We start from the raw sequence: 119,384 nt of genomic DNA on the forward strand, positions 1-119,384 counted from the left end.
AACATCCATTTCAGTCTTTTCTTTCTTTCCTGTCTTTTTAATGGCCTCTTGCTTTCTTCATGGATGATGCCCTCAATGTCATTCCACAACTTGTCTGGCCTTCGGTCATCAGAGTTCAACACGTCAAATCTATTCTTGAGATGGCCTCTAAATTCAGGTGGGATACACTCAAGGTCGTACTTTGGTTCTCGTGGGCTTGTTCTAATTTTCTTCAGTTTCAACTTGAACTTGCATATGAACAATTGATGGTCTGTTCCAAAGTAGCCCCTGGCCTTGTTCTGACTGATTATATTGAGCTTTTCCATCATCTCTTTCCACAGATGTACTTGATTCGATTCCTATGTATTCCATCTGGTGAGGTTCATGTATATACTTGCTGTTTATGCTGGTGAAAAAAGGTATTTGCAATGAAGAAGTCCTTGGTCTTGCAAAATTCTATCTTGGAATCTCCAGCATCATTTCCATCACCAAGGCCATATTTTCCAACTACCGATCCTTCTTCGTTTCCAACGTTCACGTTCCAATCACCAGTAATTATAAATGCATCCTGGTTGCATGTTCAATTTCAGAATGCAGAAGGTGGTAAAAATCTTCAAATTTCTTCATCTGTGTCCTTAGGGGTTGGTGCGTAAATTTGAATAATATTCATGTTAACTGGTCTTCCTTGTAGGCGTATGGATATTATCCTATCACTGACAGCGCTGTATTTCAGGATAGAGCTTGAAATGTTCTTTTTGTTGACGAATGCAACACCATTCCTCTTCAAGTTGTCATTCCTGGCAGAGTAGACCATATGATTGTCCAATTCGAAATGGCTAATACCAGTCCATTTCCACTCAGTAATACCTAGGATATTGATGTTTATGGATTTCATTTCATTTTCGACGATTTCCAATTTTCCTAGATTCATACTTCGTACATTCCAGCTTCTAATTATTAATGGATGTTTGCAGCTGTTTCTTCCCATTTTTAGTCATGCCCCATCAGAAAATGAAGGTCCTGAAAACTTGACTCCATCCACGTCATTAAAGTCGACTCTACTTTGAGCCGGCAGCTCTTCCCCAGTTGTCTTTTGGTGCCTTCCAACGTGGGGGGCTCATCTTCCGGCAATATATCAAACAGTGTTTCACTGCTATTCATAAGGTTTTCACTGGCTAATTCTTTTCTGTGGACTGTTAGGTCCTTCTTCCTAGTCTGGAAGGCTCAGCTGAAACCTGTCTGCCATGGGTTACCCTGTTGGTATCTGGATACCAGCAGCATAGCTTCCAGCATCACAGCAACACGCAAGCCCCCACGGTAAGACAAACTGACAGACACGTTGGGGAAGCTTCATTTGTTTCACAGTATAAATCCATCTCTGGGTTCGATGTAAGATTATGACAATTTTTTTAATACAGGTAAATAGCCAGATGTCTCAGCATCATTTATTGAGTAGTGTGTTCTTACTTCATCGAATTGAAATGTCACTGTTATCTTACACTAAATTCCCATATATGAGTCTCTTTCTGGCCTCTCTAATTTTGCATTAGCCTATTCGTCTCTGCCTATGTCATTATCACACTGTTTTATTTACCATGGCTTTATAATACATTTTGACATCTGGTAGAACAAAACCTCCCTCTACATGATTTCATATGAATTTTTAAAATTAGCTTATCAAGGTCTGTGAAAATTCCACCTGAGACTTTGACTGGAATTCTATTTAATTTAATCAAATCATCACTTAGATTTTCTGTAACAATTTATAGTCTTAAGTACATAGTTCTTGTGCATTTCTTCCTTCTTGAATACTTTTTTGAAAACATGTTTTTACTATTTTGAGTGAAATATATTTTTCTATGTTCAAATTTGTAAATATAAATTGCATATAATGTCCTCTTTATCATTTTAAAATTACTGATGGAAATATTTTACACTTGTTCCTAATGTCCTTTATTCATATTTCTCTCCTTTTCCTTTATCATACTTGTATTGTAAATGATCCATTTATTTTATTGTTTATTCTAGGGACCAGTTTTTTATGTTCAATTCTATCAGATATTTATCTTTTATTCAATGAATATCTCCTTTTACCTAAATTCTTTTTTATTTGGGTTACATTTATTTTCTTTTTAAACCTTAATTTATTAAATTGAAAACTTGGTTTACTTTCATTTTTCTCATTTTATATAAATTATTTATAAATTAGACACATCCTACAGATTTTGATAAGGAATTTTAGTGGCACAAAGATTAAGTGCTGGGCTATAACTAAAAGGTTGGTGGCTCACCCCTTCCCTCCCTGCTGCCCCCAGTGACTCCTCAGGGTAAAGACCTGGCAATCTGCTCCGGTAGGGATTGCATCGTAGAAAACCCTATTGGGCAGCTCTACTCTGTCACATGGGGTCGCTATGAGTTGAAATCGACTTGAGGGTACCTAACGGCAACCACACAGGTTTTGGTAGTGAACTTGTCATTCCATTTCACATAGCTTATAACTATTATTTTGATTTCCACTTTAACCCCCAAATTACTTGTATTTTTAAATATCTTTGTATTTAAGAAGACCCAAAAAACAACCCAGTGCCGTTGGGGCTAATTTTTATTAATTTCAAATAAAATTGCATTGTGAAAAAAATTGCATTGTTGTCTGTGAACATATACTGGATTTTTATTTCCTTTGTAGACTATTATTTGATCAATTTGTGTAAATGCTCTACACGTGTTTCAAAGAGGGAATGTGAAATTTCTATAATTTAGGTATAAATGTTTCTCTATATGTATTTGATCACACATGCTGTTTAATATTGTATTGCCTTATTTTTTGCCTACTTGAGCTCAGTTTTTCAGAAAGATACATTAATTTACTGACTCCTTACTATGATTGTGGAAACCTGGTGGCATAGTGGTTAAGTGCTGCGGCTGCTAACCAAGAGGTCGGCAGTTCGAATCCGCCAGGCGCTCCTTGGAAACTCTGTGGGGCAGTTCTACTCCGTCCTATAGGGTCGCTATGAGTTGGAATCGACTCGACGGCGCTGGGTTTGGTTTTTCGGTTTTTTAAAAATTATGATTGTGGAGCCCTGTTGCCGCAGTGATTAAGAGCTGTGGCTGCTAACCAAAAAAAGGTGGGCAGTTTGAATCCACCAGCCACTCCATGGAAACCCTTTGGGGCATTTCTACTCTGTCCTATTGGGTCACTATGCATCAGAATCTACTCGACAGGAACGGAATTTTGGTTTTTACGATTGTAGATTACATTGTCTCCTTGTGGTTATATCAGTTTTTGCTTTATGTATTTTGAATTTATAGTATAAAGAACACATATCTTTTTGCATCAGTTTATTTTTTACTTATCTGATCATGTTTTTTTAGACACAATTTTGAAACATAGCTATCAAGTTTGTTCTTAACAGATATGAGTTTCTGGTTTTTTTTCAAATTGGTATATTTAGTCCATTTAATTTTGTTGCAATTACTGAAATATTTGGATTATTCTTGCCATCTTATTTTGTCATTTCTTCTTCACATGCTATTTCAGTTAATTTATCACTTTTCTGCCTTTCAGTAGTAGGAGCTTTTCTTTATTTTTTCATTTAATGGTTTGAACATTATGTGTTATATTTCTATTCTAAGAGTAACTTCCCTTAAATTTTTAAGAACTTAATCAAACCTAGATTTTTCTTCAAATAGCTAAAATTAGAAAGTGCCTAGTCTTTCCTCTCAAAAGAAACTTAGAAAGCTTTTAATTTTCTCTATTCCTTCCCTTCATTCAACACTACCTTCCAAGTCAATATTTTCTGGAATTTTATTTCTGGATTGTCGTTCAATATTCCACTCTTATTTCAACACTTGACACTCATTCTAACCCAAGAATAAATTTTAGATTTTTTTCTAAATTTTATTTATTTTGTTGTTGTTGAAAATATACACTAATTCAACAGTTTCTACATGTACAATTTAGTACCATTGATTACCTTCTCTGAGTTGTGCAACCACTCTCACCCTCCTTTTCTGAGTCATTCTTCATTCATTGACATAAACTCACTGCCCCCCCCAAGGTTCCTATCTAATATTTCGCATTGCTGTTGTCAAGTTGATCCCACATAAAAAAAAATTTTTTTTCCACATAGACAGGTCTTAAAAGAGCACAATGCTCAAAGCAGACATTCTCTACTAGTTGAGTTCAATTATTGTTAGGTTTTAAGATGACTTCAGGGCATATTTTTGTTTTACAGTTCAAAGATTATCTCAGGGCAATAGTTTCAGGGGTTCATCCACCCTCCATGACTCCAGAAAGACTAGAGTCCCTGAGAATTTGAAATTCTGTTCTACATTTTCCTCCTTTTGATCAGGATTCTTCTATGGAATCTATGATCAAAATGTTCAGTAATGGTAGCCGGGCACCATCCAGTTCTTCTGGTCTCATGGCAAAGGAGGCAGTTGTTCATGGAGGCAATTAGCCGCACACTCCACACACTCCTATTCCTGACTCTCCTTCTTCTGTTGCTCCAGGTGCATAGAGATTAATTGTCGTGACTTGGGTGTCTGCTTGCAAGCTTTTAAGACTCTAGGCATTATGTGAGAACAGAAGCACTGAACACATTATTAGGCCGATTAACTGGGATGGTCCCATGAAACCATGACCCTAAACCTCCAAACCAAGAAACCAAATTCCCTGAGGTGTTTGGTTGTATGCAAGCAGCCCCAGCAGCTACTCTTTTTTTTTTTGTCATTGTTGTAAATGTATCTATCACACAATTTTGCCAATTCAAATTTTTACAGGTGTACAGCTTATTGACGGCAATTACAATAATCGTCTGTGCAACTCTATCCTTAATTATCTTTGTGCTGATCCTTATAAAAGAAATTATTTGCTTATTTGGTGTTTGAATGATGGGTTTCACTGTAACAGCCCAGACTCGCTGGAATATATGGTTTTGAAAAATAAGGCTATGTGTTTAGGATTATGCATTTATCTGAATGTGCTATGGATATTGAATGCTTCTCCTACCTAATTGTAAAAAAAAAAATTTATTTTTTCTACAATGTTGTACAGCAGACTAAAATGTATGCTAGAAATGAATATTGGGTATTATAGGTTACAGAGAGCTTGTAACTCTGCCTTCAGCCAATATTTAATTAGATATGCTAAAGGGGGACAAGGATTTGCCTGAGAGAAACAGGCTGTTTGAATGTAGTTGCCCTCTCTATTGGTGGGGGCCTTAGGTCTAAAACCCAAGCCCCACCCATATATGCATTTGAAAAGATATGCAGAATCACCCAGAACTGCTGGGAGAATGAAATATTTGCATTTGAAGGAAGAACTTACAGGAAAAAAATGGCCGTTTCACTTTTTGAATTTTGAACAAGTGGTGTGCATCAAGGCAGAAGGTCAGTGCCAACTGGAAGGAACCCCCTTCCAGGACTGGAAGTTAAAGGGAGCCAGAAAGTACATAGCTTGGTCTGCTCGCTTGTGGCGGCCACCTGGGTCCACTCAATGAGTGGAAGTGAGGAAAGTGAAGCAATAGACAGGCTGTGTTTGAACATGTTGCATTGGCACTCATTGACCTAGCCCACAGGGGCTAGAGATGAGAGAGTGAGAGGAAGGGCTGGCTGGTCAGAAATAAACGGAGTTGTATGTGGACTAAGTTTATGGGTGGAACCCATTGACATAGCTCAAGGGGTCTAGGGATGGAAGTGTGAAGGTACTATCTGAACTGTGTGTGAACTCTTGAGCCTGAGGCTACTACCCACTGTGACCTAGGGATGGCTAGGGATGAGCTGACCAGATCTGACCAAATGAAGAAAAAGATGTTTGACACTGGGAGCTGGTGTAGATTGCTACAATTTGGTGGCTTGCTCTGGGCTGGACTTTGCTTGTGGGTGCAGATACTCAAAGTTCCAGCTAGAACTGAAGATACTTTAAGACCAAAGGACATGGTTGTCTCCTCAGAGTACTGGTTTGAATTTTTTTTTTATTATAGGGATGGACAATTTAAACATTAGCTATCTAAAACGAGGGAGATAAAGGCATGAAGTGGCTGGCTTACACACTTTCATGAATGTGTTTACATCAAATGAGGGGGACCAGGGAGGATCCCCACTGACTAGATGTCTCTTCTCCTAATGGGTCTGGGGAAGAGAGGGTAGGGAAAGACACTGATAGGATTATATGATTCAGCTGTGAATGTTGATTGTCAACAGGGTTGTGATTGTAAAAACTGTAATTGTAGAAGCTGTGAGTGTGAAAAAGTGGACTAAGGGGGAGGCACTGCTGGACTGGAGTACAGTGGCTGAACCTAAAGTCCCTTAAAGGTTTTGCTTAAGCTAATACCTCGTGAGGCTCAGAGCAAGGGAATAATCTTCTCTCAGTTAAATTTTATCAGAGGCCAGGAAAGGTGAAGATGAGACAAACTGTTGGAGAGCCTGACCAAATCAGATGGCTACCTGCAGCAAACCCGAATGGCTAGTACTTGAGTGACCTCACCCTGAGGACTGCCCTACTGACAGACTGATTGTTAATGACTGTTCTGGACTGGTAAAATGGTTGAGAGGGGGAAGTTATCCTCTGAATATGAAAGAGCCATGGCTAGAAAAGCCAAAGGGTGGCCTGTTGTGCAATTAATTACTTTTGTGTGTGGTCTTTCTAGCCATGGGCTTGTAATTCCCACCCCTGTGATTGTTATAGGGTAATTATGGCTACCAAGGGGATTGGTCAGTTTTGCCTTAAAAGAGAGCCAATTCCAGAGCAGAGAGGAGACAGCTGAGTGCCTTTGGGCAGAGACTGAGGGCCAGGGAGAGGCGTGCCTGCGAGGCTATGCTGATGGAGGAACTGTATCCTGATTGTTCCTGAGCCTGAATTGTAATCTGTTACTTCCTAATAAACCCCATAATTATCAGTATGGTCTGTGAGTTCTGTGTGGCCACTGCAATGAATTATCAAACCCAGTAGAGAGTGCTGTAGTAGGGACAGTTGGTGTCAGAACTGGTAGACATGGTAGAGGTAGGAGGTATATCTGACCTCCACCTTGTAGAAATCAGCCTTGGGCTGTTTATCGTGGTTCTCTTCCCCGTTGTGGGTTTGGAGGAAGTCAGACATCTTCCCCATGCCATTTTTACAGCAAATCTCTTTTGGAATCTCTGCTTTCAAATCCTTTGGGTATATACCTAGGAGTAGAATTGCTGGTTGTATGGTAGTTATAGTTCTAGTTTTTTGAGGAACCACCACACTGTTTTTTACAATGGCTGTACAATTTTGCATTCCCACCAGCAATGAATAAGAGTTTCAATTTCTCTGCATCCTCACCAACGTTTGTTATTTTCTGTTTTTTTCTTTATCTTAGCCATCCTAGTGAGAGTGAAATGGTATTTCATTGTGATTTTGATTTGCATCTTTTTTGACTCACTTTTCACGGATATGTTTTTCTCCTTGAGTAAATATACCAGGTGATATTTTATAGAGGGTCTCTAATGGTTGAGTGTTTTGAATCATTGTCTGTCTGAGATTATCTTTGCCTCATATTTGAAACAAAGCTGAGCAGGGTACTGAAATCTGAGTGCAGAGTTATTTTCCTTCAGTACTTCCACTAAACCCACTGCCGTCGAGTCGATTCCGACTCATAGCGACCCTATAGGACACAGTAGAACTGCCCCGTAAAGCTTCCATGGAGCACCTGGCGGATTCGAACTACCGATCTCTAGGTTAGCAGCTGTAGCACTTAACCACTACGCCACCAGGGTTTCCCCTTCAGTACTTAGAAGACACTATTCCACTACCCCCTTTACCTAAGGATGCTGATGACAATTCTGATGGCGGTCACGTTGTCAATCATTTGTAGGTATTTTTTCTCTCAGAATGTTTTCCGGTAAAAAGAAAAATGCCCGGTAATCTGAAATATGAATTACACTCTGTCTAGGTATGAAATCACTTTTCAAAAATTTATCCTGATCAGTACTTAGCATATGTTTTTAGTATATGGTCTGCACTGGACAGTGGATGCCTTTGTGGATTCCTTGACACCTCTTTCTTTCTGCCTGGTGAAGCAGTGACTGTTGAGTATGTATTACAGGAAGATTTTGTCATTGGCTCCTGGGGTTCCACCCAGAAAAGCCTCACTCCACGTCTCTGCACTGGTGCTTCTTCTCACCCCTCCACTTCATGACTCAAGGTGAAATTGTCATACCACTGGGTGTAGGATCTGGTTTCCTGAGGCAGTGGTGAGGGCCTGAATAATGCATTTCTAAAGTGTGGGAGAAGCTCCCATGGGGTAAACCTTGGCTAATGAAAAATTGGAAGCAGGAGGGAGTCTAGTAGATATGTCTCCCCCACCACTACCTTCTTCCCCACTGTGAACTGTCCTGAGGTGTAGTTTTGCCTTCCAGGTGTCTGGAGAAGTCGTTTGCGCCTGCTCAGTAGGGATCTGCTGAGTCTTTGTGGTTCATTGCAAAGAAGTGGCCAGCAAAATAACACATAACATCGCATTTCTTCACATCTTCTTTGCTTCATGTTCCTTTTTTCTCACCCTCGTTGCTTTGGGTTTACACCTTCTAACTAACCCTCAGGTTCTGTTTTCTATGGAACCAGGCTAAGACAAAAATGTATATTTTGGTCAGTTCTAGAAATTTTCTCATGTATTATATACTTCATTATATATTATTTCTATTTCCTCATATATTTTCTACATGTTCCTCTTTCTTTTCTATTTAGAACACATATTAGCAAGTGACAAGTTTTGGCCTTATTATGTTATATTGGAGGAGACTTCCTTTGTTTCAATTTTCCAGCTTAGTAATTTGCTACTCAGCAGTGCTCATTGTTATTCAGTTCATTTATTGAATTTTTATTTCAACAATCAACATTTTCATTTCCATTATCTCTAGATGACTATTTTTGTACCCTGAGGATATTAAATATACTTACTGTAAAGTTCTTTTCTGCTTTTCTACTAATGTTCTGTCTTTGGGTCTAAGTAGATTTTTTGAATCTGTTTTGTTTTGAAACAATCACAAACTCAGAAAAGTTGCAACTATAGTACAAATAACTTTTATTTCCTGAACCATTTGTGGATAAATTGCCAATGTGATCTCCTGCCCTTTACTATATATTTTCTACAAACTAAGACATTATATTTTCTACAAACTAAGACATATTTTATACAAACTAAGACATTATTCTAATAACCACAACACAACTATCAAAAATTGGGGAATAAACATATATTTTCATCTAATACTCAGACCCCATTCAAGTTTTACCAATTGTTCCAATATTGTCCAGTTGAGCAAAAGGATCCAGTCCAGAATTTCACCTTAATAATTATTTGTCGTGATTTCATTGTGAACCTTCCTAGCCTCCTCAAGTACTCAGCACTGTTATGGAGAAAATGCTCTCTTTTCCCATCAAATATTGCTTTTAATAAAGAAACTTATCCATCTAAGATGAACAAGTACTTTACCTTCTATGCCAAATAAGGTATTTTTATTTTCTGTGAGTTTATTGTATGATTCTTTGAATTGTGAGGTAGGGATGGGGCAAGGAACCTTCCCAAATCCTACAAAATCATACCACATAATTAAGCTGTATACTACCCGCTTCCAAGACCATTCTGTTCAGATAAATGGCCAAACCTCAAGAAGCTAGAGGTCATCCTTTTCTTTCACTCTTTTTCTTCTTCCCTAGGAATGCTATGAGTTGGAATTGACTTGAGGGCAATGGGTTTTTTTTTTTTTTTTTTAGGTTTAGGAATGTCTAGCACATCATGTTGCAGAAAGATAGTTAACCTTGGCTTCTACTGAACTTTATTAAACACTAATCGCTGGTACCCACACTGGAAACGTGGGCTGCTGTCTTCAAGATTACCGTTGTGCTGGGGAGAGCAGTGGGGCAAGGGTAACTTAAAATAATACAAGACTTGTTTCGGGGGACAGCCCCAGCAAGGAAAGACTTTCACTGTGTGTCCTGGCAGATAGTCTGAAGAACTGACACGTAGCCCTTTCCAGGTTCATGAGTTTATTCAGGGAAACTTACTGACACGGCCAAGCAGCTGCTCCCCAGTGGCGGCTGGCTGGAGTATTTTCCACAACCACCTAACAAGGGACCCAAGCTTATATACCATTTCAGTTGGGACCAAGGCTCATTGTTTTCTACCACATCCTTGGGCAGTCAGTGTTCCCAGGGACTTCACGTTCAGGCCCAGATATTTTCCTTCCTGTTGCTAAGGCATTCCTCGGCCTTGGCCGCTGGCCCAGTCATACCACTCCCGGCCTTGTACCTTAGCCCGAGTCCATCCCGAATTCATCCCCAGCATGCTTCGGGGAAGAGCAAAGCTGATTCCATTAGGGAGGGGATGCATATAGATGAATAGCATTACCCTACAACTTGCCTACCATGTTTCAGTGGCCTTTGTCCTGGTTAAGCATCCACTTGGTTGCTGTAAACCTTTGACTATCTTCTAGAGTTCTGATGAGCTTTATTCTGTTTTTGCCAGTGTGTGTGTGTGTGTATATGTGTGTGTGTCTGTGTCTCTGTGTCTCTGTGTGTGTCTGTGTCTCTGTGTGTGTGTCTCTCTCTTTCTCTGTGTGTGTGTGTGATTTTGAGGAGGATGGGCCTCTGGAGTTCTCAACTCTGGCATTTTTGCTGACATCACTGTCTTTATTTTTTTAATATAAATGTTTTAATAAAATAAAATATTTCCCCAGAATGATTTACCTCCCCTTGGAAAATTGTTAGAATAGTTGTAAAAAAGATTGGGAGAGAAAGTTTTTTTTTCCATGATTTGTATTGAGATATAGGAGAGGAAAGAATTGAGAAAATATTTGGGAGAGTCAAAAACAATGTCTGCCACATTGGTATTTAACAGAATAAACAATTCTGGGAAAACGTGGAGTGGCTATAGCTGGAGAATACCTCAGTTTGACTGTGGGCTTTCATTGCTCATGGTGCCTTTTTTATTTCAGCTGTTTCATTAATGATGGCAAATTTTGTATAGAATCACCTGAGAACCAAGCATTGATCATCACTGGGCCATATTACCAGATGTTTTATGGAAGTTCTGAGTGCACCATAATTCCATGGATCCTTTGCCTTTTTTATGGGCATATTTAATTTTTAAGCCCAATCAGTACTTTTAAAACTAAATTGCACTGACGGGGCTGATAGGTATACAAATGTATAGATTTAAAAAAAAAAATTGCCGTTGAGTTAGATTCCAACTCATGGTGACAGAGTAGTTACAGAGTAGTACTGTTTCATAGGGTTTTCTTGGTTATAATCTTTACAGAAGCAGTTCGCTAGGCCTGTCTTCTGTGGTGCTGCTGTGGGTAGGTTCAAACCTCCAACCTTTAGGTTAGTAGCCAATCACAAACCACTTGTGCCACCCAGGCTTCTCTATACAGGTATTTAAAGGTTAAAGGCAACTTCAGAAATTTAAAATGTCATTCATAATCATCAAATCTTTTTTTTTTTTCAGTTGTGGCTTCATATCCACCAAAAGGTTTGCCTTTGTTAAAAATTGTTAATCCATTGAGCTCGGGGAGCTTAGCAGGGGAAATGAGTGCAGTCCCTGAATTATCTACATGTTCGTTTTGAGACTGAATATCTTCACTTCCTTAAGCCATCAGCAGTATTCACACTTCACACCTATAATTTCCAGTTCGGTGGTGCAGCTGCCTTTTCATATTAGTGAGAAAGTAAAACCTTCATGATTCATTTGAATTTTACTGGTTGAGTTTCTTCGAGTGTTTAATTACTAAGATCTCAGTCTTAGAGAGCAATTCAGTACATCTCACAAAAGTCTACAGATGAATAATATCACTGCATTAAAATAAAATAAATATTCATTCTCTGCTTTGTTGTTGTTTTCCCCCTAAATAGTCCATAAATTAGCAAAATCTGAAGGTACAGACATGGGATAACCCTTAATCTTGATCTTCCTCATCTGCGATGAATGACTTTGCCATGCTAAATGGCTATTCTTCTGATGACTATTGCAGTAAAAGGTGGCTGCCACCCTGTCCTTTGGACTTGAATAAACTATTGAAATATATTTGTTTGCCTTTTATTGCATGTGGCCCATACGTGGCAAAAGAACTTTGCTTTCCTGTGTAAAATCATGTTCCCCAGGTACATTTAGTCTCCCTTATTACAATTCGAGGGAACAGCTGGAAGTCTAGTGTCCTTTCCCAAGTATTTCCAGGAATTCCCAGACTGTTGACATCCTCATGGTTGTCTCTGGCTCTTCCTCCGGATCACTTCCTGCCATGTCATCATTTCTTCTCCCTGCTGGCTCAGCCCTCTCTGGTCTCCTTCACCCAATGGAAAGCTTCTGCCTTATCTCCCCAGATGACCAATAATTCAAGACCGATTCTGTATTATGCTTGTTAATCAGCTTTACTGAAGACATACAGACAATAAAAAGAAATTACAATACAGGAAAGGAAAAACCAGCAATCATTATTGTGTATCCTTTTTCTCTAAGTTCCTCCTCTCTTGGGCCAGACATTCTGTCCTACTCTGGGGCCTATTCTTCATCTCTGTAAGAACCACTTCTGTCCACCACAACAATGTCTTCCACAATTTCCAGCACAAGCTTCAAATCAAATAACACTGTTTCTCCACCCAAGGACGTCATCCTTTCATTTTACTGTGCTGAGCAGCTTAGACCTTCTCTGACTATCTCTAACCCCTGGACCAGGCAGTGCCCTTGCATTACCAAAAAGCTCATCAAAGTGTGTTCTCTTGCAAAAGAGCAGCTTCCCCTCAAGACTGATTCTGCCCCCCAACTCCCAGAGTGAACCATACATACTCCAGAAAGCTTGTGATATGCCAGATTAAAAAAAAAAAAAACTTATTGAAAAATTCAAACATACAGAAGAATTGCAAAGATAGTACAAAAAACTTCAGCATACCTTGACACAGGTTTACTATTTACATTTTGTCATACTCACAGAAGGTTGGCAATTGGAACCCACCCAGTGGCTCCACAGGAGAAAGACCTGGTGATCTGCTCCCATAAAAAATTACAGGAAAACCCTATGAGGCAAATCTACTCTGTCACATGGGGTCGCTATGAGTAGAAAATCAACTCGATGGCACCCAACGACAACAAAAAGACTTAAATTACCATTTCCTCTCTCTCCTTATTATTTGTTTCTGAATTATTTGAGAATAAGTCACCTACATCATGACCCTTTATTCTTAAACACTTCAGTGTGTATTTCCTAAGCACAAGTCCATCACCAACAATGTGAAAAACCAGTGTCACGTGCCTCCTGATAATGATGCACTGAGAAAGACCCAGGTAACTTCTGTGATATTCCTGCTGAAGATGTATAACCTGAATCTAGTCATGAAGAAACATCAGGCACACTTCAAATGAGGGACAGCCTACAAAATAGTCTGTATTCTTCAAAAATATCAATGTAGTGGAATAAAAAAAAAAAGGCTGAAGAACTGGTCCAGATTAAAGGAGACCAAAGAGATTTGATAACTGAATTGGTTATTGAACCAAAACAATCGGAAAAAAAGGACATTGGGACAATTGGCAAAATCTGAATATGGACTTTAGATTAGATAATAATGCTCTATCAACGTTTGTTACAGGGGCCCTGGTGGCACAGTGATTAAGCGTTTGGCTGCTAACCAAAAGGTTGGCAGTTCGAATCTACCAGCCAGCCACTCCTTGGAAACCCTGCAGGGCAGTTCTACTCTGTCCTATAGGGTCACTATGAAGTCGGAATTGACTCGACGGCAACAGGTGTGGTTTATCAATGTTACATGCCCTAATTTTGATAATTATACTGTGGTTATGGATTGAATTGTGCCCCCCCCCAAAAAATATGTTGGAAGTCCTAACCTCCACACCAGTGAACGTGGCCTTGTTTGGGGAAATAGGGTTTTTCTTTCTGATGTTATCAGTTAAGTTAATGAAATCATATCAGAGTAAGGTGGGTTCTAACTCTAATCTTTTCTGAATCCTGTCTGATAGAAGAGGGCAGACTCAGAAACAGAGTCACACGCAGAGGAAGAAGCCAGGCAAAGTCACATGCAGCAAAGGAACACCAAGGGGTGCCGTCAGAAACCAGAAGCTAGGAAGAGTTCCTCTCTAGAAGGAATTGACATAGCCAATACCCCGATTTAGACTTCTAGCTTCTAGAACTGTAATACAATAAAGTTCTGTTCTTTAAAGCTACCCATCTTGTGGGTACCCATTTTGTTATGGCAGTCTTAGGAAACCAAAGCATGTGGTTACGTATATCAAGTTTTTGCCTGAGACTACACGTGTTTATATAAAACATCTACACTTTCTCACTAGCAGATAGTCAGGCCAAACAATATTGGCTGAAAGAATCAAGGAAGGTGGACCCAGGGTCAAGTGAAATGCATAAGCCTTTTCTCTCACTTAAGTTACCTGTTAACATATTCACAGGGGTGATTCTTTGCTAACTGCCCAGAGTGGGACTAAGGGAGCTCAGGTATATCCTGGCATAAGGCAAAGTGATGCAGGAGACTCAGAGACAGAGCTCTCCTCTTTCAGATCCAGCTGAAATATGCACAAACTGGTTGTAGGGACCTAACGCCTGTTGCTCAACAAAAACTTCTTCAGGCTTCTCAGGCTGAGCTGGTTCTTCACATGTGTGTCTACTACAGGAACCTGTCAGCAACATTTGGGATGTCAGAAGGGCTTTTATGACCATCCCTGTGGGGAAGAGTTACTTTATATGTTGCAAACTGAGAACAACATAGCAAATTCAAGCCAGGGGCCTTGAGACAGCAGCTGGTGCTCATGACACAATTTTACTGTTTACAGTGAAGGTCTACCTTTACAAAATGTTTCTGGTGGCTCGGATAAGCAACAATATACAACAGACTGCCCAGATTCAAACCCCGGCTCTGGACTCAAGTAGCCTTTGGACTCTAGGCAAGTTACTTTATCTCCCTAGAGCTTGCATCTTTCATCTCTAAAATAGTGTATTAGTTTCCAATGGCTGCTATAACAAATTGCCACAAACTCAGTGGCTTAAAACAACACAAATTTATTTTCTCATAGTTCTGCAGGTTGGAAGTCTGACACAGGTTTCACTAAGCTAAAATCAAGGTGTCAGCAGACTTGAACTTCTCCTGGAGGCTCTAGGGAAAATCTACTTCTTTTCCTTCTCCAGCTTCTAGAGGCCACCTACACCCCTTAGCTTGTGGCCCCTTCCTCTATCTTTGAAGCCGGCAGCACAGCATCTTTCTACCTCTCTGACCTCCGTTTCCATCCTTTTATCTTCTTTCTGTGACTCTGATTTTACTGCTTCCTCTCATAAAGATCCTTGTGATTACACTGGACCCTCCTGGATATTTCAGGATAATCTCCCCACCTCAAGAGCCTTAACTTAATCACATCTGCAAAGTCCCTTTTACCATATGAGATAATAGCATATTCACAGGTTCTGGGGATTAGAACGTGTACATCTGGGGAGGGGGGTTATTCAGGCTACCACAAATGGATACAATAATTTTACATACCTAATGATTGTGAAAAATAAATGAAACAAAACACATAAGCCACGTGGCATGCATAAAACCCAAAAACTTATTGCCATCCAGTCAGTTCCTACTCGTAGCAACCCTATAGGACAGAGAAGAACTGCCCTGTAGGGTTTCCAAGGCTGTAATCTTTACAGAAGCAGACTCCCACATCTTTCTTCCCTGGAGCAGCTAGTGAGCTTAAATTGCCGACCTTTCAGTTGGCAGCCAGCAATTAACCGCTGAGCCATCAGGGCTCCTTGGCATGCTTTATAAATATCAGCTGTTGTTAATTAGATTTAAGTCTGTAAAAGTAAATTAAAAACATTTTTTTTAATTGTGTTTTAGGTGAAAGTTTACAGCACAAATTATTTTTTAATTCAAAAATTTATACACAAATTGTTTTGTGACATTGGTTGCAACCCCACAATGTGTCAGCACTCTCCCCCTTTCCCTTTCCATCCTGGGTTCTCCGTGCCCATTCATCCAGTTTTCTTTATCCCTTCCTGCCTTCTGGTCTTTCCTTTTGGGCAGGTGTTTCCCATTTAATCTCATATACTTCATTGAACTAGGAAGCACATTCCTCATGTATGTTATTGTTTGTTTTACAGGCCTGTCTAATCTTTGGCTGAAAGGTGGACTTCAGGAGTGGCTTCTGTTCTGAGTTAGCAGGGTGTCTGGGAGCCATAGTCTTGGGGTTTCCTCCAGCCTCTGTCAGACCAGTAAGTCTGGTCTTTGTGTGTGTGTGAATTTAACTTTTGTTCTACATCTTTCTCCTGCTCTCTCCAGGCCCCTCTATTGTGATCTCTGTCAGAGCAGCCAGTGGTGGTAGCTGGGCACCATCTAGTTCTTCTGGGCTCAGGCTGGTGGAGGCTGTGGTTCATGTGGTCCATTAGTCCTTTGGACTAATATTTTCCTTGTGTCTTTGGTTTCCTTCAATCTCCTTTGCTCCAAATGTGATGGGACCAATAGGTGTGTCTTAGATGGCTGCTCATAGCTTTTAAGTCCCCAAACACTACTCACCAAAGTAGGATGTAGAACATTTTCTTTATGAACTATGTTATGCCAATTGACCAAGAAGTCTCTTGAGACCATGGTCCGCAGCCCTCAGCCCCAGTAACTTGGTCTAGCAATGTGTTTGGATGGTCTAGGGAGCTTCTATGACTTTGCCTTGATCAAATTGTGCTGCCTTCCCCCATATCATGTGTTCTTTCACGTCACCAAAGTTAACTTGTCTACTATCTAGTTAGTGGATTTCCCCTCCCCGTTCCTCCCCTTCTTTTTAACCATCAAAGATTGTTTTTTTTCTGTGTGTAAACCATTCCTTGGGTTTTTATAATAGTAATCTCATACAATATTTTTCCTTTTGTGATTGACTTATTCCACTCAGAATAATGTCCTCCAGATTCACCCATGTTATGAGACATTTTGCGGATTCATCATTGTTCTGTATCATTTTATAGTATTCTATTGTGTGTATATGCCATAATTTGTTTATCCATTCATCTGTTGATGGGCATGTTTCCATGTTTTTGCTATTTTGAATAACGCTGCAGTGAACAAGGGGTGCATATGTCTATTCTTGTCATGGCTCTTATTTCTGCAGGATATATTCCTAGGAGTAAAGGTAAACATTTTTAAGACAAAAAAAGAGAAAATAACAAATTTACCACCAGAGGCATACTGGAAAATTTTTAGTTCAAATCAATTATTTGAGAAAATATGTATGCTTTCCTCATTTTCTTCCTTTTGCTAATGAATTAATGTATGAAATCATATTTAACATATATAAGGTTAAAAAATTTAAATCTTTGTCACCAGACATTTTTACTTTCTATTAAATGGAATGTTAGTTAAAACTATGCTGTTAATGCCTTTGATCACTTGGATCAGGAAATTTCCCCCTTTCTCCCTAAATGTCTCTTCTTTTACTTTATTTTCTCTCTCAAACAGGATATAGAATATCTAGATGCTATCCCAGCAGCCTCACCCAACTTTCACTAACCTTTCAGACTGTGGTTATGAAATAAAAGTGGGTTTCTATATACCATGCTTTGGTAAGGACTCTTCTAGGTATATGTGGTAGAAATTCACCACACAAAAAAATTTTTTAAAGCAGGAAGTGGTGATGGTGGGAATTTATGTCATATGTGCCTGTGTTGGCTACTGTGATGTGCCAACCAGATCCACCCCCAGAAATGAAGGATTCACTCTGCTACTTTTGGCAGTCACAGGGATGGTCTCAGTGAAGAAAGATGCCTTGGCCTAGGACATTCAGGACAGATCTCAGTGGTCATCCTGGCTTCAGATCTCCCTACAGAACTGCTGAGGACTTGTTGTGACTGCATCATAGTTCAATTGCAAAAACGTAGATGCACAACAGAGAAAACAGGTGCAGAAATCCATTTCTCACCATCATCAGGAACAAAATTCATTGCAAATCTTGGTGTGGAAACGTACCTCCCTTTCTTCAACAATTTCACACAGCCTTCTTAGAACAAATTAGGAGCCTAATTTTTAATTTGATGGATCAAAAAAGAATTTTACTCAGGGCACAAAGTCAGGAAATAGCCTGGAAATATGAGTCTGCTTCTCTCTTTTCTCTCAGCCAGAGGTGTCTAGGATTTTAAACACAAGCCCGAGGGTGTTAGTCATCACTGCCTACTGGGATGATGAGTATTTCCTTATGTTCACCACAGTCTAGCTTGACACCAACAGCTTAGAAGACAATGGAAGCCAAGGTACATTGGGGGAAAAGAAGCTGTTAGCTAAAAGCACAGAGGCTCAATTTTCCTCACTCTTCATCTCCAATCAATGCCAGTCAACTAACACCTGTTCCTCCATTGTCCATCCTTCTGCCTGTCTCTCCAAGAGTAGTGTGCATTACATTATTTTCTTTAACAATGTTTTCCTCAAAAAAGTTACTTTCCATAAAAGAAAGATTTTACTCTTCATCACAACCAATCTCTTTTTCTCCAGCTGTGAAACTGATTGAGGTTCTTAAGGCTCTCAAGAAATCACTGCTCACAGCTCTGTGATTATTTTTATAAAGGAGAAAAAAGCAATAGGAGGGAATAGTTGATTATGCATGGAAAATATTCCTTTTTTATTCTCAAACAGTGAAGGACGAAAAAGGGAGCCAGAAAATGTTCAAACAAATAGGTTTATGTGCAACAGGGAAGATTATTTCATAGTGTATGAATATTTATAACCCTCTTCCTAGCAGAAGGTAGGTGAAAAATGTGGGATAGACTTGAAGATTTAGTAGGAAAAGGAAAGACGAACCAGTAGGCAGGAGAAGAGAAAAGGGGGGGACAGGTAGAGAGGAGAAAACTTGGCTAGTTTCAAAGAGCTTGATGGAGTAGCAGTCCTCCCTTTGGAGGAGTTTGAGAGGGGAAAAGATGGGGAGAGCAGATTTTTAAAATTTTTTACTCATTAAGCATATATGCCTTCCTTCTTTAATGACTTAAAAATATGAGTACAGGCCTGAATTGCTTTTTGTATTAGTCAAGGTCCAGTAAGGCAAACAGAAACCACCATATTTCAACAGAGGCAATTTCATACCAGTAATTTGTTACATGGGTGATAGAAAAGTAGAGAATTCAAGCAGAGGGTGTCCAGGCAACATAAAGACGAACAACTACAAGAAGCAATTACCCTCCAGCTCTCATGGTTGGAGGGAAACTGGTAGGAGGTAGTGTAACTCAAGCCCAAAAGCCAGGGCCATCTGGTGGGAGCTAGAACTACAGTGGTACTGGCCAGTAGGAGCTGGTGCCACAGAGAGAGGGGATGATTCATGGGAGCTGGGGCATCAGTGGAGATACAGCCATTTCCAAGATGCCACTTGAATCAGAAAGCTAGGGGAAGAACTACTCTGACTTCTTCCCTGCTTCTCACCCTCCAATTTGACTGAACATATTAGAAGCCAGAGGGCCAAGAACCCTGGCAAATATAATTCCTTCTGAATCACAGCAGAGCAAGGAAACGGTGAGGACTGTATCTGGGAGCAGAGGCAAGTGACTAACACGTGTTTTGATTGTGTAATAATCATGTTTTCATTGTCTTTGAACTCATCTCTGTATGGGATGGAGCCAGGAGGCTGACAGCCCTTTATGTGAGTTACACATATTCCAACAGCAATGAATGTCATAGTGCCTTTCCTTAAACATTAAAAAATAAAAACAACATCACTTTGTTAATTGTCATAATTTTGGGGGACTGACTCATGTGCTTCATAGACATCAGCCGGAAGAGTTCACGGCTCTTCTTATCTCCTCTCTTGTTTCCTTCTGCTCCTCCAATTTCTTCTTTCACTTCCCTATTATCTATATCTGCTGTGCAACCACCCTTTTGCAATTATTTGATCAAATAGTGGGGTTACCACCTGGCCTTCTTGTTTCTTTCATGTCCTGAAGACTGAGGAGCACCTAGGAGGAAAAAAAAAAAAGTACTACAGCTGGCTTCTGGCATCTACCACATTTAACATAGACTCTGGAGCAAAACTGTTTGGGTTTCAAGCTTCACTATTTCCTGTGTGACCTTGACCAAGTAACTTAACTGCTCTGGGCCTCAGTTTCCTAATCTGTAAATGTAATCATACTAGTTGAACTACAGGGTCACTATGAATTGCAATCAACTCAACAGCAATGTTTTTTTTATAAGTGTTGAGTTTTAAGGATCAAGTGATTTGATATACAAATATATATGCATATGACATTTATTCATATATATGTCATGTATACACACATATATCTATTATCTGTTGCTTAGAACATTATATGGCACATAGTAAGCATTCTATAAATACCAACCATTACTATTGTCATTACCCTTTTTCAACAAAACTGTAAATACTGCTCCAGCCTGTCAAGAGGTATCACACCTGTTTCATGGGTTTTACCCAGCACCCAGTCATGGCTAGTTAGGTAATTTTTAAAAATTGCTATTGATAACTGATTAGTCTAAACCAGTTATAACTGTAAAATATATCCCACAAATTTCACTGCCATTTGTCCCTCAGTTGTAGAAATTGGTTTCATTTTTCACCCTGCAAGTTGTGATTGGATCATGGCTGACCCTTTTTCTGTAGTTTTTATGGGTTAAATATTTAAATTTGTTATGGAAACAAGTTTCTTGGTTGACCAATGATTAGCTAATTTCTGATAATAGAAAAGGAAACAGATTGCCCGAGGCTGCTGTTTTCATTTCCTCATGAGAAGAAGAAGTTTACAGTGTAGTAGAAAGGCAGACACAACGCTTTGAACCTCTGCCACCATGGGGAACTGGTTTGTGAATGAGGGACTCTCCATTTTTGTCGTTGTAAGTACAAATGGGTGATGAATTATGAATTCTCTGCTGTTTTTAGTTTTTGGGGGAGAGCTAAAGAAGAAGAAAGCTTTGTCTTGTTTATTTGAGAAATCATGTCGAAACTGATTTACTCTGAGAACATATATTTATCTGTAAGCAGACTGAGTCCACTTCCAAATCTCTTAATGGGAAGAATGTACTTAGGTGCCTCATTTCATCTAGCTTATTTCTTGACTTCCTGGGAGTACTAAATTAGCCACCAAATCACAGAGGGAGTAGAAAAATTTCATGTTAATTACTTCTGCTTCTGAGTTGTTTAATTATTAGTGAGAAGAAAATTCTCTACTTCTTATGCATTTACACTGCTTAAAAATGGCCAATCAAAATTTTATACTATTTTCCAAATGAGAAGCACAAGGATAGCTTATTTATGGGAAATTTATAGCCTTTATTTCAGTAATTACATCAAACATAATTTAAGTTCTCAACTTAGTTTTTCAAAAAATCACATTGTTTTCTCTGAGGTCTAAACTTGAATTATTTGTAAGGTTTATAAAAATCCAAGAAAAGGGAATTAAAATAAGCTATCTAAATTATAGATTCATATGATCTATCTTGAGAAACAATTTTTGTAAGAAAAAGATGTAACTGGTTTTCCAATAGACGTTATTTTCTGTGCTTTTTAATATAAAGATACAAACTATTCTCTTAAGATGGTAGTCTCAGCAAAGCAATCATGGGCAAATTGTGGATATACGAATGTGATATCTAAAAAAACCTTTCCAAATAGCCAATGGAAACAAAACAGATCCTTAAAAGAACACTTATAAATTGAACTGTTAAAGAATTTATCATGAAGTATATTAAGTCTTTGAATTTTAGACCTAGAAAGATATAAGTGCACAAATAACATAAAGACAAAAAATATTTTGACATTTAAAAAAATCACATTTTATCTGGACTAAACCAAGAGCAAAGAAGTTTCCTGAATAAACTGAATGCTTCAAAGACCAGCGTAGCAGGGGCAGGGGTCTGGGGACCATGGTTTCAGGAGACATTTAAGTCAATTGGCATAATAAAATCTATTAAGAAAATATTCTGCATCCCACTTTGGAGAGTGGCATTGGGGGTCTTAAATGCTAGCAAGCGGCCATCTAAGATGCATCAATTGGCCTCAACCCACCTGGACCAAAGGAGAATGAAAAACACCAAGGACACAAGGTAATTATGAGCCCAAGAGACAGGAAGGGCCACGTAAACCAGAGACTACATCAGCCTGAATCAGAACTAGATGGTGCCCGGCTACAACCGATGACTGCCCTGACAGGGAACACAACAGAGAACCACTGAGGGAGCAGGAGAGCAGTGGGATGCAGACCCCAAATTCTCGTAAAAAGACCAGACTTAATGGTCTGACAGACTAGAAGGACCCTAATGGTCATGGCTCCCAGGCCTTCTGTTGGCCCAGGACAGGAAGCACTCCCGAAGCCAACTCTTCAGACATGGATTGGACTGGACAATGGGATGGAGAGGGATGCTGGTGAGGAGTGAGCTTCTTGGATCAGGTGGACACTTGAGACTATGCTGGCATCTCCTGTCTGGAGGGGAGATGAGAGGGTAGAGGGGGTTAGAAGCTAGTGGCACGGACATGAAAAGAGAGTGGAGGGAGGGAGTAGGCTGTCTCATTAGGGGGAAAGCAATTGGGAGTATGTAGCAAGGTGTATATAAGTTTTGTGTGAGAGACTGACTTGATTTGTAAACTTTCACTTAAGGCACAATAAAAAGAAAAAAAATTACATTTTATGCCAAGCCAACATACTAATGCAATATAGGTTTCTTCTAAGGACTTAGAACTATAAACCTGATATATTAATCACCATTATAAGAGAAGGTTACTTTTGTAAAAAAACAAGCTCAAATTATAATTTTAGTTCCCACTACAATTTCCCCTGGGAAATGACCTCCTTCTGGACTATACACTCATATACTGGAAATTGAAAACAACTTGGAAAGCAAGAGTAAGAAGAATGACACAGTCAGAAAATGGAGAAGTCACTTCAGTACCTTCTTCTTTGTAAAGAGGGACAGATTTCTGGTCTCAGCATCTATGGGTTTTTAATAGCTTCAATGCACAGTAAGAAATGGAGCTGAGGATAGAGAACTGGGGAGTGTCGCCACTTGACGTAGTCAATGCCTGGAATGAAAAGAGCAATCACTCCCTAGAAGGGTCTCTTTGTTTTTAAATCCCATGCCCCTCTTTTGTATTTTTAAGAGATATCTGCTATTATCTAATATTAAGAAGGAAAGAGGAGAAAGAGAGGAGGGGAGATAGGCTGAAAACAACTTGGCATATTGGTCAAGTAGTAAAACAATCATGGGGGACAAGACAGGGTGGGAAGGTTAATTACAAAGTGTGGTGACACTGTGGCAGGCAAGTGCTGGACCTAAGCTGGTTACACCCAGCTTTGTAACTACCTTGGTCCAAGGCTGAACTTGGAGAAGTTCTGACCTCAGGAGGTCTGACTCCAACCTTGTGTGCAATTTACCTGTTGAAATGTAAAAACTTCACTCAACTATTTCTGTTTATGCAGCTGGTATGGCTGGGGATGAATGTCTTCCTCTTTGTCTGGTACTACCTGGTTTATGATGTTCCAGTTAAGTTTTTTTACACTCGAAAACTTCTTGGGGTAAGTATAAGTTCCATCTCTTGCAATATTGGCTGGCTCACATTTCTTATCTGACATTCTTGTACATACTTCCTCACACTTTAAGTAAACATTCTAATCAATAAATATGCAACACCGTCACCCTTATTTCATCGTACCTGCCTGGGCAAGATTCTCTTAATACCTTCCAGTATAGAGCAAACAAAAGTGGGCAAAGGGTCCCAGTGGCTTCCCTTCTCTCCCAAGAGCCATGGTGCCATTGTTTTGATTAAAGGAGAAATCTAATACTGACCCTGAAATGGAAAGCCAAGTTGTAAAGATAAATCCAGGGTAGCACATGTGGAACAAGTGGGACTTTCCATATTCTCTAAATATCCAATTCCTACCACTATTTTTTCTGTGAAAAGTCCTGCTCCTGGTGACATGTTATGAAATGATTTTCAGAAAATCAGTATCTTCCTACAAATGGAGCCTTTGAGAAACTTTCTGAAAGGCCATATCTGTTGAATTGGCCAACAGAATGGAGGCCCCCTGAGTTTCCTTGCGTACTTAGCATTCTCAGTTTCCTTGAACTGCCAGGCCTCTTCTTCATCACAAATGAAAATAATCACAATTGCTGCCACCCCCAGAGAATATCATTTGTTACATCCTGCTGAGTTAATTAATTGATATTAATTATAATATGCATTATAAATCGTATGTGTAAATAATTATAATATATAGTTGTAGTGCAATATTATAATTGCTGTTAACTTATCCATGTTGATTCTGAGAAGAATGGCTTCTCTTTGTTTCCTCTCTCCAAAATATGGCATTTCAAAGATAATAATTATTCAGGCATTACAAAGATATTATTCAGGCATTACAAGCATAATAACTGTAACGCCAAAGCATTATATAAAACAGTAACCACAGTCTAAGTGCTAAGAAAAACTTTGATAAAATCTTAAAAAGGACCAGTTATAATATTGAGCTCTAGTTAATGATACGAATGTTGAAGTGTTTAGGGGAACATGAACCAGTGTCTGCAACTTGTTTTGAAATGCCTCAAAAAAATAAGATGAGTTGGTCGATGGATAGAGGGATGAATAAATGGACAGATATATGATAAAGGAAGCATAGTGAACAGCTGCTCGGGAAAGATGGTAGTGAAGGGAAACCACCTCCATGGGCAAGTCTTTGCATGGATATTTTTAATTTTCTACATAATATGGAAGGAAAGGTGAGTTGAGATTCAGATATATCCTGATTCATGTCACCAGGATTGGAAAATTGGCGAAGTAAATGTATATGGTGGAATCTGGGAAATGGGAAAACAGGCATTCATTAAAACTCTTACAACTTCTCTGTATTTGAAAATTTTCATAATAAAATATTGGAATTGATGGGAAAGGTCAGTTTCACATCAAAACAAAGACTCCCAGTAGGACCTAAAGGAAAACTCTTGTCCCCGAAGGGCCTTCCTTTAACTTTACAGATAACTTGATGTCTCTAATGTGTGGGCCTCTGATGTGGGAGCCCTGGGGAGGTTAGGGATGTGTTCTGTGCTCACAGGAGTCACCCTGCTACGTATCCTGCTTCTTCCAGTCTGCACTGGCACTTGCCCGGGCCCCTGCAGCCTGCCTGAATTTCAACTGCATGCTGATCCTGCTGCCGGTCTGTCGGAACCTGCTCTCCTTCCTCAGGGGCTCCAGTGCGGTAAGGGAAAACAATGTTCACTGAATTCTTCAAATTTTCAAAGACCATCCAGCTAAATACCTTTTCTTAGGAAAAGCAAACCAACCAACGGTTTTTGAAGCTTTCACTCTGTACAATATTCATGACCCAAGCCGTGTCTGATGTTCTATTTTATTTTTATATTATTTGTGCATAGACTTCCCTGGGACAACCATTTAACCTGGACCAGATGTTTAAAAAAACAACTAACCAAACTATACCTCAAAAATAAACAAAAAAACCCAAACCCCTTGCTGTCGAGTCAATTCTGACTCACTCAGACAGAGTAGAACTGCCCCGTAGGGTTCCCAAAGAAGGGCTGGTGGATTCGAACTGCTGACCTTTTGGTTAGCGGCCTAATCCCTTAACCACTGTGCCACCAGGGCTCCAACAATAGCAGTGAGAAAAAAAATATATATATACATACATACATACAAATGTAGTTCCTGGGTGGCACATTATTTGGCTGCTAACCAAAAGGTTGCAGGTTTGAGTCCACCCAGAGGTGCCTTGGAAGAAAGGCCTGGCCTGATGATCTACTTCCAAAAAATCAGCCATTGGAAACCCTATGGTGCGCAATTCTACTCTGACACATGTGGTGTCACCATGAGTTGACATCGACTCAATGACGACTACAATAAGTATGTATATGTATGCACATATGTATATACATATATGTGTAATATATATATTATACACTCATGCATGCACGCATGTAACAATAATATGCACAATATAATGATTTAATTATATATATATATATATATTATACACTCATGTGCGCAAGCAGACACACGTATGTACCTAAAAGGGAATTTACTTAAGGCTGAAATGTAAGATTTGAGAATTAATTTTGCAGTGTCATTTTTTTTCTAAGTTTTTAAGTCAGAGAAGATGTATTTTGTGAAAACATCCCAAGCAGATGGAAATGATGGATAATTGAGTCACATTATAATGTGACTAAGAAGGTTGCTCCATGAAATTGGGGAGTGCTGAGCTTTGTAAATTGCCAGGGCTTCTTTTGCCCTCACTTCAACAATTTAGTGAGCCCCTAAACATGCTATGCTAAAAGGAAAAAAGATTATGTAGGCAGAGCCTTTGAAACTTATAAAATGGTCTATGCATTTTTTATTGGTATTATTACACAAAGATGAGAATAAACTTATCTACGAGGAGCTTAGAACCTACACAAGTACTCAAAAATGACACGAAGCAAAATATGACAACTCCCACAAGACATTACAAGTAAAGAGCTACTGGGAATCGATGTGGGAGAAATTAACTCAGGTGGGGCAGGCTATAAAGAAAAGTTTCTTAGAGAAAATGGCACCAAAGATGAGCATATAAGGATCAATAAGCCTCTAAGAGGCGTAAATGAGAGAGAAAGGCTTTCGACATAGAGAAAAGGGCATGGGGAAAAGCACAGCGGTGGGAAACTAGACATCAGCTAGTTCGAATTGCTGACCTTTGGATGGCAACTGAGCACTTTAACCATTGCACCATCAAGGCTCCTTTGCCAACTGACAGCCAAACAAAAACAAAAACTAAAAACAGCACTTAATATTAGCAATGACATTGATTACAAGACTCTCCAAATAATCTTCTCAACCGAAGAAAGCACAGTGGTCAAATTCTACTGTACTGAAAGTTTTATTGATGAGCCCACTCTAAAGTACAATATCCTGGATATTGTAGGTGATCGCTGATCATGTGTTGAATGAAACTCATGCACTGTAATTTTTATTTTCATTTTAAGGAGATAGAACTCTTTCCCCTGTTTGAATAATTTCTATTTAGAGGAAGCAAACTCTGAGAAACAGGTAGCATTTTCACCAGGATGACCCGTTAAGAAACCCTTGTTACCCCATAAGCCCAAACTGCACTGCCGTTGAGCTACCAAGTCCCACGAGCAGCACATGTTGTAATGGCAGCTTTTGGACTTCCTGTGGTCCAAGAGGGAAGATCTTCATCAGTGTCTCTAAAGACAGGGATGAAATGAGCTTCGTCTTCATATCACAGAGAAGCTTGACTCTGTAACTAGACAAATCTTTTGTTTTTAAAAAAGAATGTATTTTTTTAAATAAAATTAGCAGCAAGCAACATTCTTTTATATACAAGGTGTGTCTTTCCTTCCCTTATCCCCAACTTGAAATGTGAACTTTGCAAATGAAACAGTTTCCTCTTTGGATTTAGTCGAGTCAGCCTCCTGTCACTAATGTTGGAAATCATAATGTTGTTGTTATTAGTTGCTGCCCAGTCAACTCTGACTCATGGTGACCTTATGTATAATATAATGAAACGTTGCCCAGTCCTGTGCTGTACCGTCTTCATGATCATTGGTACATTTGAATCCATTGGTGCAACCCACAGAGGGGGCTCATCTTCCAGCACTACATAGGGCAATGTTCTGTTGTGATCCATAGAGTTATCATTAGCTCATTTTTGGAAGAAGATCACCAGGCCTTTCTTTCTAGTCTGTCTTAGTCTTAGCCACCATCCATCTGTCAGTTTGTCATACTGTGGTGACTATGTGTTGCTGTGATGCTGGAAGCTATGCCACCAATATTTCAAATACCAGCTGGGTCACCCATTGTGGGTGACCAGACTAAGACAGACTAGGAAATCATAATATTTGCCATTTATGAAGACTTCAAAGACCTCATCTTGTTAAATCTTTGTATCGAGCCAGAGAGGTGGGGACAAAATTACATTGGAGAGCTGGGACTCAAACCCAGGTCATTAGGCCCCCATAGTCCATTCACTTTCCTCTGTGCCTTCTAAACTTCTTGGAACTCTCCTGTTGAGGTATTATGGTCTTCCAAAACCAATCATATGTATGAATGTTTGAGCAAGCCAAATAAACTACGCTAGAAATGACAATGATGTTGTAACTTCAAGAATTAATTAGTAGGACACTATGTGAAAAAAAAACCACATAACTTCTGCTCGGTTTCTAGTGGCCTTAATCCTTTAGACTTTGCTTTGTAAAATCCTTCTGGTTACATGGAGAAAAAAAAGCCCCAGGGTTGGCCCACCTTAGGGAAGGTAGGGGTAAAAATTCTCTACCTGCTTCGTTGAGGGAGATGGCGGATAGGGTGGGGCTCAAGATACAGAGGTCTCTGAAGAAGCCTTAATAACCTCAGCTTGCCATTCCGAAACTAGTTTCTAACTGGATGGATAGAAAGAGGAAGGTGAAGAGATTGAGGCCTTGTCTGTAACCTTATATAGTATGGGAGTCAGAGACCTTCAACATTGGTCTGTCTCTAGCATATAGTCTAAGGCAAGCCTCTTGGACTTTCTGTCTCAAATTTTTTTTAGCCAGAAGTCAGGTAGAATAATGCAAATGTAAGAATGAAAATGATATTTAAAAAGTATATTAATTGATTCAGTCCATCAGTTAGTGAGTTGTCAGTCAATGATTACTTGTTGAGTGCCAGCTATGTGATAAACAATAGGGACATGTGGTGAGTAAAAGAGTAACACATGGGTGGGCCATGGGCTCAGGGACCTTAGAGTCTTATGTGGGAGATAGAGAATAAACAGGTAATTTCTAAATGATAAACAGTGCTATACAATTAGAAGGTGGTGTTCTTCATGTCTGTCACATGTCCTGTCACTAAGTTTGGACGTTACTATCAACTTCTTAGCCTGAGATCTGTAGTTTCAAGGCTGGTTTTTGCAAGTTCTCCTAAATGCACATAAATATCTATCTAATTCAGATTCATTAATGGTGTTTGTGGTGAGACCAGGTATACACAAAATAGAACTTTTAAGTTTCCGTAACATGAAACTCATATCACACCCCATTAAATATGTACTTCTTTTTAGTTCCACTTCTCGTTTTTTTGAAATGATTATTTTTTCTCTCTCTCTAAGAGTTTGAGCAGAGCATAGAAATCTGCTGAGATGACTCAATAGTCTGCCTTGCACTTGAATATCAGGTTACTGAGATTGAGCAAGGGATAGTAACAAAGAAACTTCCCTTTAGAAGTCAATGGCAGAAAGCAAGGAGATAGTTTAGTGAGGAAGCTATGGGGTATGATGGTGGCTTGTGTAATTGGTAGGTGCTGGCAGTAATTTAGAAGTAACTCAAAATCATATAAAAGGGATCTGCATGGTGGGAGGAATAAAAAAGCAGTCACAAGCAACAAAACCTTTCTATCCCACACCACCAGCTGGTTGTCTTGCTCCCTTTTTAGAAAATGGTGAGTGAATCACATTCTTGAAAGCCAAGTATATGAGTGTGTATGACTTGTGGTTTATTTGTTTGTTTTCCATCCCTGATTGTGCTAAAGAGGGTGATTGGGAAAAAATTAAGGATTGGTGCCCTGGTGGCTACTAGCCCTTTAGTGATTAGTGGCCCCTGTTTATTCTTTTAATAAAAGTTGTGTGTTTTATATTAACTTAAAAAAATTACTTATTAAGATAAAACAGTATTATTGAGTGGGCCTTGTATTTCCCAAGCACATCACTTCATCGTTCTGACATTTTGTTTATTTTTCTCTATGGGACTGTTGCTAAAGCTGGTAAGGAAGTTCAATATCTATTGTTTCACATTTTTGATTACCCATGTTGATGATGATGATAAAAATAAGACTGTGGAGACGATGTAGGGACCACAATGAAACCACATTCTTTTTCTTCAGATTCAGCATGTGGAGCCAGTGTGTTTCCCCCCCAAAGTTTCAAAAGGATTTATCAGGAAGTAGAAAAGAAAGCAGTGTGGCAAATATAGATATGGGGGTAAATATATCTCCGTAGGTTTGGCGAGCATGATGTCCTTCTCCAGGAACTGGTCCCTCCTAGTAACATGTCCAAAGTATGTGAGACAAGTCTCTCCATCCTTGCTTCTAAGGAGCATTCTGGCTGTACTTGTTTCAAGACGAATTTGGTCATTCTTCTGGCTGTTCTTGGTATATTCAGTGTTCTTCACCAACACGATAAATACAGGTGCATCAATTCTTCTTTGGTCTTCCTTATTCATTGTCCAGCTTTCACATGCATATGAGGTGATTGAAAATACCATGGCTGGGTCAGGTACAAGACCTTCAATGAGATGGATTGACACAGTGGCTGCAACAATGGACTCAAACATACTAACCATTGTGAGGATAGCATAGGACCAGGCAGTGTTTCATTCTGTCGTACATAGGGTCGCTATGAGTCGGAACCAACACGATGGCACCTAACAAGAACAAGGTTAGCATAATTATCTTGGTTTCTAGGGCAGCGAAAGTGTAATTCATTTATTCAACCAAACAATTATTCAAGGACTTTTAAAAGTACATGACATATTGCTCTGCCTACAGGAAGCTCAAGGAGCCCTTGTAGCACAGTGGTTAAGCACTCAGCTGCTAACCGAAAGGTCGGTGATTTGAACAAGCCACTCAGAGGGAGAAAGATGTGGCAGTCTGCTTCAGTAAAGATTACAGCCTTGGAAACCCTACAGGGCAGTTCTACTCTGTCCTGTAGGGCTGCTATGAGTCTGAATTGACATGAGTCTGAATTGACTTGACAGCAAAGGGTTTTTTTTTTTTTTTGCTTTTATGGGAAGCTTATCCTGTAGCTGGGGAGCCAAGCCATACTAGAAGAAAAGTTATGTAATTATACAAAAGAACATCAAATATTTATTTAACACCTTTCAATTAATCTATGCAATGGACCTATAAGGGAAGAACTATGATTAATATACAGGTGAGGAAATGGGAGACTGAGTAAATTGTTCAGTGTTTCACAGCTAGGTGGTAGGGCTGGTATCTAACACAGGTATATCTGACAGCAAAACTTTCTTCTCTGAAATGTAACCCAGTATGGCTTTCCAACACTACTAATTCCCATTCTCTGATACTTAGGATTCCAATCAAGTATCATCGTTCCTGTAAGAACTGTACTATTTTTCCGTTGCTGTGTTAGAAATTACCACACATTCCATGGATTAAAAAAAAAACACTCTTTTGACGTAATAAGCTCTAAATTCTGTAGATCAGAAGTCCAGCATACCATGGCTGGGTTCTCTCTGTGTAGGGTATCACAAAGCTGAAATCAAGGTGTTGACTGGAACAAGTTTTCATCTGAAAATTATGGGTAAGAATCTGCTTCCAAGCTCATTCCTGTTGGCAGAATTTAGTTTCTTGCAGTTGCAAGACTCAAGTTCCCTGTCTCCTTGCTGGCTGTTACCTGGGGACATTCTCAGCTCCTGGAAACCCTTGCATTCCTTGGCATGTGCCCCCCTTCAAGCCAGCAACAGTGTGTGAATCCTTCTTCTGCTTTGAATCTCTGACCTCCTCCGTCTCTGACTTCTAGACCCAAATTTAAAGGGCTCATTTGATAAGGTCAGGACCACCAAGATAGATAACCTCCCTCTTAAGGTCACCTGATTTGGGACCTTAATTACTTCTGAAATATTCCTTTTTCCATATAAAGTAACAAAATCACATAAATGATACGGCATCATATTCACAGGTTCTGCTCCCACTCAAGGGGAGGAGCTTATACAAGGGTGAGGGTCATAGGGGGTCATCTTAGAATTCCGCCTGCCACAGGACTCTTAGAAACTCTGGAGGAACTGAGAAATTGAAAAAAAAAGATTTCCTTAAAATTGTAAAGACTAGAAAGTAGCAAATGAAATTTCAGCACTTGAAAGCAACACAGAAGATACCCCGAGGCTATATAAGAAAACAATTTTTCACCACCAGACATGTAAAATAAGTGTTTTCAAAAAGGAACTCTTTGTTCTGAGAGTCTGAGTCACTGATCAGCTCCACAGGTGGACACTTAGTTGTAGAGGATACTGTCGTTGCCCCACCCATATCCTCTACAGATTGACAGTTCCAATACATGGGACAGCTTCCTTCTGCAAGCACCAGTGATTCTCCGCCTGAGGATTTTCTTTCAGCCCTTACTTAGGGAAAGCCTGAAATGCCAGAGAGTTGATGCCCCGGGAGTAGCCCTCAGCCCATGATGGATGGGGGTTGGTGAATAAATACCCCAGCTCCCTAACCTTTTAGGTAAAATAACTCTAGGGTGTTTTCTACGCAGTCTTTCAGAGTTCCTTAGTGGAACTGAGCGAACTGATATATGACAGTGATGGCTGGTATGATAATACACCCTTTATTGGTTTCCTTTTTGTTTCTGTCTCACTCCCCACTTCCCTACCCACATTTTCTAGGATCGCCTACCGAATAGAGTACTTACATTTAAATTCTTGTCTCAGGTTTTTTTAGACACTTAGAATAATAGTGACTATATCTTTGCATTTAGTTTGGTGAAAAAGGGCATGAAACTTAAAGACAAATAGACTTAGATCCCAACCACTGTGTAATTTTAACCTTATTTTTTTATCTCTAAAAAGAGGACAATAACATGTACCTCATTGCATTAATGTCTATAAGTAAAATGCCTGGCTCACAGAAAGCACTCAATAAGGCCTAACTCTTTTTTCCTTTTTCTAGAATCCTCAATGTCTTCCTTTCTAGTTTCCTAGGGAAGCCATAACAAATACCACAAAGTGGCTGGGCTTTAAAGAACAGAAATTTATTTTTCTCGCTGTTCTGGAGCCTAGAGGTCCAAATTCAGGACATTAGCAGGGCTAGTCTCTCTGTCTCTGTCTCTCTGTCTCTCTCTCTCTGTCTCTCTCAAGTTGGCTTTAGAGGAAGATCCTTGTCTCTTTCAGCTTCTGTAGCCTTGGTGTTTCTTGGTGCTCCTTGGCTTGTGTTTTTATATGTCTTTTGTGTTTTTTTTTTATAAGACACCACTCAGATGGGTTAAGTTTAGGACTCAACCTGCTCCAGTATGGCCTCATTAACATAGTAAAAGAAAAATATCCTCTTTCCAAACAAGATCACCCTCAAAGGTACAGGGCTTAGAACTTCACCATGTGTTTTGGTGGGACAAAAATCAATCCACGACACTAATTTTTCTACAATTCAAGAGTCTGCTCTCATGTTTCAAGCAGCCTGGCCCCCTTGGGTGTGGTTAGCTGAGAGATAGTGGAGTAAGCACAGTTTTCCAAGTAATTATATTTTTCTATAAAAATCAGGAATTTTTATTAAAATAAGTAAGCCAAATATTAAACACTCATATAAGTAAACACTGTTTTCCATGTAATTATATTTTTCTATAAAATCAGAAATTTTTGTTAAAATAGGTAAACGAAATATTAAATATAGGAGTATTTAATATTTGGCTTACTTATTTTAATAAAAATTAAACACTCCTTTATTTAAATTTGGAGCCCTTGTGGCAAAGTAGTTATGCGTTTGTCTGCTAACCAAAAGGTCAGCAGTTCGAATCTACCAGTCGCTCCTTGGAGACCCTATAGGGCAGTTCTACTCTGTCCTATAGGGTTACCATGAGTCAGAATTGACTTGACGGCAATAGGGTTTTTTGTTTTTGTGTATTTAAATTTAATCGAATGTGATGTTTAAAACAAGGTATTTTAAATACCCAAGAACTTTTTGGCATTTCACTCTCCTCCTCTGAAAGTTCTCTGAATCTCAGTGATAGTGTATTTGAACTCAAAAACAAGGCAGCCAGCAGGAGCCGTTGGGCAGTTTTCAGGAGGGCAAAGCTCTGATTCAACCATCAACCAGGTTTTTGTTTTTTTCTGCTTTGAACATTGGCCTGAATCCAGATTCAAAACCACATTTTCTAACATATGCAGTTAAGACAATTACACTAATTGTGGATCCAAATACTATTTTTACGTCAAGGCAATCACATAAGGTACGAAATAAAAGACTATGATGAAAGCTCTTGTATCAGAGCCTGGGTTTAAAGCCCAGTTTTGCCACTTATTAGCTGTGTGACCTAAGGCAAGTTAAGCTTTCTATGCCTTTGTTTCCTCTTCTATGGTGTATTGATAATAATGGTACCTCACACATAAGACTGATGTAAGAATTAAATGAGTCAATGCATGTGAAACACTTAAAGCAGTTCCTTGCACAAGCTCTTGGTAAATGTTATCTATTACCATTTGGTCAGTTATCTCCCTCGCAATGTCATTTCTGATCTGCATGGGTAGGTGACCCTTGTTTCTTCTCCCATAGTGGGTATGTCCTAAAACCCTGTTGTTCTAGAACGATTCACTTGTTCTAGAACTCTTCACTTGTCTATGCCCTCACTAGACTGTCAGCTGTTTGAAGGGATGCCCGTTCCTTTGTTTATTTCTATATCGCTGTTTATTGGAGAAATTAATCTGAACTAGAAAGTATGTGGTTAGATATATTTTCTATCCAAATTCATATTTTTATAAAATGAAGCAATGAATTCCAGAAGAGAATTTGCATGTCACTGGTATGCGAACAGAACACATACTGCCTAACACTGCTATGCCATTTACTGACTGTTTCACCTTGGATGGATGACTGAATCTCTCTGAGCCTCAGTTTTCCCATCTGTCAAATGGGGATAATGATTGTACTTTGTGGGGTGTTTGTGAGACTTAAATGAGCTGATACATATAAAATGTAGAAAGCTTTCTTGTTAACAATTATTATCCCATTCTTTTCCTCTTAATCTGAAGTGCTGCTCAACAAGAATTCGAAGACAATTGGACAGAAATCTCACCTTTCATAAAATGGTGGCCTGGATGATTGCGCTTCACACTGGTGAGTTTATTAAGGCATTTTAGATTGCAAAGAAAACTTGGAACCAGAGAATTCTCTCTATTTTTAGATACTTTTTGTAGGACGCCAGCCTTTACAGGTAGATTAGGTAGTGGTTGGCTATGTTGCATATTTTGAATGAGTTCGAAAATATTTGCCACACTTTCTGTCATTCCAATATTAGGATTTACTCCTTTAGGTCTTAAAATTTTTTCATCTTCAGAATTTTCCTATGAGAAAAGTCAAGTCTTGTGTCCCCACCTTTTTCCATTGTGAAGATCCTTTTTTAATACCAAAAATGTTTGTAAATTCACATGAGAGCTTTTATTCATTCATTGAACAGAAATGCTTGGTGCATATGTGGAATTGTTGATTTCTTGCAGTAACCTCACAGGGGCCAGAGCCCAAAAATTGAGAATCCCTTAAGATAATCCTTATTAGCTAAACATATTTATTATTAGAATTATTATTCTAATTTAGGGATTGCATAGTTGAAAACTTGAAGTGTAAAGCGATAGAAGAGACTAAAAGTTCAGAAGGAAGGAGAGAGATGTGGTTAGGGATGTGGGAACCCCTGAAAGTCAATGTTGGAGATGTTTGAAACCTTCTACCCACATAGCTTGATTTATGGAGAGTGGGTGTATTCGGGTGAAAGAAGGGGCTATATCCGGGACGCTTATCAAATCTCCACTAATTCACTTAATAAATAATTGAATTGCTAGACATTAGGCATGCACAGTGATAAACAAAACAGACTTTTACTCTGCCCTTAAGGAGTTTGTCCCTAGCTTGAGTAAAATAGGCTTGAATTGCAGGTGTTCAACTGACTTTCTCTTCTTCTACAAATAGAGCATGCAGGCTTTCTGAGCTGTGGTAAATGAAATAATTCAAAAGTGAAATTTTTGATAAAATATTATTAGAAAGCAACATAGTATACTGGTTAAGAATACAGAATTGCATGCCAGACTGCCTGGGTTTGAATCCTAACTGCTACTTCCTAGTTTGATGAACTCAGGCAAGTTTTTAAAGCAACCTATGACTCGATTTCCTCATCTATAAAATGAGGTGATAAATGTTGTTGTTAGGTGCTGTTGAGTTGATTTTGACTCGTAGCAACCCCACGTGAGAGTAGAACTGCCCCATAGGGTTTTCTAGGCTGTAATCTTTATGGGAGCAGATTGCCAGGTCTTTCTCCCATAGAGCTGCTGGGTGGGTTTCAACCTCCAACTTTTTGGTTACCATGTGAGCACTAAACCATCACGCCACCAGGGCTTTCTGAGGTGACAATAATAGTACCTATATATTTTTTTATATCATTAGATTAATGTAAAGATTAATTGGCACCCAGTAAGCCCCTTGGTGGTGCAGTGGTTAAGAACTCAGTTGCTAACCAAAAGATTAGCAGTTCGAATCCACCAGTTGCTCCTTGGAAACCCCATGGGTCCATTCTACTCTGTCCTCCAGGATAGCTATAAGTCAGGATCGACTTGATAGCAGCAAGTTTTTTTGGTTTTAGTAAGCCCTATGTAGGAGTTTCTGGGTGATGTAAATGGTTAAGTGCTTGACTACTAACTGAAAGGTTAGTTTGAACCAACCTAGAGGAATCTTGGAAGAAAATCCTGGTGATCTACTTCCGAAAGATCACAGCCTTGAAAACTGGCATGCAATTCTACTCTGCAACACATGGGGTTATCATGAGTCAGAATCAACTTGATGGCAACTGATTTGGTTTTGGTTTTTAAGCCCTATGTGTTTGTTAAATAAAGGATGAAATTTATTATTTTTTTAAGAGAGCCATATTTATGGCCATTGGTTTGTATCAATTCAATCAAATTTTGTCTCTCTCTGGAGGTAATGTCAGACTCAGGTGATGTTATGGCTGGTGAATGGGCCAGTCATAGGCATACAATACAGGAGAGTCTTCTTGTTTGAGTACAGCTATATCAGGGGGAGAGAGAGAATGAGAGCACATTTAAGCACCCTCGGAGACCAAGGATATTTTGTGGAATCTTAGAACTTGGGTCCTTAGGATCATGCAGTTTAACAAAACTATGCATTTTTTACAAACGAGGAAACCACAACCAGAGAAGTTATGTGATTTGTACATATCACACAGCTAGGAGATCTTCCCACTAGAATTGCCTTGCCTTTCTGGTCCTGGAGACCCAGTTCTTGTTTACAAGCATCCTGGGCTCTGTGTCTCTCTATGACTCATCATAGTGTCAAGAACTGTAGCCAGAAACCTGGCATATAATAAAAGTATATACACCCTTTACCCTTTTTGTTTCTCTTCTCTACCCTCTTTAGCTATTCACACCATTGCACATCTATTTAATGTGGAGTGGTGTGTGAATGCCCGTGTCAACAATTCTGATCCTTATTCAATAGCACTCTCTAACATTGGAGATAAGCCCGGTGAAACTTACCTCAATTTTGCTCGCAAGAGAATCAAGGTAAGCTTCTCATTTCCTGATTCATATGTTCCCTAGGCCATTAAAACTAAAGGCTAGATTCAATGAGTGAAGCACTCTACTTAGAACAATAACAAAATATTGACTAACCTTCAGAGAGACAGGTCTGTAGGTGATAAGGATGTGGGGTGCAGAGCAGATGTCCCTCACATTACTGATCCCGTGTGTGGATGGTCACTACACATTCTCTAGGTTCTTACATTCATCTGTGAGAATGTGTGTACATGGAACCTGGAGTAACTCAGTAATCCTCAACATACTCCAGACGGTGCCCACCAATCAAAGAAGGCCAGGAACACACGTGTAATCAAACAAAACTGGGTTTATCACTTGTTGCAGCAAAAGAGACCTCATGCAGTGAGAAGTCCACATTATCTCAAGAGGGTATTAAGAAGGACTTGTTATAGAATTCAGGCTTGTGTTAGGTGACTTTAGGGTGGGTTTAAGGAAGCAAAGATTTGCTCTGGATCAGATATGGCCAAGGATTGGGGATAGTTCTAGGACTGGGCATATTAATTTTTTTCCTAGGTAGTAGAAGGGATGGAATGGGGTAAGCTATAATAGGTAAAGAAACAGCAGTCACCCATGCTTTTTATCTTAGCTGGGGCAGAGTTGTGGAGTGGTTTTGTTTTTGTCTCACTCCATTACAATCACAATGTGACCTTGTCTGATTTTGGTGTTCTGTGAACTTGTTTATGTTAAATAGGGAACACCCTGCCCTAGGTGTTAGTACCAGGCCAGCCACCAGCTGTCAGCTGTCAAGGATGCTTTTGTTCTTTCATACCTACAACATCTTAGGGGAGGACTGTATCTGCTAATTGTCATTCCTTAAGAAGCATAGTGCAGTTCTCCAGGAGCAGCCATGAGGACATCCAGAGGCAGAGACTTCTCCCCACTTCCTCAAGCAGCCTTTGAAGCTTTCTACACTCAGAGAAAGAAACTCCAAGTCATCGTTATGTGCCTCTTCGCTCAGGAGGGTGGCCAAATCCCATTACTATACACCAACTTCCAAATGTTTTTCCTTGTGCTTAGAAAAGACTACAAGGGGAAACCCTTAATTTTGCACACAAAAAAAAATTACCCTCTGAGTAGTATGAGAAAAGCTTGCCTAGACTACTTGGGGACGGAATTAAACTGAACAGCAAACAAAACAGAAATTTTTTTTCTACAATGTCTTGGATAATTTTTCTCTTATATTTGTTCATTGTTTGTACAATGATATAAAAGGGTGGCAATGTGAACATATTAGGTGAGCAGACACTACTGTGCTCTGCGCAGATCCCCGTGCATCACTTTTACTGTCTGTGCCCCTCCCTTTCTGTGTCCTTTTGCTTTCAATGGTCTGTGCCTGTGTTTCTTCCTCAGAGGACTACCCTGGGGATACCGGATTCCTTTTGCCTACAAGCTCAGAGCCCTGAAAGGGCCTCCTGGATGGTTACTGCTCCCTAGAAAGCCCTTAGCCAGTGACTGATGGGTACAAGCCATGAAAGTCAAGCTCCCTTGCCTGAAGTCAGGACAGACCCTGAGGTGTAACTCACCCTCCAGAGCTTCCCTGCAGGATCAGGCCCAAGCTACCCTCCGTGAGACTTTGCCTGAGATCATGCCTTGCTTGACTTTTTCTTGTCCTGTTCTCTATTTCCATACCAGTTTCTTCTGGAAGCACACCTTTTATAAATCAGTTGTCTATGAATCTACACCTCATGGTCTGCTTCTGGGAAACCCAGCCTAAGCTCTTAGGCATGCCCAGATTACATTTGCAAACTATGCACTGTGGCCATTAATTCCAAATCAAAGGAAGAAAGAGCTTCAGACACTTTTAGGGCATCTTATAGTCAACTGATTTCCTTTGTTACTCCCTTAAAACTGTTTCAGGGTATCAATTCATATTCCCTATGACACCACTACCATGTAAGCCTTTTTGAAAATTTAGAAATATCGATTCCAAGTCTATGTCTCTCTGTGAGGGGATAATTGGGACTACCAAAAGGGGGTATGAAAATGCCTATTTTTCTGTACACTAGATATTTCATAAATACATAGTCATGCATATGACAGCCTATAAATAATGTGTGTGTGTTTGTATTTTGTAGAACCCTGAAGGAGGCCTGTATGTGGCTGTGACTCTCCTGGCAGGCATCACTGGAATTGTCATCACACTGTGCCTCATATTAATTATCACCTCCTCTACCAAAACCATCCGAAGATCTTACTTTGAAGTGTTTTGGTACACACACCATCTCTTTGTGATCTTCTTCATCGGTCTCGCCATTCATGGAGCTCAGTGAGTGTTTAAACTCCAAGGCCAAATGCATTCTGCCCCTTAGTTTCTAGGTATGATGCTGTGTTAGAGGCACAGTGACCTCCTTGCCTGTGTGTGGTGGTCAGCCAGACTGCCAAGGGAATGTGAGGGGACAGTGGAGGTCAGTCAGCTCAGTAGAAACTTCTGAGCAGCACTTCAGTTTCTTGCACCCAGTTAATTGCTCTTCCTAGTCCTGTTACTTATAGCAAGCATGGAAAAATACACCAAAGTCTGAGTATCTTTGCAAATGTATAAAACATGTTGAGAGCACTGGTGGGTTCTAGATGTCTGTGGCAATGTCTCCTGTGGCTTATTCACTACTAACTTAGACAAACTCCTAAACTAGAGGGGTTAATGATTAATCAGTTGAAGGGTTTTACTGTAGTTCGATGAGTTTGATTCAAGCCAACACTCATTTATTGGTTGCCTACTGCGTATGAGGACCAATCTCAGGCACTGTGGGGAACACTAGAAGGAAAAATACATGAGTATTGCCTTCAGCTATCCTACTATAATAAAGGTAGCAGTTAACCTCTGTTGAACACTTGTTCCATGTCAGACTCTGTGCTAAGGGTTTAACATGGAATGTTTCTTTTAACCCTCAAAATGTATAGGTGTTCTTACTATTTCCATTTTACAGACAAGGAAAGTGAGGCTAAAAATGGTAAAATAAGTAGCCTAAGACAACCAGCTGATAAGTGGCATGTTGGGATTGGAGCCCAGATGGTCTAAGACAGGCTGTGATAAATGCTGTAATAAGACACACAGCACCTGGGTGTGTGGGTGGACGAGTTTGCCTTATTAGGAATCCTCTTTAATACCAGGTTTCCTTTTTATAGTGTTTCACATTAGCTGATTCTCCCACCTGCGCACAGAGGCGGGCCTGGGGAGTTTCCTGGTGGGGGCATGGGGCCCCAAGAAGCTAGTGGTGGAGGAAGTAGGTGCTCAAAGCTCAGTGACACTGCTCAGGGCCAAGTCCGCCTAGAGGAGGCCATGACCTGTGTGAAAAGGGTGAGGAAAGGCAGCATTGGGCAAACACGTGTGTACTTTTTTGATCAGCTTGCTGACTCTGACTCCTGATAATACTCTTTCAAAACTTTGGAAAATCAGTGTAGACAAAGAATTTCTTGACTGTCTTAAAGCGATTGAGCATCTCTAAAGGGGATTTAGCCATAATCCCAGCTGTTTCAGAAAATTCTAGAAAAGAGAAAGAATTTCTTCCCCTCTCTAGTTTAGTAATACTATCACTTTAAGCTTATATGGTTTCACAGATATTCATCTCCCTTTGGAGTAGGCAGAAGAGATAGAGTTACCCCGTTCTTCAATTGAGGAGAATCTGATACTTAAACTAGTTAGGTGATTGCTCACAATCTCATGGTTGGGTGAAGTCTGAACTGGGATTAAAAATCTAGGTTTCCTGACTCCTGGTCCTAGCACTGAGAAGTAAAGGAGAAAACCAAAAAAAAATTTTTTTTCTATCATTTATTCTCAATGTGAACTTGGGCATAAAGAATTTTAATAGTTATCATTTATTGCACTCTTTGGCATTTTTTGTATATCATGCCATTTAATTACTAAAGTAAACTTTAATTAGGTACTATTACACTTATTTTATAGCTGATGAATCTGAGGCTCAAGAAAAGGTTAAATACCTTTCCTAAGGCTACCAAACTAGTAAGTGGTGGAACCGGGATTTGAACTCAAGGCTGACTGCCTCTGGTCCAGAATTCTTTCCACCAAATCATTCTATTTCATGTTACCTGGCTTCTCTAAGCTTTGATGTTCCCATATGTAAAATGAAGTTAATAATACTTACCTCTGAGGCTTGTTATGAGGGTTAAAATGAGATAATTAGTGTATAGTGCCTTGCCCTGGCCTGGCAAATAACAGGTGCTCAATTCATGGTAATTCTCCTCCTCAAGACCTCCCCCCACAAAAAATAGAAAATCCACTGAAAACCCACTGCCATTGAGTCAATTCAACTCATAGCAACCCTACAGGACAGAGCAGAGCTGCCCCATGGGGTTTCCAAGGCTGTAATCTTTACAGAAGTAGACTGCCACATCTTTCTTCCACAGAGTGGCTGGTGGGTTCAAACCAGAGACCTTTTGGTTAGCAGCTGAGCAGTTAACCACTACACCACCAGGGCTCCTTCAGGAATAGAATTTTTTTTAAAGGGGTGGTTAATTATCTTGAATTGAAACATTCTCAGAATATACTACCTGACATGATAAATTTCATGTCCCCAAAACAAAATTTACAAAGAGCCATCTGTGTTCCTTTTTATTATATATTCTGAAGGCAGTCGTTTATGTTCCTTGAGGACAAGGAAGAACATGACTTATTTGACTTTGTGTCCCCTCCCCCACCCTCACTAAAAACTCAGCATTAACGTATGTTTTAGTAGTTGTTCAATGAATATTGACTGAATTGAGGCAAATGGGCTCTGCATACTTCAATGGACACACCATCAGTACTAATATCTATGAGAACTTCATATTCCCCCCAAAGTTAAGTCTTCCTAAATCAATTTTGAACTTTTGGTGTAAATTAGACAGTTTTTGAACCAATAGATAAAGTACTTCCACTAAACCTCAGGGCTGCTAAGCCTCATAACATTTCTGCTAAGTTACAGGGCTACTTATATGAGTTGTCCACTGCTCAATGGTGCCTGGCCAGGGGGGCTAAAAATTAGCCCACACTCTTCTGGCCAAGACCTTTGCCTGTAAGACTGTCCTCACAGAGGGGCACTTTTTCTAATTTGCACAAAGGTACAGTATGGGCTATCAGTATCCCCATTAGATTTGTAGTTTTTTTGTGTTTTTCTTTCTCTGTAAATGAAAATGATACTTGAGACAGAAGCACAGATACTCGTTTTAAGAAAACATGTATTTATAATCCCAAACTTATCCTCTATAATATTACACATAATTATTCACTGGGCCACTTTACATGTTGGATTATTATTTCTTTTTTCTATTGGTGACAAATGTATACTTTCTTTCCCTTCCCTTAATCTATTTGGAAGGAGCAGTAGGATATCACCTCTAAGTAAATGTAAAGGACCCACATTACAGTACTTAAAATGTGCCCAGAATCTCCAGAAACAAAGAGCTTAATGTTTTTCTACTAAATGGCCTGGACTTACATTTTCTCCCCCCAGACGAATTGTGCGTGGACAGACTGCACAGAGCTTGGAGAAGCATGACCCATACGTATGTTCTCAAAATATCTCAGACTGGGGAAAAATAAAGGAATGCCCAATTCCAGAATTCTCTGGGAACCCTCCTATGGTACGTATGATTCACTGTTGCTATTACAGTTTTATTACTGACTATAAAAATTGCCTGGCGGGGACATCTGACCTCCTCTAACTTCATAAGGGGGAGAGAGAATTATTATTAACAGTCCAAGGCTGACTCCTGTGAGGCAGAGGTCAGATAGGCCTTCTCTCTCCATCATCTTTACCAGTTATAACACCAACCGTCCCTCCCACTGCACTCTCTACTTCTCTGCTGGGTTTGATAATTCATTGCAATGGCCACACAGAACTCACAGACAATACTCACAATTACTGGGTTTATTAGGGAAGTAAAGGTTTAAAATTCAGATTCAGGAACACTCAGGATAGAGTTCTTCCATCAGGACAGCCTCTTCTCAGTGTGCCTGCATGCATACCTCTCTCTGGCTCCTTGGCCTCTGCATTGCTCTTGCAAGTGTTACAAAGCTCTTTTAACTCTGCCAGTAAGTGCCCAGATGCACCCCACTCTGCCAGGAAGCCTCCTGCTCAAAGGTACTCAGCTTTCTTGTGCCATGGGCCGGGAAGCCCAATGCACCATCTGCTGCCAGTCTCTTGGTTCCTGCCATCTCGCCACCATCTCTCGCTGTCTTCTGTGTTACAGCTCCTCTCTGTTTCCTGGATCTAGGAAATTCTCAGGACAGGGATCCTGGGGCCAAAGGATAAGCTCCACTCCTGGCTTTTTTTTCTTGATGGTGGTGAGATTCTCCCTTCCTGCCTCTGAGATGGCTCACTTTAAGCCTAGTGGGATGACAAAACTGACCAATCCCCTTGTTAGGGTACCATATACCTTATTTGCATCATCCTACCCCAAAAGGGTACCATGTACCTTGTTTACATTATTAGCAAGCTATCTCCCTGGTGGGCCACAAGTACCTCATTTGCATAGTCCCACCCAGTCATTAGTTACAAAGACTATGGCTAAAAAAAAAAAAAAGAAGGGCCATATTAAGTAATTCCCTGCACCTCACTGACAGTCTTCAAACTGTCTAAGAAACTCATCCAAATGTCATAGAGTTGTTCATTACAAATGCCATGGAACTGCCAGGAGATTACAAGTATCTACTTTGCTCTGCTCTACTTATTGACCAGAGTTATTTCTCGAAAAATAAGCTTTGCATTGGTCTATTATCAATGTGGTGATATAAAATGCTGAAAACACAGTGTTTTTAAAAGCCCTATTTGGGTCTATCTCATCTCTTCTCTCCTGAGTGTGAGGGCTATAATAACATTAGTTAACTATTTCCAGAGGAACGCTTTGGCATTCCATTCTAAGCCGAGTTGAATAACTCAGATAATCACTTATAAGGACCTGGGGGCCTCTTCGGATGCCATGAAGTAAGCCTTTTTATACAGCTTTCAGAACTGGGAAGGAAATTGGTGAGGTGGCCCCTAGGGCTGCCATTAAACTTCATCAGGCCTTGTCTATGAGCCATAAAGGAGGCTGGAGAGCCAGGTTCACACCAACACCCATAGCACTGCACAATAAGGTGGGAGGGTGGCAACAGTGACCAAGGGAAAACATGGTGGAACAGTTCTCTTCTTCTGTAGAGCGTTCTGAAGGATTCTACTTTGTGTATGCTCAATGGCTGTGATCCATAGAGTAAGAAATGGGCCCTGTAACCATCATACCTTTTTATCCTGCGTTGGCAGTCAGTACACCTTATTGCTACCCAAACAAAAAACCTAAACCCATTGCTGTCGAGTCGATTTTGACTCATAGCAACACTGTAGGACAGAGTAGAACTGCCCCATAGAGTTTCCAAGGAGCACTGGGTGGATTCGAACTGCTGACCTTTTTGGTTAGCAGCTGTAGCACTTAACCACTATGCCACCAGGGTTTCCTATTGCTACCCATTGCTATATATAAAAAAATAAAGAACCTCTGCATAGTATAACATAAAGGCAAGTTTCCCATTCCATTTTCTCCTTTCTTTTATCCTACTCTCCTAATACAGTACTTGCCTCAGCCAGAGGTGGTGAGGATTAAGTGCAATAGTTGTTGCTGTTGGGTACCATTGAGTCGATTTTCGACTCATAGTGACCCAAGGTGATAGAGCAGAACTGCCCCACAGTGTTTTCTAGGCTGTAATCTTTACTGGAGCAGATTGCCAGGCCTTTTTCCAGTGAAGCCACTGGGCGGGTTCGAATCGCCAACATTTCTATTAGCAGCTTAGTGTTTAACCGTTTGAGCCACCAGAGCTCATTTTGTTCTGCTGTACACAGGGTCGCTATGAGTCAGAACCAGCTTACCTAACAACAACTCCTGGTACAGGAGTATTCTTCCTCTAGATACAGCATGGTGTCTGGTGACTTAAAAGCCTTAAGCAGCCTTGCCCATTAACGAGAGCCATCACACACATCAGTGAACTGCTCTCACTACAGGCAGACATCAATAGAAAGGAAAAAGGGGGAACTGTATTCTCGGTCCTCTAATGGGCTGGGGGAAGCACATTGACTTGATGACAGTTGGAGTCAGAATGGAGCCCTGGTGGTGCAGTGATTAAGAGCTTGGCTGCTAACCAAAAGGTCGGCAGTTCAAATCCACTAGCCATTGATTGGAAACCCAATGGGCAGTTCTACTCTGTCCTGTTATTGTTGTCGTGTGCCGTTCAGTGGATTCCAACTCATAGCAACCCTGTAGCTCAGAGTAGAACTGTAGAGCTCTTAATCACTTTGCCACCAGGGCTCCTACTCTGTCCTATAGGATCGCTATGAGTCACAATCGACTCAATGACAACGCGTTTGGTTTTTGGGTTTTTTATTAGGCAGTGGGTTTAATAGGCATCTGCCTCAAAGGAGCTTCTGGATTTCTGAGAATATTAGAGGCCAAGTCCAAGCAATAGCTCTGTTAAACAAGACCCCATAGTGGCACCCAGGAAACAGATGAATGATAGGAGACTGTTTTAAAAACTTGTCACATGAAAATGAAGGCAAGCAGCATAACTTTCCTGACCTTTGTGGCAAATATTCTTCAACTTTGGGTGGAGATACAGGACATGTATGTGCTCTCAACTTTCTACACTAAATTTCTAGAAAAAAAAGAAAGATCATAGTGAGACTGTAAGAGGCATACCCTGATTTAATCCTCTTTGGGATCCATTCTGGGAAGTCACATTTGTAGGTGGTATTGTCTTCTAAAATTTTTTGTTTCTTCAGGTATTACACTAGGAACTTAACTGGTTGAGTCCCAAAACAAATCTGTTTGCCCTCAATGTTTTTACATAGCCAACAATGCTACAGAGTAATTTCAGTATTTTGAAACACTGTATGTTCTGGCAAAAGTGATCGTTGAGAAATTTGAAAATCTTTCAATTTGTTCCCATTCAGCAAGTGCACTGTATAGCTTCTAGAACTTACCAAGATATTGGAGAGACAGCTAAATTCTTGCACAAAATTTGTAATCTTTCAAGAGGTTAAACTTCTGTCTACGGCCAAGAGAAAGAAATTGCAATGTTGCATTAAAAGCTATGATGTTGCTGAAATGCTATCCTTTAAAGAAATATTCATTCCGAAACCAGCCCTGCTTTGTTGTAGTTTATTGCTACTGCAATTGTGACACTGAGAGGAAATCTCATTCTTGTGGGAAGTTCCTCTTGGGAAAGTTTCATACTGTAGATTTAGTTCCCCAATGTAGCCAAGGAGAATGTTCATTTTCATGGGCTCAAAAATTTATTTTAATTTCAGATATTTCTCATGTGTTCTGTTGTAGAAGAAATTTACTAATCTAGTATGAAATATTTAAATAAACCTACAGAGATTACCTTGATTTTAAAATTTTTGTCCCTATGAATCTTTTCTTTACTAGCTACCACTCCTTACCACACTCTCATTCTCATTTTTGCTCTGATTACAGACTTGGAAATGGATAGTGGGTCCCATGTTCCTGTATCTCTGTGAGAGGTTGGTCCGGTTTTGGCGATCTCAACAGAAGGTGGTCATCACCAAGGTATTGGTTGGTTAAGGAATTACTAGTAGTCAGTATCTAACTATGTCATGGATGAGTCTACCCAAGTGCTCTGTATTATTGATCACAGGTCTCTTGCACCCAGTTTATTTTGATTCAACATACGGAATAAAAGCAGACTGACAGTTTATTTCAATGGACTTAGCTTGAGAGTCAAATGGTTATTTAGTGCCTTTTAACCAGGGAAACTTGAAGTTACCATTTTCTGTTGTAAAATGAAACCAAATGCTTTGTGTGTATGAATGTGTGTGTGTGTGTGTGTGTATGTATGTACAGCAGAGGGGCATAGAGGGATTATATTGTTAGTTAAGAGTAGGGCGGGTAGGCAAAAAGAATGAGTTCAAAAAGATATAAATCAAACATCAAGTTATTCAGATTTACAAAAAATCAGGGCACCAAGGGCAGGACTGATTGTGGTTAAGATTGTTTCCCAGGTCCTCTTTCCTTTACCTCCTTTTCCATGTGTAATATGTAATCATAGACTACCAGACTTGAAGTACCGAAAGTCTCTAGCTCATTATTAACTAAGCTGTACCCAGAACTGGGCCTCCTAATTCCAGTTCTTGGGTGTTTATCTCTCACTCTGCTATGACGCTTCTCATCACAAAATAAATAAATATAAATGGAAACTCCTTGTTATAGCTTCAGGAAACACCAGGAAGGCTATTTTTATCAACTGCAGTTTAATTCAGCTCAACTCAGTTCAAAAAGTATTTACCAAATCCTATTATGGGTTATTTTTATAAAATGCATATTGTAACTTTGTCTCTTGGCATCTATGGAGAGTCACAGTAAAGTTAGTCCAACTGGAATAGGAAGTCTTGAAATATAGGAAACCACAGCAGTTCCCCTTTTATAATATTTATATTTTGTTATAAAAGAAATCCCACAGATCAGCAAAACGTGCTACCACAAAGTTTCCCTTACTAGACTAGACTGAACCAAACAAGTATTTTCCTTAAAACAAGTTTCTAAGATAACTTTGTTTTTCTGGGAAGGAAATACTCATTTTCTGCTCATATAAACAAATCTAAGAAGCAAGGTGTTATCTGAAAGTATGCCAGTGAAAAAGTTGTCCGCTAGTATCTTTTTATTTTGTTAAATCCCATTTGTGCTTGTGGCAGCAAAATCATAATATGGTAATAATTGTTTCTACCACACAAAATTATACCATGGTAAATATAATATTCAACATAATTTTCATAAATTTTGATTTTTTGTTTGTCAAAATGAGGCTTTACAACTGCTTTGTTCAGAGCCAAAGGGAAGTTAGTTACAGCTTTTTCATATCATAGACATTCAAATCATGAGTTCTAGAAATGTTTGGCAATTTTTATTAAAAGTATTCCCCACTCTTTTACAGAACCCTGTCCCCCGCCCCAAGAAAAGCCCAGTAATATCAGTCAGCATTAGGAAGCTGTTATTTTGTTTCTATTTTTTTTCCTTCAATGTTCCTAGATTTGTCTTTAAAAAATATATATATAAAGTTCCTTCTAGGGGTATTAGGAACTATCAGAGAAACAGTATATTATTACTTTCTGTATTGCTGTGAGAGCTCTTTGCTATAACCTATTTTTTAAAATTACATATTCATTTACCAATTGATGGGCTTTTTGGATGTTTTCCATTTTTTACTATCATGAATGAAGCTGTTATGACTATTCATATACAGGGAGAATGAAGATGGCAATGGGTGGGTAGGACCTGGTTTGGTGAGAGATGGATGGTGTACTCCTCAAGTAGGGGGAAATGTAGAACCAAAGCAAGGAATCAAACAGGTTCAAGGTGTGATTCAGGACAAAGATAGACCAGCATGCTTAGGTTTCATTTGGGGGATATTGCTATACAACTAGCCAAGGAGATCGCCTTCTTCTGTCCAGCTGCTAAGACCCTTGGTCATCCCCTAAGGCCTGGGGAGGTAGGAAAGCTGAGCTGGAAATTATCCCTTCTTTCTATTTCTAGCACCTTCCTGACTTCTTAGAGAAGAAAAAAATTACAATAGGCTCATGTCTGAGGTTAGATTCCCAGGAAACAGATTCTGAGACAGAGAACTGAATGAAGACAGTTTATTGGGGCATATTCTCAGGAGATGAGTCTATAGAGGACATCAAAGAAAAGAAAAATAAATAGCAACAAAATAACAGCTTCCTAATGCTGACTGATATTACTGGGCTTTTCTTTGGGGGAGAGGCAGTTAAAGAGTAGGAAATCCTTTTAATAAAAATTGCCAGACATTTCCGGAACTCATGATTGGGAAGAGGGAGATTCTGACCCTCAATGTGGCTGCAACTGCAGCCTTAGCTGATCCTGTGAGGAGTGCTGGAGTTGGGAGGACCCCTCAGGGTTGTTCCAAGTTGAGGAGAAGGGCCAGGGCTTTGTATCCCTGCATCAACCAGCCATTGACCATTGGCTGCAGTGGAGAGCAGTTCCTAGTAAGAACTACATCTGCTGGAGGAACTGCTGTGTTCATCCTGGAAAAGGGATCTGGGTATGGCATCTTAGCTCAGCTTTCTTATCCATATGGACACAGAAGAGGCAAGTATTTGGGAAATGTGTGGTTTCCAGGGACATGTTTTGTTCCATAGGTAGTCACTCACCCTTTCAAAACCATCGAGCTGCAGATGAAGAAGAAGGGATTCAAGATGGAGGTAGGACAATACATTTTTGTCAAGTGCCCTGTGGTGTCCAGGCTGGAGTGGCATCCCTTCACACTGACGTCTGCTCCTGAGGAAGACTTCTTTAGCATCCATATCCGCATTGTTGGGGACTGGACGGAGGGGCTGTTCAAGGCTTGTGGGTGTGATAAGCAGGAGTTTCAAGATGCCTGGAAACTACCTAAGTGAGTATATGAGTTTAGGAAAAACGGTATTACCTAGCTTCTTTCCCTCCATCTATCACTATACTGTCGTCTGAGATTTTAATAAAATACACAGGTTCTAAGAAAAAAGTGTTATTTCTGTGTTCCCCATTCTATGTGTGAGGTGTATTTATGCATATTTTGTAACCGTTATGTGAAATATAAAAATTTTAATCCAATATTAGTAATGAATACTCCTAAATTCCTTTAAGAATGTAGGGGTCAAGGGCAAGATATATTAACTTTTCCTAAGAAACATAATAATATTGTATCTAAGATATTCTTAATCTTAATTGACGTAAGTTCTTTGAGGGTAAGTGCCATATATTATTCCCCTTTACCTCCTACTCTACACATACCTGACATGGTGTCAGCCACTTAGTAGATGCTAAAGAAAAGCTTGTGGAGTCAATCAGTGAATAAACAGATGAAAAATGCTGATGTTAAATTTACAACATATTACAATGTAGGAAATTCTTGCTTCATTGTGCAACGTAAGCAGAAATTTCAAGTGTGAGGTGCCCTGACAGGAGATACAGGTGTGTGTGTGTGTGTGTGTGTGTGTGCGCGTGCACACATGCATGTACGTGAGAAAGAGAAAATACCTGTGCTGAGTTACCAAACGTTCTCAGTTACCTAGAAATTTCTCTTCTTACTACCAACCCCCATGTTCTTACTAAGTTGATTACTTGAAAGCTATTTCATAGAAGACAACACCCTATAGACACATCGTCCCAGTTTGAATTGACATATTTCACGTTCCCCAGAGTGATGATATGTACTCCACTCACTCTGAACAACAAGATATTTCTGTAACTGTCACTTCCTCCATTTTCCTCCAGGATAGCGGTTGATGGGCCTTTTGGCACAGCCAGTGAAGATGTGTTCAGCTATGAGGTGGTGATGTTAGTGGGAGCAGGGATTGGGGTTACGCCCTTCGCATCCATTCTCAAGTCGGTCTGGTACAAATATTGCAATAACGCCACCAATCTGAGGCTCAAAAAGGTAGGTTCCTTAGTGGTTAAGAGCTACAGCTGCTAACCAAAATGTTGGCAGTTTGAATCCATCAGGCACTCCTTGGGAACCCTATGAGGCAGTTCTACTCTATCCTATAGGGTCGCTATGAGTCGGAATTGACTTGATGGCAATGGGTTTCCTTTTATAGAGGGCCTAGAGCAGTCATTTTACTCTGCCAAGTGAGGCCTGAGAGAGCCTTCAGGGTCAAGGCTTGTAGAGGCCCTGGAAAGTGAAGAAAAGTTCTGGGAGGTTCCATAGCATCAGCATACTCCAAAAAGGGCTATTTGACATGTTAAATATACTTCTATATATGCAGGCCTATTTGTGAAAATAAAGTATTTGTATAGCGTTGTTGGACATTTAGAAGAAATAAAGTTGGCAAAGAGACAGTATTCATAATCCCAACCCAATAGTTCTTATTTTTATATATTCTCTTCCAATATTTCCCATGTGTTTACATACTTCTAGAAAACTGTAATTAGTATGTACAATTCCATATCCTGCTTTTTTCCATCTATTATAATAAGCATTTTTCTGTGTCATGACAGGCATCATAATGACAATTTTAATGATTTTATCATTTTCCATTGAGAGGATATAGAATAATTTTTCTATCATTGTATGTCAGATATTGAGATTTATTCAATTTCCAACCCCCTAAAATTCTTTGTGTGGAGGGGGAAGGGGACAGGAGACGTCCTTTCATGAAACTGTTATTTTCTTAGCCTTGGGATAAATTAAATTCCCAGGGAATTTTTTTTGTCACACATAAATTTGGTTTCATTGCCTGATAAAGGACATCTTTAATAAGCCTTGAGTCACTGTAATAACTTTGAAGATAAACTCTGATAGGGATGTTGAGCCTGCCTTGAGTTTTCATTCTCTCCTTTTATCTCTTTTCTATGTGGAGGAGGGGAGGAAAGAGCTATTTTTTTTTCCCTGGGAACTTTGTAGCAGGTGGGGAAGGAGTCCTGTGGCAGCTACTACTAGGTTTCAGTAGGCTTTCTGACAGGAGATTCAAAGAAAGCCAGGCATTCTGGGAGAGCAAGAGCAGACGCAGAGGGAAAGTGGATGGAAACAATGGCATTTTTTTTAAGCTATGTATTTCCAAGTCCAAGCTGTGTATTTACTGTCCTGCCTGTGTGGAGGCCAGTGAAGAGTCATGTGAGCTAGCATCTCTAGACATTCTAGGCAGCAGGAAAAAGTTGTGGGGTAGGAGGGAGGAATCCATATGTCAATGCTGATATATCTATCCAAATACAATCTGCTGTACCTACCTACCTAAAACCAATCTGCTTCATGACCCATCTCTCTTTCAGATCTACTTCTACTGGCTGTGCCGGGACACACATGCCTTTGAGTGGTTTGCAGACCTGCTGCAGCTACTGGAGACTCAGATGCAGGAAAGGGACAACGCTGGCTTCCTCAGCTACAACATCTACCTCACCGGCTGGGATGAATCTCAGGTGAGGACAAGATACCCCATGTCCGCTCCTTCTGGTTGAGCCCAGGGCTTACCGACTTCCCCTTGGTTATTGGTGTGTTTTGTGTACTGTTTTCTTGCCCTCTTCCCCGCAAGGACAGTGGATGGACTTGAGTAATCCAGCACATTCACGCTCACTCAGTACCCTCATATGTTTAGACTGTTGAGATTAGATTCAAAGTTGGTATTTGAACAGATCAAAGCTAAGTAGCATGTTGCTAGTTGCCACGGAATGAATTCCAACTCATCGCAACCCCTTGTGTGCAGAGTAGAACTCTCCATAGGTCGTTCAAGGCTGCGAGCTTTCAGAAGCAGATCACCAGGCCTAGTCTTCTAAGGAACCTCTAAGTGGGTTCCAACTGGCAACCTTTCAGCTAGTAGTCCAGCACATAATCATTTGTGCCACTCAGGGAGTCAGGAATAAAGCCATGACTTTGACCTTATTAGAGCAATGTGCCCACCAGGGGTCTCCAACCAGGTGGCAAGATGAGTTGTAGGAAGGAAATATTAGTTCTCTCTCTCTCTCTCTAAATATCTTATCCTTTAATTTGTACTTTTATGTATCTTTTATAATATACACAATACATTTAATAAACAGTAACTATGTTTTTTTTTGTTTTTTTATGGGTTTAGGTTTGTTTTTGTTACTTACATATATGTGTGCGTGTATATATATATTTATATATATACATATATGAACTGTGCTTTCATAAATGTTTGACGACCACTGCTGTAATAAAAGAAGCCAGTGGTTCTCAAATGGGGGTGATTTTGCTCTTTCAAGGGAACACTTAGCAGAGTCTGAAGACATTTTTGGCTGTCACAACTGGAGAGGGGTTGATACTGGATAGAGGCCAGGGACGCTGCTAACCAAACCCACCCATTGCCATCGAGTCCATTCTGACTCAGCGTAGAACTGCCCCACAGAGTTTCCAAGGAGCAGCTGGTGGATTGGTACAGCCAACCTTTTGGTTAGGAGCCAAGCTCTTAACCACTGTACCACCAGTACTCTGGGATTCTGCTAAACATCCTACAATTCACACAATGGTCTGCCACAACAAAGCATGATCCAGGTCCTAATGTCAAAAGTACCAAGGTTGAGAAATCCAGAAACAAGTTAATAATTCCTAGAGGGCAACAGTATGTAAGTAAGCAACATTAATGACTTGGCCTGGAAGCAGCATAGGCCGTCACCCTGAGGGAGGAGCTAAGACAATCTCTGCCTAATTCCTCCCAGCATCTCAGCTGGCCACACTCAGACCTTGGCTCCTCAACCCTGGGTGAGTGTTCCCTGATTACGGAGAATAACCTTTCTTTTGGTCTTTGACATATTATTTACCCTAGGTTCTCCTAGTCTTAGAATAGTCTTGTAGCAAATGTAGATTCGGGGACATATGACCAAGAGAATTGCTGCACCAGAAAAAAATGTGGTTTCAAGATCCCATTTTTTGCAATTTAAAATCAAAATAAAACCCTTGATAAAAGTGAACCCAGGAAAAAAATTTTCTACATGAATTGCTTTTATAGTTTTGTTATTTTAAAAAAAGCCGGATACATTTTTTAAATGGTAAATTTATTTACACTGAAAAAATCATTATTTTTCTTCACAGAACTAGTTACGTAGGACTGTTAAACCAGAATAGCTAACTTTCTTAACCTCTCCATCCCTATCATCCATCCCCTGCCCAGTGAATTTAGAATCTGATTTAACGTTTAAATAAATTTAATTAACCACTTTTATGAAAAGCACCTGTTGTTTAAACTGCCTTGGAGTGGTAGCAGAAAATCAAAATATAGCTATGTATGTGCACATTCATGCATGCACACACATGTGTCCACACACACACACAAGGAACGGCTTGGTTTGATGTATCATATGTTACCAAAATATGAGCTCATTTTAACCTCTGATTGCTTTAGTTCTTAATGTTTCTCATAAACGATTGAGAGGATATTAGGGTGAGGAGAAAAAGCCAGGTGTAAATCAGAAAGGAAAAACAGAGAATTTAAATCCTGATCACACAGCAACCAGTACCAGTTGCCATCAAGCCAATTCTAATTCATGCAGACCCCATGAGTTGCAGAGTAGAACTGTGCTCCATAGGTTTTCGAGGTCTTTCGGAAGCAGATCACCAGACCTCTTCTTCTAAGCTGCCTCTGGGTGGGTTCTAACCACCAACCTTTCGGTTACTAGTTAAGAGCTTTAAGCATTTGTGCCACCTAGGAACTCGTACTCACACTTCAAAGCTCAACTCAAACGCTGCTTCCCTGGAACTTTCCTGTTTCCTCTCACGCCACCTCCCTCTTTGCTCTCATTGCGGGGTACGTGTGCCTCTTCCATGGCATTCATCACACCCTAATCTAGAGACAGGATTTTTCATGCTTAAACTTCATGGTCTCCCCATCTAGACTGTAAACTGCTTGAGGATGACCCAGTTTGTTCATTTTTTAAAAACAGCTTTGTGGAGATATAATTTGCATACCGTACAATTCACCTATTTATAGTGTACGAGTCAATAGTTTTTAGTATATTCAGAGTCATGCATCCATCACCACAATGTTAGAACATTTTCATCACCCCAAAAAGAATCCCTTTACCCATTAGCAGTCACTCCCCATTTCCCATACCTCCTAGCTTTTGGAAACCACTCGTTTACTTTCTGTCTCTATGAAATGCCTATCCTAGATATTTCATATAAATGGAATCATGTAATGTGTGGTCCTTTGTGACTGGCTTCTTTCACTTAGCAAAATGTTTTCAAGGTTGATCCATGTTGTAGCATGTATCAGTACTTCATCCCTTTTTTATGGCTGAATAATAATCCATTGTATGGAGATACCACATTTTATTTATCCATTTATCAGTTGGTGGGCATTTGGGTTGTTTCTGCCTTTTGGCTATTATAAATAATGCTGCTATGAATATTTTGTTTGAACACCTGTTCTCAACTCTTTTGGGTACATACCTAGGTGTGGAATTGCTGGATCATACACTAACTTTATGTTTAGCCATTTGAAACACTGCCAGGCTGTTTAGTTTGTTCATCTTTGTTTAGTACCTTCCAGCCCTCTATTATGATGCTTTGTCCCTAATTTTTGTTAGAGTGGCTAGTGAGAGCTTGGTTTGTGAGATATATAAATACACCTGTGTGTGTTTTCACAGCATGTCTCATTTTTGTGAATTCATGTCCTCTTGCAGGCCAACCACTTTGCTGTGCACCATGACGAAGAGAAAGATGTGATCACGGGCCTAAAACAAAAGACCTTGTATGGCCGTCCCAACTGGGATAATGAGTTCAAGACAATTGCAAGTCAACACCCAAAGTAAGAGCCCCCCCCGCTCCAACCAGAGTGTTCTTGAGGCTCATGGTCTGCCTAAAGCAGTAACTCCCAAACATGACTAGATTTGTGTATTCTAAAAACTAAAACAACCAGATTTCTAGGTAGCAGTTGAATTTATGCCCAATAGAAGCTTCCAAGTATCTCTGAGTTTAATAAAAAAAAAAAAATTTTTTTTTGACCTAGGGAGTTCTTAAAAACAAAGATTCTCAGGCCCCTGCCCCAGACTTACTGAACTCTGCTCCTCCCAAATATGACAACAATTCAATATAATTCCTATTATTAAGGAAACACTGTCCTTACTTTAAGTTATAGATTTGGGGTCTAAAATAAGTTGACTGAAGTCCCAGGGTCCTTTCTGCTCTCACCAAAGCTTCACTCAGCATGGAATTTTGAGGGTATCCCCATCTTGCTAGAGCACATGATAAACTCAAGAAATCACCATAAATATATCCTTTTAGACCAGCACTTCCTAAGCATTAATGAGCACACAAATCACCTGGGAATCCTGCTAAAACATGGATGCTGATTCTGATGCTCATGGTGCTGGCCTGGAACTACACCCCAAGGGGCAAGACTTTAGACTCTAAAATTTTGAGCGATGAAGCCACACCAAGTCGTTGGCATAAATGGGACACACAAAGCACGTTTGTTACTGATTTCAAGTATTCAGAGAAGTTTTGAGGGCACAGAGCCCTGAAGAGAAGCAGCCCACAGACTCATGAATCCACCATTTTCTCTGTGGTAGAAGTTTCCATAAGCTGTCTTTGGATGTTACAGTCCAGGGCAGTTGACTGCCCTTTGAATCATCCAGCTGCCCCCACAAACATGACTGTGCCACCTTCCCACAGGGTAAATCTGCCATTGGTTGGAGGAACGAAAGAGCAGAAGGGAATCTGCCCTGGGGTCTGCTATCAATAGGAAATTTCCCTGTCTTTTATGTCAGATGTCTACCTTGCTCCAAAGCCTGAAACTATCTTCTTTTTTTCCCCCAAAAGTACAAGAATAGGAGTTTTCCTCTGTGGACCTGAAGCCTTGGCTGAAACTCTCAGTAAACAGAGCATCTCCAACTCCGAGGCTGGCCCTCGGGGAGTGCATTTTATTTTCAACAAGGAAAACTTCTAACTCATCTCTCCCATGAGGAAATAAATGCGGGTTATGCTGCCAAATGCCCAGACAAATAGCGCTAGCTGATAGGCTCCCCCTGCCTTTAAAGAAAGGAGAAAAAGAAATTATAATGTGATTTTTTTTCCTTCAAAGGAATTACAGAGATTGTTTGATAATGACCTACATTTTTATGAGGCTTTATGATTTCCAGATCACTTTTACAAACATTATTTCATTTTTTTTTTCTTCACTGTAATGCCACGAGGAAGGTAGTGTAGGGATTCCTGGACTCATTTTTAGGATAAAGACACGGGGGCTCAAAGTGGCTAAGTAACTAGCCTAAGATTATGAAGCTGAGAGCAGATCTAGGCCACCTAACCCCAGGTTTGGTAGTCTTTCCATGACACTGCCTCAAAATTGATTTGTATACTCTCAAAAGGAAGACACAAACCAGAGAGAAGCTATTCATTTTCCATTTTGTTTTATTTTGTATTATTTTTGTTATAGTCACTGTCATATTGAAGGAAATTTTCCAGATAGTTAGGAGCTACTATATGCCAAGAGTGACTTAACACATAATAAACACAGGATTGACATCTGTGCACACTCCAGTTTACCAGTACAGCAACCTAACTGGGCCAGAGATTCTTCCTGAAAAAAAAGAATATAAGTCTGCACTGAAGTTAAAGTAATCCACAGAATTTACCACGGTGCTTGGCAGGTAGTGGGTACTCAATGAAAGTTTGTTGAATGAATGAATGAAAAACCCATTCAGAAGCACATAATGTCAAGGTAGAATTAATATTAAACTTTAAACAGAATTATCTAAGGAAATAACTATGTTAGATTGGAACCTGATTCTCCTGAGGGTAGATAACAGATGAAAAGTCTTAACCAATTGGATGTTTTGGTAGCTCCCTCACATCCTTGTTTGAAGCACGGGGAAAAGGGGAAAGGAGGCAGAGTATACATCTGATATAACTCAGCTCCTCTAGTCTCGCTCCCTATGCTATAAAGAAGTGCAGGCTGATTTACTGCCTGCAAAGGTCTCTCCAGCCAGCTCTTGTGAATTTGAAATTAAGAATTGTGACAAATATGTATCTGATTTGCTCATCTGTGTTAAATAATGCCCACCTCTTCTCCTTAAAAAAAAAAACAACCCATTGCCATCGAGTCGATTCCGACTCATAGCAACCCTATAGAACAGAGCAGAACTGCCCCATAGAGTTTCCAAGGAGTGCCTGGTGGATCTGAACTGCTGACCCCTGGTTAACAGCCATAGCTCTTAACCACTATGCCACCAGGGTTTCCCCTGCTTAAATACTCACACACAAAATAGATCTTACAATTCTGGCTAAAGGTTTATTGTTGTCATGATCATGGTCATCCTGAAGTTGACATTCTAGAAACTAAAATCTGCAGCTTACTGTGTAGATATTGAATTCACACCTAAAAGAATGTTCTCGATAGCCATGATTTCAAGAAATAGTCTCTAAATCACTGTTAGTGTGGCCAGAAGCAGTTTTTCTTTTCCGTAGAACTGCCCCATTTCTGGGAAGTAGAAGCAGTTTCATTTGCCCCACCCTCTGGGGTCACAGATATTTAAAACTGTTATACTTTGGTAACAAGGAAGACAAAGAAGAGAGCAGTGGAAAGGACAGAAGTCAGAGTTTGAAAGAAAGGAAAGGCAAAAGAGAATAAAAAGAGAAGGAGAAAAAGACAAAAGGGAAAGTTAGGGAAAGGGGGTCTCAGGCTGGTCAGTTTCTACCCCAAATTTTTTAAAACTTTGTATATATTGAAGGTAATTGAAAGATGAATACACATACTCATTTTATTTTGATTACATACGGGATTGAATCATTTAAATTCTATTCACAAATTTTGGTGCTGAGAGGGCATATTCAGTGGATTGGGATGAATTGGTAAGAACTCAGTTCCTTGTGGTACTACCACACCTTTGCGCTCCCAGGATCCCCCTGGGGCACTGAGGGCCTCCTGCTGTGAGAATGTCTCCTCTCCCAAATATCTCAGTAAGGTTTCCACCTAGAGAAACCTAGGTCCGTTCTGATCCCACTGCACCCTAGGTATCAGTTCATTCATTCAACAAATATTTGTTGTACTATTGCTGTGAGTCAGGCTCTGTAATCATAGTTTCAATTCTTTACACCAAAGGGTGAGCAAGAGAGGGAACCTCAATTATGAGGAGGCTCAGAATCTTGGTGCTTTCTAAACTACGTGGCATAAGTACAACCAGCTCCGTTTGTTGTTCTGAAAATGTCTCTCCAGGGTTTTCTACTTTGAGACCAACACAGTTACCAAAGTAGAGATCTGCCCTGTGTTACCCTGGTTGTAAGATGAAAAAATGAGTGTAAAAGTGCTTGTCATTATGAGAACTTCCTTTTTCATTCTCCTCCCCAGCCCCCAGCTGCCAGCCGCCAGCCCAGCTTTTGATTTTAGCATTTAGTTAACAGTCACTGAAAGCTGAAAAAAATTTTTTTTCAGAAGCATTACTTTTAATCTCAAGGCTATGAAGGCTTTTCTTATTTCTCCTGCTTTTGAAATACTGTGATTACGAAATTTGAGTACTTGATTGTTGTGTATGGATAATTGGGGGTGGGTTCCTGGGAAACAATTTGCAGGAAGGACCATTAAAATTGTGTACAACTATTAAAATCAATGAGCCCTCCTTGTGTCTTTTATCAATCTTACTTTAAAGGGTTAACTTAGCTAGCAAAGATGTTCTTTGCCCCAGTGGGGCTGAGATTCTCTGTATTTCTGTATCTAACAGGCCAAACACTGCAGGGTGTATGGATTGTGAAGGGAAAACTGAGTACCAAGTTATATGCTAATATCCTGGGGATCTTCACAGCACTGATATAAGAGAAGGGAAGGTCACTTCACTGTCTTGGACAAAATTTCAAAGGAGAAGATGCCCTAGTATAAGACCATTCCCACTGACCTTTTAGATTCTAATTTTGCAATTAGGTGTCATCAAATAACTTGGTAGCTATGTATATATACATACATACATATTCATCGTTCTGTATTGACCATTGTTCCAAATGAGTCAACCAGTTACAATCCCCACTGTCTAGCAAATGGATAGAGGCAGCATGGTATGTTTCCATGGGAGCCAGCAGGTGTTGTCATTGGGGGGAAAGGACATTACCTAGAATAATAAAAATAGCTGCCATTTAGTAAACACTTCTACTATGCCAAACACCTTACACATACTTCAGCTAATCCCCAAACAACACCCCAAGGTAGCCTTTTTTGGTCCCAATTTTGTTGATAAGAAAATGGAGGTGGCTGAGAAAACCAAAAACCAAACCCAGTGCCGTCTAGTCAATTCCGACTCATGGCGACCCTATAGGACAGAGTAGAACTGCCCCATAGAGTCTCCAAGGAGTGCCTGGCGGATTCGAACTGCTGACCCTTTGGTTAGCAGCCGTAGCATTTAATCACTACGCCACCAAGGTTTCCAGGTGGCTGAGAGAGGATGAATATTCAAATAGGCAAAGGTCCTACAACTAATGGGTGACTAAGTCAACATTAAATCCACATCTTTCTGGTGTCAACACCCATGTTCTGTTTACTGCACTAGCAGATTAGACAAGGTATAAGTAACCAACAATATATTCAAAATTATTGTGCCAAGTAGAGATTATGCATTCCAATAACAGTGATGGTATAAACCTCTGGTTTATGCCATCTAAGTTGCTTGGTATCTTAGTTTAGAAACACTGGTTAACTTGAGTAAAGCTAATTTTTACTTTTAAATTAGGAGAGAATAGGACATATCAAGAAATGGAATTGTTTTTGCTTGAGAAAGGAGGGTCCAGGACTCAATAATATTTCTTACATGTACTTCTTTAGATAAAATATTTCTGGCAGGGAATGGCTAGTTATTGTTCATCATATTTATAAAATTGCTTGAGGAAGAAGCTAAGTGTAAAAGAACAGAATTTCTCAGCTATAAATGTTGTTAGGCAAAAAATAAAATTGCTGACAAAGGCTAGGAAGCCCGACCCCTGGAGTTCTCTAAAATCCATTGCCATCGATTCCATTCCGACTCATAGCAACCGTATAGGACAGAGTAGAACTAACTGCTCCATAGAGTTTCCAAGGAGTGGCTGTTGGAGTTGAACTGCCAACATTTTGGCTAGCTGCCAAATGCTTAACCGCTTCACCACCAGGGCTCCAGAGTTCTCTAAAAGATGGACAAAAATCAACCAGATGACCTGCAATTCTGTTAAGACTATAAAATTTCAGACTATTAAAGGTTAAGACTAGTTCAAAGGTCTTTATTATCCTGCACAGTTGGGGAGGGAGTAAGCCTAAGCAATTGGATGTTCTAGTTAATAATAATTACTGATAATCAATTAGCAATTTTTAAAGAGTTTGGATACTGTAAGGTATACGAAAAAATTAAACCCCAACATACAATGTTTTGTGGATAAAAGGAAATACTAGAAATGTTGTAGTCCCTGGGTGATACAGTTAACACTCGGCTGCTAACCGAAAGACTGGCAGTTTGCGTCCTCCCAGAAGTGCCTTGAAAGAAAGCCCAGATGATCTACTTTTGAAAAATCAGCCACGGAAAATCCTGTAGAGCATAGTTCTACTCTAACACCCATGGGGTCTCCACGAGTCAGAATCAATTCCACAGCAACTGTTCTTTGTTTTGTTTTTTAGGAAGGTTGAACACAAGTAGAGGCTATTATGAGTTCATTTTCTGATTTTACTCTGAGACTAACTACCTGGAGACTGTGCCTGTCTGATTTTCAGAAACAGTCCAAAGTATTAGACTCTGAAACCTCATCCTTCACAGAAAACTGCCCCCAAATAGAGCAAGCCTGATTTTTTAAATAAGTTCAAAAAGTCTTCATAAATCTTAAAATTACATTAGAATATTTAGTAATCACCAAGTTTACCATTATGTTAGATCACTTCATTGCTAAGCAGTGCTTCCTGTTTTCAGTCATGCAATCCCCAATTAAGTAATAATAACCTCCCTAACCCACCCACTCTCATAGGAAAATATAAACATCACTCTTTTGGGTCAGATGAGGGGATTCAGGGCATAAGGAATGAATCATCTTTGTTCTTTTCAAAAGATGCTAGCAAATTTCAGAGATCCTTGTGTTGGTTGATATCATGCTGACTAAAAAATCTCCTAGAATAGATAATGGCCCTGTATTGGCTGAAAACCACCAGGGCACACAGTTGACATGGTAGTTGTTCCATTCGAAGCTGTTGAAGGACAGCAGAACTATCTGATCATCCTGTTTTCCAGTTGGGGGTTCTATATCACCCATGGCTGTAACATCACACTCATACATCTCTGTTATCAACTTCTTACTGTATTCATTACCCAGTGTTTCATTCTGCTGCAGCAAATGTACCTGTGGCTTTACTGAGATCAAAGGCAACAATGCGTTTGACAGTGTTCAGCTCACAAAAGAAAAAAAAAAAGGAGGCTGAAAATCAGCCTTTACGACAGGGCTTCGAACGGATTCAAACAGGTTCAGTCATGGCCTATGAAGCAAAACTGGAACAGACCCAAACGTTTATAATTTGAGTGCTCCGGAAGGCTAACCGGAATGGGAAAAATTACAGCCGACGCCCTGGAATGGGAGACTTGGAAGAGCATAGTGAGCCCTTTCAGGAGCCTGATACATGAGATTGGATTATTGCCAGGACTGTCGAGAGCGAAACACATTCAAAGTGGCACAGTCGGCCGCCATCTTTGAGCGGGGCATTACTGTTCCCGACGTTGCTCAAAATCTGAGGGGCAAGAGATTTGGTTCTACTCAACGCATACTCTGCCCTTTTTTTCTAAGAGGGAGATTAGGTTTCTAGCAGGGCTTCAGCCCATAGTTTTTCTCATTCTGGTTACCCTTCCATAGCACCCAAGTTTTAAAAATTCGGGCCTGTTTCAGTTTCACTTCCTCGGTCACGACTGAACAGGGTGGAACCTGTTTGAAACCCTTCTTTAAAAATATGAGCTTTTGTACTTTTTTTCTTTCTAGAGACTGATCTGCAAACTTTACTTTCTATTTGGTACATGTAAAAACGTATCTTGAGAAATCAGCTTCCTCTTTTAGATATTGTATGTCGCATGGTAAGGAGATGGGAGTAGGAAAAAAAGTGAAACAGATGGTATCAGCATTAACTAGAGGGAAAAAGACAAGATAGAGAATATTGAAATGGATACAGTGATTATTTTCTTTAAAAAGTAAATAATGTTTAAATTGATTTCAAAATGGCCCCATTTTTTTCTACTTCTTTTATCAACATCCTCTGCAATGTGACTTTTCAGCTCCTTCCACCAAGAAGAGGAATTTATTTGCCCACCCCTTGAATCTGGGCTGTTCTTGTGACTTGTCCTGGTCAATATAATGTGGTGGAAATGATATTTGTGTGAATTCCAGAGTCTAGGCCTCAAGAGGCCTGGCATTCTTCTGTTCTCTGTTTTGCTCCTTTGCCTTTTCCCTGAGAGCATGCCCAGGCAAGCCTGCTGAAGGACAAAACATATTCCAGCAGAGCAGGGCTTCACACCAGTTCTTCCCGGTTCAATCATGGGTGAGGAAGCGAAACCCAGAACAGATACAAATTTTTTTAAATTTGGGTGAACGGTAACAGTAACCGGAATGGGAAAAATTACAGGTCAAAGCCCTGCTAGAAACCTAATCTCCTTCTTAGAAAACAAGGGCAGTGTACACGTTGCCTGGCAACCAAATCTCTTGACCAGCACTGGAAACTGGTCAAGAGTGTTGAGCAGCACTGGTCAAGATTTTGAGCAGCACTGGAAACAATGGTGCCCCGCTCAAAGGCAGTGGCAGACTGTGCCACTTTGATTGCGTGTCCCTGTCCTGGCAATAGTCCAGTCTCAGACATTAGGCTTCTGAAAGGGCTCACTATGCCTCTTTTGAGTCTCTCAATTCAGGGCTTCCACCCAGGGCATTCAAATTGTAAAAATTTGAGTCTGTTCTGGTTTCATGTTGTCGGCCATGACTGAACCACTTCGAAGCCCTGGAGCGGCATCAGCCTAGTAGTCGCAACTGAGCCCCCGCTCATATGAGACCCCAGCTAAGATTAGCAAAACTGCTGGCCAAACCACAGCTGACTGCAGATGCATAAGTGAGCCCAGCTGGGCCCTGTTGAGATTAGCAGAACCACTCAGCTAATAGATGCATGAGAAATATTAAATAGTGGTGGTTTTAAGCCATTAAATTCAGGGTAGTTTGTTACACAGAAAAGCTAGTGGTATAGCTGGTATCAAAAATTGGTGAGAGAGATGTAAGTATACAAGATAAGAGTTTAGTCCAGATTATATTCATGCTTACACAGCAGGGCCAGCTCTTCTGGGGATTGCTATAAAGAAAGCATTTGCTTTTCTATGAGAAAAACACTATATCCTCTGAATTGTAATAACTTGTGTAGAGTCATAATTTCTTTGAAAGCCCCTGGGCTCATGAAGTCTAAAGGTATTGCCATCCTAGAAAATATAGGTTATTTATTTTAAACAATTGTACCACAATAGCTGTTATGGATTGAATTGTGTCCCCCAAAAATGTCTATTAACCTGGCTAGGCCATGATTCCCAGTATTGTGTAATTGTCCACCATTTTGTCATCTGATGTGATTTTCCTATGTGTTGTAAATCCTGGTGGGGTAGTCATTAAAGAGTTTGGCTGCTAAACAAAAGGTCGGCAGTTTGAATCCACCAGGTGCTCCTTGGAAACCCTATGGGGGCAGTTCTGCTCTGTCTTATAGGGTTGCTATGAGTTGGAATGGAATGGACTCCACAGCAATGGGTTTGGTTTTTGGTTTGTAAATCCTACCTCTATGGTGTTAATGAGGCTGGATTAGAGGCTGTTATGTTGTTGAGGCAGGACTCAATCCACAAGATTAGGTTGTATCTTGAGTCCATCTCTTGAGATATAAAAAAGAAAAGCTAGCAGAGACAGGGGGACCTCATACTACCAAGAAAGAAGCACTGGGAGCATAGCGTGTCCTTTGGACTCAGGTCCCTGCACTGACAAGCTCCTCCACCAGGGGAAGATTGATAACAAGGACCTTTCCCCAGAACCAGCAGAGGGAAAGCCTTCCCCTGGAGCTGGCACCCTGAATTCAGACTTCTAGCCTCCTAGACTGTGAGAGAATAAATTTTTGCTTGTTAAAGCAATCCACTTGTGGTATTTTTGTTATAGCAGCACTAGATAACTAAAACACTGTTCCATGTAGAAATACCTATCTGGCAATCTCATATCTGAAATAGAAGTAAAAACTGGGGATGAGGGTGGCAGTAAGTATCTGAGCAGCCAGAAAAAAGTAAAATCCAAAAACACTATGTTGATCTATAGCAAAGTCAGTCAGAAATTGAGTCAGAGCTTGTTTATACTTGCCATAGCAAGATTAATGATGTTGGTTTCATACCCATAGTTGATGAGAAATAGCAAATTAAAAGAAGAGAGAAGGGCTGCTAGAGGTAGGCACACACACAAAGAACATATAACAAATAAATATAACAAATAACATTTGAGAACCTAAAGAAAGGGAAAAGAAAGAAACACTACAAGGCAGACTCAAGAACTTAGAAGCATAGCAGTCTGGAGCCACTTAGTGTGAGGGAAATGAGTTATGTACACCTCAACAGAACCTGAGAACATCATTGAACTGCATTTCCCCCATCCATCCATTCATTCATACACACATTTATTCAATAAATACTATGTATACTGAGATTTTTCTCTGGTCAGTGTACTGGCCAGTATCTGAAGGGGTGAAGAATATTAATTAGAGCTCACAATTTGGCACGACACCATGTGCAATGGCATTGGTGTTTTTAACAGTCCGTTTGTGAAATGCTTAAATCATCTGATTGTTGTTGTTGGTTGCGGTTGAGTAGGCTCTGACTCATGGTGACCTTATGTAAAACAGAACAAAACATTGCCTGGTCCAGCGCCATCTTCGTGATTATTGGTATGTTTGAGTCCATTGTTGTGGCTGTTGTGACACTCTATCTCATTAAGGTTTTCCCTCGTTTTCTCTGACCCTCTACTTTTTAGCCAGCCAAATTAGTCATGCAAAATAGTTAACATTTTTTTTTAGTTTATGGAGTAAATCTTCAGTTATCAGGAAAGTGTAACCATTGATAATGACTCATTCAATGACGTTTCCAGATGGCTTAAGGTTTGTATTATTAAAACGTCTCCATTTCCAGTGCAGGAACATCCACATTTCTGGGGGGGAAAGAGACAACTTGTGTAGATTGCACCAAAAGAAGTAAAATATATTGATAAATTGTTTAAAGATAAAAATAAATAACTAGGTTTTTTAAAAAGGGAGGTGGAAAATAAAATTTGCATCATATTTTAGACATTAAAAGAAGAAAAAGAAAGTGTTATCCTTCTGAAATAATACCTTAAAACTTCTGCTAAAATTGAAAAATGCAGAATATACTAATGAGAAAATTTTTACTCACACTCTCTTGATGGTGTTTGAAAAGCCAAATAGTTATTTTCAGAAATTAGGAAGTCTTTATCTGCTGGACAAGAATCTGCTGCAGGTGATGTTGATTGCTTTAGTTGGCAGAGAACCATAAACTCTTCCATAAGTGAAGATTAAGCTAGCTGAAGATATTCAATGCATGTATAACATTTTTTTTGTAACATTTAGAAAATATTAAATAAATAAGAGCCTAAAGAGCCCTGGAGGTGCAGTGGTTATAGAAGCCTACTTAAAAAAAAAAAAAAGGCAGTCATGAAATTCACAAGTCATGTGGAAGAGAGAGATTCAATTACGTAATAAAATTTCAGACACTTCCAGTTCAAGATGGTCAACTGACTCTGAGCAATTTTCCTTCTCTCTCTCCTCCCTTAAAAGATGTTTAAAAAATAATTATGGTTGTCTCAGTTACCTAATACTGCTATAACACAATACCACAAGGGGGTGGTTTTAAGGAACAGAAACTTATTTTCTCACAGTTCTGGAGGCTAAAAGTCCAAATCAGGGTCTTGGCCATGTTTATTATTACTTTGTCAGTAGCCTCGAGGGTTCCTTGGTGTTCCTTGGCTTGTAAACAGTCCTCACATGCCATCCGTCTTCCCCGGTGTGTGTGTCTCTGTGTCTATTCTGGTCCTTCTATAACTCAGAAATGATTAGGTTTAGGATCTACCCTGCATTGGTATGACCTCATTAACATAACAAAAGAAAATCCTAGTTCCAAACAGGATCATATCACAGATACAACGGCCAGAAATTCAACACATATTTTGAGGCGGACACAATTTAATCTATAACAGTGGTATAACCCATGCAAAGAGAATAAAAGAGGACCATCAAGGGATGCGAGATTTCATCAAATACCTGAAAGCTGAATGATTGGGAGAGGAGGGGTGTCTTAGTTACCTAGTGCTGCCTTAACAAAAGAGACTACAAGTGTGTAGCTTTTAATGAACAGAAATTTGTTGTCTCACAGTCTTGGAGGCTAGAAGTCCAAATCGGTGCACTGACTCTAAAGGAGGGTCCTTCCTTGCCAGTAGCCCTGGATGTTCCCTGGAGTTCCTTGGCATTCCTTGGTGTCTGTCTTCCCCCAGTGTGTCTATGTGTCTATTCTGCTTGTATAACTCAGAAATGATTAGATTTAGGACCCACCCTACTCTTGTATGACATCATTAACATAGCAAAAGAACTCCCTATTTCCAAATAGGGTTATATTTACAGGTACCAAACCCATTGCCATGGAGTCAATTCTGACTCATGGCAACACATCTATTATAGAGAAGAACCGTACTCCATAGGGTTTCTTGGCTGTAATCTTTACAGAATCAGATCTTTCTAGGTCTCTAGAAAGCAGGGTCTGAGGCAAGAATTAAAGTGCTGATATTTTTCACAGGAAGTAAAAGCCCAGGGTGGTGAGGGAGAGCAAAAGGGGAAGTTAAGCAATTTCTAAATGCAGAAATTTCAAACAATATCATTAATATCACATGCAAGAAAAATTTTTCTGAAGATCATTCAAAAGCGGCTGCAGCAGTATGTTGATAGTGAACTGCCAGAAATTCAGGTCGATTCAGAAGAGGATGTGGAACCAGGGATATCACTGCTGATGTCAGATGGATCCTGGCTGAAAGCAGAGAATACCAGAAGGATGTTTACCTGTGTTTTATTGACTATACAAAGGCATTCGACTGTGTGGATCATAACAAATTATGGATAACATTGCGAAGAAGGGGAATCCCAGAACACTTAATTGGACTCCTGAGAAACTTGTACACAGATCAAGAGGCAGTTGTTCAGACAGAACAAGGGGATACTGTGTGGTTTAAAGTCAGGAAAGGTGTGCATCAGGGTTGTATCCTTTCACCATACCTATTCAATCTGTATGCTGACCAAATAATCCAAGACACTGGATTACATGAAGAAGAATGGCATCAAGATTAGAGGAAGACTCATTTACAACCTACGTTATGCAGATGACACAACCTTGCTTGCTGAAAGTGAAGAAGACTTAAAGCACTTACTGATGAAGATCAAAGACCACAGCCTTCAGTATGGATTACACCTCAGGATAAAGAAAACAAAAATCCTCACAACTGGACCAATACTCAACATTATGATAAATGCAGAACAGATTGCAATTGTCAAAGATTTCATTTTTCTTGGATCCACAATCAATACCCATGGAAGCAGCAGTCAAGAAATCAAAAGACGCATTGCATTGGGTAAATCTGCAGCAAAGGACCTCTTTAAAGTGTTGAAAACCTAAGATGTCACCTTGAAGACTAAGGAGTGCATAACCCACGCCATGGTATTTTCAATCGCTTCATGTGCATGCAAAAGCTGGACAGTGAATAAGGAAGACCGAAGAAGAATTGACGCCTTTGAATTGTGGTGTTGGTGAAGAATATTGAATATACCATGGACTGCCGAAAGAACGAACAAATCTTCCTTGGAAGAAGTACAACCAGAATGCTCCTTAGAAGCAAGGATGGCCAGATTGCATCTTACCTACTTTGGACATGTTGTCAGAAGAGAATAGTCCCTGGAGACGGACATCATGCTTGATAAAGTACAGGGTCAGCAGAAAAGAGGAAGACCCTCAACGAGATGGATTGACACAGTGGCTGCAAGAATAGGCTCAAGCATAATGATTGTGAGCATGGCTCAGGACCAGGCAGTGTTTCGTTCTGTGGTACATGGGGTTGCTATGAGTCAAAACGAGCTCAACGGCACCTAACAACAGCAAGCAAGGAAAGATGTGAAGCATCACCACACTGGCCACCAATTCACAGTGAACCTAAAGACCCGCACTCAGGTGTTACAGCTCAGTGCATAGGTCTTCTCTGAAGTACTTCAAAAGGAAGTACACCTCTGAGTGGTCCATGGAGGATAGAAAGGAGTGAAAACTTATCTTTCCAATTTCTCTTCTGTTTCCCATTGGTCAAAATTCACTCCATGGCAATATAATTCCCCCACACTTCTGGGTTGCATTGTTAAGCCTCAATGACAGGTCAGAAATTAGACCCATGCTCTGTTGTGTGGCATTTCATCAAAGTCTGGAAGAAGAGGAAAACTCTGCACAGGTGTGACCCTGATCAAAAATGAAAGAAGATGTTGGAGAGAATCTGAGACAAATCACACAGTTTGTGTCTAATAGCCCAGACAAATACTCAGTTGTGAAACAGAATAAAGACACTCTCAGACTTCCATGTTTTCCATTTTCCCTATTTACTGAGATATAACATACATAGACATGTTTAGCTTTAACAGGCACTGTCAAACACTTTCCCAAAGAGGTTGCCCAATTTATACTTCTACTAGCAATATTTTAAAGCTACAGTAATTAAGACAGTATGGTATCAGGGCAAGAATAGAAAAATAGGCAAAAGGAAAAGAAGAGAGTGTCTAAAAACAGACCCACACGTATATGATAACTTGATTTACAACAGATGTACCACTGAAAATTTAGTGGAGAGAAGAGGTAGTCTTTTTGATAAATGGTGCTGGAACTCCATGAGGGCAGATTTTTGTTCATTAATTTTCCCAGAGCCTGGAATAGTGCCTGATACATAATGGACGCTAAGTAAATATTTACTACATGAATTACTGACCTAGCCCTGTGTTGTGTATGGGAAGAGGCTAGGGAATGATATTAGGTGTTGGACTTTGGAAAGAGGAGGCCTGGAAGGGCCACTGAAGAACACAAATGAGGCATAGCTAAGAGATGTCAAATGAAACAGGGGGAATTGAAGTTCTGGTTACTTCTCTGAGAAAGAGGTGATACAAACCAGAAACTACTATTGTTTCTCTTACTTACATTCCAAACCAGTTGCCATCAAGTTTATTCTGACTCACGGTGATCTCATGTATGTCAGAGTAGAACTGCGTTCCACAGGGTTTTCAATGGCTGATTTTTTAGAAGTAGATTGCCAGGCCTGGACTTATACTCAGGGGCCTGGAAAATGTGGGTTCCAATATGATGGTTTTAAAGTTTGCTATATTCTAATTTAAACGTTTTTAACCAAGGGATATACTTTTAGGAAAAATTTGAGATCTATGATTATACATCTTGGGCAGGAGGTTGAACTGAGCAGAAATCCACTGCTTTGGATCTCAGGAAAGCACAAACTTTGAAATTTAAACTGCCGTATCGGCAAAGCACAAACTTTGAAATTTAAACTGCCGTATCGGCAGCCTCCTGGTTACAAAAAGTTCAACTGAAGTACAACACCGTAGTTACAAACCAACCCCCGCAAAGCCTATTATATTAAAAATTCAAGGTACATACAATGGTTCTAATAACAAATAGGAGCTACTTTGCAATGTGCATCAAAACATTATTATAATTGTCAAAGATGTAGTGTATCTCGAAGTGTTTCTTTACTGTTTTTTTTTTCATAGAAAGGTACACTATATATTATATACTAAGACGAACATTTGACTAACTGACGTTAGATACTAACCATAACTAACTGTTCCGATTTATATACAAATTCGACTTATAAAACAGATTTAGAAATGAAATGCGTTTGTAATCCAGGGAGAGCCTGTACACAATCAATAGCATCATTCCGTCCCCTGGTGGCAGCACAGGTAAACTGCAGGGGGAGATAAATCCTTGAAGAAGAGAAAAAAAAATAAGTAAATATCTTTCAAATGCTATACAAACTCTAAGTGTGTGTGCACATGTGTGTTTGTTTGGGATAAAAATATACCAAGGATGTTCTTCCACAGTCCTTGACCATGCTTACTTGTCTGAGCTCAGCATCAATGGGGACCAGTTGAATGGAAAACATTACCCTGACAGCTAGGTTTGGGTGGAAAGGACACCCCCAATTCAGTCCCAGACAACCTCCATTTGCCAAGTGTGTTTGTAGAAAGGATTTCTGTTGTAATTAGGAGGTTGGAATAGGTAACTTCAAAGTTCCTTTCAACTCTAGGATTCTATGACTTTAAGATGAGACTTTCTCACTCAACTCTCTTCTAGTCTGAGTCTGTCTTTATTGTTGATGTTGTGTACTGTTGAGTCAATTCTGACTTATAGCAACCCTATAGAACAGAGTAGAACTTTCCCATAGAGTTTCCTAGGCTATAATATTTATGGAAGCAGATCACTAGGTCTTTTCTTCAGCAGAGCTGCTGGTAGGTTTGAACCATTGACCTATCAGTTAGCATTCAAGTGCTTACCTACTGCAGCACCAGGGCTCCTTCGTCTTTGAGTTTAGGCATCCCTAATTTTTCTGCTTCAGACCTTCACTTGCTTGAGACATCTACATCCTCTAGGATTCTTCACTATGTGCTTCTTATTTCTGTCTAACAACATACTTCTTACTCCTGAGTTTGTGTGACTGGGGACCTTGCCCCTACAATGTATCCTGACTACAGTTGACTCCTTAAGTTAATGGTTCTCTAATTTTAACAGGCACACAAATCGCTAGAGAAGAATGTTAAAAATAGAGAATTCTAGTTCTTCCCCTACTTGCCTTCTGGCTCTGATTCTGCATATCAGTGATGGAGCCTGAGAATTTTCACCTCAGCCAGCACTTCAGATCTTCCCCCTATAGGTGGTCTACAGACTACACTTGGGAAACACTTGCCTAAGTAGTAACATAAGAGAAGAAGGTTCTAAAGTCCCTTATCTGACATTGCCCTGAACATGACTCTTTATCCCTTTGTCTATTTAGTGCTTTGGAATAACAAAAGCAAAAAAAAAAAAAAAAGCCATTGTCATCAAGTCAATTCTGACTCATAGCGACCCTATAGGACAGAGCAGGACTGCCCTATAAGGTTTCCAAGGAGCGACTGGTGGATTCAAACTGCCGACCTTTTGGTTAGCAGCTGTAGCACTTAACCACTACGCCAACAGTGTTAACAACAAAAGCAAAGGGTTAGGAAATTTGCAAATGACATAGGTAGAATTTGGTTGTCTCATAAGATATGTCCTGTATGCTGACTAGGAGAAGAATATGACACAATGCTACATAGCCTTCTTGGCTAAGCTGGTGATCACTCTTGTTCTGTCACTCTGGCTTCGGGACTGTTGCAAGCATTATCCAAAACTCCTGCTTGAACCCTCAAATCTTTCCTGATCTTCACTTCCTGTGAATAAATCAAAACCAAACCTGACTTATGGAGACCTGATGTGTTACAGAGTAGAACTGCTCCATAGACTTTTCTTGGCTGCAATCTTTACAGAAACAGATCTCCAGGCCTTTCTTCCAAGGCACCACTAGGTGGGTTAGAACCACCAACCTTTTGATTAGTAGCCAAGGGCAAACCATTTGAGCCATTCAATGACCTCTTCTGTGCATAACCCCAATTCTGTCTTAGTCACCTAGTGCCGCTATAACAGAAATACCACAAGTGAATGGCTTCAACAAAGAGAAGTTTACTCTCTCACAGTACAGTAGGCCAGAAATCCAAATTCAGGATGCCAGCTCCAGGGGAAGACTCTCTCTCTGCCAGCTCCAGAGGAAGGTTGCTGTCATCAGTCTTGCCCTGGTCCAGGAGCATCTCAGAGCCGGAACCTCGGGTCCAAAGGACTCACTCTGCTTCCGGCACTGCTTTCTTGGTGCTATGAGGTCCCTACTCTCTGCTTGCTTCCCTTTCCTTTTATCTCTTGTGAGATAAAAGGTGGTGCAGGAGACACCACAGGGAAACTCCCTTTACATTGGATCAGGGATGTGACCTTAGTAAGGGTGTTAAAATCCCACCGTAATCCTCTTTAACATAAAATTACAATAATAAAATGGAGGACAACCACACAATACCGGGAATCATGGCCTAACCAAGTTGACACATATTTTTGGGGAACACTATACAATTCATGACACCCACTCTAAACTTTCAACACGATTCTAGACTTCCAACCCCACCTCATCTAAGACTGCTGGGTTCTACCCTGCCCTGTACTTATCCCTTCCAGCCCTTCATACCCCCATCTCCCAGCCTTGGTTTCCAGTTCAATCTGTGACTACTTAAAACTGACTTTGAAACCAGTGTACAAATCACCAGAATCATAGAAGAACCAGGGCCTGAAGCTTCTTTGCTTGGCACCAGTCTTAAGCACTGGATTTTCTATTTGTCTTATTTCTGTAAAGATCTAAAACATATATCATATTTTTACACAAATAACAGGTGCCTTCTACATCTGTTTGCCAACTGTGCCCTCCCCCCATGAGGTATTTTCATAAGGACCACTGTGTCAATTCTTTTTTACATGTTGGTGTAAAAAAATTAGCGTAGCACTTAATGAAAATACCTCGTGGGAGGGAGGGCACGATTGGTAAACAAATGTAGAAGACACCTGTTATTTGTATAAAAATATTGTATTATGAGGAAAAATAGGACCAGAGAAGTTCCTGGACAGATACAAAGGGTTAACTTAGCATCAAGTACGTGTTAGGTGCATAGGCTCTTTGTTTGGAATTTTTTACGTCATAATATTAAAGTTGAAAAAGGCTAAATCGGTCAGTTTCATTTTATAGGTGAATAAAGTAAGACTTAGAAAGGTGAAATGATTATTCCAATACCACAGAGCCAATTAGAAGTAGAGTCAGGTAGAGAACACAAGCCTTCTTACTCCCAGTCAAGTGTTATGGTTGGCAGCAGAGAGACGAAGCTAGTGGCATTGATGAAACTGGTCTCAGTGAACAGCGCTCCTTATAGTTTTAGATACTTCAAAACACCCGATTCAGCTCAACAGAAGAGAAGGCAAACGCTGTGACATCCTTAGTTTTGCTTTCTCCCTGGATCCCCAGACCTACCAGTCATAAGTTCCAGTGGTTCGAATTCCATTATATCTCATACATTTACGCATTTCCTTCACACTGCCACAACAACTGCTGTGGTACAGAGCACTCATCCAGATGAAACACACACACACACACACAATTATATATAATGAGTCAGACAGGTGAGCCAAAAAGAGCAGGCCCCATGTGTATGATTTGTTTTTGTTGAAGGTATGCTGTGAATCACAATGAATTCTATTTTGGAATGAATCTTTTTAAGGGCTGGCACAGGTTTCTTTAGTTAAATATGTATGCATTATATATTTTTATGTGGGAGGGAAGCTTGGCATTTTGAAGATGATAATTGTTACTTTTAAAACAAATCATTATTTTTAAATTACAGAAGACATACACATAATATATCATGATTTCAAAGGTATGCACTGTATAACCCAAAGATTCCACTTCCAAAGTTTTTTAGAGAAAAATTTGACATGGGCATAAGGATGCATATGAAAATATATGCATAGCAGCATTGTTTGTAAGAGTGCGACATTGGAAATTACTTAAATGTCCATCGATAGGAAAATGAATAAACTTTGACCTATCCATACCATAAGATACAATACAGCAGCTAAATTCAACAAGGTGGCTCTGTATATACTGACATGAAAGAAATCTCCAAGGCATATTATTGCATAAAGGAGCAAATTGAAAAATCATATATACTACATACAATTTTTAAAATTATACACACATATATGTATATATGTGCATATATATAAGTGTGAAGAAAAATCCTGGAATTATATACATCAAAATGACAACAGTTACCACCTCTTGGAAGTGGATGGGCAGGTGAAGGACAAAGATGAGACAAGATGAAGGGCAAGGGCCTGTCAGGCTTTTGTTATATTGTAACATTTATATGAAAAATATATTCAAGTATCATGCGATTTAAATTAAATTTTAAAATTAATATATAATACCAAAAACCAAACCAAACCCATTGCCGTGAAGTCAATTCCAACTCATAGCAACCCTATAAGACAGAATAGAATTGCCCCACAGGGTTTCCAAGGAGTGTCTGGTGGATTCGAACTGCTGACTTTTTGGTTAGCGGCCATAGCTCTTAACCACTATGCCACCAAGGTTTAAGTATTTAAAACCATATAACACATAAAGTAACGGGCATGATGCTTTCTCTTTTGGTCTCCATAATTTTTTTATGTCTTCCACTATAGATGAACATTTATTTCCTTCCACTCATTTGTTTGTTTGCTATTACAAGCAATGTTGCAAGGACAATTTTCATATATTTTTATTCACTCATGCTATTATTTCTGTAGTATGTATTTCAAGAACTGTGGTCATTGAGGTGGAGCCAATATGGTGCTATAGACAGAAGCACCAAGCCATCCTTCCAGAGCAAAGACCCAAAAAACTAAGTAAAACAGATACAAACATCAATCCTGCAACCATAAGCATCAAAAGAGATAAAGAATTAAACCAAGCACCAAATGGAATAAGAAACTGACAGAGAACAGAGAGTGAGGAGGGATATGAGGGGGGGTCCCCTATCAGCTAACGCAGAATGGATTCGCCATCTTGGACTCCTGTTGGAGATCAGCAGGGAAGGAGTACAGGGAAGCAGCTCCACAGAGCTCACAGCAGGAGACAGAGCACCCAGTAATCAGAGATACATGCTTTCCCACCCCCCACCCCCTTCCCCCTGCTTGGCCTCCACTGCTTCCCTGTGGGCCGAGTGACTGAGGCCTGGGAGGTGCCAGCTCCATGCCACTTGGATTCGCCCTGCACACACTGGCTGGCTCCTTCAATGCCATTTCGCTGTTGCTTTTTATTGGCTTCTTTTGGTTTCTTCCCTGCCTGTCAGGTCTTCCCCTTCCTTTTTCTTGAACACCTGGCTCTGCGTGCCATCTTTGCTTCTTCTTGGCAGGCTGTAAAGCACTGCTTGGCTAGGGAACTGCTTCTGCGGTCTGCACCACCATGCTGGTGGGATCCCTGGGGACTTTTTCTTGTTTTGTTTGTTTGTTTTCTTTTTCTTTTCACAGCTTGGGAGCCCCTTCTAGCTGCACTGTACTGAACAGCTTGGGTTCCAGTTCCCCAGTCTGCATAGCCATGCCGGTGGGATTGCTGGGGATATTTCCTTTTTTTTTTTCTTTTTTGTCTTTCTTCATTTCTCAGTTTCTCGCCTCTCTCTCTACTTACCCTCTCTTCCTGTCTCCTGAATACCTGGTGCTGTGTGCCATCTCTGCCCCTTCTAGCTAGGCTGTACTACTCACCTTGGGAGCCACGTCCTTGGTCTGCACAGCTGCACTGGTGAAATCCCTTGGGTCTTTTTTTTTTTAATTTTTGTTATTATTTTTTTTTTCTTTTTTCCTTTTTGTCTTTCATCATTTCTCAGTTTCTCGTTTCTCTCTACATTTTTTTTTTTTTGCTGTCTCCTGAATACCTAGTGCTGGGTGTTATCTCTGCCCCTTCTAGTTGGGCTGTACCGCATGGCTTGGGAACCACTTCCCCAGTCACCATGCCACACAGTGGGATTCCTGGAGAGTTTTCTTTCTGTTTTTTCTATTTATTTATTTATTTCTCTTTTTTTCCTTTTTCTCTTCATTTCTCAGTTTCTCATCTCTCTCTACTTACCTTCTTTTCCTGTCTCATAAATACCTGGCACTGTATGCCATCTCTGCCCCTTCTAGCTGGGCTTGGGAGCCACTTTACCAGTCTGTCCAGCCACACCAGTGGGATCCCTGGGGGCTTTTCTTTTTTTTCTTTCATTTATTTATTTTATTCTTTTTTCTATCGTTTTGTTTTTTCTTTATTTCTCAGTTTCTCATCTCTCTCTGCTTTCCTTCTTTCCTTGTCTCCTGAATACCTGGCACTGTGTGCCATCTCCACCCCTTCTAAACGGGCTGTGCCCTGAGGCCTGGGAGCCATTTCCTTGGTTGCCAGTGGGATTCCTGGGGGCATTTCTTTTTTTTTTTAATTTTGATTTATTTTTCTCTTTTTTTTTCCTTTTTGTTCTTCTTCATTTCTCAGTATCTCATCTCTCCACTCCAACTGCAAGCTCTCTCAGCACTCTTTTTGTTTGTGTGTTTGTTTGGCTCCGGTTTCTCTCTCCTCTCTCTTTTCTTTCCCATACCCATCTTAGCTGCACACATCACAACTTCCCCCATCTCCCCTCCCTACCTGCACCATCTGCCGAACATCATGCCCCCAAGCAGCACGGGCACAGCCTACCGGAACCTGCCCTGCACTGACCCCCAGCTTGCCCTGTTGGCCCCAGTATGTGCCACAAACAACCCACCCCAGCCCTCCCATTCAGCTGGACCTGCCCTGCTGCACCATAGCTGAGCAACTGGTCCTGCCCATTGGAGAAGGAGATGAAAAATATCGTGCTCATAGATGAGCAAATAACAGAGAATGCACAGCCCACCTGCTCAGACATAACCAAATAAAACAAAAAGCAGGATGAAACAAACAAATCTACAATCAATAAACAAAGAAAATAACTACTGAATGTCCCGAAGACAGCAGACAATATCAGAACATATTAAAAAAAAAAAAAAGGACAGGATGGTTCCAGTAGGCGTCCAAAATGAAACACCAGATGACTTTCCAGTAAAAGAAAAGCACTAGAATTACCTGATAAGGAATTCAAATCTCTAGTATGCAGAGCTATCCAGACTTGAAACAAAAAGCAGAAAAAAATAGACAAATTCATAGAAAAGGCAGACAAAGTCATGGAAAACACAGACCAAAAAAAATGGAAGAATTCAGGAAAATAAAACAGGAACAAAATGTCGAAATAAATTCACAACTAGAAATCATACAAAAACAACAATTAAAAAATCCAAAAAATAAACAATAAGATTTTAGAAATGGACAGTGTCATAAAAGGTCTGAGGAGCAAGATCAGCGAAAGTGAAGACAAATACTTGGATACAACTTTGAGGAAAAATCAGAAAAAAAGAACAAAGAAAAATAAAGAAGCCCTGAGAATGATGTGGGATGCAATCAAAAGCAAAAATTTGTGAGTGATCGGAGCTCCAGAACAGGGGGAGAAAACGGAAACACAGAGGATCACTGAAGAATTGCTGACAGAAAACTTCCCTAATATCATGAAAGATGAAAAGCTGACCATCCAAGAAGCTCAACAAATCCCACATAGGATAGACCCCAAAAGAAAATCACCAAGGCTTATCATAATCACAGTAGCTAAAATCAAACACAAAGAAAGAATCCACAGAGCAGCTTGAGAAAAATGAAAAGTCACATACAGAGGGGACACAATAAGACTACGCTCTGATTACTTGGCAGAAACCATGCAGGCAAAAAGGCAATGGGATGACATATATAAAACTTTGAAAGAAAAAAAAAATGCCAGGCAAGAATAATATATACTGCAAAATTTTCATTCAAATATGATGGTGAAATGAGGACTTTTCCAGATAAACAGAAATTAAGGGAATATGTAAAAACCAAACCAAACCTACAAAAATTATTAAAGGGAATCTTTCAGTCTGAGAACAAACAACATGAGACCACAGCTTGAATCTAGGACCCAAGATTGTACCAGCCAGATACCCATGTAGGAAATGAACTCTCAAGGACTACCCAAAACCAAAACAATTGCAACAGGGAACCAGAGAGGTTAATCTGTAAATTTCAACAATGTCAGAACAATAAAAGAGGGACTAAATGGTATAGGTGTAGAACTTCCTAATGGAGAGCAAGGCAACGTGATACCAAGTGATAATAGACTGGTTCAAGCCTAGGAAGATAAGGATAAATTTCAAGGTAACCACAAAGAAACTTAACAAACCTACTTAACAAAATAAAGATGAAAAACATAAAGTCTTAGTAAAAACAAAATCTACAAAAACAAAACAAATGAAAACAAATCTACAAACAAAAGTAATCCAGCACAGGAGAGTAAGAGGAACAAAGAAAACATCTGCACCACAAAAAAGCACTACAAAATGGCAGCAATAAACTCACATCTATCAATAATTACACTGAATGTAAATGGTATAAATGTAGCCATAAAGAGACACAGAGTGAGAGAAGGGTTTAAAAAAACAGGATCCATCAATATGCTCTCTACAAGACACACACTTTAGAAACAAAGACATAAATTTATTAAAAATCAAAGGATGGAAAAAATATATCATGCAAACAGCTACCATAAAAGAGCAGGAGCAGTAATACCAAAAAAAAAAAAATACTAATCTCAGATAAAATAGACTTTAAAACAAAATCTTCCATAGAAGACAACAAGGGCACTATATAATGATTAAAGGGACAACCCATCATGAAGACAACAACCACACACACACGTGTGTGAAGACATAACCAAAATAAATATCTATACACCCAATGACATACATAAAATACATAAAACAAACTCCACTGAAAAGAGAAATTGATAGTTCCACAATAATAGTAGGAGACTTCAACACACCACTCTCAGTAAAGGACAGAACATCTAGAGAGAAATTCAACTAAGATACAGAAGAGCTAAAGGCAACAATCAACCAACTTGACCTCGTAGACATATATAGAACTCTCCACACAACAGCTGCAAAGTACACATTCTTTTCCAATGCACATGGAACGTTCTCCAGAATAGACCACATCTTAGGCCACAGAACAACCCTCAACAAATTCCAAAACATTAAGATAGTACAAAGTATCTTCTCTGACTACAACGCCATCAAATAGAAATTAACAACAGGAAGAGCAAGGAAAAAAATCAATTACATGGAAACTGAATAACACCCTGCTTTTTTTTTTTAAAAAAACTACTGTGTAATAGGACAAATCAGAGATGGAAGAAAAAAATTCCTAGACTCAAATGAGAATGAAAACACATCATACCAGAACCTTTGGGACACAGCAAAGGCAGTCCTCAGAGGTCAATTTTTAGCAATACATGCAGACATCAAAAAAGAATAAAGGAACAAAATCAAAATATTAGCTACACAACTTGAACAAATATAAAGAGAATAGCAAAAGAGGCCCATAGCCACCAGGAGAAAGGAAATAATAGTGATCAAAGCAGAAGTAAATGAAATAGAGAATAGAAAAACAATAGAATCAACAGAACCAAAGTTTGGCTCTTTGAAAGGACCAACAAAATTCGACAAACCACTGGCCAAACTGACAAAAGAAAAACAGGAGAGGACACAAATAACCCAAATAAGAAATGAAATGGAGGACATCACAACACACCCAAATGAAATAAAAAGAATCATAACAGAGTATTATGAAAAACTATACTCCAACAAATTTGAAGACCTAGAGGAAATGGGCAAATTTCTGGAAACACGCTATCTACCAAAACTAACACAAAAGGATGTTGAAAATCTGAACAGACCCATAACAAGAGAGGAAATTGAAAAGCTAAAAAAAAAAAAAAAACTCCGAACAAAAAAGCCCTGGCCCAGATGGCTTCACTGGAGAATTCTACTAAACATTCGGAGAAGAGCTTACACCAGTACTACTCAAACTTTCAGAACATAGAAAAGGAAGAGATACTGCTGAATTCATTCTACAAACTCATCATAACCCTGATATCAAAACCAGGCAAAGACACCACAAAAAAATTACAGACCAATATCTCTCATGTATATGGATGCAAAAATTCTCAACAACATTCTAGCCAATAGAATTCACCATCATATCCATAAATAAATAAATAAATAAATAAATAAATAATACACCAAGACCAAGTAAGATTCATACCAGGTATGCAAAGATGGTTCAATATTAGAAAATCAATCAACATAATCCACCACATAAATAAAAGAATCACATAATCATCTCAATCGATGCAGAAATGGCATTTGACAAAGTCCAACACCCATTCCTGATTAAAAAAAAAAAAAAACTCTCAATAAAATAGGTATGGAAGGGAAATGCCTCAGTATAATAAAGGGTATCTATACAAAACCAACAGCCAACATCATTCTTAGTGGAGAGAGGCTGAAAATATCTCCCTTGAGAACAGGAACAAGAAAAGGATGACCTTTATAACCACTCCAATTTAACATTTTGCTGGAAGTCCTAGCTAGAGCAATAAGGCAAGAAACAGAAATAAAGGGCATCCACATTGGTAATGAAGAAATTAAACTGTCCCTGTTGGTGGTTCATATGATACTATACATGGAAAACCCACAAGACTCCACGAGAAAACTACTAGAACTAATAGAAAGATTCAGAAGATTAGCAGGATACAAGATAAACATACAAAAATCACTTGAATTCCCATACACCAATAAAAAGAATGATGAAAAGGAAATCAGGGAAACAATAACATTTATTATATCCCCTAAAACATAAAATACTTAGGAATAAATCGAACCAGGGATGTAAGAGACCTATACAAAGAAAACTACAAAACACTTCAGCAAGAAACCAAAAGAGATCTACATAAATGGAAAAACACACCATGTGCATGGATAGGTAGACTCAACATTGTGAAAATGAGAATTCTATCCTGTCATTGATTGAATTATATCCCCTCAAAAATGTGTGTATCAATTTGGCTGGGTCATGATTCCAGGTATTGTGTGATTTTCCTGTATGTTGTAAATCCTGCCTCTATGATGTTAATGAGGGAGGATGGGTGGCAATTGTGTCAGTGAGGCAGGACTCAATCTACAAGTTTGGATTGTGTCTTGAGGAAATCTCTTGAGATATAAAAGAAAGTGAGCAGAGAGACAGGGGGACCTCATACCACCAAGAAAGGAGCACCAGAAGCAGAGCATGTCCTTTGGACCTTGGGTTCCTGTGCATGAGAAGCTCCTAGTCCAGGGGAAGATTGGTGACAAGGACTCTTCCTCCAGAGCTGATAGAGAAAGCTGTCCCCTCCAGCTGACACCATGAATTTGTATTTGTAACCTACTAGAATGTGAGAGAATAAATTTCTCTTTGTTAAAGCCATCCACTTGTGGTATTTCTGTTATAGCAGCCCTAGATGACCAAGACTTACCCAAAGCAATTTACAAATACAATGCGATCCCGATCCAAATATCGACAACATTTTTTAAAATAATTTTTATTGTGCTTTAACTGAAAGTTTACAAATCAAGTCAGTCTCTCAAACAAAAACTTATATACACATTACTACATACTCCCATTTACTCTCCCCCTAATAAGTCAGCCCGCTTCCTCCTTCCAGTCTCTCCTTTCATGACCATTTTGCCAGTTTCTAACCCCCTGTACCTTCCCATCTCCCCTCCAGACAGGAGATGCCAACATAGTTTCAAGGGTCCACCTGATGCAAGTAGCTCACTCCTCATCAGTATCTTTCTCCAACCCATTGTCCAGTCCAATCCATGTTTGACAAGTTGGCTTCGGGAATGGTTCCTGTCCTGGGCCAACAGAAGGTTTGAGGACCATGGCCACCGGGGTCCTTCTAGTCTCAGTCAGACCATTAAGTCTGGTCTTTTTATGAGAATTTGGGGGTCTGCATTCCACTGTTCTGCTCCCTCAGGGATTCTCTGTTGTGTTCCCTGTCAGGGTAGTCATCAGTTGTGGCCAGGTACCATCTAGTTCTTCTGCTCTCAGGATGATGTAGACTCTAGTTCATGTAGCCCTTTCTGTCTCTTGGGCTCATAAATACCTTGTGAGCTTCCTTCTCCTTTGATCCAGGTGGGTTGAGACTCATTGATGCATCTTAGATGGCCACTTGCTAGCGTTTTAAGACCCCAGATGCCACTCTTCAAAGTGGGATGCAGAATGTTTTCTTAATAGATTTTATTTTGCCAATTGACTTAGATGTCCCCTGAAACCATGGTCCCCAAACCCCTGTCCCTGCTTTGCTGACCTTCGAAGCATTCAGTTTATTCCGGAAACTTCTTTGCTTTCGGTTTAGTCCAATTGTGCTGACCTCCCCTGTATTGAGTGTTGTCCTTCCCTTTCCCTAAAGTAGTTCTTATCTACTATCTAATCAGTAAATAACCCTCTCCCACCCTCCCTCCCTTCCCCCTCTCATAACCACAAAAGAATGTGTTCTTCTCATTTTAAACTATTTCTCAAGATCTTATAATAGTGGTCTTAAACAATATTTGTCCTTTTGCAACTGACTAATTTCACTCAGCATAATGCTTTCCAGGTTCCTCCATGTTATGAAACGTTTCACAGATTCCTCACTGTTCTTTATCGATGTGTAGTATTCCATTGTGTGTATATACCATAATTTATTTATCCATTCATCCGTTGATGGACACCTTGGTTGCTTCCAGCTTTTTGCTATTGTAAACAGTGCTGTAATAAACATGGGAGTGCATATATCTGTTCGTGTAAAGGCTCTTATTTCTCAAGGATATATTCCGAGGAGTAGGATTGCTGGGTCGTATGGTAGTTCTATTTCTAGCTTTTTAAGAAAACGCCAAATTGATTTCCAAAGTGGTTGTACCATTTGACATTCCCACCAGCAGTGTATAAGAGTTCCAAGCTCTCCGCAGCCTCTCCAACATTTATTATTTTGTGTTTTTTGGATTAATGCCAGCCTTGTTGGAGTGAGATGGAATCTCATTGTAGTTTTAATTTGCATTTCTCTAATGGCTAATGATTGGGAGCATTTCCTCATGTATCTGTTAGCCACCTGAATGTCTTCTTTAGTGAAGTGCCTGTTCATATCCTTTGCCCAATTTTTAATTGGGTTGTTTGTCTTTTTGTGGTTGAGTTTTAGCAGAATTACGTAGATTTTAGAGATCAGGCGCTGGTCGGAGATGTCATAGCCGAAAATTTTTTCCCAGTGTGTAGGTGGTCTTTTTACTCTTTTGGTGAAGTCTTTAGATGAGCATAGGTGTTTGATTTTTAGGAGCTCCCAGTTATCTGGTTTCTCTTCATCATTTTTAGTAATGTTTTGTATTCTTTTTATGCCTTGTATTAGCACTCCGAACGTTGTCCCTATTTTTTCTTCCATGATCTTTATCGCTTTAGACTTTATGTTTAGGTCTTTGATCCATTTGGAGTTAGTTTTGTGCATGGAGTGAGGTATGGGTCCTGTTTCATTTTTTTGCAGATGGATATCCAGTTATGCCAGCACCATTTGTTAAAAAGACTATCTTTTTAGCAATTAACTGACACTGGGCCTTTGTCAAATATCAGCTGCTCATATGTGGATGGGTTTATATCTGGGTTCCCAATTCTGTTCCCTTGGTCTATGTGTCTGTTGTTGTGCCAGTACCAGGCTGTTTTGACTACTATGGCTGTATAATATGTTCTAAAATCAGGTAGAGCGAGGCCTCCCACTTTGTTCTTTTTCAGTAATGCTTTACTTATCTGGGGCTTCTTTCCCTTCCATATGAAGTTGGTGATTTGTTTTTCCATCACATTAAAAAATGTCACTGGACAGGGAGCACAACAGAAAACCCCTGAGGGAGCAGGAGATCAGTGGGATGCAGACCCCAAATTCTCATAAAAAGACCATACTTAATGGTCTGACTGAGACTAGAGGAATCCCGGCGGTCATGGTCCCCAACCTTCTGTTGGCACAGGACAGGAACCATTCCCGAAGACAACTCATCAGACATGAAAGGGACTGGACAGTGGGTAGGAGAGAGATGCTGATGAAGAGTGAGCTAATTATATCAGGTGGACACTTGAGACTGTGTTGGCATCTCCTGTCTGGAGGGGGGATGGGAGGATAGAGAGAGTTGGAAGCTGGCAAAATTGTCACGAAAGGAGAGACTGGAAGGGCTGACTCATTAGGGGGAGAGCAAGTGGGAGTACAGAGTAAGGTGTATATAAACTTATATGTGACAGTCTGACTTGATTTGTAAACGTTCACTTGAAGCTCAATAAAAGTTAATAAAAAAATGTCATTGGAATCTGGGTCGGAAGTGCATTGTATATCTAGATGGCTTTTGGTAGAATAGACATTTTTACAATGTTACATCTTCCTATCCATGAGCAAGGTATGTTTTTCCACTTATTTAGGTCCCTTTTAGTTTCTTACAGCAGTACCTTGTAGTTTTCTTTGTATAGGTCTTTTACATCTTTGGTAAGATTTATTCGTAAGTATTTTATCTTCTTAGGGGTTACTGTGAATGGTATTGATTTGGTGATTTCCTCTTCGATGTTCTTTTTGTTGATTAGAGGAATCCAACTGATTTTTGTATGTTTATCTTGTAACCTGAAACTCTGCTGAACTATTAGTTTCAGTAGTTTTCTTGAGGATTCTGTAGGGTTTTTTGTGTATAAGATCATGTCATCTGCAAATAGAGATAATTTTACTTCTTCCTTCCCAATCCGGATGCCCTATATTTCTTTGTCTAGCCTAATTGCTCTGGCTAGGACTTCCAGCACAATCCAACAACATTTTTTAAAGAGACGGAAAAACTAAGCATTAACCTTGTATGGAAAGGGAAGAAGCCCCAGATAAGTAAAGCACTATTGAAGAATAAAGTGGGAGGACTCACACTATCTGACCTCAGAACCTTCTATACAGCTACGGTAGTCAAAATAGCCTGGTACTGGTACAACGACAGATACACTGACCAATGCAACAGAATTGAGAATGCAGATGTAAACCAATCCATCTACAGTCACCTGATCTTCAACAAGGGCTCAACATCCATCACCTGGGGAAAAGACAGTGTTTTTCACAAATGGTGCTGGCAAAACTGGATGTCCATCTGTAAAAAAATGAATCAGCACCCATACCTCACACCATACACAAAAACTAATACAAAAGTGATCAAAGACCTAAATAGAAAGCCAAAAACTATGAAGATCATAGAAGAAAAAATAGGATCAACACTAGAGGCCCTAATTCACAGAATTAACAGGATACAAACTATAACTAACGACACACAAACTCCAGAAGATAAGCTAGATAACTGGGTTCTTCTAAAAATTAAACATTTATGCTCATCAAAAGACTTCACCAAAAGAGTAAAAAGAGAATCTACAGACTGGGGGAAAAAATTGGCTATTACAAATCTGACAACAGTCCAATCTCTAAAATCTGCAGGAAAATCCAACAACTCTACAACAAAAAGACAAACAATCCAATTAAAAAATGGGCAAAGGAAATGACAGACACTTCACCAAAGAAGACATTCAAGCGGCCAGCAGACATATGAGGAAATGCTCATGATCTCTTGCCACTAGAGAAATGCAAATCAAAACCACAGTGAGATACCATCTCACCCCCAGCATTACTGGCAAAAATCAATAAAACAGGAAATAACAAATGTTAAAGAGGCTGCAGGGAGATTGGAACTCTTATGCACTGCTGGTGGGAATGCAAAATGATACAGCCATTTTGGAAAATGATACGGCGCTTCCTTAGAAAGCTAGAAATAGAAATACCATATGATCCAGCAATCCCAGTCTTAGGAATATATCCTAGAGAAATAAGAGCTGTCCCACAAATAGATATATGCATACCCATGTTCATTGCAGCATTGCTCACAATAGCAAAAATATTGAAACAATCTAGATGCCCATCAACAGATGAATGGATAAACAAATTATGGTACATACACACAATGGAGTACTACACAACCATAAAGAGCAATGATGAATCTGCGAAGCATTTCACAACATGGATGAATCCGGAGGGCATCATGCTGAGTGAAATAAGTCAATCAGAAAAGGACAAATATTGTATAAGACCACTATTACAAAAATTCATGAAAAGTTTACACACAAAAAGAAACGATCTTTGACAGTTACGAGGGAAGAGACAGGTGTGGAGGCAAAAACTCTAAATAGCCAATAGATAAGTGGTAACTTTGGTGAAGGTTAAGACAGGACACAATACTGGGGAAGCCAGCACAGCTTGTACAAGACAAGGTCACAGAAGCTCCATAGACATATCCAAACTCCCTGAGGGACCGAATTGCTGGGCTGAAGTCTGTGAGGACCATGGTCTCAGGGAACATCTAGCTCAATTGGCATAACATAGTTTATAAAGAATATGTTCTATATTCTTGTTTGGTGAGTAGAATCTGGGGTCTTAAAAGTCTGTGAGCAGCCACAGACTCTACTGGCCTTGCTCCTTTGGGAGCAAGGGAGAATGAAGAAAACTAAAGATAAAAAGGTAAGATTAGTCCAAAGGACTAATGGACCACAGTTACCACGGCCTCCACCAGACTGAGTCCAGTACAACTAGATGATGCCTGGTTACCAACACTGATTGCTCTGATAGGGATCACAATAGAGGGTCCTGGACAGAGCTGGAGAAAAACGTAGAAAAAATTCCAGCTCACAAAAAAAGACCAGACTTTCCGGCATGACAGAGACTGAAGAAAGCCCGACTATATGGTCCCCAGATACCCTTTCATCTCAGTAATAAAATCATTCCTGAAGTTCACCCTTCAGCCATAGATTCTTCTTCTTCTTCCCCTTGCCGTCGAGTCGATTCTGGCTCATAGCGATCCTATGATGGAGGACAGAGTAGAACTGCCCCACAGAGTTTCCAAGGAGCGCCTGGTGGACTTGAACTGCCAAACTTTTAGTTAGCAGCCATAGCTCTTAATCATTGTGCTACCAGGGTTTCCAGCCAAATATTAGACAGGCCCATAAAACAAAACAAGACTGAAAGGGCATACCAGCCCTGGTCCAAGGACTAGAAGGCAGAAGGGGTCAGGAAAACTGGTAATAGGCTGAGAAGGGAGAGTGTTGACATATCGTGGGTTTGTTAACCAAAGAAAACTGGCTGAAGTCCTGATGACCCCTTGCCTATAATGCTACAGCAGTGCCCAATGAGCCTCCTCTTCCTGATCCAAGCTGTATATCACCACAATAACAGAGTTCCTACAATGCAACTATAATCATGAGTGCCCAAATAATCCCAGATTGTGCCTGTAAAGGCGTTTATCACACTGTGCCTCCATCAGACCTCTTTATGTAAATTGTCTGTCTGTCACCCTTAATAATTAGGTTGTAAAGTCCTCATGGAGCCCTGGTGGTGCAGTGGTTGATAGCTACAGCTGCTAACCAAAAAAATCAACAGTTGGAATCCACCAGCAGCTCCTTTGAAACCTTACGGGGCAGTTCTACTCCATCCTATAGGGTCACTATGAATCGGAATCAACTTGATGGCAATTAATTTGGTTTGTTGTATTTAAAGTCTTCATGAGCAGGAATATATTCATTTTTATTCATTTTTACAAAACCCATACATCCTTGATCACATAAGGCACTAAGTAAACATTTGTTGGAAGAATAGGTATTAATAAAAACAGTGAAGTACAATGGAGAGAGGCTCAGAGGGGCAGCATAGAAGTAAAGTGTAGGAATTATTGGCTTGGCATACATGATGGTTAGTGAATGAAACCACAGGGTTGATTTAGCAGCAAGGCAGGGATACCCTTATGTGGTAGAGAGAGTAGAATGTACTCCCTGTACCAGTTTCATTTCCCAGACTTATTTGCAATTAGGCCAGAGCCAGGTGACTTACTGCTGGCCAGTGGAAGGAATGACAGAAGAGATTTAGGGTACATAAAGCTCTCTGTAGGATCCTCCATTCATTCTCTTGCCCTTCCACAGTAAACTTGGGACTGTTGTTGTTGTTAGGTGTCTTCAAGTCAATTTTTGACTCATAGTGGCCCAATGTGACGGAATAGAACTTCTCCATAGGGTTTTCTAGCCTGTGAACTTTATGGGAGCAGATCACCAGGTCTTTCTCCCGTGGATCTACTCTGTGGGTTTGAACCACCAACCTTTCAGATAGCAGCCAAGTGCTTAACCTTTGTGCTACCAGGGCTCCTTGAACTTAGGAGCATATGTTGAAAATTGAAGCAGTTGGGATCCCTGAATGAACCCCTTGCTGACTGTGTCAGATGTTAATTAGGATCACAGTGATGTAAACAAGCAATAAATTTTATTTCAAAACTTTTAAATAGTTACATTTTTATGGAAAAGTTGCAATTTGAAAAGTGCAAATAATACCCTCATACTTTCTATCTAACATTTTGTCCCATATGCTTTACTATTTGTTCTCGCTCTTGTGTACTTTTCTCTCTCTCCAACTCATGGTGACCCCATGGACAACAGAACAAAATGCTGCCTGGTCCTGTGCCATCTTCATGATCATTAGAATGCTCAAGTTCTTTATTGTGGCCATTGTGTATTTTGAGTGCTTTCCAACTGAGGGGGCTCATCTTCCAGCACTATATTGGACAACATTCTGTTGTGATCCATAAGGTTTTCACTGGCTAATTCACAGAAGTAGGTTTCCAGGCCTTTCTTCCTAGTCTGTCTTAGTCTGGAAGCTCCACTAAAACCTGTGCACCATGAGTGACTGTCTTAGTTATCTAGTGGCACTGTAACAGAAACATTACAAGTAGATGGATGGCTTTAACAAACAGAAGCTTATTCACTCACAGTCTAGGAGGCTAGAAGTCTGAATTCAGGGCACGAGCTCTAGGGGAAGGCTTTCTCTCTCTATTGGCTCTGGGGGAAGATCTTTGTCATCAATCTTCCCCTGGTCTAGGAGTTTCTCATTGCAGGGGCCCTGGGTCCAAAGGATGCACTCCACTCCCGGCTCTTCTTGCTTGGTGGTAATGAGGTCCCTATCTCTCTGCTCCCTTCTCTCTCTTTTTCTCTCTTATAAGATAAAGGGTGATGCAGGCCACACTCCAGAAAAACTCCCCTTACAGCAGATTATGGCTGTGACTTAAGCAAGTGTGTTGAGTCCCACCCTAATCCTCTTTAACATAACTTAATTTTGCTTCATTAACCACAGGCAGAGATTAGGATTTACAAGATTTAAGAAAATTACATCAAATCACAAAATGGAAGACAACCGCACAATACTGGGAATCATGGCCTAGCCAAGGTGACACACACTTTTGGGGGATACAATTCAATCCATGACAGTGACTCTGCTGGTATTTAAAATAGCAGTGGCATCACAGGAACATAAAAGCTTCCAAGGTACGACAAACTGACAGATGGGTGCTATCTCTCTTTCACTCTCTCTCTCTATATATTTTTTCAAGTGTCATGAGCTCCCAAAACATCAGGATATTTACAATATAAATAATCTTGTCTGACTGAGACTAGAGGAATCCTGGCGGTCATAGTCCCCAAACCTTCTGTTGGCCCAGGACAGGAACCATTCCTGAAGACAACTCATCAGACATGGAAGGGACTGGACAATGGGTTGGAGAGAGATGCTGATGAAGAGTGAGCTACTTGTATCAGGTGGACACTTGAGACTGTGTTGGCATCTCCTGTCTGGAGGGGAGATAGGAGGGTAGAGAGGGTTAGAAACTGGCAAAATTGTCACGAAAGAAGAGACTGGAAGGGCTGACTCATTAGGGGGAGATTAAGTGGGAGTATTTTTTTTTTATGGAGTAAGGTGTATATAAGCTTATATGTGACAGACTGACTTGATTTGTAAACATTCACTTAAAGCTCAATAAAAATTATCAATAAATAAATAATAATAATAATAATCTTCATCTCTCTGGGCTCAGGCCAGGGCAGGAACAAAAGCCCTATGTTCAACAATTAGAGAAGCAGGAGATGATTCCTAACCCAAGAACACTTACATTATTGTATTAGAGTGAATAAATGCAGTCTAGATACCCAACATCAGAAAACCTTCCAACCAGACCTCACCACCTTGTCCCATACTCCTGGAAAAAAAAAAAGATATATTCTTAATAATATCAGCACATCTTGTATACATCTTGGCAATTTACCCTTAAATATACTTTTACTCCTCAGTATCCAGCGATACTCTCTTACATGACCATAGTAATCAGCTTCAGTAAATTTAACATTGGTACAATTGTTGTTGTCCTTAGGCGCTGTTGAGTCCTTTCCAACTCATAGCGACCCTATGTACAACAGAACGAAACACTGTCCAGTCCTCTGCCATCCTCATAACCTTTGTTATGCTCGAGCCCATTGTTGCAGCCACTGTGTCAATCCATCTTGTTGAGGGTCTTCCTCTTTTTCGCTGCCCTCTACTTTACCAAGCATGATGTCCTTCTCCAGGGACTGGTGCTTCCTGATGACATGACCAAAGTACATGAGATGAAGTCTCACCACCCTCTCTTCTAAGGAGCATTCTGGCTGTATTTGTCCAATGACAGATTTGTTCGTTCTGGCAGTCCATGGTATATTCAATATTCTTTGACAATACCATAATTCAAAGGCATCAGTTCTTTTTCAGTCTTACTTATTCATTGCCCAGCTTTTGCATGCATATGAGGCAATTGAAAATACCATGGTTTGGGTCAAGTGCAACTTAGTCCTCAAAGTGAAATCTTTGCTATTTAATACTTTAAAGAGGTCTTTTGCAGCAGATTTGCCCAATGCAATACATTGCTTGATTTCTTAACTACTGCTTCCATGGGTGTTGACTGTGGATCCAAGTAAAATGAAATCCTTGACAATTTCAGCCCTTTCTCCTTTTATCATAATGTTGCTTACTGGTCCAACTGTGAGGATTTTTGTTTTCTTTATGTTGAGGTGTAATCCATACTGAAGGCTGTAGTCTTTGATCTTCATCGGTAAACGCTTTAAGCCCTCTTCACTTTCTGAAAGCAGGATTGTGCCATCTGCATATCGCAGGCTGTTAATGAGTGTTCCTCTAATCCTGATGTCATGTTCTTCTTCATGTGGTCCACCTTCTTGGATTAATTGCTCAGCATATAGATTGAATAAGTATGGCAAAAGGATACAACCCTAACACACACCTTTCCTGACTTTAAACCACGCAGTATCCCTTGTTCTGTTTGAAAGGCTGCCTCTTGGTCTATGTACAGGTTCCTCATAAGCACAGTTAAGTGTTCTAGAATTCTCATTCCTGCAGTGTTATCCATAATTTGTTATGATCCACACAGTTGAGTGCCTTTGCATAGTCAATAAAACATAGGTAAACATCTTTCTGGTATTCTCTGTTTTCAGCCAAGATCCATCTGACATCAACAATGATATCCCTTGTTCCACATTCTCTCCTGAATCCAGCTTGAATTTCTGGCAGTACTCTGTTGATGTACAGCTGCAATCATTTTTGAATTTATCTTCAGCAAAATTTTACTTGTATGTGATATTAATTATATTGTTCAATAATTTCTGCATTCTGTTGAATTACCTTTCTTTGGAATATGCATAAATATGTACCTCTTCCAGTCAGTTGGCTCGGTAGCTGTCTTATAAGTTTCTTGGCACAAATGAGTGAGCACCTCCAGTGCTGAACTCTTTTGTTGAAACATCTCAATTGGTATTCTGTCAATTCCTAGGGCATTGTTTTTTGGTAATGCCTTCAGTGCATCTTGGACTTCTTCCTTCAGTACCATCAGCTCTTGATCATATGCTATTCCTTGAAATGGTTGAACATCGACCAATTCTGTTTGGTATAGTGACTTTGTGTATTCCTTCCATCTTCCTTTGATGCTCCCTGTGTCATTAGATACTTTGCCCATAGAGTCCTTCAATATTGAAAATTGAGACTTGAATTTTTTTCTTCAGTTCCTTCAGCTCGAGAAATGCTGAGCATGTTCTTTCCTTTTGATTTTCTAACTCCAGGTCTTTGCACATTTCATTACAATCCTTTACTTTGTGTTCTCGGGACTCCCTTTGAAATCTTCTGTTCAGTTTTTTTACTTCATCATTTCTTTCATTCTCTTTAGCTACTCCATGTTCAAGAGAAAGTTTCAGAGTCTCTTCTGACATCCACTTTGGTCTTTTCTTTCTTTCCTGCCATTTTAACGACCTTTTGCTTTCTTCATGTATGATGTCTTTGATGCCATCCCACAGCTCATTCTGCTCTTTGGTCATTAGTGTTAAATGTATCAAATCTATTCCTGAGATGGTCTCTAAATTCAGGTGGGATATACTCAAGGTCATACTTTGGCTCTCGTGGATTTGTTTCAATTTTCTTCAGCTTCAACTGGAACTTGCATTTGAGCAATTGACAGTCTGTTCTGCAGTTGGCCCCCAGCCTTGTTCTGATGATATTGTGCTTCTCCGTTGTCACTTTCCACAGACATAGGTGATTAGATTTCTGTGCGTTTCATCCGGCGAGGTCCATGTGTATACTAAGTGTTTATGTTGTTAGAAAAAGGTATTTGCAATGAAGAAGTTGTTCGTCTTGCAAAATTCTGTCATGAGATAGCAGGCTTCATTTCTGTCACCAAGGCCTTATTTTCCAACTACTGATTCTTCTTCATTTCCAACTTTTGCATTCCAATCACCAGTAATTACCAATGCATCTTGATTGCATGTTTGATCAATTTTAGACTGCAGAGGTTGATAAAAACCTTCATTTTCTTCATCGATGGCCTTAGTGGTTGGTGTGTAAATTTGAATAATGGCTGTATTAACTGGTCTTCGTTGTAAGTGTTTGGATTTTATCACTGATGGTGTTGTACTTCAGCATAGATCTTGAAATGTTCTTTTTGACAATGTACGCGATGTCATTCCTCTTAATTTTGTCATTCTTGGCATAGTAGATCATATGATTGTCCAATTCAAGATGGCTAATGCCAGTACATTTCAGCTTACTAATGCCTAGGATATCGATCTTTTTGAGTTCCATTTCATTTTCGACGACTTCCAATTTTCTTAGATTCACACTTCATACATTCTATGTTCTGATCATTAATGGATGGTTTAAAGCTGTTTTTTCTCATTTTGAGTCATGCCACATCAGCGAATGAAGGTCCCAAAAGCTTTACTTCATCCACATCATTAAGGTCAACTCTACTTTGAGGAGACAGCTCTCCCCCAATTGTATTTTGAGTGCCTTCCAACCTGAGGAGCTTATCTTCCAGCACTATATCGGACTATGTTCCACTGCTATTCATAAGGTTTTCACTGGCCATGTTATTTAGAAGTAGATTTCCAGGTCCTTCTTCCTAGTTTTATTTAGTCTGGAAGCTCCGCTGAAACCTGTCCACTAGGGGTGACCCTGCTGGTATTTGAAATACTGGTGGCACAGCTTCCAGCATGACAGCAATGTATAAGCCATCACGGCATGACAAACTGACAAATGAGTGGTAGCATTATTCATTACTGCCTGTAATTATTTTGGTGCTCAAATTGGCTGAGATTTGACCAATGAAAGCCCAGTCAAACTGTGTCCTGTGTATTTGTTACATGTCCTCATCATTTTCTTTTTTTTAGCACTTTTTTACTTTCTGGCTTAACAAGATATTCCATGCTCATCTTACTGTCAGCTAGAGCCTTTGAATCAGCCATATTTTCCAAATAACCCTGGCTCCTTCTAGTGGGAAAATGGTATTAGAAACCAGGATCTGAGTAGTAGTGAAGCAATGTACTTTTATTATATCAAGTCATTAAGATTTTGGATTGTTTGTTCTAATAGTTAACCTATCCTAGCTAATATGCCATAAACCATAGATCAAAAATATCCTTTACATTTCTTGGAAATGTGTAATTTTAAAACAACTGTCATTTCAGATATAAGAAGAATGAGGAAATAAGTCCTGGCCTTACAGCTACACTTCCACATCTGCTAGTAGGGAAGGATCTGAGCTGTGTAGGAATGACAAGCAGCATGTGCTTTGGAAAGAATTAATTATGGAAAGAGCTAAGGGGATATGCTTCTTATGTACTGGGTGAGGCTTTGAGAAATATCTACTCAGCAATGGAGAGTAGATTAAATAAAAATCACTGTAAAGCTCCAATTTGTTCTAGGTCTCTACAAACTTAATGGATTCCAGAAGGTGGCAGTCAAAATCTTCTGATCATAAAACCAGAAAAGTACTGATAATTTGAATAGAAGGTCAAGCATAGGAAAAAAAAAAAATATATATATATATACCTCTTGGAATGTTTGATGTATAAAACTAGTTAAAAATTAGGAAAGGCACCCCTCAAGCAAGGGACCCAAACCCAGTGCTGTCAAGTTGATTTCAACTCATAGCGACACTATAGGAGAGAGTAGAACTGCCTCATAGAGTTTCCAAGGAGTGCCTGGCGGATCTGAACTGCTGACCCTTTGGTTTGCAGCCGTAGCACTTAACCACTACACCACCAGGGTTTCCCAAGCAAGGGACAGTGAATAGAAATTAATAGTATAACACCTGCCATTACTAATTAAAATGCATTAACTAACAATAAGATTTTCTAAAAACAGCAATAACAGCTTTCATGTCCATTATCTCATTTAGTTCTCAACATCAAACTTGCAGGGTAGGTGGAGCAGATACCTCTGCTTTTACAGATGAAGGAAAGAATGTTTAGTAAACTTCAGTGACTTGCCCTGGGTCATATTTAGTAGACGGGAGAACTAAGCTTTGATTTCAGCTCTCCTGACAAACCACTGGTTGCAATATTCCCACTTGGATAGCAAAATGTTAGTTAACAAAGAAGGGTTTATATCTCACATTATTAAAAAAATACATATCTAGATGGAAACAACCCAAGCATCCACTGACAGAAGAATGGATGAACAAAATGTGGTATATACATACAATGGAGTATTATTCAGCTATAAACACAAATGAGATCCTGATACATTCTACAACATGGATGAAGCTTGAAAACATGCTGAGTGAAAGAAGTCAGTCACAAAAAGACAAATATTGTATGATCCCACTTATATGAAATATCTAGAATAGGCAAATTCACCAAGGCAAAAGAAGATTAGTGGTTACCAGGTGATAGTGTAAGGGGGAAATGGGGAGTTAAAAAAAAAACCCTACTTACAGAAATCAATTTAAAAAGAAAAGAGGCTGCTCAACAGTGCTTGACATCTCCTTTGACCAGACATCCTATGTCACAGCTGTCCCTGCAGCCCAGACTCACCGAGAAAACAGCTCCAGGAAAGGTAGCGTGGTTTAATGGAAAGAGCAACAAACCAGGTCCCGATAAGGGGCGGGGGGGGGGAACTTTTCTGAATTGTGGTTATATATTAACAGCATAACATATGGCTTTGTAATGCTGAGCTCAAAAAGTAGGTCATTTTGAGCTGATGTATTTCATATTTCTCTTCAAACAGTATAAATAAGGAGCTTTTTGCTAAATTTATCTCCCAGTTTCATATATTATAAAGGAGAAAATCCAACTTTGGCATTTTATGCAGCTTTTCACCAATAATTCTTTAGTTGTCTTTCTCTACCAAACTGCATCGCTGGGGTTCTAACGACGACATTTTAACATCTGTCAGCTGGTTGCCTTCACTCTTTTCATTCCCTTCCCCACACTATCAGTACCACCAGCATGAATAGAATCCTAATTGGCTTTGTAGTCTTGTTGTTCTAACTGATAACAAAAGTAAAAAAAAACAAAAAAACAAAAACCTAGAAATCTATCTAAGTTGAGATGGTAAGTGAATAGATAGAGATAGAGGAAAATGTAGGATATATGTATGTGTGTGTACTACCTGGGTATTGCAAACAGTTAAGTGCTTGGCTATTAACCAAAACGTTGGCACTTAGAATCCACCCAGAGATGTCTCAGAAAAAAGGCCTGGTGATCTATGTCTAAGAATTCAGTCATTGAAAACTCTGTAGAGCACAGTTCTGCCCTGACACACATGTGGTTGTCATGAATCAAAATTGACTCCTTGGTAACTAGTTTTATATACATATAAGGAGCCCTGGTGGCATTTTTTTTTTTGGTGGCACAGTGGTTAAGAGCTTGGCTGCTAACCAAAAGGTAGGCAGTTCGAATACACCAGCCACTCATTGGAATCCCTATGGGGCAGTTCTACTCTGTCCTATAGGGTCACTATGAGTCAGAATTGACTTGACAGCAATGGGTTTTATACATTTGTATATATATATATCTGAAATTTGAAGTAAAAACAGATTAGAATGGCTTTTAAGTGATTAGCACTCTTCTTAAATTATTCTGGCTATTCACTGGGGCCCTGGTGTATATGAAAACCCAGATGTTAAATCTATGTCTTTACCCTAATTTTCTTAAACATTTTTTGTTGTTATTTTAAAAAATTAACAAATAATAAACTTAAAAGATTAGTATTATTTCAGACAATACCATACTGTATTTTATTGCTTTTAATTTAGTGGTAGAGCTAGTTTACTTACTGCTTGCCTATTTAGATCTCTATTCCCTGATTATGATAGCCAGCACTTGCCCTTTTCAAAAGCTTTCTGCCTTGTATTCCAATGCTATTCCTAAAATGTCTCTTTGGAATTATGATTTGGATTTTCTAGTTTAGGTAATTGCCCTAGTTAACAAGACAAGGGAAAAGCAAAAAATTCTGGATTAATGTTTTTCTTCATTATTCTCTTTTTAAGAGCTTAATTCCATTATGGTTCCAAGTTCCTCTATTGCATCTCTTCACACCTTTACAAATAAAAAAAAAATTACAAATATTTTTACAAATACAGGTGAATAATTTCCAATTTATCACTCATTTCCCATTATTTAAATGAAATTATATATGTAAAGCAACCCCGCATATTGTTATACAATCCCATATAAATAGTGATTTCTAGTGTTTGGTGCCCTGATAATTTATAAAATTTCATTTTTGTGTCACCCAATTTACTCCAAAGATGATTCCCCAAACGAGTTTTGTCTTCGAATCATTTTTTCAGCCACTTATACCCAGAAAGGAAAAGCCCTGACCCAGTCTTTTTCCTCTATCCTGGCTAATCAGAATTGTGACTGCAGTAGAATAACCACTTCCTTATTTTTTATTCCATCAAGTATTTATATAACCTTGTTATTCTAAATGATAACAAAAGTAAAAACCTAAAATGCTGTCTAAGTTGAGATGGTAAGTTCATAGAGAGATGGTGGAAGATATACACACACACAGGTTATATAAATATCTAGGCCTTTCTCTTAGACATTTTAGGAGACTTTAGAACATTTGAGCTGTATATCAGTCCTTGTCAAAGAGGCCAGAAATTTTTTTTAAGGATTACATCCATTTAGGGAAGTCCAATTTTTTTCTAATAGGTATGGCCATTTTCTCCTTTCCTCAAAGGCAGAAAAATCATTCCTAGTAAACCTGTCACTTCTCCGCCAAACACAATCCTTATATGTTTTAAATGCTGTTTGGTTTTGCAATCTTAAATGCTCTGGCGGAGGGATACAGCCTCATAAAATGAAAAAAAAAAGTTTAAGGTTGCTTGCAAGGATATTGGAAAATACACGAAATAAGATAAACTAGAAAAGGGAGAAAGAAAAACAGAGAAACAAGGGAAAGAACATAAAATAGAGCCAAGAATGGAGCTAATACAAGAGTTTCTGCCTTACAGAGACATATATTCGCTTAGGATGGAATGGAAGGAGGAGCCCTGGTGGTACAGTGGCTAAGTCCTTGGCTGCTAACTGAAAGTCAGAGGTTCCAGCCCACCAGCCCGCTCTGTGGAAGAGATATGGCAGTATGCTTCCATAAAGATTTATGACCTTGGAAACCCTATGGGGCAGTTCCACTCTGTCTTATAGGGTAGCTATGAGTTGGAATTGTTTCGAAGGCAGTGTTTTTTTTTTTTAGGACAGAACAGTGTTTGTCTTTAAGCTTCTTAGTAGTGCAAAAAGAAAAACTGATCTTTTACATAAAGCACAGTGTCCATGTAACAAAGGCAAACTGATTATTTAGGGAAATCAAGACTCTTTCTATTATTAAGCCCAGGAAGAAATTTCTCTTGGGGACACTTAAAAAAGAACACTGTCTACTGTAATTCATTCATTCAACCAACTTTTATCCAGCATCTACTATAGGTCAGACACAGTTCCAGGTGCTGGGGAAAACACAGGGAACAGAACAGATAAAGGCTCTGATTTAAGAAAATTTGCATTGTGGTGGAACAGACAACAAACAAATACACAAGTAATCATATGCCTGTCAATTAGAGAAAAGTGCTGGGAAGAAGAATGAAGTCAGGTAAACGATTAGAGAGTACTAAGGTAAGCGTGTGTGTGTCTGTGTGTCTAATAATATAGAAGGTGCTCAGGTAAAGCCTTTTTGATTAGGTGAAATTTGAGCAGAGCTCTGAAGAAACTGAGGGAATGAGCTATTCACGTATCTGGGGAAAAAGGATTCTAGGTTGTGGGAACAACAAAAACTGTAAATTAACTATGTCTTCATCCAGCAGTTCCTTATGCCAGCCCTCATCATTGACCATTGGCTTCAGACCCAGCACAATTTTAAGTAAAAGTAATTTAGGGGTTAACTGTTGTTGTTAATTCCAGATACTCTGCTAATGTGGCTTAATCTTAAATATTTGGAAGACTATATCTACCTATTCTTCAGGTTGTTATTGTGAGGTGCCATCGAGTTGATTCAGGTGACAGGGTAGAACTGCCCCATAGGGTTTTCTAGGCTGTAATCTTTACGGGAACAGTTCTCCAGGTCTTTCTCCCTTGGAGCCAGTGCGTGGGTTTGAACCACCAACCTTTCAGTTAACAGCTAAGTGCTTAACCATTGTATCACCAGGGCTCCTCATTCTTCATGTAATCTTCCCTATATACTGTTTCTCTTAAGCTTTTGACAATTAAGCTTTTGACAATGAATGAGGCAGGGTTTAGATTGCATTCCCAGTTGTTTATCTAGAAAGCAATTATGAGTTATTAGCTAAATAGGGACCAAAGTCTTAACAGAGGCTCAGATGCCGGACAGGGCTTACATCATTATATTAAATTTGAGGAGCATGACAAAGACATGTGCTGACATTAATGTGGAAATGGCAAAGGAGTACTTGGAAGCAGAGTCAAGAGTCCTAGAAAATTCTACTCCCCTTAAGACGGTCACAATAACCTTTAACTTTACTCTTACTCTAGGAGGTGGCAAACTAATGACTCATGGGCTGTATGTGACCCACAGAAACAATTTCTTTGACCTATACCATGTTGGACTACACAGTGTTTAAAAAAAACTGAATTAATGGCAATTATTAAGGGAAAAGAATTTAAGCCCCACTCATGATTTTTCTTCCAGTGTGGTTCTCCATGTGGGGAATCATAAATTCATGTCACATTCCTGATCTTTCTTTACTTCCTCACCCATTCCTTCCCTGAAAGGTGAGGTGGCTTCTTTCCTTTCTCTTTGAGGCTGGTTCACCAGAGAGAGAATGTTTCTGCTTACAAATGGGTGGATAAACCTGTCTATTTCTGGAGTTCAATATTAGAAGGAGCAGTTGCCCTCAAGTAAATCACATTCTCCAAAAGAAAGGTGATATTTTGATCGCCATCTGTCTTTCTCCTTGTTTTTCAAGTGGTCCAGAACTTGGGCAAGAAAAGGGGTACTATTTATTGGGCCTCCATAAGTCTATACACCAACATTTAAAAATATTGAAATTTTGCAATTGAGAGATTTCACATTACAATCAATATTTCTGACATTTATTGAAAAACTGAAAGATTAGGCAACCCTGAATTCTTGTTTCTAAATGGTGACAATGGCTGGAGCTGAGTTGTGGCTTTCCCTGTTGAAGGGATATGTGCTATCCAATATATCAGAGTCCTCACTATTCCCTATTGTTTTTCTGGCATTTAGACTGAGAGTACATTGGCATTCAGTATCAAGTGATTATAATAGAGTTGTGGTAGACAGAATAATGATCCCTCCAAAGACATCTACATGCTAATCCTCAGAAACTATGAAAATGTTACCTTAATGGAAAAAGGGACTGAGAAGATGTGATTACATTAAGGATCTTGTGGAGATTATCCTGGATTATCCAGGTAGGTTCAATGTAATCACAAGTGTTCTTAAAAAGAGAGACAGGAGGGTCAGAGTCAGAGAGGAAATGTGATAACAAAAGCAGAAATTAGAGAGAGAGATTTAAAGATGCTACACTTCTGGCTTTGAAGATGGAGGAAGGGGTCACGAGCCAAAGAAAGCAGGCAGCCTGTGGAAGCTAGAAAAGGCAAGGAAATGAATTCTCTCCTAGAGGCTCCAGAAGCAACGTAGCCCTCATGGCACTTTGATTTTAGCCCAGTGAGACCATTTTGGACTTCTGACCTCCAGAACAGCAAGAGAATAAATTTATGTTGTTTGAAGCCACTAATTTATGGTGATTTGTTACAGCAGCAATAGAAAACTAATACAAAAGTTAAGGAGAAAGTAAAACATCTCTTATATGCATATCTCTATCAAAAGAGGGAAAACAAACCCTAGGTTGAAATGGTTATATATTTCAATAGGTTAGTGGACATTGCTGATTGCTTACCCAGCAGACAATACTCATCTTATCTTTCATTAATGGTACCCTGATTTTCGATGTATTTTACAGAAAGCTAACCCTTCTTTGGTAAGTTCAATTCTATACTCCTTGCTACAGTGACTCATTCAGGAACCCAAACTTAAGAGAGTGAATGCGTATAATTTTCCAACTTAAGGCATTGGCTCACTAGTGACCTAGTTTGGACCAATACAAGGCAAGGAAATTGTCTTAGTTATCTATTGCTGTATTAAAAAATACCCTAAAACTTAATGGGTTAACTGGGCTCAGCAGGCAGGTTCTTTTGCTCCACATGATGTAGCAGAAATATTCAAGTGGCTAAATTCAGCTAGGAGTTTGGCAGGAGACAGAATGTCTTATATTAGTTCTTATCCTTTGTGGTCTTTCTATACATGACTTCTATTCATTCAGTAGTCTAGATTGAGCTTCTTTACAGCATGGTGGCTAGCTTCCAACAGGGAACGTTCTAAGAGGACACACCCCAACAGGTACATAAGCCTTTGCTTACAACATGCTTGCTAATGAACTATTGGCCAAAGCTATTCATATGTCTAAGCCCAGAGTCAATGAGGGAAAGGATTACACAAGAGCGTGAATACCAGGGATGCTCTGCACTACAGGAATGCTTACTAGAGTCTTATGGGAAAGAACTTGCCTCACCTTAAGAAACTTTGGAAGAGGTGCTCTTTTTTTCCAGACTTAATATATATGCAAATATGAAGCCTGGATCTGCTTCAGTTATTTTTCACAATGATGAAAGTCAGGCTAAGGAAAAAATCAACACAGACAGTAGGACACAGATAAAGCGATCACTTGATGGCACCCAACAACAACAGCAACTACAAAGTAATTTAACTCCATTCCTACAAGGTTAATATACAAAAGATATCTTCTGATTTTTTATAAGAGTGCTAAGTCGTTCAATGGGAGGATAATAGCCTTTTTAATAAATGGTGCTCGGACAATTGGATTTCCAAAAGCAGAATCATGAAACAGGGCCCATACTTCACATCATATATGAAAATTAACCTAAAATGAATCAAGAACCTAAATGGTCACATGAGTCAAATGTCCCATGACCTCCTCAGCACCAAAGTGATTGTTTATTGGTTGCTGTGATTTTACCCAGTGTCCCTCTGTCCCCTTCCACTTCCACCCCCACTCCCGTTTTTCTATAGCATTTCATCTGCATCCTGCGATCTTTTCTGTTCACCTACATCTATTAAACTTGTGTACTTCTACATAAATAATAAAAAAGAGGAAGACCCTCAATGAGATGGACTAATGGATGGATAAACAAAATATGGTGAATACATATATTGGAATATTGCTGAAGCATAAAGAGAAATTAAGTCCTGATATATGCTACAACATGGATGAACCTTGAATATATTATGCTGAGTGAAATAAATCAGTCAAAAAAGGACAAATATTGTATGATCCCACTTATATGAAATATCTGGAATAGGCAAATGTATAGAGACCAATGTTCATTAGTGGTTATTAGGGATAGGGCAGAGGCGGAAAGAGGGAGTCATTGCTTACGGGGCACCAAGTTTCTGTAAAGGGTGATGGAAAAATTTGGGAACAGATAGTGGTGATGGTTGTACAACATGATGAACATAATTAATGCCACTGAACTGTACACATAAAAATGTTGAAATGGCAAATGTTTTGTTATGTATATATATAGCAAAACCAAACCCATTGCCATTGAGTCGATTCTGACTCATAGCCATCCTACAGGACAGCGTAGAACTGCCCCATAGGGTTTCCAAGAAGTGACTGGTGGATTTGAACTGCTCATCTTTTGGTTAGAAGCTGAATTCTTAACCACTACACCACCAGGGTTACATATATATATATATATATATATATATATATATATATATATATAAAGACAATAAAAAAGATGTCTTCATTGACAGACTATAACTTAAAATTTCAAAATAAAACAAAACATAAGAACTATGATGGAAACATAGAAAACTGAGTGATAAGGAAACATTATGAACTGAACAAAACAACTAAAATGTCAAAAGAGTTTGCTTGTGAGAGCAAGTTAGTGATATTGCTAAGAGGTGCAGCTATATATTAAGTGAAAAAAAAATTACCTGGGCAGCAAAACCTTCTACAGATAACATATAATAGAGCCTCTTTTGCATCCAGGAGAAGTTGTGTTCTAAAGAGAAGTACTTGCAAATGTTAAGTCTACTGGACATATTGTTCGGCATGTTGAAGATTTGCCTGAGAACTGACAGTATAAGCAGAATGACAGATCAAATAAATTATGACATTTTTTACTGTAGCTGGGCAAATATATAAACAGAGGCACTCACACATATTAAAAAAGAAGAAAAAATTATCCAGTTAGGGGCATTGATAATAATTTTGATATGACCTAAGAATGTTTGGACATGATGTCAATGACAGACAAATCATAGGAAAAAACTTGTTTTGTACATTGAAAATATCTTGGAAAGCTTAACGTGCTGATGATTTTTTAAAATGATTTAAAAAAACATAGATCAAATGAGTACTAGAAGGACACTCGATAGAGATTATCTATAAAAAAAAAACCCACAGCAAGCATCATACTACTGAAAAGCAATCTCACTATTACCACATTATTCAAAATGGTTCTAGAGGTCTTAGCCAATGCAGTAAGAAATAAGTGGAACAATGTCTGGGAATGAAGGAAAATTATTTGCAGGAAATATAGTTGCCTATGTATAAAATTCAAGAGAATCAGAAGAAAATGTACTATAACTACATTATAAGTGAGTTTATCACCGTTTCTGAATAGATCAACACTAAAAAGTCAATACACTAGGGATAATTAATTGGAAAATATAAAAAACCTGAGCTGAATTCATACAAGAAAACTGAATGGACTCCTAGACTGATATACCTGATAACAGCTCTAGCCATCTGGGGACAGGATGTCAGAGCTCCAAAGGCGAAAATAATCAAGTTAGCTCACTCAAGCAACCCATAGCAAACAAAACAAAGCAAGAAGCTACGACACAGTAATTCTGTTCAAAATAGTAACCAAACTATAAGACATCTAGGAATAAAGACATGTGAGACCTTTGCAAAGAAAATTACAAGACGATATTGAAGAAAAATTTAAAAGACTCAAATAAATGGAGAATGATACTATATTTATGGAAAGGCACAATATTGAAAGTTGTTTCTTCTCTCCAAATTAATATATAAATTTAATGAAATCTAAATAAAAATTTCAAAGAACTGTGGAACTAGACACATTAATTCTAAAAGGCATACACGATAGTAAAGATTGAACAATGGCCTAGACAATTCTGAAAAAATAGAAGGACGTGACCTTACATTGCAAGTATCGTGCCTTTACTACAAAGGAATAGTAGTTAAAACGTTGCAGCAGTACATCCACAGGGAACTGCCAGAAATTCAAGCTGTATTCAGAAAAGGATGTGGAACTGATGTTAGACGGATCCTGGCTGAAAGCAGAGAATACCAAAAAGATGGTTACCTGTGTTTTATCAACTATATGCAAAGGCATTTGACTGTGTGGATCATAACAACTTATGGATAACATTGTGAAGAACAGGAATTCCAGAACACTTAATTGTGCTCATGAGGAACCCGTATATAGACGAAGAGGCAGTCATTGGAACAGAACAAGGGGATACTGTGTGGTTTAAAGTCAAGAAAAGTATGCGTCAGGGTTGTATCTTTTCACATTATTTATTCAGTCTGTATGCTGAGCAAATAATCTGAGAAACTGGCCCATATGAAGAAGATCTTGGCATCAAGATTGAAGGAAGAATCAGGGGAGGCGGAGCCAAGATGGCGGAATAGACAGACGCTTCCAGCGAGCCCTCTTTACAACAAAGACCCAAGAAAAAGTGAACCCAGCATATTTGTGACAAGCTGGGAGCCCTGAACATCAAAGGCAAGTTTAGACAACGAACTGAGGGGCAGTGGGAGGAAGAGACCATTCAGAAGTGGAGAGGAGTTACCGGATCTGAATCACAGAGAGCCCTCAGGCACCATTCCCAGAGCGGCAGCGGCAGCAGCGGCGGCGGCAGCGGCAGCAGCGGCGGCGGCAGCGGGCTGGTCCTAGTGTTAGGCCGCAGTTTCCTCAGGGAGAAGCAGCCAGCCACACAGCCCACTCACACCTCCCGAACCTGAGGAGAATGGCGCTCTCGGCAAAAGCTAATTACTTGTGTATATTTTACCGTGCCCTCCCTACCCCACCCCCAAGCTGGCTTCAGTGGCTGAATCCCTGGGCCTGAGATAGACCCTGGTGACCACCTAGAGCCATCCTCCCGGCCTTGGGGAAGGAAAAAATCTGCAACTGGGGGGAAAAGATAATTTGCTAGCTCCATTAACTGGGGGGAGCTCAGGACAGAAGCGGCTCCTGTCCAGGCATAAACCGTCCATGGACCTTGAGCACCTTTCCCTTCTGCATGGACCTGTGTGGGCCTATTTTGGGAGAATAGGCCCTTGTTGGCAGACTCCAACCATTTCAGCTGTGCCATGGAGAGGTGGGTGTTTGACATTTGACACTGCTTTGCCTATTAAACAGGGTCCTCACCTACCCACATCAGGGACCTAAGGACTGGTAGCTCCACTCAGGTCACCCAGCCACCAGCAACAGGGGTCCAAAGATAACTGGTACCTCCCAGTCCTTAAAAACAAAAACTTTGGGTGCCCATGGTCCCTCTGCAGAACGCACACACCAGCATGCTCTAGGTAACAGAGGCACGTTTTCCTCAGAGGCACTTGGGGGTCGGTTCAAGCCCCCTGCCTTGTTCAGAGCGTGACCCCCTGCTGCAATCATATACCGCTATATATGCCAATCACCCCTGCCCCTCTAAGACTGTAGGACAGAGCCCGTACCACACACTTGATTATCAGCTACCCGGAAACCTGAGCTGAATTCATACAAGAAAACTGAATGGACTCCTAGACTGATATACCTGATAACAGCTCTAGCCATCTGGGGACAGGACGTCAGAGCTCCAAAGGTGAAAATAATCAAGTTAGCTCACTCAAGCAACCCATAGCAAACAAAACACAGTAAGCAAGCATAAACTAATACAATAACTTATAGATGGCTCAGAGACAACAGTCAATATCAAGTCACATAAAGAAACAGACCATGATCACCTCACAAAGGCTCTCAAAACAAAGAACCCAGGGATCTTCTAGATGAAAGTGCATTCCTGGAATTACCAGATGCAGAATACAAAAGTTTAACATACAGAGCCCTTCAAGACATCAGGAAGGAAATGAGGCAATATGCAGAACAAGCCAAGGAACACACAGATAAAGCAACTGAAGAAATTAGAAAGATTATTCAGGAACATAATGAAAAGTTTAATAACCTGGAAAAATCCATAGACAGACAGCAATCAGAAATTCAGAAGATTAACAATAAAATTACAGAAGTAGAGAACTCAACAGAAAGTCAGAGGAGCAGAATTGAGCAAGTAGAAGCTAGAATTTCTGAACTCGAAGGTAAATCATTTGGCACTAATATATTTGAAGAAAAATCTGATAAAAGAATTTTAAAAAATGCAGAAACCTTAAGAATCATGTGGGACTCTATCAAGAGAAATAACCTACGAGTGATTGGAGTAGCAGAACAGGGAGGGATAACAGAAAATACAGAGAAAACTGTTGAAGATTTGTTGGCAGAAAACTTCCCTGATATTGTGAAAGATGAGAAGATATCCAAGATGCTCATCGAACTCCACATAAGGTAGATGTTAAAATTAAGTCATCGAGACATATTATAATCACATTTGCCAAAACCAAAGATAAAGAGAGAATTATAAGAGCAGTGAGGGATAAACAAAAAGTCATCTAAGAAGGAGAGCCAATAAGAATAAACTTGGACGACTCGGCAGAAACCATGCAGGAAAAAGGCAACGGGATGACATATTTAAAAAATTGAAGGAAAAAAAAATTGCCTACCAAGAATCATATATCCAGCAAAAAAAAAAACTGCCTCTTAAATATAAAGGTAAAATTAAGGCATTTCCAGATAAACACAAGTTGAGGGAATTCGTAAAAACCAAAATAAAACTACAAGAAATACTAAAGGGAGTTCTTTGGTTAGAAAATCAATAATATCAGGTATCAACTCAAGACTAGAACACTGGGCAGAGCAACCAGAAGTCAACCCAGACAGGGAAATCCAAAAAAACAAAGCAAGATTTAAAAAAAAAAAAAAGCCCAGAACAGGGTAACAGCGATGTTATTATATAAAAGAAGACAACATTAAAATAATAAAGAGAGACTAAGAAACGTAATCATACACCTTCCATATGGAGAGGAAGATACGGCAATACAAAGAAATAAAAGTTAGGTTTAAATTTAGAAAAATAGGGGTAAATAATAAGGTAACCACAAAAGAGACAAAATATCCTACTCATCAAAATAAAATACAAGGGAAAAATACAGACTCAGCAGAAACAAAATCAACAACCAACAAATATGAGGAATGGACAATATATAATCTACTCAACACATAAAATCAAGTGGGAAAAAGAAACTGTCAACAACACACAAAAAAAGACATCAAAACGATAGCACTAAATTCATAATTACCCTGAATGTAAATGGACTAAATGCACCAATAAAGAGACAGAGAGTGGCAGAATGGATTAAAAAACACGATCCATCTACATGCTGCCTACAAGAGACACACCTTAGACTTAGAGACACAAACTAAAACTCAAAGGATGGAAAAAATATATCAAGCAAACAACAATGAAAAAAGAGCAGGAGTGGCAATATTAATTTCTGACAAAATAGACTTTAAAGTTAAATCCATCAGAAAGGATAAGGAAGGACACTATATAATGATTAAAGGGACAATACACCAAGAAGATATAATCATATTAAATATTTATACACCTAATGACAGGGCTGCAAGATACATAAAACAAACTCTGTCAGCATTGAAAAGTGAGATAGACAGCTCCACAATAACAGTAGGAGACTTCAACACACCACTTACGGTGAAGGACAGGACATCCAGAAAGAAGCTCAATATGCCACAATCAACCAACTTGACCTCGTAGACATGTACAAAACACTCCACCCAACAGCAACCAACTATACTTTCTTTTCTAGTGCACATGGAACATTCTCTAGAATAGAGCACATATTAGGTCATACAGCAAGCCTTAGCAGAATCCAAAACATTGAAATATTACAAAGCACCTTCTCTGACCATAAGGCCATGAAAGTGGAAATCAACAACAGGAAAAGCAGGGAAAAGAAATCAAACACTTGGAAACTGAACAATACCCTGCTCAAAAAAGACTGGGTTATAGAAGACATTAAGGATGGAATAAAGAAATTCATAGAATCCAATGAGAATGAAAATACTTCCTATCAGAACCTTTGGGACACAGCAAAAGTGGTGCTCAGAGGACAATTTATATCAATAAATGCACATATCCCAAAAGAAGAAAGGGCCAAAATCAAAGAATTATCCCTACAACTTGAACAAATAGAAAGAAAGAAGGCAACAAAAGAAACCCACAGACACCAGAAGAAAACAAATAATTAAAATTAGAGCTGAACTAAATGAAATAGAAAACAGAAGAACAATTGAAAGAATTAACAAGACCAAAAGCTGGTTTTTTGAAAAAAATCAACAAAATTGATAAACCACTTGCTAAACTGACAAAAGAAAAACAGGATAGGAAGCAAATAACCTGAATAAGAAATGAGAGGGGCGATATTACAACAGAACCCAACTGAAATGAAAAGAATCATATCAGATTACTATGAAAAACTATGCTCAAACAAATTTGAAAACCTAGAAGAAATTGATGAATTCCTAGAAACACACTACGTACCTAAACTAACACAAACAAAGGTAGAACAACTAAATAGACCCATAACAAAAGAAGAGATTGAAAAGGTAACCAAAAAACTTCCCCCCCCCAAAAAAAAAGCCCTGGTCCAGACGGCCGCACTGCAGAGTTCTACCAAACTTTCAGAGAAGAGTTAACACCACTACTACTAAAGGTATTTCAGAGCATAGAAAAGGATGGAATACTACCAAACTCATTCTATGAAGCCACTATATCCCTGATACCAAAACCAGGTAAAGACACCAAAAGAAAAGAAAATTATAGACCTATATCCCTCATGAATGTAGATGTAAAAATCCTCAACAAAATTCTAGCCAATAGAAGTCAACAGTATGTCAAAAAAATAATTCACCATGACCACATGGGATTCATACCAGGTGTGCAAAAAAAAAAAAATTATGCAGGAATGGTTCAACATTAGAAAAACAATTAATGTAATCCACCACATAAAAAAATAAAACAAAAGACAAGAATCACATGATTTTATCAATTGATGCAGAAAAGGCATTTGACAAAGTTCAACACTCATTCATGATAAAAACTCTCAGCAAAATAGGAATAGAAGGAAAATTTCTCAACATAATAAAGGGCATTTATACAAAGCCAATAGCCAACATCACCCTAAATGGAGAGAGCCTGAAAACATTCCCACTGAGATCGGGAACCAGACAAGGATGGTTCACCACTCTTATTCATCATTGTGCTGGAAGTCCTAGCCAGAGCAATTACACTAGATAAAGAAATAAAGGGCATCCAGATTGGCAAGGAAGAAGTAAAAGTATCTCTATTTGCAGATGACATGATCTTATACACAGAAAACCCTAAGGAATCCTCAAGAAAACTACTGAAACTAATAGAAGAGTTCAGCAGAGTATCGGGAAACAAGATAAACATACAAAAATCAGTTGGATTCCTCTACACCAACAAAAAGAACATTGAAGAGGAAATCACCAAATCAATGCCATTTACAGTAGCCCCCAAGAAGATAAAACACATGGGAATAAATCTTACCAGAGATGTAAAAGACTTATAGAAAGAAAACTACAGTACACTTCTGCAAGAAACCAAAAGAGACTTACATAAGTGGAAGAACATACCTTGCTCGTGGACAGGAAGACTTAACATTATAAAAATGTCTATTCTACCAAAGGTGATCTATACATTTAATGCAATTCTGATCCAAATCTCAAGGATTTCTTTAATGAGATGGAGAAACAAATCACCGATTTCATATGGAAGGGAAAGAGGCCCCGGATAAATAAGGCATTGCTGGAAAAGAAGAACAAAGTGGAAGGCCTTACTTTACCTGATTTTAGAACCTATTATACCGCCACAGTAGTCAAAACAGCCTGGTACTGGTACAACAACAGATACATGGACCAATGGTACAGAATTGAGAATCCAGACATAAATCCATCCACATACGAGCAGTTGATATTTGACAAAGGTCCAAAGTCAGTTAAATGGGGAAAAGATAGTCTTTTTAACAAACGATGCTGGCATAATTGGATATCCTTCTGCAAAAAAATGAAACAAGACCCATACCTCACCCCATGCAGAAAAATGAACTCAAAATGGATCAAAGACTAAATATAAAATCTAAAATGATAAAGATCATGGAAGAAAATTGGGGACGTTAGGAGCCCTAATACATGGCATAAACAGTATACAAAACATTATAAAGAATGTAGAAGAAAAACTAGATAACTGGGAGCTCCTAAAAATCAAACACCTATGCTCATCCAAAGACTTCACCAAAAGAGTAAAAAGATTACCTACAGACTGGGAAAAATTTTTTAGCTGTGACATTTCTGATCAGCGCCTGATCTCTAAAATCTACACGATACTGCAAAAACTCAACTGCAAAAAGACAAATAACCCAATTATAAAATTGGCAAAAGATATGAATAGACACTTCGCTAAAGAAGACATTCAAGTAGCTAACAGATATGTGAGGAAATGTTCATGATCATTTAGAGAAATGGCAGATCAAAACTACAATGAGATTCCATCTCACTCCAATAAGGCTGGCATTAATCCAAAAAACACAAAATAATAAATGTTGGAGAGGATGTAGAGAGATAGGAACACTTCTATACTGCTGGTGGGAATGTCAAATGGTACAACCACTTTGGATATCGATTTGGCACTTTCTCAAACAGCTAGAAATAGAACTACCATTCGATCCAGCAATCCCGCTCCTTGGAATATATCCTAGAGAAATAAGAGCCTTTACACGGACAGATATATGCACACCAGCATGTTTATTGCAGCACTGTTTACAATAGCAAAAAGATGGAAGCAACCAAGGCACCCATCAACAGATAAATGGATAAATAAATTATGGTATATTCACAAAATGGAATACTACCCATCCATAAAGAACAGTGAGGAATCTGTGAAACATTTCCTAACATGGAGGAACCTGGAAAGCATTATGCTAAGTGAAATTAGTCAGTTGCAAAAGGACAAATATTGTATAAGACAACTATTATAAGAGCTTGAGAAATAGTTTAAACTGAGAAGAAAACATTCTTTTGTGGTTACAAGAGGGGGGAGGGAGGGAGGGTAGGAGAGGGGCATTCACTAATTAGATACTAGATAAGAACTACTTTACGCGAAGGGAAAGACAGCACACAATATAGGGGAGGTCAGCACAATTGGACTAAACCGAAAGCAAAGAAGTTTCCTGAATAAACTGAATGCTTCGAAGACCAGCGTAGTAGGGGCAGGAGTCTGGGGACCATGGTTTCAGGGGACATCTAAGTCAATTGCCATAATAAAATCTATTAAGAGAACATTCTGCATCCCACTTTGAAGAGTGGGGTCTGGGGTCTTAAATGCTTAAATCTAAGATGCATCTTAGATTGCTAGCAAGCAGCAATCTAAGATGCATCAATTGGTCTCAACCCACCTGGATCAAAGGAGAATGAAGAACACCAAGGACACAAGGCGATTATGAGCCCAAGAGACAGAAAGGGGCACATGAACCAGCGACTACATCATTCTGAGACCAGAAGAACTAGATGATGCCTGTCTACAACCGATGACTGCCCTGACAGGGAACACAACAGAGAACCCCTGAGGGAGCAGGAGAGCAGTGGGATGTAGACACCAAATTCTCATAGGACCAGACTTAATGGTCTGACTGAGACTGGAAGGACCCCGGTGGCCATGGCCCCCAGACCTTCCGTTGGCCCAGGACAGGAACCATTCGTGAAGCCAACTCTTCAGACATGGATTGGACTGGACAATGGGTTGGAGAGGGATGCTGGTGAGGAGCGAGCTTCTTGGATCAGGTGGACACTTGAGACTATGTTGGCATCTCCTTCCTGGAGGGGAGATGAGAGGGTAGAGGGGGTTAGAAGCTGGCGAAATGGACATGAAAAGAGAGAGTGGAGGGAGAGAGCGGGCTGTCTCATTAGGGGGAGAGTAATTGGGAGTGTGTAGCAAGGTGTATATGGGTTTTTGTGTGAGAGACAAGTGTTAGAGCTCCAACACACACTTGAAGATTTCTCTGCAAGAGTTGATGCACTTAAGGAAGAAAATCTGAAGCTAAAATCAGAAAACCATGTTCTTGGACAATATATGGAAAACCTCATGTCAGCTTCTAGTGTTTTTCAGATGACTGGCACAAAAAGCAAAAGAAAATAAGGGGTTGATATCCTCTGTGTTTTATAGAATTGCTGCTTTTTTCCCCCTTCTTTTTCTTTAAAACTTGGATAGATTCCAAAAGTGATAGTACCTTTGTTTGTGGCTTCATTGAATATTGATGAAGATAATGGCAGATCTAGGCAAAATGAAGAGCACTAAGAGCGTAACAGGAGACTACTATGAGTTTGTATATTACGTTAGTCTATGAAAATGTGCAAAGGTATTGTAGAGGCTTTATAATTAGAATTACACATATTAATGAAAACTTGAAAATGAAAGTTTTATCAAATTTGCTGATTTTTAGGTTTAGCAGTGTCTTTTATTATAGGCATAGTAAAAGATGATACAAGAAGTAGTATTTTTAAGTTTAACAGTGTCTTTTATTATACCAAAAAAACCAAACCCAGCGCCGTCGAGTCAATTCCGACTCATAGTGACCCTACAGGACAGAGCAGAACTGCCCAATAGAGTTTCCAAGGAGCGCCTGGTGAATTCGAACTGCCGACCTCTTGCTTAGCAGCCGTAGCACTTAACCACTAGGCCACCAGGGTTTCCGTCTTTTATTATAGGTGTAGTAAAAGATGATACCATGTTGTGAAAGTGGCCAGAATCGTGTACTGAATGCACAGCTACCTATGTACCCTGTCCACCATCTTGTCCCTCTTTTCCGTTTGGCTCTTCCTTCCCATTTCTCTTCCCCTTAGGAAGAAAAACATTGATTCCACATTTGTGAAAGCAATTTTAATAGTTAATCATTTATGAGAGTAACCTGAACTCATTGTTGAAACTTAATCAAAATCACTTTCTCAGCTAGGGCCTGTCATTTGTTTATTTAGTAATTAGAGAAGACTGTTGGTTTTTCTTTTAATAAATTGAAAACAAGAGATTAAACTACGAAGATTGTTCCTTGAAACTATGAATTTTCAAATGGGGAAAATGTGTTCAATACTTCCTTCTGCACAAAATGACCGATTTGGTATCTGAAAAAAAAAAATGAGTTCTGGTTGTGTGTGTTTAAAATAGAAAATCTTGGGGAAAATAGAAATAGGGTGGGAAAAACACTTGGTAAGCAGTAGAAACCAACTCCAAATGTTTTCATTCCAAATTTGTGTTGTCATCTCCACCGATTAGGCCTTTTGAGTTAACATAATGAAAGTGGATTAAGTCTGACTATCTTAAAGTAAAGCACATCTGGAAGAGAACAAAGAGTTTGGTCTCTTAACATTTATTTCTAGCACCCAGAAGATCATCTTTTGCAAAAACCCTGAAGAGTTTATTAGTATCAGAATCATGAAGAAAATGGGAGGGTTTTTCAAATGTACTAATGGGTAATCTTCCTCAGTATTTTATATCACCACTTTTCCCAGGATTTTCTGTAAATCCAACTATTTGTTGAGTTTTAGGCATCCTTTTACTAAATGGTTTTTTAAAAAATTCAGTTGGGGTTCCATTTAAAAAGGGAATCTATTGGAAGTAATATTACAGTGTTACTTATAATAGGAAGGGAGATCCACTAAGCACAGTTTACGGTTATTAGATTTTGGCTACTTTTAATCATGGAATAATCTTATGATTGTATTGGTATAAGTACGACTTCTTCAATGACTTTAGCTGTATGAACACATAATAATCATACTGCAAACATTCTGCATCCCTCTTGTGACCTAATTTACAAACATTTAAAAACTGCATTGCAATTCTGCTTTGCTGTTTTATAAAAAGCCATTTCAGGAAAAAAAAAATACTAGTATCCAGAATATGTAACGAAACCCATTGCCATGAAGTTGATTGCACTCTTAGTGACCCAATAGGACAGAGTAAGGCTGCCCCATAGGTTTTCCAAAGTCGTAAATCTTTATGGAAGCAGACTGCCACATCTTCCTCCCGAAGAGCGGCTGTTGGGTTCCAACAGCCAACTTTTCAGCTGGCAACTGAGCACTTAACCACTACACCACCAGGGATCCTTAGAATATATAAAGAACTGTAAATAACAAGAAAAAAAACTCAAAAAACAGAACAATGACATGAGCAGACATTTCACAGAAAAGGAAACACATGGCAAATTACACAAAAAACATACTTCACTAGTAATTAGGGAAATGTAACTACAACAAGATCTTAAACTATCACGTTGGCAACAACTGAGAAGTTTTATTAAGTATTGACAAGTGTATGGAAAAAAAGGAACTTCCCATAGGAATATAAATTAGCACAACTTTGGAGAGTGATGTGGCACTACCTCACATTTAGTAATGTTGGAGATACCGATAAATCTCTACCTGTTGGAGCCGTGGTGGCACAGTGGTTAAGCGCTTGGCTGCTGACTGAAAGATTGGGGGTTCAAACATGCCAGCTGCTCTGCCTAAAGATTACAGCCTTGAAATCCAATAGGCCAGTTCTACTCTGTCCTATAGGGTCGCTGTGAGTTGGAATCAACTTGACAGCAAAGGGTTTGTTTTTTTATACCTGTTGGTTTAGCAATCTCTAGTTATATTTATATACTCTATACCAAGAAATTTGGAAGACAGCTACCTGGTCAACTGACAGGAAGAGATTCATATCTGTGCCCATTACAAAGAAAGGAAATCCAACAGAATGCAGAAATTACCTAACAATATCATTAATATAACACACAAGTAAAATTTTGCTGAAAATCATTTAAAAGTGGTTACAACAGTATAGTGACAGGGAACTGCCAGAAATTCAAGCAGGATTCAGAAGAGAAGGGGGAACAATGTCTAATAACATTGCTGATATTAGACAGATCATGGCTGAAAGCAGAGAATACCAGAAAGATGTTTAAAAAAAAAAAAAAACCTATGTTTTATTGACTGTGCTAAGGCATCCGACTGTGTAGATCGTAACAAATTTTGGATAACACTTCAATGAATAGGAATTCCAAAATACTTAATTGTGCCCATGAGGAACTTGTACTCAGACCAAGAGGCAGTCGTTCCAACTGAACTACATGGTTTAAAGTCATGAAAATTGTGCGCCAGGGTTTTTTCCTTTTACCATACTTAATCTGTATGCTGAGCAAATAAGGAGAAGCTGGATTGTATCGAGAAGAACAGGGCATCAGAATTGGAGGAAGACTCATTTACAACCTGTAATAAGTAGATGACACAACTTTGCTTGCTGAAAGTGAAGACTTGAAGCATTATTTTTTTATTATTTTTGTTTTTTGAAACATTTATGGATGAAGGTCAAAGGCCACAGCCTTCAGTATGGATTACACCTCAACATAAAGAAAATAAAAATCCTCACAACTGGACCAATAAGCAATATCATGATAAACGGAGAAAATATTGAAGTTGTCAAGGATTTCATTTTACTTGGATCCACAATCAATGCCCACAGAAGCAGCAGTCAAGAAATAAAATGACACATTGCATTGCAGAAATCTGCTGCAAAAAAAAAATCTCTTTAAAGTGTTAAAAAGCAAAGATGTCACTTTAAGGCCTAAGGGGTGTCTGACCCAAGCCATGGTGTTTTCAATCACCTCATATGCATGTGAAAGCTGGGCAATAAATTAGGAAGCCTCAAGAATTGACGCCTTTGAATTATGATGTTGGCAAAGAATATCGAATAGACCATGTACTGCCAGAAGAAAGAACAAATTTGTCTTGGAAAAAGTGCCGACAGAATGCTCACTAGAGGAAAGGGTGGCGAGACTTCGTCTCACATACTTTGGACATGTTATCAAGAGGGACCAGTCCCTGGAGAAGGATATCATGCTTGGTAAGTAAAGGGTCAGTGAAAAATAGCAAGACCCTTAACAAGATGGATTGACACAGTGGCTGCAACAATGGGCTCAAGCGTAACGCTTGTGAGGATGGTGCAGGACCGGGCAGTTTTCTTTCTGTTGTACATAGGACTGCTATGAGTCAGAATCAACTGGATGTCACTTAAAACAACAACATTCTTAATTACCACTGAAAGAGTGAATGAAGAATAACAAATTGAATTTACAAAATGCAGTGCTGAAAATGAAATGACTACATTGGACAACCAGAATGCTACAAATACCTTTGGAGAAGTTACCCTACACCATTATGCAAACATAGAATACATGTTTGGAAGTACTTACATTTGTGAGCAGCTGTTTCTTTGAGACAAAACTGAATTGAACTATATATTGCTCCCAGTTTAAAAATCAAGGCTAAGTTCTTTACTACACGTTACAGAGAGAAATATAAGACTTTGACATTGACCTCTTGGGGCTAAAGAGAAGACGTTTGATTCCACATGAAAGTAGTAAAATAACTACAAAAGAGAAATATAAAGATATTTCCATTGGTTTTAAATTTTCAAATTTAAAATATAATCTCCAATATTATGCATATATAGTAAAGTATTACTTGGTGACATCAGAGCTCACGAAAAAGAAAGGGTTAATTCTGTTTCTCGCAACTGATTTTCCTAACACCATTTACATCACCTGCCTGTTTCCTGTTGGCATGTTTTTCACTCCTGCCATAGACCTTGGCTATTCTGGGACCTCACTTTGTCTCTGTCTCTTATTATGCCTCTACCCAGTGGCATACCAAAGGAAGTGGTGGGTTCAGGCAATGAGGGAGTGCATCGTCTGCAGAGGTTAAAGACAATAATAAAACAGACTAAATGTTGGTCTGCATTTTTTTTCTCTTTGATTGTATGAAATCAATCTCTATTTTTGTGAGCAGCTTTAGGTTTACAGAAAAAGTTGTGCAGAAAGTACAGAGAGTTCCCAAATGCCCCATCCCCTCGGCATACTTTTTCTTGTATTATTAACATCTTACATTCCTGTGGTTCACCATTTTTAATTAAAATTTTTATTGAGATAATTGTAGGTTCATATGCAGTTGTAGGAAATAATATAGAGAGATCTCATGTGCACTTTACCCAGTTACCCCCAATGGTAATATTTTGCAAAAGTATAGCACAATGTCAAAACCAGGACACTGAAATTGAAATTGATAAAATCCACTGATCTTATTCTGATTTCTCTGATTTTACTTGTCCTCCTGTGTGTGTGTGTGTGTGTGTGTGTGTGTGTGTGTGTGTGTGTATTTAGTTCTAGACACATGCGTAGGCTTGGGTATCCACCACCACAGCCAAGATACTGAACAGTCCCAACACCACAAGAATTCCTCCTGTTGACATTTTATAGCCACATCCTCCTCCATCGCCCATCCCCCTCCCCACCATCTCTAACCCCTAAAAACCCGTAACCTTTTCTCTATTTTCAAAGTCTGTTCTCCATTTCAAAAACATTTCTCAGATGAAATCATACAGTATGAAACCTTTTGGGATTGGCTTTTTTACTCAGCGTAATTCCCTGAAGATTCATGCACGTTGTTTCCTGTATCAATAGTTTGTTCCTTTTTTTGCTGAGTAGCATTCCACGTACTACCACAGTTCATTATACCATTCACCCATTGAAAGGCATCTGAACTGTTTCTAGTTTTTGACTATCATGAATAAGGCTGCTATGAACATCTGTATACAGGTTGTTGATCTGTTTTTTTTCTTCCAATCTTAAGAGCATTTTATTTTATCAATAATGTATAGAATCACCCTTTAATAAAATTATTTAAGCTAAATAAAAAGGGAGTCCCTGGGTGGCACAAACGGTTAAGTGCTCCTTGACACCTTGGAAGAAAAGCCTGTCAATCTTCCAAAAGGTCACAGCCCTGAAGACCCCGTGGAGCAGCTCCACCCTGACACATGGGGTCACCATGAGTTGGGAACCCACTTCACAGCAACTAACAACAACGAAGCTAAATAAAGACCTTGGATGTGTTCCTACCTGATTCCACCACCATACACAGGCAAGTGAGACCCAGGGAGGTGCAGCTACTTGCCTGAGGGCCCAGGGAAGCCAAACATATAGCTGCCCCGGCAGCTGCTTTGGTCTGTTTTTTATTATCGTCATGTGCTGGCTATGCTGTCTACAAGTGTAGACCATTCCCATCAACCTGCCCCTGGCTTAGTACGCCACTCCCTCTGCCACCACTATGAACACTGCTGCTGGTGTTGCTGGTATTGGTGATTGGACAGTCCTCCTTGGCCTGGAGGGCGGGGGATAGAGGAGAGAGCAGCTGTGCTGAGAGTTCTGCCATTAACAATACCCAGGTGTTTCTGCTTCTCTTTGGTCCCTTCTCCTCCTGTTGACTGAATAACCCAGACTTGAAATATCTCAAGTTAGAAGCTGGCATACATACAAAAGATGATATGTTGAATAAAATAAAAATGTATGTATTTTAGGAGGGGAGGGCATAGTGAAAGTTGAATATATATTATTGCCTAAGCCCAGGCATCTGGTTAGGAGGAACTGCAAAGACACTTCTCTACCTGGTGGTCATCTTTTAAGGATCCCAGAGTGGGATGGTTGTCCATGTTTTCTCTCCTATAGAGAAGAATACTATCCCAATGGTTTAACAAGTGTCTGTACAGAGTCCCAGCTTCATTCCTGAGATTTTTGAAAATGATTTTGGGAAGAGACACGCTTCATAAAGGCCATTTCTAGCTAGGCCTGTATTGTCAATATATCCCAGGATGATGTGGAATGACATTAAGTGGTACCACAGTGAGAGATTCCAGGGTTTGCAACTAGATAGGGTAGGCTAGAATCTTCTGGACCACTGAGGTTAATGCACATGAATGATGGCCACCTAAATCTTATAAGGGCCGAATGTTTAAGGTTCCTTTATAGGGTATTTCCTAAGTGTGTAAGGTCAATTTTACAGAATTACTAGACACTGAAACTGCGAACCTCTTGAGTCACAAATATAGATCCACTTTCTGGATTATAAAGCTAATTCCCCTTGGATAGATTCTAGCACATGAGGTGAAATTTTCAATTTATCTTT

At 39.4% G+C, this 119,384-nt stretch overlaps 1 protein-coding gene across 1 annotated transcript; it reads left to right on the forward strand.

The window, feature by feature from the left end:
* Positions 1-20,673: 20,673 nt before the first annotated feature.
* On the forward strand, positions 20,674-57,801 carry LOC100655878 (cytochrome b-245 heavy chain). Its single transcript, XM_003422162.4, has 13 exons — positions 20,674-20,806; positions 23,386-23,481; positions 25,048-25,158; positions 34,700-34,784; positions 37,089-37,234; positions 39,343-39,533; positions 42,715-42,844; positions 46,706-46,798; positions 49,402-49,655; positions 50,516-50,678; positions 52,010-52,156; positions 55,373-55,497; positions 56,511-57,801. The coding sequence occupies exons 1-13, from the start codon at positions 20,762-20,764 to the stop codon at positions 56,635-56,637; spliced, it is 1,713 nt and encodes a 570-aa protein (XP_003422210.1). The 5' UTR covers positions 20,674-20,761; the 3' UTR covers positions 56,638-57,801.
* Positions 57,802-119,384: the final 61,583 nt, after the last annotated feature.

The sequence above is a fragment of the Loxodonta africana genome, chromosome X (assembly GCF_030014295.1).
Source record: "Loxodonta africana isolate mLoxAfr1 chromosome X, mLoxAfr1.hap2, whole genome shotgun sequence".
Taxonomy (NCBI): domain Eukaryota; kingdom Metazoa; phylum Chordata; class Mammalia; order Proboscidea; family Elephantidae; genus Loxodonta; species Loxodonta africana.

What these genes read in the sequence shown, in the direction of transcription:
- LOC100655878 (XM_003422162.4), top strand. Translation starts at nt 20,762, where the DNA reads ATGGGGAACTGGTTTGTGAATGAGGGACTCTCCATTTTTGTCGTT. An exon ending in CCAATCTGAGGCTCAAAAAG is followed by an intron (nt 50,679 to 52,009) that starts GTAGGTTCCTTA and finishes TCTCTCTTTCAG; the next exon opens with ATCTACTTCTACTGGCTGTG. An exon ending in ATTGCAAGTCAACACCCAAA is followed by an intron (nt 55,498 to 56,510) that starts GTAAGAGCCCCC and finishes TTCCCCCAAAAG; the next exon opens with TACAAGAATAGGAGTTTTCC.